The sequence below is a fragment of the Cuculus canorus genome, chromosome 9 (assembly GCF_017976375.1).
Source record: "Cuculus canorus isolate bCucCan1 chromosome 9, bCucCan1.pri, whole genome shotgun sequence".
Taxonomy (NCBI): Eukaryota; Metazoa; Chordata; class Aves; order Cuculiformes; family Cuculidae; genus Cuculus; species Cuculus canorus.
The window spans coordinates 11,563,359-11,685,254 of NC_071409.1; the positions used below are offsets into that span (position 1 = coordinate 11,563,359).

Sequence of the window (121,896 nt, forward strand, 5' to 3'; positions counted from 1 at the left end):
GGTGTTTTGAAAACTAAATCCCTGATCTTCAAGAAAAGTGCATACACAGTCCCTTAAAATAAATGGCTGAGGCCACAGAATCATGTGCTCCACAATGCTGGATTTGAGATTCTCTCGATTTATATCCAAAAAAATAATTGTCTAACAATAACACCAGTGTAAATATATTGAGACAAGGAGTCTACACTAAGAATTATAATTAAACGTATTGTGTTTACAGAAATTACATATTTCATTGCAATTCTGATAAAAGCATGTTCCAGTTATCACAGCTCAGGAGCCCTCCTCAAGCTATTTATTTTTAAAATCTATTTTGGAGGCATCCACAAAACAGACAACCAGTCACTCAAGAGAAGGATTTATATAACTTAGCAGTCCAAAAATACAAAATAAATCACAAGTTCTGATGTCAGGCAGGCATATTACTACACAATCAGCTTAAGAATTCTCAAGTTTTGCAAACAATCCTTTAGAAAGATGACCCAAAATGTGCACTATGACTCGCTTATCAGATGAGGGCTCACAGTCTGAAGGAATTTACCTTAAAGCAGTGTCCTGATGCAACGGGAGAGTCCCTGATGCTCCCAAGAAGGAACCAACTCAAGTCAGCTCTCTGGCAGGACTCTCTTTATATCTAGTTCAGTCTGATCTGTGGTCAGTTCTAACTGGCTGGGGGTCAACACCTTTCAGGGACTGTGTGCCAGGGAACACTTACCATCATCATGCCAAAGTGTCATCGGCTTTCAACAGCCAGAAAGCTCCAGTCTTTGTCAGGGCAGTTGCATCTGCCACACATGCTGAAGCCATTTCATGTTGTGGCTGATTGGAATAGGTGAAATAAGAAAGAAACAGTGAGTCAACCAACAGGAACTACTAGCTATTTAACTCTGGGAAAGTACACTTTTTCAGCCTTTCAAGCTAGGGTTTAAGGTGGTAAGGTTTCTATCACATAATCTTTAATTCAGATTCACTTTGATATTCTTAATCTTTCGTCATCATCATTGTCAAAACCACACCCAGAGAAAACCACACACGAGGAAAATTAAATAGGGATGGATCTTACCAAAACCTGTTTCCTCCAGTGAGAGTAAAGAACCCCTTGATGGCTCCTCCTCTTTCCCCCTCTTATGTCTTTATAGGAGACAAAAGCACTTCGGAGGTTTTTATGCTTTCTACAACACTTGATTTTGCCATGGGAATGAATGCTTTTCCCCTCATTAACACAAAAGAGACTTAGTGCTAGGAACTTCTGCTGAAGGATTGTTTCTACACTGACAATTCACCACCTTTACAAGTGTGCTCAAGCAAACAACGTGATATTGTGCATTGCTGTCACAGTACTACTCATACCTCCCCAAATGTGGCCTCTTTTCAGCCTGAAGTCTGAGCTCCTCAGTATTTCTTGGCCACACTGGTTTTAATGCACTGCATATTCTTGTTTTCAACTAATTGAAATAATTGAAAAGGGAAGGAAATACTTTATTCAAGATTCTCTTCAGAAATCATACTCATGTTTATATAAAGGTCACAGTCCAATTCTCCAGGGTCTTAAGTACTTCCGAAGTTTGCTGTTTCTTTTTTTCCCCTTATCTCACTAGTATCGTTTATCTATAAGAATTAATGATTCTCCTCTTGCCATTTTTTCCCTTAGTAACCTTTAACAAGTACAAAGTCACTCCATTTCCACATGCAATCAGCTACGACTGAAGTCTATTAAAAATGGGTGAAACAGCATCTCACTGCTTCTACTCCCATTACGTCACCTGAAGAGAAAATATCCCCAAACTCGTGCTTGTGAAAACAGAAGACTTAATTTCAACACACAGACTTGTCTTTCTTTTGCAAGAGCAATGATGCTGCACACTTGTGCAAAAACTCATGGAAATGCCTTTCTGAAGGCCCTCTTGGGTTTGGTGTAACCTTATGGATAGATGTTTTACATCTAATAGGAGTGAAAACACAGTGTTCCCTTCCAAATAGCCTGTTGTCTTCTACCTAATTGCTAGGGTACATATGTACCTCTGACAAGCACATCTACTCAAACTAAATACAGAAGGAAAAACTGTGTTCCACAGGCGATGGACATTATCTGCCTCCTCAGGGAGATATCTCCCTAAGATAGACAGCTTAGTTTCATAGTTACATGCAGTAACAAATTCTTCTCAGGCAAGATAGCCCCCAGAGGCTCTCTGTGACACTGTGCTTCCCTTAGTTCTAAATCTGTACTCCTATACAGATGTAACCTAGGGGTTTGGAGTTCTTTAACATCTCCCTCAGTGTAATACTTCTCTAGTGAACTATACTGAGAAAAAGAGCTGTTTATTGCTTGTAGGGATTTACTAATAGAACTCCTTAGAGAAACAGAATTCTTTTTACTAAACTCTTTAAAGAACTGAAAACTATTGCTTCTTTTCCCAGACGAATATTCTGCCAGCTATTGTTTATATTGTGCTAATTAATACTCAAAAATACATTCTTTGGTTTAATCTGTTTAAGAATATATATGCTCAGAGAGCAAAGAATTGCTCCTCCAAATACCCATGACACATCTTCATTTAATTTAAGCTAACATACAGTCATTGCCACAATATCGAGGACTGATTATCACCTTCTCTGTACCTTGGATTCATAGAAATTACCTGTGGGTAATAATGTCTTATCCTATTGTCCTGTTACAGATGTTCATGTTCTTTGTTGGTGTATCTCTCAAAGCAATGAATACTGTCTGAAGACAAAGTCTCACTGCTTGCTGTTTTCTGTGAAAACTGCAGTGCTCGCTTAAAACAAGAACCTCCTCCTTTATTATCAGTTGAACTTTTCAAGATCCAGCTTCTAAGCATTGTTCTGAGTTTCTCCACATAATTGAAAGAATCTTTTTATGTTGCTTTTATCCATCTATAAAAAACTCACCACTTATCATAACTGTCCATTAAAAAACTTTGATTGACTCTGGATACGCCTCAACACAACATCTTTCCAGACCACAAATCTTTCTAGCTCTTCTTCAGACATTGTCTAGTTCTTTGTATCTTTTGAATATGTTGAGCCCAGAAACATATGCAGTATTCTAGTATTTGTTAACTACTCAAATCTCACTTCTCTGAAGTAATTTTGTATTTGCACCAAAAAAGAGAAAAGGGCACACAACCACTTGTACCACACCTAACACATCTTCTTCCATGAGTTTTACTGCAATAATCATCTGGCTTAATCGTTTACAAGGTCAGCTAAGTCCTTTGTGGAAAAGTATCAATTCAGAATTAACTCTGCCTTTTCATCCAATTTAAACATGGAATGTTTATTCTTGTCATTTTGTTGCATGAAAACTTCAGTTAAGCTGGATAAGTTGTCTATGTCATTGCAGAATCCAGTTCTGTTGTATACAAGCTATATCACAGTGCAATTAAATAACCACTTCACCTATATCCAAATGGCACAGCTTTCTGCATTTTTCTAGCACAGCAGAGACCTGACACGTCTGAGTGTTCTCTATAATAAAAAAAATAACACGATACATAACCCTGAAATACATCTTAACATTTAAAATAGATATTTCCATCATTCCACTTGCTCATGGAGGAAAATGATACATTTGAAGAGCTAAACAAAGAAAAATATTGAAATATGCTTCCACGTGGCAAACACTCAAAACTACAATCTTGTTCATAGTATATGCACAAATGTTTTCAAAAAATTGTTCTTGAAGTTCAGATTGAAATAACAATCCCTAAATTTTCCTGTGTTACTGTTTTTCATTTGCCTCACTTCATTCTTTTAGGTACTGGATAAGTCTAAATTACAGCCTTGGCACAGAGATTCAGGCTTCCCAGAAAGCTAGTGGCGATCACAAATTTGAAACAAGGACTACTTAACGTCAACAGGACCAACAAGGGCTATTTAAATGGCACACAAGCTCAACTTATGCAGTCAGTCCTGTACAAATTTCTACCTGACTCTTCCAATAATAACAATAACAAATAAAAATGTAGATTAATCAGATATATGATTAATGAACACTTACAGTCATTATTTATCCAGGTCTTGCTTTGTTAATATTTTTCTCAGGTGAAAATAAGTTGAAATTATGCAACTCTTACTAACAACAAATTTTTAAGCAGTAGCCTGTCTAATCTACACATTATGAGGAAACGGTTTCATTGCTTGATTTGATAATGAAGCATCCAAACCAGACAGACAGAAGCCGGCTGTCACCATACACTAGCCATGTTCTTACTTTTTTTACAAAGTTTTGTCTCACAGAGACAGCATATCAGCATTAGACAGACAGTGGGCTTATTCCATGTGGCCATTTTGATGCACTTAAGAAATTAAATACATCAAATAATTATTTCATAAAATGCTTATATTCTATATAGAACCTACTCAGTATGCTGACACTTGGAAACATTAAATAAATAGGCATATGGAATTTGTTATTTTGTTTTTCAAGTCAAATATTATTTCAAAAGAAAGCAAGTAATAAGATTAATGACAGCCATCACAGTGACTTGTATAACTTCAAGATGAGGACACTGAAAGATGTGTCTTCTTGGCATTTTGGGGAGGGTGTGTGGATGAATCACATAACTGATGTATATCCTTGCTTCAAGAAGGCAGCTTTTCTGCCAAGTCATGTTCCTTTTTATCGAATCCAATTAAGAAAACATAATACAATCTATCTTACTACTTTTCCTGTATCAAGTACCCATTTGAAAGATGTTCATTGATCACTATGTACAGAACAAGCTTCAGGAGGAACAGTTCAGTGCTAGGTATCACTACCTGGAAAAGGGCAAGCCTAGACTCTGCAAAATCCATGTTCTTGTTCATCCAAGAGAATCGTGTTTGCAGCATAATACTAAGAAACCAAAATACTTTGTTAGCATTAAATGAAATACTGTCACCCTACTGGAAACCACAATACAGAGGGAAAGTACAGAGAGAAGACATTTACCACAGCAGATACCATTTCTTTCAGTCTCTGGTAATATCTAGTTTTTAATACAAAGGTATTAAAAATTGATTATGCTATCACTAATTTACATACAAGTATTACTGTACATGATGAACTCAGCTTTAGGCATGAAGGAAGTTATGAAAACAGAAATGAATGAAAACCTAATTACTTGATCTGTATTATAGCAGTGCCATAAGATGTACTACATGCTTTTAACAAGAAAATACTTGTTCAGGATCAAACTCAGTCTTTGAGTTATATATTACTTTTTAGAAGCCTATGGGTACATCATGCTACAGAATGAAAATCTAATATGTGCAGACATGCGGTCTCAAAGTGCTCCTCAACACCAGAACGGGTCATTCACACAAAGACAAAAGTGTCATAAATTTACCAGCCGTTGCCTGGTACCCTAAAGGCATGGCAGACTTCACAACTCAAAAGATAAACAACAGACAACTGTGGGCAACATTTAGCTTTCACAATGGTCAGAGGCTAAGAATAACAAGGAACATTGTATCTCTCAACAGCAATAAAATCTGCACAGCATCCCAGTGTCTGGCTTTACAAACCTTCGTTAATGACTGGGGCCCAGCACTGCTCCGACTGAAGTCAAAAGGGCTCCAAACAGAGAAGCCACCACTTGTATGTTTCCATCTACATGATCAGTAAAAACAAGGAATGGATAGATCGTTCTCACGATATACAACCTTTTAAAAATCTTCAATGTGAACAGACTGATTAATAATCAATCTCAGAAAGATGAAAAAATATCAGGAACTGTTTTAAGAAAAACTCAGTTTTGGCAACCTAATGTCATGAAGGTACCAAAATACTTCTTTCAGTCTGAAATAGCAGAACTTTGTATTCAAACCATAACCTAAGTCTTATTCACTGTGTGTGGGAAGTTTACTTTGTTCACGGCCTTTTCTCCGCAGTATTTTCAAATCTCTGCAGTATGGGCCCAGTGTGAAAACACTAGCAATATTTTACTCTGTCAAGCAATAGTATAAAACTTCATGCACAAAACACACAGCTAAAGCCTTCTAAGACAGTGCAGATTCTTGTACAGCTTACATAACCCCGATCTTGTTTTTAGTGCAAGATGCACCTCAGCACACATTAACCCATCAGAGCTGGGCCATCCTCCAACCGGAAGCATCTGTGTGAAGTCGTGGGAGGCTGCACACTCCGGTTGTGCGGAGCCCTGGGTGTCTGATGTGCTCCATCATTTAGCCTTCACACTGGCAAATGAAATAAAGATGCTATTTTGCTTCTCTTCAGGGCTGATTGGTGTTTTAGTTAGTCTACAGTTAGAAGTGTTAATCGTGCAATGAAGCGAAGCAATAATTCACAGCTAGTAAAATTTCCCACAATGGTTTTACAAGCATCAATACACAACTTACCTCATTTCTTCACAATGAGAGTGGTGAGGCACTGGCCCAGGTTGCCCAGGGAAGCTGTGGCTGCCCCATCCGTGGAGGTGTTCAAGGCCAGGTTGGATGGGGTCTTGGGTGGCCTGAGCCAGTGGGATGTCCCTGTCCATGGCAGGGGGATGGAACTGGATGATCTTTAAGGTCCCTTCCAACCCAAACCAGTCTATGAATCATTTGTTCTAAACAAAAACCAAAAATCAGCATCCACAGTGGTATAAACTCTTCTTCAAAGAAAACCACCTTCCAGGAATCCATTCCTAACAGGATTTTTCTTCTCTGATGTAAAAGTATTTAAATCCCTAATGAGTTATTTTAATGGACTCAAATACAGTAACTTTATTTACTACTTTCATTTTAATAGATTCATAAAGACATATGCATGATAGCCCAGGCCTTCCCATGATCTTCCTTCCTCCCCCACACTGATAATATTGTATAAACAACTTTTGTCCTTTTTATTTTTCAGGTACAGATGAAAAGCTTTCCGCTTCAGCAAATTTTTAGAAAAGAAAGCTATGCTTGCTATTAAAAATATGGAGCAAAACCACATTGAACGATACACACAGGCAGCTGAACTGGAGCAGCAGTGTATATATATGGCATCAAGTAATTTTTTAAGGAACATAAACCCTTCACAACAATATTTTTAAATTAATCATTCGTTTGTTTATTTATTTGGGGAGTGCACATCTGCAATATGATTTATCTTCTGCAAAGCTCAGCCATCTGGCTGTTGTGAAAGCCTAAAAGAACATAAGAAAAACAACTGGCTAAAACATTCCCTTATTTTTCTAGGGAACATTATGGGTGTGGTGGGGCTGTTCTGGCAGTGTGTATGTGTGCATATCCAGCAAAGGAAGGCTATAACATAGCATCATCTGCTTGACTGACAGAGTTATTGGATACAATAATCCTAAGATATACTCAACACTTACGTCCAGTGTTTTCAGTGAAGGGAGGCAAGAAAAAGTAGTATTTGAGAAGCTGAAGGTGCCCTGGTACACAGATGCATCTCAGATTCTGAGAAATACATTTAATAAAGATGTACCAATCAGATGCAGACATAAAGATGAACTTTATGTGACATCACAAAATGTACAACACAAAGTGTACAAAAAGCTTCCTAAGCTACACTGCCCTTAACCAGACACTACAAACATTCATGTAGTGTTTCTTCGCAAAGAATTTTGACTTATCTCTTTTACTTCTCCAAAGGGCTTAACAAGTTCCTACACCAACCAGCCCTACCCACAAACCAGTTTAACGCAAGGCTAACATGCCATCATCTGCAACTACGCAGAATTTTCCGTTGTCATGCCTAATTCCTGATTCTGTAGATGGACCAATCAACTATAAAAAAACCCCAAACTAATGTACTTACACATTGTAGTGTGGTTTTAGAGGGAAATTTGACAAATCATTTCAAAGTGTGTGCGCCAGACAGTTAAGATATATAAAATTTCTTATGTTTTCCTCCTACTGAATGTTTATCCTCAACTCAGTGAGAGCATTTAATCCCTTGTCAGCAATTTGCATACGCAATGATCTGTTGTTAAGACTATCACAGTCCTTGCAATTCTCACACATCTTTTATCCTTCACTGGATACACATATCACTAAACATAGATATTTAAATGTAATGGAGTGAAAAAAAATCACAAATAAGTTGATTTTCAAACTATGCATTGCTCAGACAGACAATTTCAAAGCTAACTTCACATAAACGGACACAGGGTAAGCAGGAAACCAGCTTCAAAACCATCACTTTCTCACACATCATTAAAACTTATGATTAAGAAACAGGACAAGGGTAGCTACAGATCAGGTCCACGTGGTGTTTCATTTTCCATGTGAAATACAGATCCTGGCTCCATGAGCATGCCTTAGAGCCAGAATGGAGGGAGAGAGGAAGAAAAGGGGACTATTTGCAGGTCAGAAAGAAGCGAGTGTGATCATGGGTAACTGACCAAAGAGAAACGTCCCTCCACCCTGGCCTTTTTTAAATCAATAAATAAACAAATGCACTTTCATAGGCCCAAGGACTGCAGAACCACTAATCACCATATTTATCCCTCCTCAATCAAGGGTGTAAATTCCATGCACGAACCTTTGACTTGCAGCTAGCATAAGTACGTGGGATGGAATATACGATATGTTCATAACATTTCATTTCTATTTCACACCAAAAAGCAACTAGAAATTTCACAAGAAAGTCCCTGAAGATTAACCTAGCCATTTTTTCACTCCATGAGGTTCATAAATAATCTTAAAAACCTCCACAAAACTATCTGAATAAAATCTCATCCAATATTACTTTAGCACTCAAAGCAAAGACTTTTCTTTTTGTTTGGGCAACTTCTCAGTGCTTTTCAGAACAGGATTAGTCAACCAAGTAAAACAATAAAAATACACGTGGCAAGCATTTATTGGTGCCATAGTCAGACGTGGACTTCAGTTTCATTCTTCCTAAGAAATTATGTAGCTCAACACTAATTATATATTTAATTCTAAATCCTTTGAATAAGAGAGGAAAATGCAAAACTCAAGTCATCTCTTCTTACATTATTAACAGGAAAAAACTAAATTTATCACTAGGAAAACAAAAAAAATACAGTTGAACCTTGCCTTCTATTCCATAGGTTTTATTGAAAGTGGGAGGAAAGAGGATTTTCACCTTGTGGGGAATTCAAACCCTGTTTTACCCTGAAGCTTGCACTAATTATGAAGAAGATCAGGAGATCCTTCAGCTGCTTAGTGTTCTTCAAAAGGGGGGCTTATGGTATCTGTGCTTATTTATGCAATTCCCACTTCTTTGTTAAAAGTTGTCAGCATTATGTGAAGTGCAGCAGAAAAATTATTCTTTTTCTCCTTTCTTCCTCAATTTAACAAATAACATGACTGTATTTTTCCTCACATGCTCTCAAATTCACAGTCAACACTGAAAGACAGTGTCACCACCTCAAAGTGCCAACAGATGTTATCCGGCCAGTCCCTGTAGGCGTAATTCCCCTCTGTCTTACACACTGGCAGCCAGCTTTTCCTGCTGGAAGTTGTCCATTCACACTGAACTGCAGAACAGTCCAAAAGCTGGTCTTCATGAAGAAGAGGTGGACATTTTACTTTTTCTTATATATAAAATCAAAGCCTCGAGACCACACAGTGTCCTCGCTCACTTGTTCACCACCTCATACCCGCCTGCCACGAGCTGGCAGCAGAGAACTGCAGTATTTCCCCACTTAAAAAACTGAACCTGCCAGGGAAGGTGCTGGGGGGTCTTTCTGAAGGAGAGGCAATGACTTAATCTCTGCAGCTCCCAGTAAGGCTCCACACTTACAAGAGCCTTAACACACACCCCCAACCCAACACAGACTAATGTCCTGTCACACAAAACCACGGCATCTCACACTTCGGTTTAAAAGCATCCAGGGCAACCATAAACACACAAGGAAGTCTGAAGAAGCTCATACTAAGGTTTCCAAGCCTTTCAGAGATAAAATTGACACTGGAGAGCATCTTACTTTAGCTCAACAATAAAAAGGTGCATCTAACTTATTAATTAATACACAAGAGGTCTAATTTTTTTTACACCCACTTTTGCTGGGAAGTAATATTTATCTTCACTCCCAGCTCCAGAAAACACTAAAGATTATACCTTTAGAAATATTTTTATTTAGTTACAAAAGACCATTTTAATATTTGGTAATTGATAGAGGATTAAAAAATGGCTTATCAAACTCTGCCATTAACTTTTATTTCATCTTCTACTACTTCCATGAAAAAAAGACATATTAAGTATTCTGGCAAAGACCTTCAGTTCAGATTCTCTCAGAAGTCATTAGTAATACCATTACATTACTGTACGCAGGAAGGATATATATGTTTCCTTTGGCATTTTACTAGGAGGGACTCTAGGTCTCACATTTGTTTACATCACAGAGACTATAGAAAATAATGAAAACCACAAAGTTATTTATAGGATTATGAGAAAAATGAAATATCTTATCTTTTATCTATTTTGTTTTATTTGGGCAAGTATATTAATATCTGAACTGAAAGGCCCTACTTCTATGAGCAAAAGTACTCATATAAGAAAATGAATCCACAGCTGGGTACCAATCTTTAAACACCATTGAGAGTTGGTCATCAGATCAAGTACAAATTTTCAAGTGGATTGTGTACTTCACATACATTTTAACAAATCTGGCTTCAAATAAAGGCTAGATTTAGATGCAGCAGCAAACAGATACAAACAGCTCAATACATATATAATCATTTTTCAGTTAAATACAGAGCATGTTTTCAAAGCTACCACCTTCTCCAATTGCACTTTAAAAAGTACATAGCTTGCAATTTTCCCATCTTCCATACACCATAACATCTATTAATACTTAAAATGTTCAGAGCTTTCACTGGATCATAAAGCTTCCCTTGTATACCCAAAGGTTACTAAACTTTTCACAGTTGACTGAAATTTATGAGCCAAACTAGAGAGCTGCTTGCATGAGTAAGGCTTTGTAACTAAGCAAGTAAAAGGTAGATCTAACCGTGGACATAAAGTGCATTATTCAAGTAACTTCAGTAAATACAGCGCGATGAGGTAATACCATGACAAAGACAAAATACCAGGGGAAATAAGTCATCGTGGGGGGCAGAATCTGTTAATACGGTAAGATATATTTTGATTCATTAAACAGTGATAAAATTAGAAGTAGCATATATGAAGAAAAAAAAGATGTAGGTTTGTCCTCACTGGAAGCAAACTTAAACAAGACGAGAAAGAAAATCCAGGAAAATATCAGATAAAAATCAGGATACAGAGATTTACATAGATTTAAAAGTGACAGAGGTTTAATACCTTCACTTTTTCACATCTACAAAGTGAAAGAGGCAAACATCAAAACTGTAATGCTTTAGAAGGATATCAATTGATTCATAATTTTAGAGGGTACCTATCTTGATCAGCTGCTAGGGAAACATTAACTTCTGGTAGATTTTTGGGAAGAGTAGAAAATAACATATTACTGTCATTTGAGTGCCCCAAAATATGCACATGTAGGGCTCCTATTTATCATCAGACATTCCTGAAAAGCTTCCAACTTGCACAGACAACTTTTTAACCTTTAGTAAGGAAAAGCAGTTGTGGGAGGGGAGATGTTAATGCGATTGCTCTAAAGCCAAGCAAGCCAATGACAAGAAGAAAGAGACATGCATGTAATTCCACACACACAAAAAAAAAGAAGCTGCAAGTACTGCAAGAGTGGTCCTATGCTGCAACTTCCCTCTCCTAAGAGGAGCGGCAAAACCTAGTTTTTAATCTCAGCATAAGTGTTGATACATCAACTGATCACTTTTTGCTTTCTTTCACATCTGTTATCGTCATCAATATTTGTGAAGCTTTCCAGCATGCAGCTCCCAAAACTGCTATTCAAGAACACGAGTTCAGTTTTCTTCATATTCTAACTGCCCAGAGAGCTGAAACATAACAGCCAACATAAGAGCAATTATAGTTCTTTGATCAAACTCTGGAAATCAATCAGTGCTGCTATCCAAAATAACAGCACCAAGTACAAACTGTTGACATTTCTGCAACCAATACTGGACTCCTTTAAGCAACCAGACAAGGACCCAGTTCAGTGCTGTAAGGTTAAAGAGCTCACACTGTGCTGCTGTTCTTAGCACAGGATGAAAGAGACAGAGATGATTTTTCCTGCTCCCCGAGAACCAACAGTTCTTCAACAGTACTAGAGTTCACAACTGAGGTACAAACTACTCTAGTTTTAAAATTGATTGACCCTGGAAATAAGAAGAAAAACAGCATATTTCTAATTTTCTAAACCTAATTTAATATATTACTTTTATGATCAGGTGTAGCAATGCTAATTTACTCCAAACGATGATCCAACACAGAGTCAGTTTGGAAAGTGAGAAAGACAGCTGACAGCACAGTCCTCCTAGCTATCTGCTATCCAGATAGCAGAAGGGATCCCACCATTCCAGGAATTACTCTGGCTGGACTCAGCACATCTTAGCATCCTTGGCAGTCACATGTTTCATGACAACACTTCAGCTATTTTGGGATGTACTTTTAAGCAATTAAAAAAAAATGCAACAAAACACGGCTGATATACAGATCTCTTTTACCCACAGAACTCTTAACATTATATATACTATGAAGAAAATTTTCTTCCTAAGTCAAAAAAAAAGCATGCCTTTTTTACTTTCTCCCCAATGTCAAAGTTTGTTCCATCTGGGAAAGCTTGCAACTCACTGAAATAAAGGTTTACAAAAGTGGTTTTGAATTATCTTTTGAAAAAATATCATCCCAATTTTTTCTATTCATTTGTCCATTTATTGTAACTAAACGATAAATGGCTTTTGTTTGGATTTATACTCTCCCCCCCCTTTGGTTGTTTTCCACACACTCCAGGAACCTCCTAGACTGCCTCCTTTTTGCTGTATCATACTTCCAGCAGACATCTGGTAAGTTGAAGTCTCCCACAAGGACAAGGGCTAGCGATCACGAGACTTCTTCCAGTTGCTTGCAGAAAATCTCATTAGTCTTCTTCCTGGCTGGGCAGTCTACAGCAGACTGTATGCGAGACATTGACACACGTCTGTATATTGGATGTGCTAAAAGAGCTCTGCAACTAGTCAAACAGCTGCCAGTCACTGCAGCATGGATAAAAGTAGTTCATACCTTCTTGCAACAGTACTTTAAAACCTAGTTTGATGCTTTTTCAGCTGCTTCAAATAAAGAAGTAAAATCCTGTTCAGAAAAATATTATACTGTTTACATACAAAAATAACTGACAGATCCAGATATGTTTTAAAGTTATTTCTCCACAGAGCCTATTTGATTCACAGTTAATGCCACGAAAAATAATTTATCAGTAAAAAAAGAAGGGACCATCTGAAAAGAGTAAGTACAGCACTGGTTAGAAATATGGTAATCAGAGCTACACTACATGCCCTTCCTCATGGGATTACTGCTCCAGGTTCGCTCATTAAATTGTGTTCACCGTCTTCTGTCTTCTGTCAGGTGCTATCTGATGGCAAGACCTTCCCAGCACATTACTGCAACCAAGTGGCTTGACAAACGCTGTGCAAAACTGGAATGCTGTATGCAATGGAGTTTTGCCAACTGCCTAACAGCCCTATTATTTCTCCCTGACAGACTGTTTTACAGAAGTTGTTATTTTCTGATTACAGTAAATTAAAGTAAGGGTTGCTGGACAGAACAGAAGGATATTTACCTTGGACCTCTGGCATCATTATAATGAGATAAAGGGCAAATGCAAGTCAGAAATGCTTCATTCAGAGTGATGTTACAACTTGTTATATTGTATATTTACAAAAAAAAAAAAAAAAGGATAAAGTAATCTAATTGCTATTGTAATACAGACTTTGTTTTTCCTCCAAAAGATGAAGCCACCAAAAAGAAAAGAAGATACTAGTACTCAACATTTCACAGAAGTTGGAAAAACTTACCAGCAATGGGGTTGTGATAATTCAGACCAGCTGAATTATACTTAAAGTGATTAACCCTCAAGAGTCAATAACACATATACTACTAAATCATGAGACAAATGTATGTCTTAACAAGTTCAAGAAGTACATTGATAACAAGACCCTCATTAATTTTAAATAAATTTCAGATTGTACTTCTCCTACATGTATTTTATGTTGAGAAGTATCTGCCTACTGTTGTCATCTATCTCACTTCTTAAGCACATAGCATTAATTTGGCAGTATTGGGGGACTATGAAAAACAACTCCCATGGAGATACAACATATGAAATTTTGTCTAACAATTCACCTACTTTTCTGTACCGCTCAGCTGGACATGGAGTGGCTGAAAATGGATATGGAGCGGGCAGCATCAGCTCTGCTGTCCCATCAGTGTATCACCCAACAAAGAGGAGGATGCATTTAAGAGGAAATAATAGTACAGCAAACAGAAGTATTTTTTCAGACAACAAAATACCAGAAGATTGTTTTTTTCTGGTTTGCATGCCTTCTGTATAGAGATGAAAGTTACATGTGTTCAGTATACAGCAGTCATATGTTGATACACACAGCAAACAACTAGATATTGTTTTCTAATTTCAAAAAAAAAAATCAACCTAATTGTAAATGGTAGTTAAGACGTAATTATTCTGGGCCCATATCCACTATTACCATAAAAATTAAATCTTCATGACATCTGTAGTTTCCAACAATATAGCAAAATAAAGCTGCATAGAAAAGAAACAGGGCTCGCATCTGTTATTTTAACTATGGGAAAAGAACAACAGCACATATGTTAAAGATTAATCCTGATCAAATTACACAGAAATCTGGGCTCCAACTAATGCCAAGGATGAGGAAACTAAACACATATCAAGGGTCATGTGTGAAATCTAAGAATCAGAATACAATAACCTTTCCATGTTTGCAATGCATCACTGATCCGTGTATGGACCAACACTGTGGTACTAGAACAGAACAAAATGTTGTTGGTTTTGAGGCTGAACTTCCTGTGCAGGTTTTCATGGTTATAAAACCCATTTGCTATCAGTAAAGATACTTCTGATCTGCAACAGAATAATGCCTTGACAGTTGCAGTTAAGTTGCTGTCATCATGCTTTTTGCTAGCCAGATGCTACTGCCCACAGCACAAACAGAACTGAACATCTGACCTGTAACTAAATTTTCTATTCTATGCAAACCCCAGCACCAAACTTAGAAGTCCCCACTTAGCAAAGAGAAGCCTGATGTCTTGTCTGACTGCAGTTAAAAGAGAAATGATCATAGGAAAAATTAAACCATCAAATTAAATACCTTGATGACATAATGAATACAGTTATTCATACAACAACAACATTACCTTTACAGCTCACGTCCAAAGTCTTTCAAAGCCATTAAGATTCCTATTCAACTAGCAGGTACAAGCATCATCCCAACAGTGAGATTACCAAGGACTTAGAATACATATCACTATTATAGCTACATAGTTTGGAGGGCATTGTTTGCTCATAGAGGAGGCTGGGAAGGGAAAGGCAGAGTGCCTGTGAGCTGGTTTCAAATTCCAAGACTCAGGCTGCCTAGAAGAGTCAATTCCAGGCAGGAACAGCTCTGACTCAACTGAAAATAGAGCTGGGCATAATGTGTATAGTGAACATCCGTTCTTTCTGGCTGTAATTTGACTGCATCTGAATAACTAAAGTACAAAAATAATTTATTTCAAAATTCATTTTCTTGTCACATACTTGCCTACTGTGAACTTGCTATTAGACTAGAAACTCAGGTCTCTTGTTGTCTCAAGAACACAACTTTCTGCCATGCACTGTTTGAAGGGAAAAGGGATTACATCTAACATTGACAAACACATTTTATTCTCTCCTTCTATTTTTGGAAACAAAACCAAAAAAGTACTGGAGTAACTAGGCAATTTCAAAACCTTCAAAGTTGTTGTAATTGGATGATTTTATTTTTTTTTTTAATATAAGTAGTTGTAGATTTCAACATGGCTAGTTGGTACAATTTGGACAATAGTGGGATAAATACTAAAAGTTCCTCTCCTTCCCTATAAAAACAGTCACAATACCCTCTTCAGCTTTTCTTTTTTGATATTGAAAAAGTTTTGTATTTTTAATCTCCTCTTGTACAGGGACTTCTTCATCCTTCCAGTGTGGATCCACACCATTTGATCATGAGTGTTTAGATTGCTCACAACCTACACGGAGAGGTCTCTTGAGTGATTCAATGAGTACTTACTCACCCTGTGGGAACACTTCCTTGGATACACATTTAATGTTTCCACTGCCGTGTCACAGTGACGGATCAATACTCTTGCTGTGTAGGAAGAATATGCCATCAATGTACCCAGATCCTCTTCCTCTGTGACTGCTTCCAGCTGGGAGCATCCAGAGGAGATTATCTGATTCCCAATTGCTTGGCCCTGGGATGCGTTTTATTGGCTTTCTATTGCTTTGGTCCCCAAGGCTATCCAGTTCTTTCCTTTGTAATATAACTGTCATTATGGTCCCTCCTAAATTTTTGTCATCAATAGATTTCATCAGCATAATCCCATTGTTTATGCCAAAGTCATTAATAAAAAACACAGAACAAAAGTAATTCTCTCCAAGCTAATCCTTAAGGAAATAAGAAGTAATCTGCATCTGACAATCGTTTCTTCATAACTATTCATTGTTGACATATTTTAAACAGTTCTTTATGTGCTGTGTACATTTTCTACCACTCATGATCATAACTAATAATTTGCTATTATTTCTCCCAGTCCCTAACTATTAGTTTCCCAGTGTTAGATTTAAATTGCAAAGGCTTTGGAGAATAGAAAAGTATAAATTATTTAAAATTTCTCTGTAAACTCTCATATTGAAACTATTAACTCACTTGTTCAATGCATGGGAGATGAATTTTCTCTTTTCCCTCATGAACAAATACATGTAGATCCCAGTTGTAGCGAGACATTGAAGGAAAAGAGCAGATCTAACTCTGGAAGCAGAACTTGCAAGAATATTTAAAATATCCATCAAGTTGAGCAGAAACCCAGAGAGCTCCAGCAGGAAACTTCAGCAATATGAAGTTAATGTAGTCCTCAACAAATCTTCATCTAAAACAAAACCATGTTGTGTTTCAAATCCATCCCTCCTTAAAAGTACTTCCTTTAGATGTCAGTAGGTCTGAAAAGGGTTATCTATGAATCTTCACTAAGGTCAGCTCTATTTATAAACAGTCAGTTATATTTTCAAACTTTTATCAACATAAAAATCCGGACAGTAGTTTTGTATTTCCAAATTTCATTTTGGAATCCTTCAAGCTTCTTTCAAAGAACTCCATAACATCCACCAACATATTTCCCCAACCCCTGATTTACCGTTCCCCAAATAAACGGTATTTCTTAGTTATTTCCTAGCTATTTCTTATATATTCTATGTCAAAACCACTTTGATTATTACTAATTTTGAGACTAGTACTTTGGTCCACAAATTCATTATTCATTTACTTGTTTACCATCCTTCTGGAATCTTTTCTAATACACCTTACTAGTTAAAAACTCGGTAAGCATCTTCACCCCGATCTCCACCTGCATGAAATTGTTTGCATTCACCTGCAGCATAAAACTAACACATGTGGTAGGTGATAAAACTTCCTAAATGCATGACAACGCCATCGAAATGAAGTGGGAATGCTGGAATGTAGCCCTTCACCTCTCTCTCCTTTCTTTCCAAATCCTTTTAGATCAAATGCTGTCTGTACATGAGACCCATATGCTGCAGTAAGTAAGGCAGCTAAAAGCAAGAGACAGACAGCGTCAAGTTCTTTCAGGTATTTTCAGCTTCGAAGATCAACAGGCTCTACAAAAGAGAACAAGGTTTTGGTAAGAGATTTAAAGTTTCTGGTTTTAGCAGTATTAGAACACCACAGATGGTTATGGCACAAGAAATGGATACAGGAAATGTCAATTCTTCCATTGATTTCTAACTCAGTTCCCTGTGCTCAGAGAATAATAGCACTTTTTTTGTTGTAAGAGAGCCTGATTGAGTGCCCCAGCTTTCATACACTTAGCAGGCTGATTTTCAGGGATCCAACCACTAAAAATCCCAATACTTTTAAGCATTAAAAGCCTAGCCAGCATCTAGGCTTTATCCATGAGTCTTTGGAGCTCTAGGAACAGTTTTCTAATTCAAGCTTGGTCCATCACATCCTCACAGGGCAGCTCGAACCCAAAATGACAACATATACTGCTCACTCCCAACAGAGCTGCCTCTTTGCAAATTCTCACTACAGATGTACTTCTCTTGCTAAAGATTAACTCTAAAGAAGTCACAGCATAAATGTATTCAAACAAGTTTACATGTAGAAATAAGTCTTGGGACGCAGTTTCTAGAAACTACGTTGTGAATAAGAAAACAGATATGACAAACCACTAAAAAAATCCTAGGCTGCTGCTTCTTCTATATAGCCTTTCCTTGGGAATGCACTCCTGCTCAGAAATGACTGGGCTTCACTGCTTTCTCACATCTTTCTTCCGAAACTACCTCAACTATCCCATCACTAGGAAGCATGTTCACTGACTCCCTTTCCAATCAAACCTTATGCCCCTATCTTCTCTTTCAAAGACCTTTTCAAATTATTTTTTTTATACTTTCTCTTGCTATTATTAGCTTTCCACAATTCCAAACACTCTTGTTTCACTCTTTCCGTAAATAGTGGCAAGGTATCGAGGAGCTTCAGTTATCCAGCTTTCTACAATACTGTATATCACAGCAGCCCTTCACTTAAAGAAAGATGTCATGAAAATTTAGCAAACCCATTAAATAATGCAATCCTTCCAATTCATGATGAAAATACACAAGAGATTCTTAGTCCTTTTGTGTATTCTTACACAGATTACTTACTCCTTCTATGTTTCATTTCCTCATGTATAATACTGGAGCAATACATTACTGCTCCTGTTCTTTGACTGGTCTCCAATGACTCAAATCCTGCAACGTTCTGTATTTCTGAGGACTCCCACAGTACATTTTTCCTACATATTTACAGCACCTTACAGAAAAGGATTTCAATCTTAGAGAAATAATTTCAGTACTATTTTAATATAAATACTGGTGCAAAAACAAAACAAAAAGTTTTAAGTGTTTAATAAACAAGAAACCACCAGAAGTTAAATGATCACTTGTACAGACCCTGGGATCCCAGCCACAAATACTAGAAAAACAGTTCAAGAAGTGAAGCTCATAAATAGAAAGTTAGGAATTAAATTAAAACCAAATCAGGGCGTATTAATATCAATCTTATTTAAACTTGGTTTTAAAAATAAAGACGGTTTATTCTGTAGTATTAATCAAATAAGTCAGATCTTGCCATGAAAAGAAAAAATGCATCAGAAACACAAAAGAGCCATTAGAAAAAACACAAGTTAATTAGTTTTCCACTGAAACAATAAAGAAAAGAAAAGGTTCAACACCACAGACTTCCCTAGGGAAAGAAACTCATCATAGTGTATTATGACAGATGTTACATGTGGTCATTTATCATTACAACATCACAGAAATTTACCACCATAAGCTTTCTGTAAATAAAGAGTAGCTGGTTAATGAGGCCATTACCTATATCAAAAGTTGGAACTTTGATAGAAAACTAAATATTCAAAGGTGAACAGCAAAACAAGGAGTTGGTTAACAGTAAATTTTAGACACAGTTACTGTAAAGTACTCCTCATCACAGACTGGCAAGGATGAAATCCAGATATAAAAACGTAACATTATCGTATAAAATGAGACCTGCCATATTGGGCCACAGCTGTAGTTCAGCCATGCAAGCATACTGCCCCTGACAGCAATTAAACTGACAATTACAGATTACTCTACCCATAGACATTTTTACTTAGATCCCTATGGCTATGTTTTCACCACAGATTAAGATGCATCCCAAGAACATTTTCAGCACTGGACTCATTCTCCATCCATATTACTAATACAAAATGTAAAAGAACTATGAGAGGAGGCTTTGGCCCCCTACTCCATTACTTGATGTAAGTAAAGGGCTGAGAGGGCTCCTCAGTTTGTTCAGACCACATATTGTTTGAGTATCATAGATGCAGCAACCAAGAAAAGAGTTCCCAAGTAAGTATCCCAAAAGACCTACTGAGTAGAATGCCACCTTAGCAAGCAGCTAAAACACATCAAAGCAACCTAGGTAAATAGTATCCACCATCCAGTTTCTCTGACTCAGATTCAACCTTTTCTTCCTTTTCCTTGTGAACAGAGTGTTTCCTAGGAGCCAGGAGCTGGTTTAAGACCAATTGCAGTAAAATTGGGACCACACGATACTCCTATCTATTCTCAGGAGCCTGTACACACTCCTAAAATCCTTCCTTGAACCCAGACGTCTGGATGTTATGCGGAAAAGAGTTTAACCTCATTCTAAACTAATAAGGCAGCATACCAAAGCAGGCAAATAACAGCAAAGTGAGAAAGGCAACAACGTTAGTGTGCATCCAAAGCCACAATGCAATCAGCTGGTTTTTCAGCTAATATAAACCAGCTTCAACCTCATTAATTTGTTTGGCTCAGAGTCATCTTCTAGACTTACAGGACACACACTGCACGTGACTTCCCCTATCAAATTTTTCACAAGATGAATCTCAGCCTCACCCACATCCTTCTCCCAGAACCCCTCGACTGCATCCTGTTACCAACACATCTGGTCTTCATTAGCCCACCCTCCACAACCCAGCAAAGGCACGTCCCTCACATTGCTAAGCATTCCTTTTGCTTCTCTCCTAACAGCTTGAAAGCACCACCTAATGGCACAAGCAGCATCCTGAATATTAACTTTTAAAATTGTTTCCAGAGTACTTTAAGGAGATATGGGTTTCTTGTATGTAATTTCAGTGGCCGCTTTACATAAAATGTAAGGTACAGAAATGAGAAAAACGGAAAATATTATTTTATCCCACGTTAAGGACAAGGCATTGCATTTTACTAAGCGATATTTATACAAAGGCACATCTTTCTGTATTGCCTGTCAGATTTCACTGATATGCTCAATTTCAAAAATGGCTTTACATATGAAGTTCATTAGTGCATTGACATTTAGAAGTGAACCAAAGGAACTGTACAACATAGAAACAAACATGAATATTTCTACTGTTAACTGCATCTGAAACAAAAAAAGAAACGTGCTGTGCTGCACAAGATATTTCAAGAGCTCAACTGTGGGCTGCCTTATACCATTAGTATTTACTAAACAGAAATTGGAACAACTGGAAAATGTCCAATTTATTACTTTATCCAGAATTTACCACTTGGCTACTGTAATGTTCACAGCAACTTTCAAGGATACAAATAAAAAAAAAACTTATTTCATTCACAACACTTTGGACTGGATTTTGGCAGGACACTACAGATTGGTGTGGTCAATCTCTGACTCTGATGTAAACCGCCTGTTATTTTATTCAGTACTGAGCAGAACAAATAAACACCCTTCTCGCCTCCATTCTCACTACAAGAAGCCAGAACAGGAGTTAGTAGTCTGGTTTTGCCTATTTACACCTTTTATGTTTTCCTACATCTGGGGACTGAGTGCTCTAGCACTATGGAAAGCATCCTTAGATATTTGCCAGCTCTGTTCTGCTCCCTTGTTCCTGAGGACCATGCCCCAGGGGGTCCTACTGACTAACTCCTTGAAGAGCTGAAAGTTTGCTTTCCTGAAATTTCAGGCCCCGACTGTACTCCTTACCTGTCCCATATCCCTCAGGACCTTGAACTCCACCAAAGCACAATCACTGCGGCCCAGGCCATCTAAGGACTTTAATCAAAGCACTAGCATAGCTAAGACACCATATTCCAAGTTTCTAAATGCTTCAGATGAAAACCTAGAAATACTGTCAGTGCCGTTCTTCTGGTTCCAATTCCAGGATTTGACTTTATTTTTTAAAAAAAATTAATTTCCTCTGTGAAAGCAAATATGCTTAAAGTAGGTCTCCAGCACTGTGCAGGTTGGAAATATGAAAAGTAAAAACCCAAAATGTCAAGAGAATAAGAACACAAACGAGAGTGTTTTCTTTAAGAGCATCAACATTAAAAGTGAGGATGTTGGAACAATTTTATCATATAAGAGAACTTTCTTCCCTGTAGAATTTAGAGCTCCCAGCAGGGTATAAACTTTTCATACTGAATGCATGACAACCAAGTACTCAGATGTCACACGGGCTCCACAGACACAAAGCAACAACAGTGTTAATCCTCATTAAAAACTATTCATCTATGGATCCAAACATGAATGTACCTTTACAATCTCTGATGTCAGTTATTCTTAAGTATCGAGCCACTGACGTGGTCTCTAGCTATGTTTTGGGGTAGGTTGGTTTTGGTTTTTTGGTTTGGTTTAGTTTTTTTTTTTCATTTAAATCCTACATCTCCTCTCCTATTCTGATCCCTATTTTAATTTCTGCTTCATTCTACTATAATATGTGTCTCTGACAAGTGGCTACCAGATTAAAATTTCATAGGGAAAAAAATTTAGACTTTGAAGTAAGCTGGTACTGAAGCTGTTTCTGTAGGAGCTAGCAAAAAACCTGCACTTGTAAATCCTTATTGCTTATTACCTACATTGCAGGTCCTCTATACAACTTTACTTGACTTGTAACCTTTTTTCTTTTATTATTCACCAGTCAGGTTTTTTCTGTTTTATGAAGATCTGTTTTATGGAACATTCACTCCTCTTCAGAACCTTAAGGTCTTCACTAAGACCAGAACCAAACCAGTTTGAAGTTTAACAAGGGCTTTGGAGTTTATATTGGAAAATATTTCTATTTGACTCGACCCTACTAACTATACATTAGTCTTATATTTGCTTCATTTGTATTTTTTCTTATTCTAATGGCGCAGAGGAAATACTAATAATAGCCAAATGTATAGAGAAACAATATGAGCCTGGGATCATCCGTGAATGATCAACAGTGAAGGAAGAGAGTTAATTCTACTTGTTACAGATTATAACATTTTTACAATGTTTTGACTTTCGTAGATGGTTGCATGTTATACTGGGTATATGCACTAAACCACAACAATATTTAGCATACCACGAACTGCTTATACATCTTATACTTAGAAGCGCTTGCTGTGTTTATGTTTAAACCAGATAACACAGATGGTTTCCCCCTCCACAATCGTAAAATAAATCTAAATTGTAAATCCCCATTTATTTTGACTGTCTTGACAAGACTCCTTTGAAATTATAACGCATTTCATTTCAAGGATTTTTTCAATTTTCCCATGTTAAAGGGAATCTCCTGGGAAGGATAAAAGGCACTTTCAAAACAAAGAAGTTCCATTAATAGAAAAATATTTTTAAACAGTAACAATGTAGCATATTCAGAGCTTGCTACGTTTTATCTACAAATCCAGGATGACAATTTCTATTTTTTTTTTTCTGGATTATTGTTCTTTTAATTAATATAAATTGGACTAGCAGGAGAAATTTTTTACTTGGGTTTTAGAGTTTGCATTGTAACTGAAGAATGAGGTGCCACTGAATAATACGTTTTCATTTTAGCTCTGTCAGTTCAACTGATGGTAAAATTATCATGTGGCTGAGCAGGTAGAAGACTTGAAATTGGAAAAATCCATGTTCTACTTTTGCACCTGGCACCGTCTGTTATTCCATCTCAGCTTCTCTAGAATTCACAAAAGGAACAATGTTCCACATTTTGTCTAATGTCTAAACTTCACAATAAATCACAAATTGATACAAAGAGAAACAAGTTATTCAGAGCATAACAAGTCAAATTATTAAGATAAAGTCCTTAGCTCCAGTCAAGGGGTATCTCAGATATCTGTATAAGACATTTGCCAGCTAAGTGTGCTAAAAAAGTATAGCATGATTAGATACAAATTAGTATTTCTATTTAAATAAAGCTAGGCTAAACAATGCAATAAACATAAAACTATTGGGAAAGTGTAAAAATACACATCTCTAGGGTTGAAGACACAAAACTCCCAAAGCTATGTTGGGTTCACCATAATCATATTTCTGTCATGCTGCAATTGCTTTCACTTGGAGAGTGACCAGCTACCCTGTAACAGCTCCACACCTATTTCTTGTTTGCAGAGCTCAAGGAGCTTTTCAAAAGTAGGAAAATAGGTTCTCTTCACAGATGGGGCAGCCAAAGGACAAAAAATGAATGTTGCTGTAACAAGCCACTTGAAGAACTAGATATTAGAATTCAGCTATCAGGACACTAAAATTCTCAGTTAAAATGTTCACCAAAAAAAGAAAAAACCCAAAAAAAAACGGTACATTACAGCAGCAGAGGCACTTTATGGTTTTGCTTGTCCCAACTATGCTTCTTACCGCACTTACATACAAAATCTATTTAGAACCATAGAACATTTTGGGTTGTAAAAGACCTTAAAGATCATTTAGTTCCAAAATCCCTGCCATGGGCAGGGACGCCTTCCACTGGATTAAAAGGGGCTTGGCAGCCAAAGATGGAAAAGAAACCTAAACCACCCTTCTGAGCAGTCTGCCAAGGAAGCAATTCTTACGTGATCGAGTCAGCACCTCATACTAACTTTAAAACATTGTACAACTTCAATCAAATTTGACAGAGGATTGTAGGTCTTCGACAAAAAGGTTGTATAGCAAATGCCCATAGGCATCGTGCTGCCCCATGCTGCCCCTAAAGCCACTTATTTCATGTGTGGCAACCAAGAGTCAGGGCAGACCTTCCCCAAGCAGTCAAAAGAAGCAGCGAGCCTGAGATAGCACTGGCAAATCATATGCACAGCTCTGACGTATCCTCCTGTCCATACGTAGGAGAAAGGTGGTACAATATGCAATAATGTAGGGAAGCCAAGCTTCATTAGTTTTATTACTCAGAAACTACTTATATGCAGAAGAGAGTCCACAAAGGAGAAATAACAGACTGGTTTTGCAGACTTCTTTTATTGTTCATATTGATAAAGGGCAGATGACTGTGGTAAACATAATTTCTTCTCTTTAAAAGTATTTACTGAACTCATCCAAGTCTCTTACAACCTTGAAAATGGGTATTACATTACAAAGTGTCCCAAGAATAAAAATATAGAGCAGAAAATTGACCAGGTATATAGAGAAAGCTCACTGTCTACATAGGCATACCCACCTGCCACCCTTCATATTTCTGTGTTGCCAGGAAGTGGCAAGCCGGCTGGCAATGTTGATATTTTTTCCATATTGCATTCTTCCCCTCGTGAATTGATACTTATCATTTCACACTAACCAGAAGACAGTGGGGAAGGTGGGAGGAAGGCAGCACCAGGTCTACTAAGTCTCCATCATTCTAAACATATACAGAAACAAAATATCATTTTTGCCTTTCATGGACTTAAAGGTTGTTTTATTAAATATTAAAGAGGAGTACCTGAGAGTCCTCTCACATCACTAAATCAGGGTGTATTTGATCAGATGGAAACAAACAGGAGGGTGGGAACAGATCAAGATTGGCAAAGCATACTTAAAAGCTCTGTGGAGCTGAATGGGAGGTTACATACACTTTTTGAAAGAGGCATAAAACAGGACACCCCCTCTAAAAAAAAGAATGACTCCCAGTGATTAGTTTAAAATAAATGTGTATGTTTGCTACCTGACAGAATCTGAGAGAGCATTTGCATAGACATTATCTTCTCCTAATTTTATCACTTGTAAAGTAACCAGCATGCACTTGCCCTTATTCGTAAGGCCAGTTACGTTTTTCAGCATAGGAACCAAAGTTTTATTAAATTTCAGTGACTATCATTAAAAATATAGGAGTTCTGGAATACTAACGCATTCTAGTAAGGGACTAAGTGATTGACTCTAAGTTTCCCCAGTTTTTTAAGTAATCAAGGAACTTCAATGGAAGATGGATTTAACTCAGAGTTCAGGTGCAGGCTGGGCACTAAAGTCCTCCAATGTGCACAGAAGAGAACAAATAGTTTATACCAAGCATGCTCCACAGGAACCACTCAGTGACTGCAAATCAGTCAAAAAGTGACTCCAAGTAAAGCTGGACACACAGAAACTCACTTACAAAAACCAAAACTACATTTTCATAAGAACTGAAAACAAACCATTAATTTGTTTCTAGTTTAGTAAATTTCATCCAATGATAATTTTTTAAAATATCATGTCAAACCAGTTTATTAGTGCAATGCCTGACATTTCAATGCACTAACAAATGGATTTTGGTATGGACGTGATGCCTTAGAAGATAACAATGCCTTTGCAACTCCTAAATCAGCTGCTACCCTGCAGCTGAGGGATTTGCACCTCACTATTATTTTGAGCTCAGGTTTCAAATTGGGTCTCTCATCCTATGGTACCAGACTGTCCTAATTACTGCCCCAGAATATTCCTGAGTGAGCAATCTCTTTTCAACGAAAACAGATCATCTAAATGGCATGTAGAAATTGCCTGGTCAGGAGAGAAGAGGAAAAGAACCAACTCCCAAAAAACAAAACACCCCCCCAAAAATCTTTATCTGAAAAAAATACCATTGATCACACAAAGCCACCGTTAACTTATTATAAAGGCGAAATACTGCCTACACTTATTCCGAGAACACAGCTCACTAAGAATGCCTTTTCTAAATAATTAAGAGTAAGAGATCTCTTCTGCCAAGAAGGAAAACACTTTATTTCAAAGTTGTCCAGGTTAGTGGAATATGGGTTTGGAAAGATGCCATCAGTGTAGAAAGAATGAATTTTTTTCTGGCCTCTTTACATACTTCAGTATATTTAACCATGTTAAGCTACACTTGCAATGCAAAAGAAAATTGTCAGGTATTCCTTTTCTGAGCCATTTCTACTACCTGACTTTCTAAATTTATTATTTTTTAAATATTTATATCCCTCCCTTCCTCCAAGTGTTCCAACTTGCCCACAAAAGTAAGATGTTTCACAGACAAACAGATCGTAGTCAAAGTAACTTCAAAAACTTCTGGAAGAAGTACTTGAAGAGGTCTAAGCAATTCAGTGCCAACTCCTACTTCCACGCTCAGTGTGGGAGTTGGCTGCACACACCAGGGTTACAACAACAGGATACTACTCCACAAGAACTCCATCTTGAAGCTCCTTCTAGAATTATTGTGCATTACTCCAGCAGTTCGAAAATCAGGTTATTCTTAAATGGAAGCGGGGGGCAGAATTTGCAAAATTACTAGTAAGGAGTAATTGTTTTCCCATTACCTGATGAACTCCTACACCACCTCCATGGATACCTCTTATATTATTTTATAGATCTGTTGCTAAAAGCAAAGCCTTCATAAACAGATTTAGGTTGGTAACACAAGGTAGTAAAGCACAAAGCCTAAGAGAAACAGATGCACTTTCATCTTTAAAACATTTTAGTTGATTTTATGGATTTTAGCATTTACTACTTCATTTTAATTGCACAGCAACAAGGACTACATGTGAAGGAAGAACTGTTTCATAGAAGGCTGAATATATCCTTTGATATCATTTCTACGTTTTCTTTGGTTTAGAAGAGTTCAGAAAAAAAAAGGCAGATCGCTATATGGAGATATGTATCATGGCAAGTAGCTCTGATCATTTAGTACTGGGAAAGTGAGCGGGGGTGGGGGAGGCGTGTACGCGCATACGCGCAAAGGTCTCTCCACACTTAAGCTGCATTTAAAGTTCTTGTAGAAACTACTTTAGCACATGTAAACACTCTTTTTAAAAGGTATTCTATCCAGAAAACTATGTTGGCTGTATGCTATTGAGTACAGATAACTATGTTCTGACTGCAGAACAAAGTGCACCTTCTAGCACTCCGCACATCAGTCTCATCTTTCCAGGCCTGATATATAACTTTCAAATATGTAAACCACTTCCCTTTCCAAATAAGAGTACAGCTAGGGATTTCCTTTGGTAACATGGATTTTGGCCAATGTCATGTTTACAGAACTATGCATCTGAGAACCTTTATTACTGAATATATTCTCAGAAAGAGGGAAAACTCTAAACCATACCTAGAGCAGAAGTGAAGCTAAAATACCCAACTGCCTCTCTGCTTCCTGACATTTATTAGGCTGGCTTTACAAAACCAGGCCAAAGAACAGATAGAAGTGGTTGGACTCATTCTTTCAACATGTTTGTTAGCAGCAGTTTTACCCACTTATTTTTTCCCCACACTAACATTTTTCCCCATCAACTAACAAAATTTTTTATCAAAATCATCTGCTTGCAAGTATATGCACAAGTAGAAGAGAAACAGTTCATGGATCAGAGAACACAAAATTCACAGAGACAAGACTTGGAACTTATAGATCTACACAGAAATCCCCACCATTCGCCCGGCTGACTGGAAAGCTGCAATGCCCATGGCCCTTCTGCTCTCCTCATGAAGCATCAGACCCACACATTCCCTGCCTTCAGACCCATCACACAGATGCAAGGTGTCAGACAGGAGGAATTATGAAATGACAAGGTGTTTTTTCTTTTTTCCCCATAGAACAGCATGTGCAAAAGGTGACTAAAACCATTTTTCACACAGAAAACTCATGCTGTTTCTTCAAAGCACAAGGCCTCTAATATACAAGTTCACTAAAATATATCGTCCTCTTCTTAGAAAAATATTCTAAAAATTGTTCTCCTCAAATTCAAAATGCAGTTTTGCCAAAAACCGTGCAAGATCTTTCCATTTCAGACATGCAACCATTACGGAAAATAGCAGCACACTAAAGCACACCAAAAGATGGCAATGTTCCAACCATCCAAAACGAGTAACAGGAGAAAAACATCTAGCTCTTGGTCTCTACTGCAAAACACTCAAGAACAGCCTACAGCTTCAGGTCTGTAATAATTCATTTGGTACTTAATGTCAACAGGACCTTGACCCTATTGAAGTCAGTGGCATAACTCCCAAGTCACTGCTCTTCACATAGCTCTTTGGCCTCAGTTTAGCTTGGGGATGTTTGTTTAAAAAAGGTTCGAATGTTTCAAACGTACCTATTATTGTCAATCGAAAGAACATATTTATAGCTCTCCTAAATGCAACGTTTGGTATTAATCACATAAAATACAAAGATATCCATTCAGGAGCTAAATCGTTTTCCCCGAAAATATCAGCTTTATTGCATTGCAGGGTAGAGAAGAAAGCCTTAAAATATGAGCATCTGAATTGAATTTAGACACTTCGAAGTAAAATCTCATCTCCCTTACGAATTTAGTAATCAATCCAGATACTTTGCTTGAAAACTATTTTCCTCCTGCCTCAGACAGAGATAACAGGAGTCCCAAATCATCCATTTCTTTCTTCATTTTTCACACATTCAAACGTAAACCTCATAACAGTTTAGCTTTCACGCCAAGGGGAAATGACCACACAAGTCTGACTGATTGTCAGAGAGAAAACATCACTTGAACTTGACAGCGTTTTGTAAGACCAAAGTCTTTCCTTCAAAGGCTTTAATAAAAGTCACAGGTTTCATTTAGAAATGGAATGAATGTTTTTAATTTAAACTCTTAATTGAACAATGACACTGTTTACACTAACAATGCATGAAAAAATTCCTATCAGGCTGTCTTCAGTATACAAATTAACGTATCTCTTTTGATGAATTAAAGTTAGGTATTCTTTTAGGACTCTGATAGTAACCAAGAAAATAAAATCAAAAAAATACACTCGGAGCTTCTGTGTAGTATTTTGCTTTACTATACAAAACCAACAATAAATGAGTTTCTTATCCAAATAAAAACACCTAGGCACTCTGCAGCTTAAATAGATCTATCACTGCAAACAAGAATGCAGAATTTGGACAGGATTAACTGTTCTGCAATGCTATTAACACACTATATGCGTAACGTGGTCCTTCGTGCACACATCCCAGCTGCCGGGCATCACCAACCACAGCATGATTGTATCCTGCTGTTAGCTGGGAAGGACTGAGTATCTCCATTAGTATGGACCATTCATAAGGTCTGTAAATTGATTAAACTTCTGCACCTTTCAAATAACAAGAAAGGTTGCATACCTAAGGGTTTTCTTTCACCCTTAACATCTTGTATCTAATATGCACTGTTCTGCATGCTTACACAGCACAAACAAAATCTCCCTAACTAGTTCACACACACAGTAAAAGTTGCACCAAGCTTAGGGTACTGTAGGTACAACAAGAAATTAAAGGAATTTTAATTTCTTGCCCTGTTCCTAATAATAAATATGCTTTGTACCCCTTTTAAAAGCAGTCTCAGCAGACAGCTCACATTATTCTTTTCATGCTACTGGCCCCACGGCACTAAATCTTTTATCTGCATCACCGCTCTTAAACATATTACTGACATTTAATACTTATGGGAAAGGGAAAAGGCACGACCTCTTCCATCAGGAAGTTGTTCATCACTGGATTTTATCCAAGGGGAATGTTAATGATGATACAGAAAAGTGGTTAAACATTTTTCATAAATATAAAAGGCATCTCCTGTTAAGGATATGTTTCCGACTTACTGTGGGAAATGCCCTGAAAGGTTACATATTAACCTTGGTTTGTTTGCATGAACATTTATCTTCAAATATGGACAAAACAAGCTCCAAAACTGTTCTACCTGACAGCTGAGGGCCTGTTCCGATTTCTCCACTGAAGACAGAAGTAAGATTTAAATTGATTATGCAGGAGATTGGACCAGGCCTCTTTGCATACGCTGGACCGAGCAAACACATGGCATGACTAAGAGAAACAGTTGGGAAGAGCACATAAGCACACTCTCCCACAGTCACTCTACCCAGCCTTGTCTACAAATTACCCTCATTAAGAACGCCAAAAGGACATACCCTCTGCCTATTGCATTCCAATGCATATAGGCAATGGCCTCTACCTCCCTTCTCAATAACATTTCTAAGGATGCCAACATTTTGTTAGCATTTTTGGCTGCTGGACACTGATACAATAATTTCAGGGAACTGTAAATGATAGCTGAAAGACCTCTTCCCTAAGTTAATTACCATCTTTGAGTCCAAGATCATGCAGGCTTGTTCACTCCACAATGCTTTATCTGCAGTGCAACTGCTGAAGTTTATCTATTACCTTTTTGTCCACTCACAGTTTTGTAGAGTTACTCCCTATGTGCTCTTAAGAGCCAAGGAACTCAAAGCAGTGTTGTCATAAAGTAGCTACATTAAGAAATATTTGGTAACTGAATGGCAAAAATGGATAAAGGAAAATTCAAGGGGTTAAAAATCAGAATTTTGTTTAGAGTAATAGTAGGAAGTTATTATTATAGAATCATAGAATCACTAGGTTGGAAAAGACCTTTGAGATCATCAAGCCCAAATGTACCTGTCTGCTACTAAATCATAGCCCTAAGCGCTTCATCTACCCATCATCTAAACACCTCCAGGGATGGTGACTCAACCACCTCCCTGGGCAGCCTGTTCCAGTGCTTGATAATCCTTTCAGTGAGGAATTTTTTCCTAATGTCTAGTCTGAACATCTCCTGACGCAACTCGAGGCCTATCTACCATTCAATTTGGTAAACTAGGAATTTAAATAAAATACAGTCATTCCTTTTGTATTAAGTGGCTAAGACTTGTTGTCGAAGGATTGTTATGTCTAGAAGATATAGAAGAATCAATCATTTCTTTCCTTCCATGAAATTCAAGGAATAACTTGATGGCATTAGCCTAGAAAGGGCAAGACAAGTCATCTGCTACTATACTATACTCTCTAGTTGGCTACTGTTGGAAATAACACAATTCCCTTTTTGCAAAATTCATGTAGTTCTGTTAAAAAAGAATGCTAGCACTGACTCCATGGCTGCTTACACAGCCTGTACTTAAAGGCAGCTTAATTGCCAAGTCCTGACTTTGGCCACGCTTCTGCTGCAACTCTAAAGCTGGGTTAGGCAGCTGTTCACAAACAGCACTACTAGGACCAAGCAGGGTAAAAGACAGATAATATAATATCCCATAATAGAGCTCCCCAGAAGCAATATGCAAAGCATGAAGAATGTGACCTATGATGTATTAGATCTGGGCAGCATATTATAGCTCCACCTCTGCACTTGGAAAAGTAGAGCTGCCCTGCTAGTGCAAGGAGCCAGCAGAGCTGCAGGGACCCTTTGCTCCCTAAGGAAGGACTTCTGTCACCTGCTCTTCTCCGAAATTGGTAACCTGCTCTCACGTGCACTATGCTGCAGCACAGAGCAGAACCTCAGAAAACAATATCAACATTTTTCAAAGAATTTTAAAAGAAAGCTTCTTGGATCCATTTTGGAGATCTCTTGGTCTCTCTTCAGGACCTTTCTTTAGGATTCCAACTCTAATTAACAGGGAGCTGCTCTTTGAGTCATTTGTAATAAAAAATGGACCAAGCAACAATCTCCTCCTTTGCCATACTGGAAATGAATTAATTTTGCTCAGCCTCAAAGCAATCAGCAATTTTAAGAGTGTTAAATGAAGTTAAGTCCTTATTTACCAATGGAGCTGTTCACACAAATGAAGACAGATTACACAGTAAAAAAGTCCAGAGTTATATCCATAAATAATGTCCAAATACTATTAGGTTCTGCTGTTTGGGACCTATTCTGCAGAATGCTGAATATTGCTGTGTTATAATATATTTCAAAACTTTCACTTTCTGAAATATTATTAGTAACATCTCCTGTATTCCAGAATTGAAGTATTCAGCAATTCATTAAATCAGACAAACCAGGCTCTAGTACAGCATGTAGTAGAATGGACTCTTCACTGGTATTTATGATATTATGCAATTGAAAGCAAGCATGCTCTTCCTAATTATTTTTATGAGCTTTTTTTAATTTGTAATTCTACTTATATCAATAGTAGCTTTGTATACAAACAGTAGCTGCCAGGTTGCATTAGAATTGAATGTGTGTACACATGTGGAAGATGCCTATAACAAAAAGGTTTCTTTAATGTACACATGCGTGTATAAAATATATATTCACACAATGCACCTATACTCTTGCATTAGTAGCTTTTCCTATCCAGATTGTCTTGAGCTATGAACTTCTATTAATTTAGGATTTAGTCTGTTAGTACAGCGTAAAGCCAATTTATCAGCCTTCTCAAATACACTGGGTTTTTTTCCTAATGTAAATCATTCTGTGAGTTGCTCTGCAAATCTCCTTTCCCTGCAAATGACAATATGATTAGACACAGCTCCATGCAGTACTTTGGAGGTGAGAACAAACGTCTGAAGTGTGAAATAAATGTAGCAGAACATGGATCTCACGTTCCTAACAGCTGTTTGGCAGTACAATGTGTGTTTATGACAGTAATGACAACATACTGTCCTCAGAGATAATGATACTCATATCTAGATGAGCACAGAAGATGCATCATCGTTCCGGGGAGTCCCAGGACAGACATCTTCCCGCTCAAGATGCACCACTTCAGGTTACAGGAAATCAGGGAGCAGGCATTCCTACAAGCAACAGTGATTTTTCTACCCATGTGGGAAAGCAGTATTTATTTGTTATATCACCATCAGAGTGGCATGTTTAATAGTCAGAGCTGATCTAATAATATATTATTCCTTGCTGTTGTTAGGTACTAAAATGCAGGTCTAAGGCCCCACTCTAGTCTCCTTTAGAGCAGCAGTATATTTAATTCTACTTCAGTGAGTAAATAAATAAAAAAATTTAAAAAACAGCTTTTTTTCCTTTTATCAGCTAGGAGCTGCTGTCATTGCTGCCAAGGGAATAGGGCAATGCAACAAAGCTGGGATGACTATATCAGAGAAACCACTGAGAGCTTCTAGTGGAGCATAAGAGAACGAGACATCCACATAAAACCTGCTGCCAGAAAGCCCAGAAGACACATCCAACATAGGAGAGCAAGTATCAGGAAAGCTTTATTCATAGTTTCTATTACCCCTTCTCTCTGGTGAGCTCTTTCTGAAAACAATCCAAGTCACGAAAATTTACAAACGCTGTAAAGATCTATTCATCCAAAGAAGTAACCAAGCTCACTTGGGTGGAACTATGCTGTCCTCTAGGCAGATGTTGCATTTATTCCTGTTGTGTAGGGACCAATACCTCAGGCAACAGGACAGGCACAGCTGCCCAGTTCATCACACAAGAAGGACATATCCTAACACACAACAGGGGACGTGCTGCCTTGCTCAGCTCAGGTCAAAGTCTTCAAAAAGACCTTCTCTCAGTGTATAGCATCACTGGAACAGCTCAACAAAGGGACACTGTCTCTCCTTCAAGGATTCCTTACCACAGATACCACCAAATCTCTTCTCTTGTGAGGAGAGAAACACACAAGGTTCCAGAGATGGAGTGCAAGATGCAATCTGATTCACATTGCTGAACAAATTCACTGGGGAGCTATGTGACTCCTCAAGTAAAAAGCAGGCGGTTACAGCTCTGTACCATCACCTACTGTTTAATTTAAACTACTACATTGCTTGAAGGAAAGTATCAATAACAACTAGTTTAGGGCTAGAAACAGAAAATTATGTTTGTTCTGTGTAACTTAAAGAAAGGTATTTGTCACCTCACAAGGTACTACTTTTCACACAATTTTTGACACTTTGTTGGTGTTTTGGTCTCATAAAAGTAAAGTTGCAGTACCATAAGTCAACAGAGCATTCAGTAATTTCTGACTTCTCATAATAAATCAGAATAGTTGATAATACCATACTTTGAAAATTTGGATATCCTATTCTTTAGCTAGGATTATTTGTCACTAGCAATTTCTCCAATAGCAGGGAAAAACAATAATAATCTGCCAGTCAGCCACTGTATTACATGGCAACTAAATGGATTCTTAAAAAAGAAACATATATTAGTGACAACAGGAGAAGCACGTTGTATCCAGTACACACTCTTGAGGGAGTGCATGGAAAGGACAGATTCAGAGAATGCTGAAAGGCCAATTGTTTCATGAGAGTTTTTTAAAACTTCTTTCTTCTTTTTTTTCTTTAAGGCAGATATAATCTTATAAACAATTTGCCCAGAATACAGATGGATCCACTTTGGAGCCAAGTACCATATTTTAACCATTTATAAAGCTAATATCTAGTAAAATTAGTATTTATATATGCAGTGTCATATTCAGACCATTTATACTTCAGGGCAACTGCCCTTCAGTCAACACAGAAAAATGTGCATAGGCTAAGAAAAACAACAAAAAGATTATTTAGCACACAGGATTCAACAAGATTCAGTCAGGCAGATGCTTATTATCATGCTAGAAAATTGTATAACATTGTGATTTTCTGAAAGCCAATTCCAAAAAGCAAGGATGGCCAAAGAAAATCATGTGTTTCAGGTCAGGATCTTGTCCATATAAAACAGTAAACACCACAAAGTGCTCATCTACAAATAAAATATTTCACCATGCAAACAGAATTATTAGGAAGCAGACAGAAAAACAGCACCAAACCGGAATAGCATCACAAGAAGCATAATGAAATGTAGACAAACTCTGTTTAACACCCATTTCTAGGATTCCTGGTTATAAGAAAAGGGAATCCAAGTCCCTGAGTAATGCTGATGAAAGGGATAAAGTCAAAGATATCAAAGCAGGAAGAGGGGTCTGCTTCCATCTGTGGCACACAGCACTGTCAGAAACCAAGCCCAAACATTTTCCTGAAGCCACCTTGAGGCTAAGCTGAATGGAAAATTCCACATTGAAGTCTCAGGTATGTAAAGCTGTCCAGGCCATGTTAGCTCAGGCAAAATCAGAGCTCACAATGGTCAGGTTTTGCTTTGTTTATCTTTTAAAGCCAGACAAGTTACAAGTTCACTGGCAGGTGGGTGTCCAGGATGAGATATCATTGCTACTGATGCACGAAAGCCACGGTCAAGTATGAAGACATATATTAGTAAGACAAGCTAGGACAGATAGATATTAACCAAAGGTCCATATCATCTGACAGACTGCAGCCGTAGAGCAGAAGGGAGTCCAGAGAGCAGGAGGGAGCTTGAATGAAAAACCGAAATTACCTGCAAGGAGGAAGAACTTGGGTGACCTGGAATGAAGGCTTCACAGTTCACAATGCAACACATAGGTGTTTGCTAACACAGTGTACTGAGCCTTATATTTAAAAAAACATTTGTCTTTAATTTGCAGCAAAATTTTTCTCAAAAAATACAAACAATCAGATAAGAATCATTCATCACGGCAGGAACAAAAAGGACGGGATTAAACAAATACCTATGCATGTATCCAAAGCTAACACCCATGGTGGGGTAGACTAACATGTTACCACAAAATAACTTTCATAAATTGACAAGATATTCTCTGTGCAGCGGACTCAGAACAATGAAGTATTAAGCAATTCCATATGGAATAGATTTTCAGGAGAACATTGTGAAAGGTGCATCTTCCAAAAATTTGTTCCATAAGTGAGAAGCATTTTTGCCTACCACCAATTTCATCATTCCATCAGGACTTCCATCAGGATTTAGCAACAGTCTGTGACATGTCACCTTCCACAGCAGTGATTCAGTTTTACAGTGCATCCAAATCCACATCCTGCTCAGTAGACAGAATTCACTCTAAAGAATCAAGCTCATTCAGCTACTGAGGCTGACTATTAATTTTCTGAGGCTGAAGAACAGAACACAGCAAATACTGTTTATGCACTACTAATATTTAGTCAAGCTCTCATTTATCACTATTACTCCTTTGAATTTGGTAGTATTTCTCAAAGTGGAACCGCTTTCACTGTACCTCCTATGGGCCTTTGAGCCCTGCTGGTGCTGCCCCTGGCTACCTTAGCAAGCACGTCTCTGACACAGTGGCTGTGACCACTGCATACATTAACACAGTAAAGGAATAATGCAACATATGTTTTGACAAAACAGTTGTGAATAAGAGGAATCTGCTACTTATTATGCAAAAACCACCATAAGTAAAACCAGATATGTGTGTTCTTTATCCATTCTAATTAGCAAAGTGAGAAATATGCAGGAGGTCAGGAAAAATAAAGACACTGACAAGGAATTTCCTTATCACCTACTTTAAAATAAACAGACGTGACCTCATCATATTTGAGAATTTTTTCTGCCTAGAAAACAAGATATGGCAAAACTGTATTCCTAACTGCCTCCAATGTATTTCTTCAAAACATTTGTTAAGCATTTTGTTGCTACTAAGCTAAGCTATGAAGTTCACTTTGACTAGAACACCAACAACTGATCACAAGGCACCTTCAGACAAGATTTTCATTAAACAACGCACATTTGCAATGCTTTGGATTTTACCAAAACTGTGAATTTGGTTATGTACTGTCACCAGTTCAGTAAATTCAAATAGAAAACTATCCTTGTCTCTCCTTCTCCTACATGATATCATATCTTGCTCAATTAATTTCACAGTTATAACAAAACGTGACAAGAGAAGTGCCAGACCTTGTGCTTCATTTTGTTCACAGGCCATTTACGTACACACTTTGGAAGAGACGGCCATCTGGGTATCTGCAGTTCTGTTTTCAGGCTTTACAGTCCTCACTGATGAGCAACATTAGATAAAATGCTGGTCACTCAAAGTCAACTGTGTGCCAGCAACAGAGAACAAACTCAAAAGTGTTAGACATGTGACATGTCTCTTTATTAGTGTCATTGAAGGGGTCTTTTTGCATTATCTAATCTGAACCTTTAGTTTTGGGAGGTACAGTCAAAGCCAATAACTTCAGTCCCTTATTGTTCATCTGAAGTCATTAACATAATACAGACTTTACACCAAACAATTAAAAATAAGCTTTAACTGATATTTCAATAGCATTTCTCTATTAACACGTAGCAGTGTTGAAAAGAGAGTTTTATTTCTCTATTAGCCACATGAAGGGCCATGGATCGATGGCCCTCAACATGGTTAACTCTTGTCTAGCACCGCTGACAAGTTGGAATTTTTACATAAAATTCTTCAAATTTTACCTTAGAATACAAGAAAATCAATTGCACTTTACAACTCTTCATGGATGCAAATAAGTGTGTAACAATAAAAAGTTAATTGCTTTATTTGAAGCCAAGTTAGCCACTCTCTCCATAGAATCAACACTGCCTACTCCAGGAGGCAGCAATTAGGTGAGGTCCTGAAGCAGTTCTCTACAGCTCGCTACCGCATGGCTCCTAACCCCCAAATCACACAAAAGAGCAAAATTGCTCCAAAGAGCCAGAATATTTACCCAAATCTGATCCAGAAGTCGGAAACAAAACCCCTCCCCCTTTAAACTCTTATTTAGTTTTTGTAGCTTTTCCTCCTGACAGAATTTTAGTAATAATCTAAACTTTTACACATCATACATTTAAATGTACTTAGAATTTTGCTGGTCTAGGTAAAGGAAACTAGGGTTTTGCAATAACATTATGTGCTTGGAAAAAAAATGAAAAGGTCAACAATTAAAAAAATACATACTCAGCTATCCAGATCTTAGCACAAGCTTCACAATGTATAAAGGTCTAGGATAAAGTACATATTCTGAGAAAAAGAGATCCCAAGTTCTCTAGTCACTCTCAGATAAAGACTAATTAAGGATGGCATCTCATCTTCACAAATGAGCCAAACTGAATTAAAAAAAATAAAAAAAAAATCAATGCCTATTTCCTCACTAATAGAAAAGTATACAAAAATTATACAGTTCTCTGGCAGAAACTTCATTTAAGAAGTGTACATATATGCCCACCATTACCTCTTCCAAATCCATTCTTTTAAATGACTACAACATTGTCTTTCACTTTATCCCTGCCATCTGTGCTTTCTCACCCTCTCTGCCAGTGCTTGATTCAGTTCTTCCCCTTATTTAGCATCGCTGAGCTGTGTCTGAGCTCCCCAAGGCAAGGCTAATGGCAGTGGACAACTCTGCATTACTAACCTAGAGCAGAGCCCTCTGCAGTTTTGAAGGTCTCAACACAACAGGTTGTCATTGAGAGAGAGATTTCTGGCTGGAGGTTACAAGGACTGTGAAGCAGATTTAACAAAGACAAATACATGGCAGTTAATCAAGACCATCGTTTCTGCCAGCTGCTTTAATTTCAGTGTTCTCAGCACATCACCAAGTATTAAGCCATCTAGCTTGGTCTGCAACGTGCAGACAGCCCAGGGTGCAAAGCGCTCAACAGCGGAGCTGTACATAGCTGTGCTTACAATCTCCCAGTTTGCTAACGAGCCAAAAGACACCAAAACAAAAACAGCAAAAAAAAATACCACTCTAGGAGAAAGACACCTACCTGCCTGGGTTGTATCACCTCTTCACACTTCAGCCTCCACCTCTGGTGTTCAGCATTTTTCACAGGTGGGGCAGGCAGAGGGTAACAAGAGCTCACAGCACCTGATTAACCCCAGGTGGGCTGTCATTAGCTCAAAGCTGCTGCCAATATTGAAGTACTTTTCATCACTTGCTATCCCCATCTATTACAATCACCTCGAGTGCCTTGAAGCCCTTTTTCAATTGATAACGCCCTTCCAAGATCAACTTTGAAACCTGTGTTACAGCAAGCGTGCAAAAGTTAGCCAAATGTAACACACTAACCCTGATTTAGGGAAAGAAGATAATGATGCAGTTGAAAATACAAATATCTGGTAGCCTACTTGATGCAAAATTAATCCAATTCTATACTCCTATATGCTTTAGGGAACTTGTACATTTCTTTGTAACTGGTAACATCCATATTAACCTTGAATCGCACTGTATGCTCTCATCTCTCAAAGGGAAGTAGGGCTTCTAAAGATATGAAATGACTGATTAGAATAACAAAATATACTTAAGCATCAGTTTCTACCCTTGTGGGCTCTACAATAAAACAACTGGCAGAAGCGAGATACACATCTTAAGCTGCAGGCATCAAAATTAATTATTTTACACCAAAGCATGCCTCAAAAGGGACCACTGTAATTAGAATAATAAGCATTAGTGCACATTGTAAATTTTATGCTTTTTTTTACGTTTATAAATCCCTTTTGTACATAATTGGTTTTTTATTGTTATTTGAAATAAAAACACAAAACAGAAATTTAAAATCTTATTAAAATATATGCAGTTAAATATGAACTAAAGCGTATATAATCCTCCCACAATTTCAGACTTTATGGACAATATCTATCATCCTAAGTCTTTAAGTATATTAATTGCATGGATTTTAAGTACCATTAACATTCATTCAATATTGTTATTCCAGAAAGCTTCCAGCTAGGACTAGGACCTTTTGGAAACAAAATTTAATTTGCAGAGACGATAATCATAACATTTTAATCTATCTCAATGTATTAAAAATGAAAGGAAAAAAAATCTGCTAATATTGTTTTTAAACACTGGAGACTTGGCCCACGGCTTACAGAAATTAAAATCCATCCTTCCATTGAAGGCAGACTGTAGACCAGGCTATAAGTGAACTGGGGCCCCGGCTGAAGCGTAGTTCACATTTACTGTGGCATTGGAGGTGTGAGCTAATGCACCTTTTCATACTCTCACCACCTTGTCTGAGGCCCCTAAGAGAGGGAGCAGATGCTGAGATGGAAGCAGACGGTGCATTCATTGCTTCTTTTAGGATTAGCATTAAAGTGTGTAATGTACAACATTTAATCCTCACCCTCACAAAACACCCTCTGCTCCTGCACCTTTTGATCAGTCACTAGCACACTGCACAATGGCAGAAAAGAAGGATTTTGCCTTAAGCCAACAGAACATTTATAATCATTTGCCTTTAGAAACAGCACAGATTAATCTTGGTCCTGTTTTTGAATATGGTATCTGTTTCCTTTGAAAGTGCTATGAGGCAACATTAGGTTGCCGGTGCCAGATACTGTACTTACAATTACATCTCAGACTCCATTTATAAAGCAATTTGTTAACATATAAAAATTGATATTAGTAAGAGGAAATTTTTGAAGGGCAGTCCTGCATATAGTCACTTTCTTTGACATTTAGGTTTGCTAACCCCAAGCTTCAAGCAATTTTTTCCAACTAATTATTGCTTTCCTCTCAAATTTTCTCCAACATTTTGGTTGTCAAAATATGTGCAGTTTCCTCCCTCAGATTATTTCACAGCATCACAATTATCTTTAAAACAACTATCATTTTCCACTCAGAACTTGCTATGCTGTTGAAGTGAACAAACCAATTTTTCCCTACTGCCACATCTGTTGTAAAGCCTAATTAACATCTGTAAAGTACTCCTAGTACCTTAAAGTAAAAGCAAGAAGAGAGTTATTATAACTGTCCGTTAATATCTTCAGGAAAAATGGAGGGAGGAGTCTTCTACAAATTTCTTTGTGCTATTCCCTTTTAATGGGAACACTGTACATGGCATAAAATTTGACAAAAAGAATCATTATTTTGCTGCTAAGAGCTGTGAAATTTATTCGTTGAACCATTCTCTTTAGAGAAGGGACATGCACAGCCTGAATGAAGAAAATTCCACCAAGAACTGTCACTTACCATCCCTGAAATAACGGCTGATATCACAGATCACACCAAGTAGTCACACTGTTAACATCTCTTTCCACATTAGTTTACTCAGTTCCTATCTGTGAGCTGTTGCTTTACACATCTTAGCTGTTCATACATATTACATATATTCCCTTCAGGACATAAGGATTTATATGATCCAAAGATAAAGGAAACCTTTTTGTTAATGTCATTGGTCTTCAGGTAATACCTCTGAGCCCCAGACAATGACAAAACATGCACCTTGGCTGTCTTGAGCCAGCAGCTACCGAGTCCTCATCTACAAAAGTAAAATGGAAAACCTCACAAAGTTAAAGTTTCATAATCATGTAATCTAGGGATGCAAAAACTGCCTCATATCAACTGAGTTGATATGCAGCAGAACTAGAGCATTTTAATTAACTAACAGAAGTTTAAAACTTTTTTGGTAAAGTAAAAAAACCAATAGTCTTTGAAGACTTTCAGAAGACACATTTCATTCCGTATGTACACAGGGGGAAACAGGGAGGGGAAGCAAACAAAGCAAAAAAAAGGGGAAGTGATTATATGACACTTATCAATTTGAGAGAATACATGGAAGATAAACTTGAGTGTAAAGTTTAGTCAGCAAAACAAGCATGCTTAAATTTCTCCAAAAATGAAAGGAAGGGACTGGGTACCGAAGTGCCTGGCTTATGGCAAGCCTCATATATGGTAAACGCTTTGGATATACACCTGCTGACCAAACTGTGACTTGTTCAGGACTTTCCAGTAACTACTGCAAAGCAGACAGGCTTAGAAACAAAGTTCAATGCATTAACTTCGGTCTACTTTAGAATTTGTTTGTAGCCTACATAAGGGATCCGGCATACCAAAGAACAGCTGAATCCCATACCTACTTGGATGGGATGATAATCCAGGCTCCCATACCTACTTGAAGGTGGATGACTGCCATTGCCACAAACAGAAAAGCAAGCTCTAAAACAAGTGAGAGGCTTAAAAACTCCTGGACCTATCAGAATTGTTAGTAAATTTTAGGAAGGAGAATAGGGCACAAGTTAAAGGGATAGTGACACTACCATATAGTAGTGTTTATATTTCACACTACCAGTGTTTATATTTCATTCCAAACAGGCGGTGATGACCAACCTCAGACCACACAGAGTACATTAACCATTATAACTTTAAGACAGCTCCTAAATTCAGAGTACAAATCTTTGAACACTGGCCAGGGCCTCTCTTCTAAACTCTAAATATAAGCCAGAGGTAGTACTGCTGTAGGGAAGAAATGCCACTGTATAGAGCATTTCACAACAAATCCTGTAACCTTTTGGCATTTCAAACGTGTTTGTTTTCCAGTTGCAATCTCTGTGCCCTTTCATTATATTTTAGCAGAACTGGTTTATTCCTATGGATTTAGAAGCAATTTTGCAGCTTGTTTAAAGCTTCAACAAAAACTGCCAAGTGAACTGCTTTTTAAATGTGATAGTTGAGCTCAGTTCTTTGTTCACACTTACCCCACTGGGTTAACGTGCAGCTCCAGCATGACGTATCTCTAATCCAAATAGTTACTAGCAAACTGGTAAGATGAGGCACATAAAAAAACCAAACTAAACCAAAACAACACTACTGCAGCCTCTCACATTGTCCATAAAGCAGCCTGTAAGATGAACAAAACCAACCAAAAAAAAAATTGGTGAGCTCCAGTCAGTAACGACAGGCATCTCAGAGACAACACAGAACAGCATGAAACACGTCAGGTAGTAATTCACACATTTTTTCCATAAAGTCATGCCTACATATAGAAAAGGGAACATGGAGTATTCATGTTCATATAACCTTTGCATTTAAAGACATGAGAACTACACATTCATTGATTTTGGCTGTCTGAACAGGTAGATATTCCTTCTAGAAATGTTTTGGTTTTCTGAGAAGTTATCTTTCCATTTATATTTTATTCTTGACCACTTTCACCACTTTTTTAATAAAATAACTTTTTAAATAACATCCTGTTGCTATTTGTTTCTGCCAATTTTGTTCTACTAAATTCAGTTTTGCCTGCAGCAGCATTTCAGTTCTGACTTATGACTTTCACTAGTAAGGCCAATTAAATCTCAGGATATCACTTTCACTTAAACTAAACAGAATTAAGAGCTTCCCTCAAAGCAGATTGGCTTCCACTAAGTCATATTTTAGGTGATCCAGGAATGTAAAAAAAACCCAAAAAATAAACCACAAAAAAACCCCACAAACAACAAAACCAAAGAAACCAAACCCAAACAAAAAACAAGTTCGAGATCAGAAAATATCCCATGTCATTCAAACGCATTTGCAAGCACTAGCTATTTTAACAGAAGCCTTCCAAGAAAGACTCAAAAGGAATTTGAAGATACAGAGGCTTACTACCGTAAGCATTGGTGAAATGTCATCAAAGTAAAATAGAAAAATGGCCAAGGAAACAGGAAAAAAAAAAATTCCGATTTGCAGAGCCTCCTAATCTGGACTGTCTGAGTAAAAACGTGCCCTAAGCTCTTACTATTATCGACATGCTACTGCACTCTTGCTTTCACAATGAATTTCTGCACTACTAACAAGCTATAGACACACAACCAGGAAGAAATATTAGTCCTCCTATTTTGCTCATGTTATCTCTATCTCCTTCCACCTGCTGGCAAAGCTTCTTTTAATACAGCCCAGGATATGGTTGGCCTTCTGGGCTGTGAGCACACACTGCCAGCTCAGATCAAACTTCTCATCAATCAGCATCCCCAAGCCATTCTCTGCAGGGCTGCTCTCAATCACATCACCCCCCATCCTGTATTGAAACCTTGGACTGTCCCGACCCTAGGTGTCATTCCTTGCACTTGGCCTTGTTGAACCTCATGAGGTTTGTGCAGGCCCACTTCTCCAGCTCATCCAGGTACCTCTGGATGACAGCCCATCCTTCCAGTGTGACAACTGCATCATTCAGCTTGATGTCATCTGCAAACTTGCTCGAGGGTACACTCAATCTCACTATCTATATCATCAATAAAAATATTAAACAGCACTAGTCCCAGTGTGGATCTCTGAGGGAAACCACTTGTCACAGATCTCCATCTGGACATCGAGCCGTTGACCACTACTCTCTGAACGCGACCATCCAAACAATTTCTTATCCACTGAACATTCCACCCATCAAATCCACCTCTCTCCAGTTTAGAGAGAAAGATGTCTCAGGTGACCACATTTTACAGAAGTCCAGATAGATTACATCCACTGCTTTTCCCATGTCCTGAGTCATGGACTTTCATGCTGCTTCAAGATACTGGGGTACTGTAAGAATAAAATAAAAGCAAACCAAGAGGCTTTTTTTAATTGAGAATGCATGGAAACAGGCAAAATGATCTGCTTGTGAGTTTATGTTCTTCGTTCTCTTTCATTTCCTGACTATTGCAGTCTTTTCTACAATACTAATGTCCTTTGAAATAGCTCTTCAGAACAAACAACCCAACCAACCCTATGCTTTTACCTTCTTCAGAGCACACAAGAGGAGAGAGCCTAAAACAATGTGCAAGGGCAGCCAAATCCTGTAAATCTTCCCCCTCCCACCTCTGTGACTTTCTTAAATTCTGGATTCACATAAGTGTCAAAGCGTGCAGTGAGAGCAAGACCTGCCAGTTGTATCACATTGCTCTTGATCTCCCAGCTTCTCCACATACGATTCGGGAGAGTTCACTACAGCTGTAACTTCTAGGTTTGTAAACTCCTGCCTTCCTAGTACCAGCTTCTTCTACTGCATTCCAAATTAGTACTAGCTTTTTGCTTGAATGGGCCTATAGAAATTAATAGGAAAACTAGAAAACAAAATACAGTTCTGTGAGAGAAAGAATGGCATGTCTCAGCACCAAGAAAATCAGAACAAAGCATACTGTGCTGATTTCATGTTGCTCAGATACAAGGCAAATTACCAAGAATGTTGCTGATTGTGTGACTTGATAAAGAGTTGCTGTATCACATAGCTACACTATGTATGTATACACTAGGTATGCCAAGAAAGGCTTTAGGAAACTGTTATTCACTTTCTGTAATTCATATTTTCTAAAGATCAAAGTATTCTAAATGCTGCTACTGTTTGCTATTAAAAATTTAACAATCAAAACATATTCAGCAAAAACACTTCAAAGAAAAAAAGCCTGATAACTATGCTGTGATGCTCTGGTGGTTTCTTGTTCTCATCCTCATATTTATATAGTTCACTACTAATAACCTAAGCCAACCCATTGCAATAAACCAAACATCACAGTAAATAAGCTAAAGTTATCTAAATTATGAACAAATTAACATGTTCTTACTGTTCATTAAGGTTGCCTAGGAACTAGTTTTACTTTTCTGAAAAACAGTCAATGTCTGAACAAACAACTCAGCCCCCAAAACATGCAGGGAAGACAGACAGCATCTGAAAGCTATGAAACCAGTCTCAAAGACACACCCTGGCCAGGCTGGCTGAGAGCACAGAGATAATGACTTACAAATAGGGATGGCACCGTTCTCTGGATAAGATTTAAATAAAGAAAGTAGCCACATAAATTAGATCTTTAAATCATATGTAATCATACAGAGATATGTCCTGAATTACACAAACAACTTTATCTTCTAGACATTCATTAACTGCGAAAGAAAGTGGCTCCAAGTGGGTAACCAGCCCCACTAATTAACCTCTTCCTCCCACTCACCTCAATGTTTCCCCAGGACCTCCACCCTCTGTGACACTTATGGTGCAGAGAGAAAAAGTAGAGCAGAAGTGTCTTTTCTCCCAGTCACAACCCCACAACATGGAGCTCTTGCAGCTGAGAGGGGAGCTTCTTGGGCAGGTACAGGACACCTGGAGGCTGCTGCCACAGCCCGTTCACCCAGGAGCTCTTCCAGCTCCACAATGACAGGACTTGGAGCACTCTGAATGTGTACCTCTGTGAATCTCTGGTGGATTTTATACTCCAAAGTTCTGTTTCCAGTACAAACACTTCAAACTAGTGGAGTGTTTGAAAATTGCAAACTGATGCAGATTCACAAGTTTTTTGAAAAATAAATTTGTCAACACCAATACAACACAGTGGGAAGCTGGCTTTTGTTGTGCAAAAGGTGATACAGCGAGAATACTGGTTAAGCTATTCGCGGGAGTAAGGAAAGTATAAACGATCGTCAAAAAAGATGTTATTAATTCAAAGGGATTATTGAAATTTTATATTTTTATGCTACAGGCACATGCTACTTAAACTAATCAAATATTTCACACGTGCTGAAACACAACAAAAATTCTCATTAGTGATCTTGGTAAAATGATAGAACCATTCTGATCAGGCAAGTTGCTTCAATGAAGCAATGATATGTTTTTAAAGATAAAAATATCCCTTAGTTTTTCATACTGTCCTAAACAACATAGCACACTATATATTTACCACAATATGTATAAGATTTTATACTATCACCTTTCAAATCAATCAAACCTCTCTAGGCCACTCTTTTCCAAACTATTCCCTTTTCAAGAGAGACCAACTATTTGCTCCAGTTCAGGACAAACACATAATTTGAAATGTGCAGAATTCCTGCAAAATGGTAGTTCCATTTTCTAGCCATCTTCACATCGGGTATTAATTTCCTCTATTTTTACTCTGCCAGTACATGATACTTACTCCATACAGGTGTAAGTATTGACGTAAGAGAATAAGAGTCAAGCTCCTGGGTCTGTAAGTTTATACACATCTTTTCTGTAGCATACTGGATACATTGATTAGATTTTGATTGAGATGTCAGATTTATGAGGAAGGGGTACTTCTATAGTAGATCAGGTATCACTCCATACTTAGAAACCTGCACATATTTTTAACATTATCAAGCTGATAAGTATTGGAATTTATCTGCTTTTTATCTTACTTTATAAAATGTTTGTTCTTATTTATAATAACTAGATTAGAAAGTGCTGATTTTCAGACCACAGTGGGTTGCAGATAGCACTGCTGTGGGGCTGATACAGTAGGGACTTGGAATTTTCACGCCACCAGAAGCTTCTTGAAGATCTCCAGCAAGGTACTGAGTATTAAGTGGCCTGATTCCCCTATGAAATGATGATAACAGTGCTTCTGCTCTGTCTGTTTTCATCCCACAGGAATTGGGCAGGGTTAGGTTCAAGACCATTATGAGCCTGGAACAATTGGGTGTTCAGGCACAACCATAGCAATTATTACCCTCACTCTTAAATGGTCTGATAAGAAGGGGAAATGATGGGTTTGTGTAGAAAAGCAAAAGAAGCTGCTTAATAATTCTGTATTAAAAATATCATCTTTTACTCTCCAGCTGGTTACATTTTTTCCAGAAACGTCTAAATCCCCTTCTAACTAGAAAAAAAACGTTTTCTCAAAGAAATGTGCACAGAGAGGAAAATCCATCTTTTTCTGCTTCTGTTTAGCTTGAAGAACATGGTAAATAATGTTAAGAGGGTCTTGCAGCTGTAATTCTTGATAAATTTACATAATTCCAGAATTAAAAACTGACTTCTAAGTCTTTCCATAGTTAATTTAGAGAAGAGAGTTTTTCACATAGTAATTATCAGTGATAACACTGCACACTCTCCATTAAATTTTAATCACAATGATTAGGTTCAACAAGAAGTAAAGGCCGCTCAAACATGAATTTTTGTTTCTCCTCTTTTCATAAAGTATAAAAGTGGTTTTATGAATACATGCTGTATTGCAGTTTACCACAATGAGAAGTCTTGTTTGTTGTTTTGAGAAAAGACATTTTAAAACTTACTAATTACACATTAGTCCAAACCCATTTTTCGGAGATGATTAAGCAATGCAAACAACATCTTGCTTTACCATATTCACAGCCTTTTCCAGAAACTGATAATTTTACGATCAGTTAAAAATTAAATGGGATAGTTCTTATGACACACAAGAGCCTTAAATCATTAACTTGTCAACAGAAGGTGCCCAAAGCATCCTGTTCTACTGCACAATAAAAGAACTACATTAACAGCAGTCACAAATTTTACAACTTAGATTTCTCTATTTCAGTCTTTCATCTGCTCTCTTCAAATTTTGACTCAGTTCTGCCCTGAACATAATTTTTACATAAAGTTTGCTTCAGATGAGATGAGTTTACTCAAAGGAAGGGTAAATGAAGGGCTACAATGTGTTCCTCCAGTAACAGTACTCAATTCAGTCCACACGTAGCATCACATATTGAGAATAAATCACACAGCGTCTCCAAACATACCTCACCACCATCATCAGTGCTTCCAGTTCTAAGGAATCTAAACATAATTCCTTTTACAGGAATACTTTCTTGGCTCAAATTCTGCCATTGTATCACCTGAGACACGAGTGATGCCAGTAGCATGGCATTCTATGGAGATCAGAGCTGAACCTGGAACAGACACGACAGTCAGGGATAGAAACAGGAGCCAAGCTTCACAGACTTTTGGATCATGATCACATTCAGTATTCAGTCTGGTACTGGACTTTGTAAAAATATTCTTTTGAAAGGCATGATCTGTAGAATATTTTATTTAACAGTGCATGTCATTTCAGAAAATATATTTAAAATATAACACTTTGCTGCCAGTTCCCATAAGGAACATAGCCACGGTCATGCAGGATGGGTGAACATCCCCAGGCCTGATATAAATGGCAAACCCAGTCCAAATTATATACATGCCTGTGATGAAACACTACCTTAAAAGTAAAGGCTGTAAGTCGGAGGGGAAAAGACTAATTTCCAAAAACACAGCCACATGTTTGATAAATAAAGGACACCAAATACCTGCCTCCTCACAAATGGCATACTTTTACTCCAGCCTTCTCTTAGACTCACACAAAAGATGGTTCTTCTTGGCTCTCCCTGATCCAGTCAGGTGAAAGGCAGCATGAGCAGTATAAAAGGCTCCTTATCAGGAGCACATTTCATTCATTTAAACAAACACCAGATTTTTTACATGAACAAGAAAGACAAATGGAGAGGGTAAAGAAAAGGAAGAATGCACAGGAAGGAAATACATTATACAGCTGGAGAAAAAAAACCCAGTCCTGCCTGCTTTAATGTTAAACTAAACAACGAGTCCAGCAAACCAGGGTCTACTTTACATCCCATGTGGACGCAGTTATTTTGCCCACACAGGAAGACAGGTATCTGCTTTGTGGAACTGCCAGTCCTGCAGCAACTCCTATGATTATGCAGGTGGAGCAGCACTTGAGCAGTAAATCCAACCTCCCTGCGTTTGCTCTCTACATCCCACACACCCAGCTTGCGCCAGCACTCTGAAGGCGAGAGTGTACCATACCGATTGCAGGTCTCCCAATTAAGAAGGCAGCCACAGAGATGAGGTAAGAATGCAATAAGCATTCATTGGATAATACCATATTTCAACATTACCATCTAGGAATTTTCAAGCAAATGAACCCTTAAGAAAAGCTTCCAAAAGAAGAGGAAATCTCTCCCAAATGATTCTTCCTTCCAGCTATTTTCTCAAAGAGCTTACTATGGTTCCCTGACCCTGTGAACTGCAGAGCAGGGTGAGCACAGTTCAGGGAGCCCAGCCCAGCCCCTCGCCTCATCTGGCTCACATCTTGTTTCCCAGCAGCAGCACCCAGTACTTGCTGGTGCTGTGGAGATCACTGCCTCAAAAAGAGGATGGTATCTGTCATCCGCTTCTCAGGACACTGAGAAAACTACGTGGCTCTGTCACTTTTGCTTCCTACAAATCCTCTCACGCCCCTGGAAGCCCAAATAATGTCTGTAGGGGGACATGAAGTTTGCACCGTGGCAGCTAGCCTCCTCCTGTCATGGAAAGAGCTCTGGGAGAAGGGCCAAGGTTCTGCATTAATCTAGTGACCTGACAGTTCCATCCAGCATGGATTTACTCTAGGAATAAAGAAGGGCGTAAGTCTCTAACCCTCCTCTGCCCATAGAACCACCTAAGATCACTTCCCCATTATTCAGGGCAGCTGCCCAGGCAGGGCCGGATGCTTTGCACTCACTATATACCCACAGGTCCGGTATACTCTCGCTGCAATCCAGACCCAGAAGGCAGCCAGCCTGCTCTTGCCACCTGCACAGCAACCCCTGCGTGCCAACCCCATTATATGTGTTATGTTTGCCAGTGAATTCAACAGTCCAACCCTCTAAAGCGGTTGCTGCTGTGGTTAAACTAAGCATCTAGGAAAACCCAATCTAGATATAAAAGTAAGTAAACGCCCTATTTTATAAACTTCAAAAAGTGAGGATGTCACATCTTATTCAGTTTAGCCTCCTAAATTCACAATAGAAGTCAATTAAACAAAAAAAACTACTACTTATCTATCACAATAAAGCCACTTGAGAAAATGCTGAGATTTGAAACACTAGCTTCCTTGGACTCTTCAAATTTTTCAGCCTCTCCTTTTGCTCTATCCTATGATGATTATAAGCGATATAATTAAAGCATACAAGCTGATGAAGACTAGAAGTTAAAGTATATAGCTTCCTGGAAAGAGATTAACTATCTTAATTATGCAAGCACCTCATCACAAAAAAAAAAAAAATAATGTAAATTTCCATAGCCCTGGAGAGGCAGACCTTGCAGATATTAGCACCACTGCTGCTCAAAAGTCTGCAAATGACCTCCCTTGCCAGTCCCAAAAGACATTTCTCCCTCTCCTGTTCTCTCCTTTTCTCATATATACAAATACATATTACTCTCAGCAGAGCCTTCTAGCAAAACCTCCTGGTCTCCAATCTTCTCACACACAGTGGATGACTAGCTGCTAACATTACTCCTGCAGCTGAACAAGACTGGGATCAGGAGGACACTAAGAAATACACTCCTTACTTCTTCTTTAAGATTTTATTTTCTTAGCATTTTCCAGTAACTTTCAATTGCAGTAGACCTGAAAGATGGGAAAACACACTGAAAACCCAGTTCATCAACAAAAGAGAATTAAAAATGCTAAATAATAGATGCATTGACTTGGGATCGATTCCTGGTCCCTTTTCTCAGAAAAGGTTTTGATACGTAAACAGGATGTGACTGAAATACTCATTGTGGCCAAAGGAGAGTCTTTAGACAAGAAGTATTCTTAAAAAAAGGCCTACATTTGAATTACTCATTTTCTTCTAAGCAAATGCACAGCTATATTCTATGTGCAAAACTCCAATCTGTTTCTTGAAAGAAGAGAAATGCATCAGAAATATGTAGAGAAGAACAAAATGAATAGAAGCAGCACGCCACAACCCTCACAACTTGTGATGCTTTCCTCAAGCCTGACTCTTGAAGCCCAGAGGCATTGAGAACTATGTACAGAACACTAGCTTTCAACAAAGAAAATTATTTTCTAGTTCTCATTCGAACGGTAACAAATCTTGAAAATGTGAAAAAAACACAACCAAAAGGTTCAGATATGAAACATTCCAAACAAATGGCTTAGAAAACTCAAAAGTTTTGAGGGCAATGTGATTTTGAGGTCCCAATGAAGATTTGTTTTAAACAATTTATTCTCAACATAGTAGTAGTGATTTTAGTAAATATTGCTGTTAGCAGAGCTATTTGATTTGATAGGAATCAAACTGCCCAGTCCAGTCACCTTCTTGACGGCTGTTTCTCCAACACAAGAAGCAGAATGAAACCTGCTCCCTGAAGCCCTTTCTGCATTATAGACACCTCAATCAATTCTGGTGGGAAGAAGTCTCTTTATTTACAGCAGTGCAATGAAAACAGAATTCTAATCATCGAGACTATTATCCACTGGATGTTCCTGTAAATCACATTTCTATAGTGAGTACATGTTTCAGTGCTCATCATGATACAATTCTGTTACTGGGATTCCAGACACAAAACTGCTGGTAATGAGGAGATTTTCCCAAAATTACATGAAATTACATCTTCTCCCTCGTGCACATCCACCAGAGATGAACTGAACTCAATAGAGATGCAGACTCAAATTCAATTTTACATGCATCTTTTAAAAAAGAATCCAATTAAGAAAAAAATTTATTTTTTCCTTTTATTCTGGTTAAAAGTTCAATTGCCTACTTTCCCAACCCTTTCCTGAAGAAAAAGGATGATAGAAGGTAAGCAGATGATAAGGTAAGGATGATAAAGGAAGCAACAGATCCAGAAGCATTTTGTGACTCTGAGTAGCCAGTATTCGATGCTAGCCTTGAAATATGGCTTCAGTTCCTTCAAGCTCAGCTCTAGGAGAACTGAAAGACCACTAGACGACAAACCCCTGCAAAAAGCACTTTATGGAGGTTTCCTCCTCCTCATCAGCTCCTTCCAGTATGTTTTACCAAACAGACTAAGGCAGAATTGTGCAATACCTGCCAAATACATCGATACGCAGTAGAGCTTTGTAATCAGTCACACATGTACAAAGAACTGCTTAGATAGAATAAACGTATGCCATGTGTCACCCAGTAACATATATGCAAACAAAAGAGCAAACTGCAGTAGTCGGCCCTCAGGGACTGTAGAGGCCTAAAGAGTACTTACTGGCAAGTGTCTTCCAGTCTCTGTCATGATAAATCTGTGAACATGCACATAGTTCATCATTAGTAGATATGTCAGCATGATCTCTTCAGAGGGGAAGCCCGTTACGAAATCCTCAAGTGGCGGGAGGGCAGCACGTTGCCAACACTGACTGCTGCGATCCTGACTGCTGTTCTGATGAAAATGCAGATGATTTTCCTTGACACGCTGTAAGATCAGGGTAAAAGACTATGACACAGGTGAATTAGTGTCCCCATATAATGCACTTATTGTCCATCAGACACTGCCTGGAACAATTAAGTTCATGTATTGTGCCTCAGTTCTGTATTTCTATCTAAGCCTCTGATTTAGTTAACAGTCTTTCAGAAACATGTTCTAGCTAGATAAGACCCTACTGAGTATACATGCGCAGATGCTGAAAAGCAATTATTACTACAGCTAAATTTGTTATTACTGCAAAATCCAAATGTTTCTTCTTGATTTGTCTTACATCGCTATCACTGAGGCTGCTGTAGATCCTAAATATTCAAGCCACAACAATTATGCTGCCGAGCCTCAAAAGGTATTACTATCCTAGATCATCATATCTTCCTTAAGAGGGCCTTCAAGAACACGTTTGATGTAGATTAGAAAGCAATCTGCAGTTGTGCCGTTCCTACTGGAAACACTACCTTTGTCCACAACCATCATCAGATGACCCTAAAATAAAATGGAACTTCTAAAATCCTGTTCTGGATGAGCACAATGCTCAGAAATCGTGCCTGAAAAGCTGCTTCCTGCCCTGTTTATCCGCTCTGGATTAAAAAAACTAAGAAGTAAATAAAAAATGCTTCATTAAGTCTTTTTTGTAATGTCACAGAATGATAGAATAGTTTGGGTTGGAAGGGACCTTAAAGACAACCTAGTTCCAACCCCCTTGCCATGGGCAGGGACACCTCCCACTGGATCAGGCTGCCCAAGGCCTCATCCAACCTGGCCTTGAACACCTCCAGGGATGGGGCACCCACAGCTTCCCTGGGCAACCTGGGCCAGGGCCTCACCACCCTCATGGTGAAGAAATTCTTCCTTATGTCCAGTCTAAATCTGCCCCTCTCCAGTTTATACCCATTGCCCCCAGTCCTGTCACTACAAACCTTTGTAAGCAGTCCCTCCCCAGCTTTCCTGTAGCCCCTTCAGGTCCTGGAAGGTCGCTGTAAGGTCTCCTCGGAGCCTTCTCTTCTCCAGGCTGAACAACCCCAACTCCCTCAGCCTGTCCTCTTGCTGTCCCGCAGCAAGGCAAGGAGCATACTGCCTAGGACACCTATCCCGAGGGGAGTTTGAACATACCTGCTCCCGAAGTTCGACAGATTTATTACTGCTATTTTACAAGTATCTCAATCTCACTGGTGATGACCTGAACGTTTCGGATGTGCTCGGGGGGGGGGGGGGGGGGGGGCTGGAGAAACTGGAAACGCTTGCACACCACTTGAGACACCTCCTTGGGAAAGCTGGAGGGCAAAGGCAGGGAGCAGGCATCCCACGGGGGGCGTGGGCGGCGGCGAGGAGAAGGGAGGGCTGTGGGAGGGAGACGGGTCAGCGGGGTCTGACCCGGGAGATGGGTGGGGAGAGGCAGCGGGCGAGCTGGGCCGGGCTGCAACGCCCCTCGCTATAAACCGAGGGGCCGGGGAGGGAGCTCGCGGAGCGCCCAGCCCCGCCGAGCCGCGCCGAGCCAGGTAAGAGCCGCGCCGCGGGGACGGGGCGGGCTGCGCTGCGCCCCGGGGGCTCCCGCGGCTGCGTTAGCGCTCAGTTCGGGGGCAGCTGGCGGGGCAGCGCGCCCCACGGGTGGATTTCGGGGGCGCCGAGTGTCCCCCTGCCTCAGCCGTGCCCTGCCCCGTCTGGCGATAGAGCGAAGGCGCCCTTGAGCAGAGCGGTGACACCTCCGCCCCATCACGGTTCTTCGCAGCTGCCCGCGAGAGCCGCTTCTCTCGAGTCGCGATCAGATGAGAGCTCCAAATTGTTATTATTGTGCGAAGCTCATGATATAAAGTCATCAGAAATCGCTAGAGGCGATGCTGATGGGGGTTTTTTTGAGACTTGTGCTTGCTTTTCAGTCTAACAGGCAATGCAATTCCACCCGTTAGCAGCTGGTGCTGGTTTCATCAGAACGGGGGCCGTGCCCTCTGGTACCCAGGCTTACCCCTTCATCCCAGGATGCGAAAACGGAGTGATCTGCAACCAGAGATAACATTTTAGTTAGTAAAAGTACACCCATTTCATTGTTTTGCTTGGGTTTTTTTTTTCCCCCCTACTACCAGCCAGTTTCTAAACTTAGAATGGACTCTAAAAAATTAAACTGACCTGGAGTCCTTCAGCATGTTCAGGTGAAATCCTGTAACGTATTTACTATGTTCCCACTCCCTGTGCATTAAAACACTTAAAATGCTATCAGCCACTTACAGGCATACAAGCCCTATATTCTTCCGAGCAGATCAACAGGCATTTGAGACTAAGTCAGTCGATCGGATCACGCTATGTACAAGTAATAGATTTGCATGATTCCGTTTGGCCATTTCTCCATTTCTGCAAACCCGCTGGAACCCGTTACGTACACAGCAATAAGCCACAGCAGGATTCTGTAAATTTCCATCGTTTCCATGAGTAGTAGTACTTCTTTCGCTTGTGTTGGGTTGCATAGCATGAGACAGGGCACTAAACAGCCTCCGTAAAATTACAAGCCCCTCAAAAGGGATGAGATTAAAGAGGAATTTGGACTTTGGTTGTTTTTTTAGTGGCGGTTTGCTTTTGTTGTTTTGATGGGGTGCTGGTGGTGTCATCTTTCATTTGCATAAACCCACACCCTAACTTGATTAGACTTCTGCGCGAATAAGAGGATGGAGTATGGCCTGAAGCAGGTAGTCACCATGGTGATGTAGGACGGCTCTTTTAGTTCTGTTTTACTGTCAAACAGATGTTTCGCACTCCTAACTATGGCAGTCCATTTTGACTGTTGCCACCATAACCTTTTAAATTACAGCATATTTCAAAAATATGGTAAAGTGCCTACTAATTAAGCTTTCATTCATGTATTAAGCATTATAACTATACACCTTTCCAGCAGAAATGTGGCATTTCTGTACACCTTTCTATGATTTGAACTACATAGCAGAGAATAATCCGTTATGACTGTACAGTGCTTCTTAGTTTATGTTGCTAAACTGAGAACAGAGTGGACCTGTGTGATTAAGAGAGGGAAGTCACATTTATCATTAAATTTGAATATAGTTGGTTTCGTTCTCCCCTTTTGCCAAGGTAAATGGAAACACAGTCAATTCTCACACTGGAGGAGAGCAGAAGTGCTCCCATTTCTGATGGTGCCAGGTGTCCTGCCTTCCTGCTTGTAAACAATTCCTTGCTTGGGCTGGACAGCGTGTGCCAACTACAACTTGAAGTTTTTGCTTTAAAAGGCAGCAGATATCAGTCTGAAACGCCAGCATCAGCACTGCAGAAGTGAGGACAGTGCTGCTTTTCAGTTTAAAATGTCACAACTCTACAACTGGCTTACAAATCGTGCGTCATCTTGTTCTATTGGTGTTACTCAATGAATAAGTAATATTTTCTTTAGTCGTACTAAGTAACTGAAAATGCATCTAATTTCTTTTGCTATTTGTAGTACCATAAGAACTGAGGCAGGTGCAGAATGTAAACATGGTGATTTATTTATACTTCCTAGAAGAATTCTGTTGAAATGTATGGACTATGTTTGCAGACAGAGATGTGTCAGAGTTAATTACTGTTAATTTTTTTTTTCCAATAATGGACACTCACTGCATTTTCCTTTACCCTTAAATTTTCTGCTCCGTGGTAATTTTATCTTCTGTGTTTGTTGAAGGAACACATTTAGATAGTCCTTTTCTCTGTCGCTGGCACTGCCTCTGGTTCTTTACGACAGTTCCGGTAACTAATATGATAACTTAAAGTTACATAAACTGCAAGCTCTCATTACTCAGGCCTAGTTAAACTCTTGTTTATGAAAAAGTATAACATAAGTTGAAAATGTATTAAGCAGTCACGAATCTCTCTCTTTTGCTCACTATCTCTCCTTTTTCCCTGGACCTTCTTGAGGTCCTGAAGCTACTAGTGTCACCAGGAGTATTCATAATCTTTTCTGCGGCTACTACTGCACAAATATTAGGGCGTCTAATCACACTGTGAGATGCTTCCAGTTATTTCTGAATGATTGGCATGTATCTGTGATCCCCATACTTCAGGTCTCCTTTTGTGCCTTGGTGAAGACATTAAAGATCACATTCTGTTTCAAGATAGATAGACGACATGGATATTTATGCATTATTCTAATCAAATACTGTCTGACTCTCATTACGTGGTTAATCATGTGCTTTTTTTAACTGAATGTATTCCAGGAGATACCTTAATAAGAGGAGAAATAGACTAAAATTTAATTGGGTATGTTACACCTAAGGCTGAGTTGAGGAAATGGGTTATCAAGATTCACCATCATATGACTAGATCTGCTTGAGCAATAGATTTGATATGCCAAAGAAAGAGGCTATATGGCTAAAGTCAGGGAAAGGAGGGTGGGCAGCAAAGCAAAATAACCCCCCCTTCTATTTGTGACAGGAGTACTGGCAATATATCTGCTCTGACACCCAAAGGGCTAGTGTGAAGAGAGTTCTGAAGCTTAAACAAAACCAGCACAGTTGCTAATTTAGCCATAATGAAGGAGACTTGGGCAGTTAAATGAAAGAGCACAAGCGAGTGAAAGAGACTTTGACATTTCCCATCAAATGGGAAATGGGATCAGACCTGTCCCAACAGACGGCAGAGCAGAGAAGTAAAAAAGAAAGTTAAATGGACACTAGCCTCACAATTAATGTAGATTGCAGTGCCAGTTAAAGAGCACGTATGAGGTCTCTCAAGATTACTTTCACCAACAGACAGTCATTGTACTCACAGCGCTCAAGCCGTGCTCTGTACCATCTTCTAAAACTTAGCCTTGGCCAAAAAAAAAAAAAAAATTTTACAGATGTACTCTAGAAGAACTGTCATTTTTGAACATTTTAGGGAATTTAACAGATCTGACAAACAAGGGGAATTATGATACTTGTACACTATTTTTTTACCTCAACTGTAACAAATAAATGAAAATAAGTCATTTTGACCATAAGTCCTAACAGCTGTGATTGTTTGAGACAAAGCACACATGAAATAGAATGGCTCCTCTAATCATTTATGGCCTTATCTTCAGCTAAATGATGGATTATACTAAGATTACTTTGAGCTTTCAAGTGAATTGCAGCTAAGGGAAGGAAAATATCATGCTCCAAATAGCATGCTGTTAGTATTCTGTTACACCATCATCTGAAAGAACTGCAAATTTTGGGCTGTCAGGTGTCTTTTACAATTTTCATTCCATTTGGTTTTTGTTGGATAGCAAAACTATCCAGGTATCCACTGTATAACAAGGCTATCTAGAATGCTTGGTTACTATTTGTGGTGTTTATCTCCTTTTATAGTAGTTGAGTAGCATTTCTCTTATAGGCACAGAAAATGGGTAATAACTGAAGACGACCTCACAGCAGGAAAGTGAGATCAGACTGGCAATGCATCAGTGAGTGGCGTGATTGAAGACAAGACGAAAGGGAAGCTACAGCAAAGGTAACTGATGATACCTGAAGAAACTGGTACTGAATGTGGGCAAGGCCACTATTTAGACAGTATTTTACTGTCTGAGGTAAAAACTACAATTAGAGTTACGGCAAGAACAAAGAGTGGTTTAACTAAATGCCTAATTTCAGTTAATTAACCTATTCCTTTCTTCTAGGTCATACAAGTTGGTCATTTACTGACAGATTGTTGGCTAGTGGAATCTAATAATCAGCAGATGAAATATAGGAACAGAAATAGAAAAACAAACAAACAGAATTCCCAAGTCCCCTCAGTTTTCTGAAAATTGAGAGGGATATACTGAATGAAAGTACTGTGCCTCAGCATTTCTAGCTCATGCAAACAGTAAAACATTCCAGAAAACCACTGCACAGCTGTACTTATATGTTGAGGGGCTTACGCAAGGGAGAAAAATGTACTAGTTGACTCCACTAAAAAAATGTTCTGTTGGCAGTTATCCTCTATTTAACCCTGCTTTAGCATCATCCAGCCTGGCCAAACCCTTTGCTTGAAGCACGTAATATACAAAGATACAGTCTAAACTTGTTTATTGGAGGAACTGTGCATGCCTCTTCCAATTCCGTCTTAGAGGATGTATGTCAGCTTTTCATCTTTTTTTTGAAAAACTCATATCTGTTTTCATCTTCTTTCCTTTTTCCACTAATTCTTGTTAACCCAGGCCTAAAAGTTTGTACAATTTTCCTTTACTCCTCCTCCTATAAGGTACATGGAGCCCAAGAGTTACTCTGCTACCACTCAGTTCCTGGCAGTTACTCAGAATTTCCTTCCTCCTCAGTTTGTTTACTTAACGTACATCTATCAGAAATACAAAGCACAGGGCAGGAATCAACATCTGTTTTCAAAGTAGCACTCTAGCTCTGCTACTAGCTTTCTGTCTTCATTGTTTTCATCTTGGCTTTGTTATAAACACCTTACTGTGATAAGACATAGGGTTATTTTTTTTTTTCCCAAATCAGGCTTTATTTCAGATAAAAGGTATTTATTTACCTGTGTGCCTCCTAAAAAGCAGTTCTAAGGAAAAATGTTCAAAAATATTTTGCCTTTGAATACATTTCATAATGCTGTTCTATGTTCTTAAAGATATCGTCAAAGGAAGTTGCATCAGTACAGGACAGCCACACATGCAAGCATTTGCTCAGCTCAACTGGTAATTTTTAAAGCATTACAGTAAAGCTCTTGTGGCGCCTTTTAGAGGACACAGTGCTACCCTTTCCAGGCATCTGTACAGTTGCATTTGCTTAAGAACCAAGGCTTCACTTGGTTGACGATGCACTGCTTCACAGCTTAGCTCATGCTCTAGTTCTAGCATGTTGCTGGTCCTCAGTACCCACAAGGACCATTTCAGAGCTAGGAGAGTAAAAGAGAGTTCACTAATGACTTGTATTTTCAAATTAGAGGAATGAATTTTACTTTGACAAAAGCTAGGAAACAAGCTGTACAAATTTGGCTGAACATCTGTTTTGGTATTACTCTATTTAAAGTGTGCTGCCTTCCAGACAAAGCATGAAGGATCACAGTGTCTTATTTTTTTCATGAGTGGTAATACCTTTCCCAGTGGCATGAATTAAGGTGTCTGTATTTGACTTTTCATCCTCTTTGATTAACCCCTTGGCACCTCTTGAGTCCAATGGACTCATACGAAAAAAAAAAAAAAAAATCACAGATACATTGCTTGTCTTTATTTTTGGCTACTCAAATTTTTCGTCTAGTCCTCATAATTATCTGCTTTTAAGAGTTTTATGCAAGTGAAACCACAACTGAGCCTCTATGTTTTCCACGTTATACTTACGAACAGTTACAGTGATACTAACTTCTCTTGGGTTTACTTGCATTACTATTTTAAAAGATTTTTTTGGTCTCTTTTTTTTTGGTCTGAATAACCTCTGTATTTTACCAGTTACTCATACTGTTTTCTTTCCTTTCTGCCTTTGGTTCCTTTTTTCTGACCCTAATGAGGTATTCATTAAGAAGCCTCCATGCTGGTCCTTTGTTTTTAATCTTTTAACTTTTGCCTGCAGGCTGTTCCTAACATTCTCATTTAAGGAAGAAAAGTCTTTTCTGAGGAGTGTTGCTGTTGTGTGATATTTTCCCACCGTAAGAATATATAAATTAATTATATAAAAGAAAAGTAATCAAGTGTTGCAATCAGACACAGTGAACCAAATCCTATTATGTATTGCTGAATTATGACACATGGAAGACAAAGCTTCCTCTGAACAAAGGTGTTAAAATCCTATAACCGTTGCCTTGCATAGAAATCCACAATACATTTGCATTTGTTCACCAGTAAGGCATAAGGCAAAAACTATTTTTTAGCTTGAGTTCTAAAGAAAAAAAAAAAAAAAAAAGGTGTTCAACATGGTTTGTTTTCCCCAGAACGGTAACACTTTAACTAGCGGGAAATTCTGCAGAAATCACCAGCCATGATATTGGAAATGTAGCTATGAAACTGCCACGTTAGTTGGTTTAATTTACATGACAGATACTGTAGTGATATCTGTATGTCTGTGTTCACGTAAACATAGAGATGCTGTATCTGCACGTGGGCTTCATTTTCAATGAATGCTTACATTGCTCAAAGCAAAAGCTTCTATCGGTCACTTTAACCTTATTGGTGATAGGTAAGAAACAGGGGTGTGATTTGTTAGAGGTGTTCAGAGAAGGAAGGTCCTTTTAGGTAACAGTGTGCAACATGAACTACTCTCAGCCAACTCATCTAATTTCCATTAGAGTCTATTTCTGGCGCAGGAGCAGAGAATTTTAAGTGCTCCTTTTTCTCTTCCACTTGTTGACAAGATTATCCACATTGTAGATGAAAATAACTGTATTGCTCTGCACAATGCATTTCTGAAGGTTGTTATTCATTAATTTGTGCTTGCCTTCTATGTTTGCAGAGGGGAAAAAAAGTAAGAATAACAGCCCGTGCTGTAGGAGGGACTGCGTATTAAGCCTGTAGAGCTCTTGGGTATCTCATGGCTCCACCTTAGTGGTATAGCTTAACGGCAGGAAAATGTGTTTGAGGATGAATGTGTCGGTAGGGTCACACATGCATCAGAATGTTCCCATATGTGTCAAATTTACTGATGCGGTGCATGACTTGGAGCGAATTTATGTATGTAAGCTCTGTTGTAGCACCTTCCTTAGTGTTTTACAAAAAAGTACTGGAAGGCAGTTCCTTTACCAGAAAAGCAGAAGTAATGTTATCTTACAGAGTTTATTGTTCATTATGTTATTGTTTCACTTTTAACCAAGGAAAGTTGTTCAGGAGCTTAAGTGACATAATAATAAGTACCAATATCTACCTCGGCATCTTCTAGCTTAGCAGAAGATTAACATGACTGTAGGAGAGTAGGCAAATGACACTGTGGTCACAGAGTATAAACTAAACTACTAAGAAAGTATGGAAGCCTCTGTTTGGACTAGCCTGAAATTCCACAAAGTAGTCCTATCACCTCCCATCTTTGGCTAAAAAGTTATTAGTTGTGTCCCCTACCTCTCCTCCTGCAAACATTTATCCCTAGAGGAAGCAACAGAAACTTAATTAAACCATCACTTTCAGTAGTTTGATACTAGTAACACCACCGATTTTGGGTTGTGTCTTTCATGGTAAAACAAAAAGAAGGCCAGAAAACTCTCACCTAGATTCAGAACAACTCTTTTTCTCCTAAAAGTAGGCAATTTGCTTCATGAGCAAACAGTGGCAGCTTTGACCTTTACATTCCATTTTCTGTTGTGATTTCTGACAGTGGTTGCACGTTGCTGTGGGCATGACACTTGCACATTAACCATTTTAGAAGATTACCATTTCTAATTTAGATGTATAGCATCACGTTTTCTGCTAAATTATCAGCCACCACTAATATAATCAAGAGTTTAAACTTACGCTAATTTTTCCTGGTCTTACCCATGGAATGGTAAGTGCATACTCAGTGTCCAGGCTTTCTCAGAGCAGATTGGAATAACCCTCTTAGCAGTCAGACCTAACTAGCTAGATTTTTTTCCTTCTTCTCTATGGTAATACTTATTTTCCATCCTTTAATGACACGTCATTTTGTTATTTTAATGTTCCTAACAGAGTAAGAGACATTTAATCCTTTACTGAATTTTATTTTTTCTCCTTGGACCAAAATGCAGAAGAGCCCCAGGCTTAATGAAATACTACATATTGATTCACACACACTATATTGCAGTACAGCTACCCAAAAAAAAATTAAAAGACAACCATTTACCTTTGTCATTGGTTCATCTGAATTAGTAAAAGCCAGGAGTGTGGAGAGTCCTCATCGCGGGAGGCAGGGGAGTCTAGAGATGTGAACTGTGTACCTGCTGCTTCCTCACAGCTGCCTGCAGGAGTAGCACCATATCCCTGGAGAGAAAAAGAATCTGTGCTGCAAATTGCTCTGGACAACAGCCACGCTGAGTGATGCACGTTTCTAATATTTTAGGTTTCAAATAAAAATACAGTAACACATTAGACTTTTATATGCTGCAAAAACTGTGAGGAAAAGCCAATACATACGTGTGTCCTCTCACATCCTGGAGTCAGTGACAGGATAACAGTTTGAGACACTAATATTTTGAGGCTCAGTTCTACAAGCCACAGTCTACATCACTCTCAGTGCCCCAAAACGTTACTTACAGCATAACTGTGATCATCAAATAATAAATCCCAGAATGCAATTAAGCACCTCTATAGAGGCAAAATTTCCATTTGAATCCCAAAAGAAAGATCTCTGTAGCACTCCTGAGGTTATTAACTTCTCACTCCTTTCTGTTTTGTAAAAATAATTTCCATATGCTATGAATTTCCATTGTGTGCTTTAACAAGATAAGCGAACTCTTTCCTTTGGTACCAATGCACTGCTGTAGCCAATTCATTAAAAACTTAGTGTCTGGACTCCTTAGAAAAGCCCATCTTTCTTTCCTTTACCCATCCAGAATGTTTTTGTCTGCAACTTCCGTATTGCCCAAGCCCTTAATCTCATGCTTCTTTGAAAAGTCACTATTGACACAACACCAAAAGAGCAACGATCTTCATGAGATAGCTCCAGCACTTGCCTGACCTTGTCCGTAAGTGACCTCTGTAGGAGTTCCATCATCCCCTCCGGTGGGGGTTGTTTCAGGAGCTGTGTAAAATTGGTAAAAGCACACGGTAACTAAGCACCAAGTTAGCAAAAAGCGCCTTCCTTACAACAGCCTGCCTCTGCAGTAGCACTTTAGAGCCTCTTCCTTTCAAGTGTTTTAGGTAACAGATAAACATCATTTCTGCTACAGAACCTTTGATATTTGTAGCCTCCACACTTCCCTGTTTTCAAGAAGCGTGAGGTTAATAAAACTCACAGTGGGGACAGTGTTCCATCAAAAGACTTGCCCAGCATTGCTACAAATTGTGAGTTGCATCTAGAGTTAAAACTATTGTCTTTATAAATTCAGATATTGTTAAAAACCAGAAGAGCAACGAGCTAAATGACTAATGTCTCTCTGTGCTGCTCAGAACATCATCTCTTCCTTCAGCAGCACTGGAAGAGAATGGCTCTATCTTGCATTAAGAGCAGGTTGTGGAAGTACCTCTTATTCCCCCCGAAAAGGCCTCACTCCAGATGACAGCTACTTTCTGCTGGACCAGTGAAACCATTGACTAATACTGAGAAGATCTGGACAGTGAAACCAAGATCTGTTTCAGTGTTGGATGCACAAAGACATCCACTCCAGCAATAAATAAGAATGACCAGAAACAGATAGTACTCGGAACAGCATGGAAAATGTCTTTTAACCCCTTATTAAGCTCTGCATGAAGTCACAGTAGTATAACACGGTGTTTCTCCTAAAAGCTGAAAAGGAAGAACAGTTATCTGCTATATTTGTATATCTATGGAGACACCCACAGGTTTCAATGAAGAAGAGTACATAACCTTAAAGACAGATTAATAGATATATCGAATATCCAGTAAGTCAAATTGTGATTTTATATATGATCTGAAAGGAGGTAAGATACTTCACATATTGTATCTAACCTCTCTTTTGTTACAAGAAGGCATCGTAAGGGCTTCCAACAGTTCTTTTTATTTTGGTAAGGTGGGTTTTTTGCCTCTCTTACCTCTCCTCAGGCTTATAAGGCTAAAATATAGATCTGGATCAAGCACAGAATTAATGCAACTTCCCTTACTCCTCAGGCTGGCGTAGTTCACAGTAGAAGCTTATGGTTCATTCAGTACAGAAATAACAGTGCCAATAGAAATCTTAGGTGTGTGGTTAGGTATCCAGAAGCTACATTTGTGTAGGATGTGCACTGCTGTGTAATTAAAGAAAAAATACTTTAATACTTCTTATTCAGTTGATCTAAGCTATCAGAATAGAAACGTAAAATTCATCAAATTATTTCACTCGCACTTAACAAACCTGAATTTTGTCTTTTATTAAAAATGATCACATGGGGCACACTATATTTTATATAGGCAATTCCAGCTGCAATAAAGGAAATGTGTTAATCCGTTCATTTACTACCACTCAGAGAAAGTAACTGTGCAGCACGTAACCTTTCACGGCTCAAACTAATCTCACTGTTATTCGTTCTGGGACTTGATGGCTTAATTCTTGATCACTATTGACTCTTTCTGGTACTTCCGAATACCCTAAAGATACTACATAACCAGGCATCAAATCCGAGGTTATGAATGTGCAGTAAACTGTATATTCTTAATAAAATAGTACCTGGCATCATGTTGCCATTCCAAAATCTTTTCATGTCAACACTGAAAACCCTAGAAATTCTAGTCCTGCTTTGAACTGAAAGAGATTTATATTTTCTTTCCTGGCATCTAATGTAAATTACATTGTCAGAAAAATGAGGAGATGACACGGCCCTTATAAGCAGACTTTACATTAGCCTGTTGATTACTGATAATTTCTACCTCCTAGGAGGGCACCAGTCTTTGTTTTTGGTAAAGCTAATGGCTAGAACAGAGGTGTAAAAATCTATGGTGGATTAATGATGACAGTTAATACCCTCATTTCAGAGTCTTAATATGTCTAAGCATCTTCAGCCACTTTTAGAAAAAGAGGCAGTTCTTTACTCTGTGGTAGAAACGAGTGACTGCTATAACAATTAATTTTTCACATTCTAAAACTAATTCAGCTATAGGTTTAATAACCTAGGTAAGGAAAATATGATCTTCATTCATGTCAAGACAAAGCAACTGAGGTTACTGGAACAAAGAGATATCACATGGAGATTCACCTTTCAGACATCTTTTCTGAAGGCTTAGTTTTGGAAGTACTGAACTAGATGAATTAATCTAGAAATATATTTTACTTTATTTAATTGTATTTTCTGTTTTAAGTTGTTGCTGTGCAGGTAATTTCATATTCACTTCTCTTAAGGATATATAATACCTGACATATTAAGCACCAGAGAGTTTGCAACGCATTCATGCAGCCTTGATCAAAGAAAGAAAAGAGAGATTGCTCTGATGGATAAACATGAAAGAAAAAGACCAGAAGATTATGTGGAAATATCCAAGATACCTGGAGTATCAGGTACACTGTCAAGCCAGAACCACTGATCTCTAATACCGCCACCTTGCTCTCCTTGAGAGATTAGATGAACCACACTGCTTGTTGAAAGTGGTTAATTCTTCAGTGTTTTGGAGTCCAGTTCTACACTCATTGAATCCAAGAGTGATTTTCCTTCCCTTAGCAGCCAGGAAAAAATGTGTGTATAGAGGAAAAGCTCCATGAAAAGCGTTTCTTTTTAAACCTAAACCTAGAAGAGCCAAAACATGAAACGTACAAACTAAAATACCAAAACTTTCTTTCAGCTGAAAGATTTTGATCAACAAAGCATGGGGTATGGTGAGATAAATTGGTTAGCAACCTTTTGTACAAAATAAACCCCTAGTTGTTACCATGCCAGCATTCACTAAACCACTAAGTTCTAGCAAGGCTGAGAAACTCCAGTGAAGTTGAGCAAGCCACCCTGGCACGAACATCTGCGAGGGAAGTTTTATAGGGATATGTACATCGTGATTTCCCAACTTCTGGGAAAAACAACTGATAGGGTTAACTTTGGCAAAATTGCTGAGTAGCATGAAGAAATATTTCCAGTGTTTCTGGACTCTTAAGTACTATGGGTGTATACGCAAAAAATAGTCCAATCTTTCACTGCTGCTGCAACTGCTAGAATTTTAACTGTGGCATTGTTACGCTGTACGCTGTTAAAAAGAACATGCAGAAATTGGTCACCTGTTTCCTGGTAGTATTACGAAGCATTTAGTGTCTAAAAATATACTTGGAAGATTTTATTCATCACTACATAGCCCTATAGATCAGTTCTAACACAAAGTCCTTGAGTGTGCAAGTGAAAGATTATTTGTCTTTATTCTGCATTTTAAATCTAGTCAGCTGCAAGTTTTCTATCTCTAGATATCACCTCTGTTCCCTTTAAATGCTTCTGGTTTTAGCAGCTTCAAGATACAGACCTCATATGCTTGTACCTAAACGTCCTTTAAGGGTGTAGAGATATACTGACACTATATAACCCGTTTGACATAAATTTAGGACAAGACACATTATTTATCTGGAACAAGACAATGTAGTTAATACCATCATTTTTGGTATTACTTCATTCATCTCCGAGTCTCAATAAAATAAGAGTTACCATAACACTAATAACCTTTCTTTTCTGTCTGGATTGAAAGCTGTTTGTCCTTATTAGCATCAGAGAACTATTTATAAGTTATTTTAGACAGAGTAACATCATCGTGCACTGACAGTGTCCAAAGGCATAGTGACAAACCCAAACTTGCAAAACAGCTGGGGAGCAGGGGCTAAAGAGTGATAAGACTCTTACATTTTCATGTTGTGAAATTGTTTACAATTCATGAAATATATACAGCACTTGAAGCCTAAAAGTCTCAATTTGGACAAGAAAAAAATGTATAGGCTCATATTACCTTTCAATTTCCAAAAATCCTTTCAATACCTTTAAAAAGAAAAAAAAAAAAGCATTTTCAGGAAAAAAAAAAAAAAAAGAATCCTCCTCCAAGAAGGAAAATACATGTTTGAGTCAAGTTAACCTGGAATTACCTTCAAGAATACACCCTGGCTGATATTTGGAAAAAGAGTTATACGATTAACAATGTGCCTAGTTTTAAAATAAACTTTTAGTCTGATGAGTAGGTGTTACTATTTTTCTGTCTGTATTTGTGAAGTAAACTATACTTTTATCCTCCCTTTAAAAATATTATTCTTAATTCGGCTTAAAAAGCTTTAGAGATTTTAAGCTGCATATGTTTCTGACAAAAAAAATACCATGATGTTGTTCTGTGGCTTATAAATGCAAGGACTGGACTGAAAGTTAGCAAAACCAGGAATGTACTAGAATAAAGGCAAGCAGTTACAAGCTAGTAGATACTAAAAGAAAGTGAAAATATTCACTCTAATACATTATGCTCTGCATACATACAGAAGTTCAATGATAGGTGTTTTGCCCTGTGTTTGCATCTTAAGTAATCGTGAAGGAAGAGAATATTTTGAAAGCGATGGCACTTGAATATAAAATAATTATTTTAAAATAGGAAATACGGACCTCTAGTGGTAAAAATGTATGAGTTACACTTCAAAGCGATTTAGCTATGGCTGTTCTTAACTACTTTCCTTTTCCTGTACATTTTCCTCCCCCCCTCAGTCATTTGAAATCCCACACACCCAATTCCATCATTCAGTCCTTACACAACCATTCATTTTTTTCCCCCAAAGGAGAAAGTACTTTCATCTATCCTTTTCTCACATAAATTTTATGACTGAGCATAGTGAAAAGATACTTGGAAAATGAAGGGAAAATTAATGAGAGTAGTTTTGAAAACAAACAGAAGGGAGATGATTATTATTTTCAGAATACACTATTAAGCTGTCATACATAAGGACAGACTCTTTTGAAGTGTGCCGGGGGGAAATAAATACAGAGAAGTTCTTGCAGAGAAGGTCAGAGTACATAAACAATTCATATTTACAAGGTAGAGATAACTGGTCCTCCGCTAGCACAAAATAAGTAATAACCAATTGAGAGTTTTGATGTACTAGAAGAACCAGATCCTGGAGAGATGACAGGCAGATTACTTTCCAGCTATATGGAACTGGCATAGCTGAAGCAGACCAGCTCCAGCTCTTGCAAGCAGAAGGCACGAAGAATCCACACACGGGTCAGAAAGCTATAAAGATAAATACTTTAAAAAGCAGTTTCAACAGACTGGCAGTTGCTTTATAGAATAGTAAAGAGGAGGACAGCTGTTAAACAAAAATGTTATGTTCCAGTACAAGATCCTGCAGATTCCATTGTTCTAGTGCCAGACCCCCTCCTCATCCAAAAAGAGCCAACTTCACAGTTGCTAATGTGGATCTTTGTAAGCTCCATTTCTGTTCTTAGTGCACGTGAACTGATGTATGGGCCATGTCCTGGTTATATACTATCTATTGCTGTTCCATTTTAGTAATATTTTGAGTTATTGTCATTTGCCTTGAAGTCAGATGATGACGTTTGTGGAAGACAGCACAGGGATGACAGGAGGCCTGTGCACACAACAAGGCCACAACAGTTTGAATTATGTGCTTTTATTTGCCCAAGGGTTTGCATTTCTCTCACTTCCTCAAATCACCTGTTAACTCTGGACTGAAAATACTTGGGAAAGCCATGAGTGGGGAACACAGGTTCTTAGAACAAGAAGGTGAAATAAAGGTGAATTTATGGCTTCACAGTCAGGAGTGCTGGGAAAGCAAGGAGGCTAAAGTAGGCATATGAAGTAGAGGAAACTATATCCATTGAGACAATGAGGTTAAAGGGGGTTGTTCTGCTGTACAGGGAAAAAAAGGCAGTGAAATGAGGCATTTGAGAAGTGTCATTAGTCATTAGTTTCTCGGCAATTAGAAATAGAAGAAATTAGGAAAGAGGCAGGCTAAGCTCTGAAGATAAAGGAAAAAAGCTTATGCCACCAGAAAGAAACAAACGTAGTTATTATATTGAACATAATGATCCGAACTTTTTTCAGCTTCTCTTCTCCCTGTGTAGTAATTCTATATCAAAATATAATACATCATCGTCTTAAGCATGGGAATATCTTCTCGTTTGTAAGAAAAGTAAATAATCCACCTACCACCAGAAGAAAAAAAAACTCATTTCCTAATGGTGAGGTGGCTACACTGTGACAGGATTGGTCAGCCTGAGTCTATTTAGTCTTTGCCAAAGCAAATATCAAAACCACATTTTTGTTTAAAAACTGACTTGTGACATCTGCTTACCTATTTATAGCTGAGGAAGTTCTCGCAGAGGGCCGCAATCAGTGCTATCTTATCTTTCAGTTGACAAAGTGTTGTTTACCTCGCATTGGCTCAGTACTCCTTGTTGTTTCCACAGGCAGTTTAATTAGAATGCATGTTCACCCAACAGAAGCAATGAATGGAGTGGTAAATAATAGTTGGTAGAACAGTCTGAAGCATTTCATTATCAGTGACTTATTATAATTATTGTAATTAAAAAAGATAAAAGGCCAAACAGGACAGTAACATACAACAGGGGTTTGATGCTCACCAGATAATTTGCTTTGAGATTGATGCTGCCACACCATTCACAGTAGCATCAATTCAATCCTCTTAGAAAAAGCTCCTTGTGTATCAGCCTTAAAATGATCCAATTATCATTATGTTAACTCGGGTCATTTGAGATGCTTTAAGTGGAATTATCAGTGTGCACAATTTCAATAGTTGCATTTAACTGGCCAGTGGTTTAACCTGTTCTTGTGAATTCTGGCACCATAAAGCTGTACTAGCCATCTATTTCTGGAATGTTTTTAAGCAATCCGTAGTAGGTCCCATGCTGAAGTATCTGCTTTGCATAAAATGTATGTAACCATGACCCTGGGACAAGGAGGTAAATTGTGGCAAGTGAGACAAACAGCAAAAAGGACAGCGGTACAGAAAAGAAATCATTGCCTGTAACGATTCCACACCACCACAGCTTCCCTGCCTCACCATCCCACACTTCTATGGGCCTATGCTTTCCAAAACAGATTACTTAATTCTCCTATGCCGAAGCTTTTCCTAATGTTCTAAAGTTACAGATATCCTCAAGGCAGCAGATCTACCTGAAGCTAGCTCTGAAGCTTTAAAATTTCCAGGAAATCAAAAAAGGAAGCTTGGGATTAGCAATGCCTTCCTCGCTGTATTTCAGATGTGAGGTTCTTATAAGGTTCATTCTCACAGCAACGTTCAAACTATTTTCAGATATGCATGTAGCATTCCATATTTACTTACCTAAAAGCAATGGCATTATGTATTTCTGCTTCCTTTTCATTTAATAAAATCAGCAATGGATTTCTTCCTTTATTCATTGTAATTCCTTACTATAATTTAAAACTGATAACATACCAAACACATCTTTTGCACAGTTCCACTGACTTCCATGTTACACCAAAAATACTTCCATTCTGGAAAGGTTACAGTCTTACACAGATAAATTGAAGTAGCATACTATTTCTTGACTAAATTCCTGCTTCTCCATGGGAAGTGTTCTGGTTTTTTAACTTCCCAAGCAGTTGAAAATAAGCTCAGGGAATTCAATAGCTTAGAGAGCCAGACACAAGTTTCTCACCTCAAAGTATTTTTTGTTTATTTTAACGCATTGCTGAAAATGCAATGTAATTGTTAGTACACTCTCGTGAAAGTACATATGCTGTTAATTATATCAACTAACACAACTACTGGCATGAAAAGTACCAGCTGTCGCTTGGGTAATAAAGAGAAACTAGAAGTTAAACAACAAAATACAGTAGAGTGAAGGGTTGGGTGAGGTGACTGTGAGAAAGGTGCCTTGACATCTACTGGCGTACAGAAAACATCTCAAAGTGGGAACATTCACTGTCAACTATGTTTGTCTCAGCTGTGAACCTGCCAGTTAGTACACCAGAGCAGGATGCACTTGCCAAATAGTACCACTAGTTGGTTGATCACTAAGGAAGGTCTTGCTCAGCCTTAACTGGGTCTTGATTTACTTGACTGCAAGTCTGGCTTGCAGTAATGGTTTTCTTAGTAGAGCTCTAATGAACACTCCCAGCCCCCCTTGTCTGCTTTCGCTCATCAACTTCGCTACAGCTTCTTATTGCTAAGTTTTGGCCATAGTCTCAGTAGGTATATAAGTGGGCAAGGGCTATGACAATGAGCAGACTGTGCAGCACTAGCTTGTAGCTGGGACAAAGCAAATACTGCCAGACCTTGACGTTGCAGAGTCTATCAGTTATTGTCAAGTCTCCTTGGGCACTTTCACACCAAGGGATGAGATAAGAAGATTTATTTATCTTGAAATCTTTTCATTGTGGTTCTTTCTGATCTATGGATAGTGTGACCTTCAACAGAACCAAACACCATGTATTCTACATTTGGCACAGTTTGAAAGCTAGGAAATGCAGCTTAGGATGCATTATACACATGATCAGAAGGGTGTGCGTTTCTTTGTGTCTACTGTATTTCCTTGACTTTCAGTTCTTAAACGTGGCAAAAATAGTTGATGTCATTTTGAGACATTTTTACCAACAGAGGCAACAAGACTAATACACAGAATGAACTGGAGAGACTGGGAGGTGTTACATTGCACCTTTTGCCAAAAAGTTTTAGTTGCATTTAATTAGATATTCCAAACTTGATGGAATTGCCAAGAACCTAAATCTTTAAATTGGCCTGCTAGCTTTTTGGAAATTAATCAACTAAGTAATGCAAACATATACTACAATATTAGCTAAAATAGAGATATACTGAGTCTTTTAAAAGCTAATAAATTGAGAGCCAAAGGGTCACCTTGCTCACAAAATGCTGACTGCAATCCATATTCTGGGTTTAGTTCCTGGCTCTTCTTCAGATCTTGTGTGGGCTTTACCGAGATGTATCCATGTCTCACTTCCATATTAAAAAGAAAAACTGAAAAGACAATCCATTTGGAATAAGGTTTGTCTCCCAACAAGAGCACGTCAGACACTTAAGAGAGCAGCAAACATTCTGTCCTTAACAGGAACATCAGTGCTGAGCAACACAAATAATTAGCAGCCACCTCCTTAACGACACAGCCCACATTTCTGTAATGACAGGTATCTTTTCTTTCTGCAGTTGTCTATACTGCCCAACATCTTAGGGTGCATATATTTACCTGTACGAAAGTGACTTACAGTTACAAGGGTTGTATTTTATTCTTAAAGTAATTACATTTCACTTAATCTGTTCCACGCAGCACAGGTTGGGTTTGGCTGACAGCTGTTGGGATTCCGTAGACAGCAATAAACACTGCTGCGCAATAGTAACTATCAATTTTTAATTATATTTTTTTAATCACCAATGTTTTTTGGAAGACTACTTATAGACTCTGGAGGTTATTTAGTATCAGAGTCACTTAAGGCATCCTACCTGCTTCTTAAAGTCATAAATCATTAATAAGGATATAATTCTTGCAGGACACACAAGCCCTGACAAACCAAACAGGTGCCCTGTAAAGGAGATTTCATACCATTTCCGTACACTTAATGCAGTCCAGAAAGATTTCTCATACACTTAAAAGACTACAACTTCAGCTTCTGGATACATAAATTTAGTCACTGGTTGAACAGGTAATGTAAATTGTGGTTTCTGCCATGCACCCTTCTTAAACTATTTCTACAGTTATTCACATGCAACAAATCAAGAAGTCTGGATTTCTACGGATTCCACGCCCCTCTTTATTAGTTAAATACCATAGGTCCAAGCCAGATGCTAGGAAACTTCAGAATATTTAAGGTATTTATGGTAAAACAGAACAGTAGATTGTGTTCCTCGATCTTTCTTTGTGAAGTAGAAACTGGTTCAAAGAATTCATGTGTGGCAAAAAAAAAAATCTAAGGATTCACATCAGAGATCAAAATTGGTACCTAATCTGAGTTCACTCCCTAATGCATCATACTCCTCTTATTTACAGAGCTGGTATTCAGAGTGCTTAAGTGTAGTTTCCGAGATACCTGAATAACTCGTTCATTAGATATATTGCCTATTTATAGGGAAAAGAAATAACTAAGACTGTCCTGAATTTATAGTTGTCTGCTATTTTGACCGTCTATTATTATTTTTATGACACGCGTTCACTTATTTTAAATGAGAATAGTGTCAATTGAAAAAAGTTCATTAGATTTCAGTTACGTTAAAAAACAACTAACAAATGTTGAGCTGGCTCCTAGCATTCGTACCTTTGTTTTATTCTGCAAGCAAAGTCTCTATGGAAATAAAAATTGGTTGAGAAAATACTCGAAGACAGCTTAGTTTTAAATTCAAAACCATTGACACGTGCTAGACACAAAACCTTGACATTTAATGGAAACGTATTAAAAATTAAATGCTTGTCATGAATAACATTTTCTTCCTCTTATCCCCTCCCAGGTGTGAACTGCATATTTTCTTCCAGAAACTAAGTTGCAGCTGAAGAGATCAAAATGGTCCCAAATTACTCTACTGAAGAAACCATTAAAAGAATCCACGTCGACTGTCCTGTTTCAGGAAGGCACAGTTACATCTACATTATGGTTCCAACTGTTTACAGCATCATCTTTATCATAGGCATATTTGGGAACAGCCTGGTCGTTATTGTCATTTACTGCTACATGAAATTAAAAACAGTAGCCAGCATCTTTCTTCTAAACCTGGCATTGGCTGACTTGTGTTTTTTAATAACTCTGCCACTCTGGGCAGCCTACACAGCCATGGAGTACCAGTGGCCTTTCGGCAACTGTTTGTGTAAGTTAGCATCAGCAGGGATAAGTTTCAACCTGTACGCCAGCGTTTTCCTCCTCACATGCCTTAGTATTGACCGGTACCTGGCCATAGTACATCCAGTGAAGTCCCGAATTCGACGTACCATGTTTGTTGCCAGATTAACTTGCATCGCCATCTGGCTTCTTGCCGGTGTGGCCAGTTTGCCCGTCATCATTCACCGTAATATATTCTTTGCTGAAAACTTAAACATGACAGTCTGCGGGTTTCGCTATGACAACAACAACACAACGCTCCGGGTTGGGTTAGGGTTATCCAAAAATTTGCTGGGCTTTTTAATCCCTTTTCTGATCATATTAACAAGCTACACCTTAATTTGGAAGACCCTGAAGGCGGCCTATCAAATTCAAAAAAACAAGACCAGAAATGATGATATTTTTAAGATGATTGTGGCAATAGTATTTTTCTTCTTCTTTTCCTGGATTCCTCATCAAGTATTCACTTTTCTGGATGTATTAATTCAACTACACGTAATAACAGACTGCAAAATCACTGATATTGTGGATACGGCCATGCCCTTCACTATTTGCATCGCTTACTTTAACAACTGTTTGAATCCTTTTTTCTATGTTTTTTTTGGAAGAAACTTTAAAAAATATTTTCTTCAGCTCATAAAATACATTCCACCAAACGTCAGCGCACATCCAAGCCTAACAACAAAAATGAGCTCCCTCTCGTATCGGCCACCAGAAAACATACGCTTGCCCACCAAAAAGACTGCTGCGCCCTTTGACACCGAGTGATGCATTTTGCAATATACTTTTTTTGAACAACCTTATGAATGAAGCAGCGAGAATGACAAAACTCATCTGCAGGCCTGAACATCACAGATCATTACAGAAATATTAAATCAGCTCAGAGAAATCAGAAGGTTTAGCGGTGGCCTTTTATTTTGCATTGTGACGAGGACTGGTTGGTTTTCATTTTGTTTTTCTTTACTGAAAGCAGCATAAATGACGGACAGGTATGTCAGAGTTTCTGTTGGCATTCTGACATTTACTACAGATGAACTACAAAAGAAGTGTAGAGAAAATTCCCAGATTAAGTTCAGAGGTCTTTGTGAAGGAAAAGCTTGAAATTGCATGAATTAAGAACGATCCGTTTCATACATACACGAGCTATTCCAGATTTTGTTCAAGGAGTTGATGAAGCTACACTGCTTGTTTAGTCATTTGGGTTTTTTTAAATGACCTAAATGTCATATAATCATATTTATAATATCTTCTAAATCATATGCTATCTAGAGAGGCCCAATTTTAAACTCAAATGGAAATGTAAGGCCCTTGAAATTGGTCTAATATTGATTTATTCTACTATTTTTCAGTTTTAACTGGCATTTTTCATAATAATATATGCAATAAAACGTACATTTATTTATTAAATACAGAGTAAATATATTTTTAGATTTATATTCCTATTCCTAGATTACAAACATTACTTCATAAACGCATATTTATATCCCAGTGGGTATTTTTATAGTTGTTTTTAAAAATATATATAGATATATACACACAAAAATGAGATTCACTCAACCTTTTCTCATGCCACACTGACTTTGAAGAATATTACATATGGAGTTGCCTCCATACTCTCTGTAACTAGAAGGAAAATTTGAAAACATGAGTTCTGGGACAGAGGTGATCAGAAAACTTCAACCTATTTCTGTTTAATAACCATTGCACTCAATGAGAGGAATTATTGACTAATCAAATCCACTCCATTTTTCAAATTTCTGGATGTTTGATAAACTCATAAGCAAAAAAAGTGACAATGTTTATATTACAGTTTAACTAATAATGCTTCTAGTCACATCACAAAACACCCAAAACCAAACTTTAATCTTGGCTTTTATGGAATTTCTCTCCTTTTGTACAGAACTAAGCCTAGAGGATTTGCTCCCTGTAGAGCCTTTTTTTAACGAATATGGATCAAATTAAAATTTATGCTAGTGAAAATCAGAACAAAAATCTGGTTCAAACTTCCCATACAAATGAGAGGGGAAAGCTGATCAGCACTGCAGGAAGTTTCAACTAATGGTATCCTTAGATGTCCTTTTTACCTCAAATCATTATAATCAGGAAATTTTTCTTCTCGATTCACATTTGTCTTCAAAGATACACAAATTCATAAATACTTCTTGGCATAGCGAAACTTTTAAGAAAAAATCCAAAACACTGCATACATTGTGCAGACAATTACACGACCCTCGGGAATTTGCAGTATTTCTAATCTTCAAAATTATACATCTAGTGCTGCTTTGTCTCAGGTAGCAGGTGGCTGAGTGTTTTCTGATTAAAAGTTTCTTGCATATACACAAGTAATTTTAATTTTTCTTACTACAGAAAATTATTTTAAAACACAACAAAAAAAGTTATTTGTGTAGTTTAAATACTTTAAAAAACCAGAATGGGACTACAGCCACGACTGGGAATCTTGTGCCTCTTCCTGCTTTTTCATTCACTTATTTTAAGGCGTATTTCTTCAGTTTTGCCTTCATTCTTCCAGCTGGAAAATTGGAAAAACCTCTATGTATGTATGCCACAAGGCACTGTAAGGATTCACTAAAACTTCTGAATCTGTACGTTAAAAAAAAAAAAATGCTCTTTCATTAAAAGTTTAATTCAACTGCAAGCTAATACCTCAAATTCTGAGACCCGAATGTGTCGTTTAAAGACACAGTTCAATTATTCCTGTTATATGTAACGCTGTATATTTAGCTTTTATCTATCCTTACATGTGCACGTGAGGCAGTCATTGTTTAAAAATGAATATGGCAATAGTTCCATGCCTTGGAAATAGCATCCAGAAGAGCACCACTGCCTCAGCACGCCATCAGCTGCGGAAGGACTGAGGGAGTCCCGCTATTTATCTGTATGATACTTTGTTCATGCGCACATGCTGAGCAGCACCAGGAGCCTCCCCTGGCAGCAGCAGCTCTGCCTGGCAGTTCAGTGTGCTGTGCTTGCCACCTGGTGGATGAAGCCACAGATTTATGTTTCACAAAACTTGTTCTAGGAGGAGACAGCACTATTTCCCTGCCTTCCGATGGATTTGGAGATCCTTACCTTTGGCAAACTCCTGTAGAAATGAAATACAAATTTTCCCATCTGAGGGGGAGATAACTTCCTTGACAGGAGCTAAGTAAGCATTTCCTAATCACCTTCTGATCCTCTTTGTCACTGAAATCCAGCGTCCAACAACCACAATAAGTAGTTCCTTCTCAAAACGTTGATTGCATTACCACAAAAGCCACCCCACAGAGAAGAAATATATATATTTATGTGTAAAAAATGAAAATCAATGCATATTTGCAGAAGTGAAAACTAATTATTTAGCTGAAAGGACTTATTTATCACCACGGGGGAAAAAAGAATCGGAATCGATACATGAACGATAAAAATGACTGTATTACAGCAGGAAACGAGAGAAGCCATTGGTTAGGGATCTTGGCTATTTCATGCTAGATCCTGCATTTAAGAGACTGTGTCATAGGCTGCTGGTGCCACCTGTGCCAACCTGCACCGTGGGAAAAAGCATGAGCAGGCACATCGGGCTGAATTGCTGCAGGAAAAGCAGGAAGGGATTGCAGCAGGTGCACTTCGAAGGAAAGCCTGACCTTGAATTGATAAGCAAAGAAAGTGACAGGCAAAGCTGCTGTTAAATAATGCTGGGAAATTTTTGTTCTGCTAAGGGGATTGGAAAATTGTCATCATCTGCCAAATATCCTAGTTTAGTGTTTCTTAAAAAAAAAAAAAAAAAAAAAGGCAGCAAATCAATAGATACTGAAAAGTATCCAGAGATAAAATCCTACAGTAGCTCTAACTGAGCAGCAGCAAAGATCAAATATTTGGAGCACCGAGCTATGGTGTAGAGCCACATCCTGCAGTTCAGGCATCCCCACAAAGCCCCAAAGTGACAGCTAACTGAAGAGCTCCAGTTTCCCTCTGCACAACCAAACCACTTCCACCACACATCTGTCTGCAATGAACGCAGGTGCTTAGAAAGACATTGTTGCTGAGCCTTATGCTCCCCTGCCCATCTGCTGGCTGAAAATACCGCGCTGGATGTTGGACCCTTGGCTGCATGGCCTCTACTGAGGCGCAGCAAGGGAATGGCCAGATTATCCTTTGGTGCAAGAAGATACTTCTTGCAAACAGAGCAGGAGGGAGTAATGACTTCCCCATCTTTGGCAAACTTGGGATCGAGCCATCTTCATTTCATATCAAAATAAGACCTAGCTATGTATGTTTAAGAACAAACTTCCACTATCTTAAAGGACAAAGAGTTAATAAAGATGCAGTAGTGTGCTGTTATTTAAAAAGGAAGTATCCGGAGTGCTTTTCATTCTCAGGACAACCAAATTAAAATACTTGACAAAACTCTTAGTCTGTCCCTGTGCTCTCCTGGTGTGAGGAACTCAAGCAAATGTTAATGGGGCAGCGTACAGCCAGACCTAAATACTGGGGTCACTACCCTTGCTCTGTCATAATTATATTCTGTTGACTTGTTTGAATAATTTCTTTCTGCTGGCAGAAAAATTATTAAATCACATTACATTTGACATGTACATGTATAATATTTATTGTGTGATAGTACTTTATATGACTCGTGTTTCATGCTCTGCTCTACTTGCTTGTCCATTTCATGCCTATCCTAAATCATACTGTATAATCTGCACTGGTTAGCCTAAATTCCAACAAAACAGTTACAGATACAATAGGGATTAATTTGGCTTGTCAGCTTAACACTTTCCTCATGTTTGTGTTGTTAATCAAGATGTTGCAGAGTAAGCATGAGGCCAGAAGTTCTCTTCTGTAAGTACTATTTAGGTAATGGTTTTCATCATCTACTTGAAACGATGGCAGCAGCAGAGAATACAGTATGATTCCCGAGTTTGGCTTAATTTTGCTTGCACAGCTTCAGCAATGATTTATCTTCCTGACCCCCTTTTAAAGTATACTGAAGTGCAAGTATTCAAGTGAGAAATTTGCAATGGAAAGGAGTAACAAAAACTTGGGAGGGAGCAGAAGAAGGCCAACAGGGACTTAATGATTTTGGAAGTACTTAGTGTTACATGTAAATACTTAGTTTTATTTTTTTAAAAGATAAAAAAAGAACCTAATAATAAATATTCCAGAAAGTTTGGAGAGGCACTTTTAAGTTTACTAATAATGTCCTGCTCAGTTTACTAATAATGTCCTTTTATATCAGAACATATAAAACCATTCTTATCCTGTTCACAAGGTCAGGGTCTCCAGCTCTGCTTTTCTACATGGCATTAAAGGCTTGGCCAGACCACCATCCCACCAGCTTGTTCAAAGTAATGAGGCTGTTCTATCAATCATTGAGACCATTTCAACAGCAACCTCACTACCAAGGCTGAACTAATAAACACTCAATGTTAATGGCAGAGCTGTCAAGCTCATTGTCACTGGTGAGTTCTGCAGATGTGTCTAGAAACTCAAAAAATAGATACAGGGTGCGTTTGACAACAGCACTGTGTGATCTTTTTGGACTAGTGCCATGGTCTGAAGCTTTAAAAGTACTTGGTCAATTAAGTAGCAAGAACTAGATATGATTTTCTTTTAAATATTTCTGTGCAGTTGTGAAGTGGTGGATGTCAATGTTTTCTATTTCAATAGAATTAGTTTTATATTATAGAAGTTTACTACTGTCGTGTAAGAATTTATTCTCTGAAGTATTACTGAAACTATATACATCAATCAATGTCTTTGTGAAAGTCATCTCCACTGCTGTATTAATCCATCCAAGCAAAGAGATACACTTCTGTATTACTGTAAGTACTACGTTATTATCAGGATATCTATAGATATGTACCTTAGGCAATATCATCCTTACCAAAGTATTTCTATTTAATGCTGTAACATTTATACCACCATTCCTCATTCCTTTCAATCCTAAATCTAACCCAGCTCTCCCTAAACTTTAGGTTGCAGTAACAGTCTGTTCATCTCAAATAGTGGAAAGGATATCCACCTTGCTCCAAAATCACATGTAGTACAGCAGTTCAGTAATTTGTTTCCCAGAACTGGCTGAGCTAATAAAGTTTCCTTGGGGTGGGTACTTAAAAAATTGCTAATTTTCATATATACAGGATAGATTTTAAAGCAGAATTTAGGCTTAACGTTTTAGAAGTTAAATTAAATTATAGGGACAGATTTACCAAGAATAGTGCCAAATACAGGATCACATTACATTATGAATAATGGCCCTGAAAAGCCATACTCAGCCTTGCCTGTAGCTGAGTATTCAATGTAAATATATCTACTTATTCTAAATAAGCTTTAGTGTTTCCAAGCAGTGCCGCATTGTGCAGTGGCTTCAGTGGAAACAGGATCAGGTTCCAGCATAATAACAGAGGATTAGTACGCTTTTTTTTGCCAAAAGACTGGATCACATTTTCCCATTTCAAATTTCTGTGAAAATAAAACTGAATTTAATCTTGTATATCCCTAGTAAACCCCACTCTGTTTTATAGTGTTACACACTGGAAAAAAGTGAAAAACATTTAAAGGCTGGGCCTATGAAATTCTTAGAGCTTATTTACTGAATAACTTACTTATTTTCTATGTATTTTAATTATTCCTCAGCTTTATATATTGGTAGTGCTTTGATGCTACAGTCAAGCACAGGCCCTGGTGCAGGAGATGGTGTACCTATGGAGACGCATACAATCCCTTGAAGCTTTACAGCCTAATCAGAGGGTGAAAAAATTGTTAGAATACGGTGGAGAGCAGAGACTGTTGCTGAATAAATAAAAAACTGCAAATGTATTTCACTCTGCATTAAATAAAAAAATAGATTGCTTTTTAACCAGAGTAAGCTGAAGAGCTTCTCTCCTACTGAAAATAAAGCAAAAAGAGTAAAAAATTTGATGTGTCACTAATGCTCTCAAGCATATGTGCAATCTCGGATCTTTTTATAAAAGTAAATAAATAACCAGAAATGTTTTAGTAAATGGACGAGTAGAAATTATTAGCAGCCAATTTGCCACTACTGAATTTGCTCCAATTAAAAAAAGTTAAATCATGCATTAGAAACCCATCAGATAATTATATGCCCAGGAAAGGACGACCACATGCTGCATAGACTTACGTGAGCTTTGCCTACCCAGTCTGAACTACTCCTGTTTAGTTTATCAGACAATACATGAATACACCAATCCCCAAACCAAGCCAAAAGTATAATTTCACAAAAATATAGCATATGTTATAGCAATGCTATGTATATTTAATTGTGCTGACCAGCTATGAAATACTGAAATGTCTAAAACTGAAGTTTGTTTTCACAACTTTTTATTACATTAATAGCTTTTTTCAAGCTTTCGTAAGATTCAGTTTTGCACTGTAAAAAAAGGTCCAACCGTGATAAAAATCTGCAGACCCAAAGCCCATTTTTGTATAGGAGAACCTATAAACTGAGGGAATGTCTATGATTTGAAGGATAACTTTCAAAGACAGGTCACAAATAAATGTACATGAGATGTAATTTCACCTACTAAAGAGTAAATGTTGAACCTGGATTTTGTGATATGATTAGATATTAAAGCAGCATGCAGGAAAGCATACTTTACATTATATACTAGATTATAGTATACATGTTAAATCCAGCAAAACTTGTTCTCTGCTGATCTCCGATAGCTTTCTATGTTGTCATCTGTAATTTTTACACAAGAGTAGACCGTAGAGATGCACTGCTCTGTTTCAGAAAGAGTTGTCACATTTTAGACAGGTTTCTCTCTAAGTGTGCAAAAAGTAAGCATTTTTCACAGAAACATCTACATCAGACTGATTGTATTTTGAAATATCGAAAATATTAAATGATCTGAAGTAACTTTAAATAAGTGTTTGTTTAACTTAATCTTCATACCATATGGTTAGATTGTTGTGCCCATTTTGTTTCTCAAACCAACGAGTGGCTATGTTTTTAGCTTTGGCACCCAGCACAGGTAGCAGAGCAAAGTACAGTCTCTGATGAGAACACTGGATTCTAAATGAAAATGTACATTATCTGTACAGCTTATACCCCAGAAATTCTGAAGTCGTATGTAATTTTGTTTTGATCAACAATGTTTGTGACTCAGTTTCCGATTAAAGAAAACTTTAAATCTTTATTGGAAAAATACATTGTACTTATTGATCAAGTCTAGTTAATATTCTACCAAGTAATATACTCCGATAAATGTTTTACCTAGCGTCTCTTAAGCATCTATCTTCTGTTTTCTTGTGGGACTTGCAGCTAATGTGCACATCAAATATGTTTCAAGACCTTGACAGATCACTACCAATATATCAATATTCATTCCTGCGACCCACAAGTATGCATTGGATTTAAACGGGGAAGTGAATCACCATCAAGACACCAGAAAAGTATACAGTACATTTTAAAAACAAACAAATATGTAGAGATATATTCCAGTTTTGACCTCTTACCTCCAGCCCAAAAGTAGTCTACAAAATTTATGTGCAAGATAGTTTTTTCCTTACACTTCGCTGCTTCTCTTGGAGCTCTTTAAAGGCTAAATTTTCTGCCAATTTAATTCAAATATTTTGACAAAATTATTCCATGACAGAACATGACTACCTCTCTCCTGCAATATCATTTGATTTGTGATCTGCCCATATCACAGGAGAAGCTGATCAACACCAAAGCTCCATAATTGCCAGCTATAAGCAGAATATCACCACCAATATTCAAACTTGCACAGTATTAGTGTGCTCAGTGCACACTAACAGAATCCAATTTCACTTACTGCAGATAAGATTTACCCCTCCAGCCAGATACAGCCACGGAAGCAACGGCATCCTGAAAAAAAAATACTGTACATGGGGACATCCTTAAATTTCAGCTACAATTAAATACCTGCAATGCCTGCAGTGTTACATTTACTAATGATATATAACGCTGACTGCCATCCAGCACATATCACCCGCATGCCACTCCTGCACTCCAACAAACTGCAAATATGCACTAAAATACACAATGGCTTGTTTTTATTTGGAAAAGCCTTCTATTTAGTTAATCATGTCTGCATTTAACTTTTGGGGTTTTCTACCATATATTCTTCTCCCAACCCACAGAAAGTATTTCATGCATAGCTGTTAAGATCACTATAACTATAGAGAAAAACACATGGGCAGTACTAAGGATGTGGTCCATAACTGTGTTAATTCTACATTGTTTTTAAAAGTGTGTTTTCACAGAAAACAAAGGAATCTAAGACTTTCTCCATACGCTTTAAATTTGAGAATTGTTTGATTTACCAAAAGCACTTCTGTGTGCACGTTCACAAGTGCAATTCTCTCAGGAGGTCTCTACCAAATGAAAACAACCATTCCTATGCACAAGTTTTGAATCACCATTTAACCATTTTTAAATTTAAACTAGTTTTCATTCATTTTGCTGACTGTGCATTCAAGAGTATTTTGCTGGCAGTCATTTCAGTATTTCTTTCTCCTTCAGAGGGCCTCTAAGTAACAGGAGATAAAATTATTTTTAAACAGAGGGGAAAAAAAAACACCAACAAAAATACACAGAACAAGAAACATTTGAAGATGGGTCAATGCAGATGTTGTTCCTAGAGCTGCATTATATACTACTACTTTCTCTACATTTAATATGGGTAGATTTCAAACTAAAAGCCTGTGTAAAAGGCAGAAGTTGTCACGAGGCTCAGTATTACCTCAGGCTGTTTGAAAGGTATAAATCTTCAGGCGTTACAGGATCAAAGCTGCAAATATGCACTTAAGTACACTTCAAACCCTTTGACATTTAGATTTCCAAATTCCACCTTGTAATGGCAGGCATTGCTATTGATTTAGAGAAGTAAAGTCAAAGAAGTTCTGCAAACACTGGCCATAAACCAGTCACAGCTGCTCCTGTGAGCAAACAACACACCGCTCCTAAGATCTCTCTAGTGCAGTACTGAAATCTGTTTTATTTCCATCTAAAAGGGTATTGCTGTGTGGACAAGATACCAATTGGTAGCCTAATAAATGAGATTTTTAAGATAATGGAAAAAAAGAGAAATATGTAATCGCCTGCAATGCACAGCTTTAAAATACAAAGAGTGGCACTGTGGCACCCAAGAGAAATTTATCAAACAAGCACCAACACTGGTTGAATTGTGTTCATGCTGATGTCAGCTGGAATTTCACTACTGGCTTGAATGAAAATACAACATTCAGTTCTAAACCGTCTCACAGGTTACCACTAACTTTCGAAATGGAGCAAAAATAGTATCTGAACAATCATTTTATCTCCTCTTGTATAGGGATGAAAATAGAGCATGCAGCCACAGAAAACTACGTGAATCATCATGGTACGTACACTGTACAATCGGTGGCTCAACACAGAGCAGATCAAGTCAATATAATAGAACCAAGCCTTTGATCCATCTGCTTAGACAAGTGGGTTTAAGTACAGACAAGACAATCTAAAAAGTACCCAAAATTAAATATTTCGTTTCCTTATGCCATGAAGCAGCTTCCCAGCCATCATCATTTGGGATTTCTTGGTGGACAGCACTTCTTTGTAGCATGCATTAATCGGGAAATTAACCTGATGTTATTCTGCCTCACTATCGGAGAGTTTGAAGTCATTTGCATTAAAACCATGTACAGTGTTGCTTAGTAACAGAGAGACAGTGGAATAAAGCCATAAATTGACAGGAGGAAGATGAGGCAGAAGGAAATCATAGCAGCATAAAAACTTTTATTAGCACTTAAGCGTATTTTTTCCTGATTGAAGCAGAATTCATGAAACAATTACAATCCCATGACAAAGGCTGGTAATGATTAGCTTTTAAGAACTACTGTTATTTTCTGACAGTTTGTAAGCTTGTTTTGTTTATTTCAGGAAAGGAAACATCAAAACTTCTTTGGGCTATTCAAAGCCAAAATCACAGATCAGAGCAGCTAATTATCCAGTGCCAGTATTTCACTAAAGCTCCCACTGTAGAACAGGAGACTTATGTAATAATTTATAATTCTAATTAATTCTTGTGACACAATCAAAGTCTTGAAAGTAGTAATATACATTTCAGTACCCAATACTTAGATTATACTGCACAACAGTGGAAAATATGCAATCCAATTATAGTGAAAGAATTATTGGAGAAAAAGTTGTGAAACAGATTTAATATATACACTCAGAAACATTAACAGAAAGATAAGTGTTATAAAAAGAAAAACTAGCTTTGTAATAAAGCCTACATGAAGCCTTTCAAGCACTTCAGCAATATTTTACCATGATGTAAACAAAGATACGCCTTTCTCATAGTCTAAAAATTACTGCTACTCAAGCATAGAACATAAAAGGTTTTTCTTTTTAAAGGTCATACAGAAAAGCTTGCATAGAACAGAGAACTTCTACAATTCTTCACAGCAGGAACCCAAACAAGACCTTCTATCTTGGTATCCTCTAAAGTTACTAGAATCTTAGCTTTGACAGGGGCTTGGACTAGATGACCTTCCTGGCCCCTTTTAACAGAAACCATTCTAAGATTGAATCACATTATTTCAGCAAACTTAGAAAGGTCCCCTTCCCAACCCTATAATTTCACAAATTTTCATAATTTTCACATAATTGTCATGATTTCACAGTATGTACTTGAGCCATTAGAAAACTGTATATATAAAAAAGATTTAGAAGCAATGACAGAAAGTACTACAGAAATACAAGTATTAGAGAAGGACTAAGACTAGTGTCAAGGCTAACCCTGCCTCCATCTATCCATGTAGTCTGCTATTTGCCAGAATACATTTCTCTCAAGCAGCTGTTTTAAGACTGAAAAACATAATATAGTCTTCTGACCACAGCCCTTTAAAATAGCTACTTAGTTTACTACATCACTCCCACCAAACCAGTATCAAGCGGATCTACAAAGTCACAATGAATTTCATTTGAAGTTCCATTGATAAATTGTTAAAAAGTCCCCAGTTTGCTGAATTTTACAAGAAATACAAATCTCCATAAAAAAATGCTGCTGTGAAAGACAATTCTGTGCAAAGTTAGATACACAAATAAAAATAAATCAAGCTAAGACATCGCCCCATGTGATTTCCTGAGGGAGAACACCCCATAGGATTTCCCAAGCTGGGAACAAAACAATAAGAGACAATCTGTGAATTAATGCTCAAATCCAAACATAAGCACTTTACACACCAGAAAAATCACTTTTATCCCCTCTAAACCTTTTTAAAAAATGTACACTGTTATTTCTCAGTTCCCTAGTGAAAAATATTTGTGGTTTGCTTTTAAAAAATGATGAAGCAAACCAGATGCTGCAGAGCAGAGAACACAGCAAAACAAGGAACAGTTGTTCGCTTGCTCTCCCGTGTGCCATCCATGTTATTTGCACTCATGCAAGACCTCATTAGGCCATGTGCCGAGCCAGAATGCAACCCTACTGCCTTGGGAGCTGCACACGTGCAACTGAGATCAGGATTTGGCCGTGTACTTGCTTTCCTGGCGCAACGAGCATAATCCTCACCGTTTAAATTCTTACAGATGCACGGACAAACCCAGCTACAGTGTGACTCCGCCGGTGGCGGAGAGCACGTTCCCTGCACCAGACACAGCTCACAAATAGCACCTCTATACTTTCATCATTACACTGACCAATAAAACATGAAATGAGACTGTTCACTTCTTTTATCAGCTAACACAAAGACCAAGAAGCTCTTTGGTATTCTGTTGCGCCAAAGCCCACCAAACCATCAGCCTACCTCAGAAAGCAGCACTGTCCTCTCGCCGGCCAGCAGCTGGCAAAGCCCCCAACCAAAGAGGAAGGCAGTTACACCAGTCTTTCACTCCTCCAAGCACTAAGAGTTGGTTTTCTGTCCAGTACAGGGGTCGTAGAGACCTCAGCCCATGCAGGGGCACCCCGCTCCAGAGGAGGGAGGGAAGGCAGCCTGGGTTCCGAGCTCTCCCACGCAGCTCCTGACACGTCTGTGATGACCAAGCTGCAGCCTAGCTTCTGAGGAAACAACCTGCTCTTCCTGATGGCACTTATGGGCCTTAATGACCCTGACAAGTTCCACCTGAGACCTCCTCACCTTACCCTTGCACCAGGACCCCATTTCACCTCTGTCCCAACCCCAGTAACACTGGGCCCCAGCCTGTACCCATCTCCCTGGTCCTGCCTGGCCATCCTAGGCTGTGTCTGACCCTGGTGCCCCTCACTGCGCCCAATCCTGAAAGAAAAAAGCTGAAAGGTTGGAAATTACTCTGGTGGTGGTCTCCAGGTCTGCGAGCTGGCTGTAGGGGAGACCAGGATACAAAAGCTTTCCACACAAGTGTTGCATCCAACATAAATCACGCTTCAGAATTCATAATGGGGGAATGCTGTGGTTAGAGTCGCCAAAGTCATTTCAGTCACATTTTAGCACCTGACTGCTTTTTAAGATTCATTCTCACCTGGGGGCTAGTCTGAATTTAGCTGGAGGTTTCAGGTGATTTAAGATTAAACAAGAAGTTTCTTCCAAACCTCAACAGCCCACCTGGCAAACATCAAAAAAACAGGCAGGGAAGAGATGTGCAGCACAGTCTGGATTGGCCTAGTGATAAAGATCTTTAGGAGATGGGTCAAACGGGGAGTTTACAGCCCTGAACTTGTAGCTGCACTCCTTTTCCATTTTCTTCTCGGCTTGTTAGCCTAGACACCAGTCTAGAAACCACTGGTTTCTTTGTTTCGAAGTTCAACCGATTTTATCCATTTTTAAACAGCTTTTTACAGGCAAGTTATGATTTCTTTTTGCCACACCTATGAAAGGAAACTTTGGCACTGGAAAGTTTTAAGAACAGGTACTTCGGACATCTGTGAGGAGTGACACAGGTTATCCAGCTTTGGGTCAAAGTGATGGACTAGCCAAGTAGTGGGAAACTTTCTATTGGTTTTAGAGGCTACTTTTGAGGCAGAGGGCAAACTGATGAAATAATTCACTAATTAGACATCAGCTTCAGATTTCTCCATTCTTGCTGCTGTTCATACCAGCAGGCAAATTCACTGCCAGACATTAGAAACAGCATTGGCCTTGTGCTAAGGGCACAGTTCATGATACTGACAACAGTAATTTACGGCAGACAAATACAGCCTGTGATAAGGTTGAAGCAATTAGAAAAGGCCTTAGCAGAGTGTCAGCACAATTTGAGATGGGTTTAGGCTCCTTGTCCCTTGGGATGGTACTCCTCTAATAGGTGGTGTTTCACAGCAAATCATTAAGATCTATACTCTTGAACTACCTTCGACTCTTTCAGAACTTGCAGTCTCACTCACCAAACAGCTTACAAAATCTGATAGAGCGGGATACAGGGTTCAAAGATGGAAGGAGAGACTCTGCTTTATGCTGTTATTTGTGCATTCTGACAGAGGCATGAGCCTCAGTGACATGCTTATGATGAACTGTTTGTATTGTGAACAAATGTGCTTTACAAGTTTCATCGTTTTTCCTGCAGAGTTTGTAAAACCTTGGAAACGTTGATGCTAGAAACCTGCAAAAAGTATAAAACTCTTCAAAACTTGCGGATTTGCAATGAGGAATGTTCTTAGATTACAAACTATTTGACCCTAAATGTAACATAGAACTCCCTTCTCTCCTCCAGTCTTAAAAACTTGGTCTAACTGGCAAACAAATCAGAAATTATCCTTTAAGGAACCATACAAGAGTTAAAAACAACAATGTGAAATAATTTAGTTCTTTCAGAATTTAGTTGAAACAAGACATGAGAGGACCTAAGAGGAAAAAAAAAAAGTAAATAAGAAGTTTCACTTCTGTTCTTTGGAGAACATCAATTTTTCTTTTTAAGCAAACAATATTTTCTTTTTCTTTTCTTTTTGCTCAGCATGAAGCTAATTCATAACAGGATTACATTTTTCCTAAGGAGGTATAAACCTTAACTAGATATTTTATTAATGTGCAATCTGGGACAAATGGGAAAAAAACCCGCAAATAAGTACTTGAAATAGTATTAAGCAACTTTACAAAATCAACTTGTAACATTACATAGCCCTCTGTAATGATCTGCAAAGAGCTCTGTACATTCGCATCCTTGTTACTGCATGGGATTGTGGCCTAAGTCAGCACTTCGCAATATGTGGTCCCTAGGAAACAGACTCTTTCCTCCAAGTTTCCAGATGCTAAACTGCATAAAAAGAAGTATAATGTGCATTAAACCCTTTTTCCATATAAGTAATTGCTGCTGTAATGCTAGAAAATTATGAAAGGAATGAAGGTCAGCACAATTTCGGAATGGGCATAAACAGACTACATAAGGCAATCTTTCTCTAACGATGTGGTCTAGGCCAGAAACAAGCTTAAGAACTCCTGATGCAAGTTTATTTGAAATGCAGATTTTTCTGTATTTTTTTAATGCTTTGTGCTTGTCAGGTTACTTATAGATGCTTCCATAGTTTGTCTGCATTCTTCTAGTCTTCTAGCCTTCTGCCTCGCTGCAGTTCCTCAGGGCAGAGTGAATTATAAAAGAAAAGTTGTATAAATCAAAAGTCCATGTATATTACACTGGGGGGGGGGGGGGAGAAACATAATGCTCTAACTGCCTAACTCTCAATTATAGAAAAATAACATCAGCGAGAAAATTACTCCTTTCATAATTACTCCTCTCAGTAACTGTTTTTTGAAATCCCATGAAAAGCTCTCAGTGCATTTTAAACTTTGAAGCAGTGAAGTAGATCAAAGTACATGTATGTTTATTCTCTCTATTTAGGAAGCTGTATGGTATTTGACAGCTATAGGCAATGTGAATTGTGTGAAACTTGTAGGGTAATAACAACAATAAACTTGAAGCAGTATGAGTCTTGATAGATTTAAATACAAAATAAAAATGTAATGTTGCCAGTTAAATGGATTGTGGTGCTTTTCTCTCCTTCTTAGCCCAAGCACACAGAGCTTGAGACAAAAGAAGAAAGAAAAACAGGATTAGAAAGGAGAATTATATTTCTTTCAGTCATAAAAAGTGCTTTGCTGTGTTTCAACCAAACTGCATTTAGAGAAAAAAATAAGTTTTAAAACAAAGTCTGAATTGAAGAGATAGAAGGCAGCACATGGTTAAATGGATTAGATTAAAAGGCACCTCTGGAACACAGCCTTTCATCAGAAGCATATGTATTGCTACATCCTCTATGGCCAGATCTTCAATACAGAAGTACTTCTATGGGTATGAATAAATCAGAGGCAGGGTTAACAGATGACAGTAACTTCTTTAACAGAAAGAGCAATTGCGAAGAGATGAAGAACACAATTTCTCTGTCAGTCAGTGCTTCGAACAATCAATCCCTCAACATATCTGTTTCGCGTATGGCATGGCTACGTTTGCTAGAGCTGTATCTGGAAAGAATGTGTCCTCTTAATGTCACTGGTCCAGCCCTTGTAAGACAAAACTCAAAGAGAAGCAAAATATCAAGGAAGATGTTTTGCCTAAAAGCACAAGTTCATCCTCCGAAGCAACATCTACCCTTTGCTTTGTCAATTTTCCAACAACAGCTGCTAGTTATCTGTCATATTAATATGCTTTCCATATACCGTGCTTGAAGCAGCTGGACCAACTTGAAACCAATTTGAAAAACATGTTTATAGTGAAAGGCAAAGGAAATGACCTGTAACATTGTAGACACAATATGTTCCACATGAGAGATCCATCAGTTGAGTTTTTACCAACTCAGTTGTTTTATTATCATTCAAGGTCTCCAATTTTCATTGTGCTGCTGTTAGTAGGTCTGGGATGCCTCTGAGTTCCAATCTGTCTTCCCAATATTTTCTATGGTTCTGTGGTCCCAGAGAAGAAGCAGCAGTAAAACAGCCATTTAAGTGAACAGCTCCACCACACACTCCTGCGCATCTGCAGCCGAGTGCAATGACTAAACTAGGATTTAATTACCTTGTAGGTGAGCGAATGAGCAAGCAGGTTTTTCCATTCTTTTGCAGCTAAGAAGACACAAGAATGAGCCTCAAAGAATAAACGCTAATAAAATGGTTCAAAAGAAATGTTTTTTCTTCCAGGTAACTTCTGTGTAAAATGTGATGAATCTTCCTTGTAACAGTGATCCACCTCCCACCTACTCACCACTCATTCCATTAGAATTTAGTGAAATACAACAGTGAGAAAGGTCACGGTTTCATATTCTCCTGACATTTGCACGAAACCAGCGGCTGAGCTGCTGCAGGGTACAGCTGGAGCCCTTCGTCACAGAGCATCACCAGTGTGACATACTGGCTGCAGAATACAGCGGAGGGCCTCGGGATAGCTTCTCTGCCATTGAGCGCTCCCATCCATGGAGCACCACAGCAACATTTCCACATCAAAATAGATCTTTTTTTGAGAAAATGGTTTAAATAATTCACAGAAATATAAGGATACCAGGTAGCTGTGATGTTTCAGGAGGCAGGGGATCAAAGCGTCCCTCACTTCCCAGCAGATCTGGTTTCAGGTTTGGAAGCTGAGAAGTGCAGGGGAATGTAAGTAAGAAGCAGAGAGAAATTAGGAGCAAAAAGCCTCTGTCTAAATTTAGACTTGCATAGTCCCAGCATTTGAAATACCTGTATTACAAAGTAGAGATTTACAAATTGTTTCCAACCAAGTTGGTTTCAATCATGCTCCATCAAGCAAAAAAAAAAAAAAAAAAAAAGAAAAACAATTTAATTGAGACTCGCATGGGTGTAACACAGCAGAATCTGGACACTGAATTTAAAGCAGCTATCTTATCGTTGACGCCTAAACAATTCCATGTGTACAGACAAAAATGTTTCCCAAGAATGTTGTCAGTTCATGTTCTGCAGCTTGCTTCATTTTTTGCTTTGTCAAGGTCATTTTCATACAAGTTTAACAGAGATATGTCCAAGTGAATAAATTAATTTCCAGATAAATTCATGAAAGTGAGATTAGACTGTAACAACATATGAAATTCTTTGCCCGCTCTATGTTTTCCTTTGTTCCATGAAGCCTATTGTTTACTGAAAAACAGCAAATTGTTCATATGTTGAGAAGTCCAGTTTTATGTCTAGTCATTGACCTTCTTCTATGAATAAAAGGAACTTTTCACCTAGACAAAAGTCCACAGCTCAGTCAGATTTGGTTCCACACACTTCAGTAGCATGAATTTCATTTCTTGTTATTTTTTCCCTGTGATGTCTCACAAATACCTAATACACTTGCTTAAATCAGACAGGTTCTCCCCTCAGTTTGAACTTTGTTTACTTAACACGTTCAAAGAGGAACAAAGAGTGCCAAGATTAATTCATTCAGCTTAATTTGCCACCCCATAGTGATATAATGGGTGAGTTCTCACTATGGTTTTTTGCAATTAGGGTGTTTTTATAGTGCTGCCCAAGTATAGGTTATTAGTCAAATTAATTGCTATGAGGAGAGTTTTATGAATATTTCTGATCAACTAAGAACCACGAGTCTTTTGAGAAGGAATATATTGTTACATGAACAAATTACTGTGCAGAGTACTGAATCTACTTAATCTATTTGGACTTTTGGCTTGGTGGTTTTACATGATTTTTTGTTGGTTTTTTTCCTTTTTACAATATGACTTAAGAGATCTAACTCCAAACTCTGCCAGAGGGTAAGAAGACAACTAATTTTAATGATGTATTAATGTATATGTTTTTCTGGGGAGAAAGCCAGAGAATTAGCTGAAGTTCCACTTGATCATCATGTTCTGCTTTCTTCTGCAGTTTCTGAATTTGGGTTATTTCAATCAGTGTGAACTGAGAAAGGTTATGCATTTCTAAATGGTCTCATTTTTCTGAAATGGTAGTACTCGCTGATATATAACAGAAGTTGTTAAAATCTGCCTGTCAGCAAAGGGCACCAGATTTTCAGAGCTGAAGGTTCCAAGCACTAAGCTTCAGACTTTATCAAGCCTACAAATGAAAAACAAGCTGTACAAGAGAAGAAGAATGTTACATCATTTACACAATCCATGAAGACCAACACATGCAAAAAGCAAAACAGAAGAGTAAATTTCACAGCAATCTGTTAAAAGGAGTTTTAGTCAGCCCTAAGTGTGGAATCAAGCTGCTCAGCCCACTCTCTTCCTTGCACATTTCTTGCTGATGGTTTTTTTTGTGCATCCTGGACTCTCCTGTTATCTATCATCTGTCTTTACTTCTACTCATGGTGATCCTGCTGTGCTGTGTTAACTCCAATATAATACCACTATCTGGATCATATTTAGCTGGATGAAACAGAGATTCATCTGTCTGTCTAAATCCTTCTGTTAAAACTGGAGGTGGACGATTGCACACTTATAGCCTGATTTACTTCCAGCCCCTGCAAAGCCCAGAATGGGAACTGGGGGAATACCAAGAAAGACAATGTGCTAACAACCCATACTGGATATCCTGAAGAGGCCTCAGCAGTGGGCAGATATTCCTGTATCTTGTTACAGAATAATTCTCCACTGCCTCAGCAGCATCTGGTTCTGTCATTGCTGGAAACATTATATAGGCGTAAATGTTGTGCTGATCTGTGCCTGAAGGGAAACTCCTACATCTATCAGACAATGCAAGAAGATGGGAGTTGAAAGTTTCTAACGGTTTCTATCAGTACGCGTATCGAGTGTCTAGTTACTCATGTACTTTTTCAGATTATGGATGGCTTGCTACGGGTTTGATCTCTCATGATATACCACATACTGATTTCAGTGCTTTAAGAATTCTGAGAGGAAGGACATTATGATTTTTGTATATTTGAGCTGCCACTGAGTCCTGCCACAACCCTGCCAATCTTACAGATGCCAAGGAATAGGCTTCAGTATGAGAACTCACCACATTCTTGCACATGACAGAGAGGCCATCCTAAGGATCAGCTGAATAAGCAGATGTTCATAACCAATGGGTGTCAGGACAGTCCTTTTCATTATTTAATAAAATAACTTTTTTCTGTTTGGCACTAAATAGACTGTCAGTGCTTAGTTTCTGGGAATTCTGATACTGCCAATACCTTTATCCACTGCTTCTATTTTAGTATATTTCACACTTCTATCAAGCAGGTAAGAATCTGAAAGTATATTGTATATACAACTTCTAACTGGGAATATAAATTACTTTCTAAACACTTACTTTCTAAACACTAAGCAATCTGTGCACTGGTCGTATAATGAAGCTGCAACACATTCAGTCTTAATCCTGATAATTAGAGGTCAGTGGTAAAAAGGTGAAATCAATTTCACAAGGAGACACCTTGGCAAGAATCCACTGACCCTACAAAAAGGACAGTTACAGTTTTGCAGTTTCTCACCTGTTGAATCAATAGTAGGATTAGAAACACACCCCAAAGTCATGAGAGCTACGTTTTTTTAATCCATATCCTAGATCTTACCACTCCCATTCTTTCTCTCCTTATCCAGTTCCTGTTCACATGTTAAATCGCACCTGCAAATGTGATAGATAAATAAATCACTAAATAGAAAAAAAGAAGATACCTACACATAGCTACCAAAGCAGTAGGATGTGAGCATGTCCCAGTGCGCTGAAGTCAAAAAAGCCTTTGATGGATTAAAAGACGCAATATTAATAATATATAAATACAGAGAAAATAACAAGAAAGCTTGGAGCATACACTGGATAGCAGATTCCACTAATAGTGGCCTCTTCAAAGTACTCTCAAAGATCCTCAGAATACATTCAATAGTACTACTCTTCAAAATTAAGGTTAGCACATATTACCTTAACAAACAAATGATGATAACAGGGATCCCGTAATTCAAACACATATGGCTGATGTGGCACACGTTAGGATTTTGTTATATTACATACATAAGCAGTGTTAGGATTTGAGCATTGAGGACTTTCTCAATGATCTTTTGGAACATAATAAACATCAAACAATATAAAGAAGACAAATTTGTCAATCAAGGATTATAAGAACTGGCAATATTTTGTGACTAAAAGATAGCAAAATTTTTAAATATGGCTCAACAAACTATATGATTTAGGAAATCTGTATCTACTGAAACTTCTAGAAAAAGAGACATTATTTATACTCAGACTTTTGGACTTGTTTTGATAACAAACGGGATGAAAGGCTTCCTAGGATAAAGGATGCTTCTGAAATGCTAACACTGATCTGTATTTTTTTCTTTTATGTCTGCAGTTACCCTTCATAAGCTTTTCAAAGTGGACTATCACAGTATTTCCATTCTTAAAACTGAAATAAATTATTACAAAATATAATTTCAGCTGGAATATAGCCAATTATTAGCATCAAATCTTTTTACAGCTCAACTAACACAGGGAGAACTGTCACTAAACAAAGGGAATACTCTTTGTGAGCAATAACTTCATAGAAAGCTTTCTTTTTAATTATCAAAAAAACCAACAACTGCAACAAAATTTAATAGCTTACACTATTTTTTTCAGCTGTGCTTACCTTAATTATAAGACAAAATATGTGTCCTGAAGGAAATAGCTACACATACTCCTTTTAGGATTCAGCTGGTCTTGCTAGTTTGTTGATTAAAAAAAATTAAATCTTCCTTCTGAATCTTTCCAAAGATATAGGTAATACCACCCTCTGCACTCAGTATTAACTAGCAAAGGCCAAGGTTTACTCAGCCACAGCCAGCTGATGTGCTGTTGGCTTGCAACCAGACACTAGAAAGAACAGAAGGCTTAATTCAATTTAATTTGCTATTTTACTAATCCTTATGCTGCCCCTTTATCTTACAAATACTAAACATTTATATTACGCAGTAAGAAAAATAAGACGATGTTTACAGCTAGTTTATGAGCTAATCTGACAAATAACCATCAATCCCGAGATGCAAAATAAATCACTTAAATAGGATTCTGTGTCATTATTTTTTTCTGACCTAGTCTGGGCTGGAAACAGCAGAGACTGCCATTAGAAATTACAGTATTCAGTAATGCTTGCCAGCTCAGTAGTTGATGGCAGTAATGCTGCATCAATGATTGTTTGGAGAAAAATAAATATACTGCATATAACAACCCCCCAACTGCATGAAAAATCAAAGAATTTCTTAAAAGTGAACTCAAGCATTGAAATCTGGCAGTCTGCTCTTTCCAAGATGCTTCTCTGCGTTCAGTAGGAAATGATGACATCTGCAATTTGTTTGATTACATCTTGTGATCGTGTATTCAGTGCAAGATCTGGGCTTGATCATCTCCATATTGTTGTCCTAGAAGTATTCATGGGATCAGACCATATTATCTGATATCATAGAACACATCATTGTAAAATTAAAACTTCTGAAGACTTTGCAGTACTGTTGTGGCACTCTATCAGTATAACTCCTGTTATCATCCTTCTTAGGAGACTTTAAGTAAGACTATTGCTGGGCAAAAGCCTGCAGTGCTACAAGTTAGGTCATTAAACTAAGTTCAAATCCCATGATCTGGCAAAGACAATTTTGGATAAATAGGCTCAGTTCAGTTTTGGAGTCCCCTTTTAGGAACATAGTCATCATAGGTCATATTGTTCATCATAAACTGATGCATTTTTGGTACATTGATTTTAAAAATATATTTCTAGGCATTCTGTATAAAAGGCTAACAGCTTGCTGAGAACCTCATAAAAAATTAGGTGCAGAATCTGATGCTCATTCATCCTTAAAATGGCCATTGACAATTCAAATAAGATTAATATATATTAGTTTTCTAACAAATGTTCACATATTATATGATATGCTTGTATGTCAATTTCTGCAGAATAGCAGACATCGAGACAAAGAACATGTTCAAGATTATCTGTGTCTGAACCCTTTTAATTTGTCTGATTGCTTGAGCATAACAGAAGACAGAACCAACCTCATAAATTCTTTATATAGTTATACACTGTTTCATTTAGAACCTTCCTGTCGAAAACATCAGTTACCTCAGGACACAGCATCAACAGATAATTAACGTTACATTTAATGCCAAGTACTCATTAATGAAAACTAAGCAGATGCAAGAGCTGCGATGCAAACACACTATTGTTTCTCAGATAGTTTAGGCACAACATGAAAGGTAATGCTTAAAATGCTTTTGTACTTTTCATTTGATCATCTTGGCCTACATGTAATGCCCACAGTAGCGCTTAATTTAAAAGATTTTTACCTCTGATCCTTCCATGATCAAATTAGAGAATATGCAAGAAACAATGAATATATTATGTGGAGTATATGTACAACTCTGCCGTGACTAGAAATTTCTACATCCTCAGTTCTGCAGAGACATAAGTTACTCATAAGTTTCAGTGAAGTGACTGAGCAAAGAACAAGTTCAGTACTTTTCTTCTCCCTTGGGAGTAAAAAAAGAAGGTAACTGCTGCATCCCAACTGTGTTTCCTCTTCCTTTGTCAGAGTCAGCCTAATATTATGTAGAAAGAGGGACAACGCCATGTGACTAAAACCAATCACACTGCAACAACATCTGAGAAACATCTAACAATAAATAAAGTAACAATAAAGTTTGTTACCCAGCAAATGATTGCAAAAAAAAAAGAAAAAAGGAAAATTCACATACAACAGAAAAGAACAAAGTAAATTAAGTTCATTTTCTCATATCAAGAGTTTATCCAGCTCAAGTAGGAAGATTCTTTAGCCAGCCTGCCATGAGACTTTCAGCTGTTTTCACAGGTGTGGAGTAAAACACACGTTATAAATAGTATGCAAATAAAACAAGGCCAAGGGGATAATCTATCAGTTGATCAGTGGGTTGTTCCGGTGTTTAATTGATAAAAAGCAGGACAAACCAGGTTATAAAAGTAGCATAGAAGAACTGAAAACCTCTGGGCTTTTTTTTGTTTAAAAGAAAAAATGTGGGTGCTCTTGTTTCTCATAGGTGCTGCAGCTGTTTCTGCTCACCTGGAGGATGGTGCCTTTGATGGGTAAGAACAGACATCAAGTATTATATTTGCACAATCTCTTCTGCACGAGCAAAAGCCTTTAAATTGACTTACCTGTTTCAAATCCAATCTTTTTGTCCTCTTTCAGGCAGAAAGTGTTTCGTGTGATTCCGCAGAATGATGAGCAAGTGGAAATCATCAATTCCCTCGCCAGCAACATACAGGTAAAGAACCTGGGGAAAGGGCTATATTGCATTTGAAAGGAACATTTCTCCTATTGTTCAACTAGCATATACCTTTAAAAAGAAATGCATGCTACTGAATTAAAGACCTAATCTTGATTCCATTCAAGTCAGCTGGAATGTTTCTTCAGAAGAAGCAGGACAAGGTGATAAAGCTAAAGCTATGCAAATACATTCCAATACCTTGCTAGAAAGTCTGGTTAACCCAGTCTGAATATCAAAGCACCTACCACGATTTATTAATAGACTAAGTTAATCTGAATTGCTATATTCAGTGTGGTATACTTTCCAGAATGTATTAATAAAACATAGAAATTCCAACTACCAGAACTTTTACAGTTGTAGGCAAAACACTTTGCTCATGTAAATAATCAAAAAATTCATACTCCCAACAAAGTGAACTTTTCTTTGGCCTCTAGTCTCTCATGTCATCATTTCTTCTCTGACTTTCCTTTAAAGTTTCCTTTCTCTCCCATCAAGCTGTGTGTTTCTTACTGACCTTGATGTAGATATGTGATGACAAAATGACATGAGAAAAAACAATAAAGACAGCAAATGTGTTTTCAATATTTCTCTTCAGCTTTGATCTTGTAAAATAGCTGTTGATGAAAAAGACACCATTATCTGTAGAATGAAAGGATGATATTTTTAACGAAGTACAGATGTGGAGAACTATCATCAGCAGGCTAGTATAACATGCTGGAACAGTCATCTGTAGAAGAATACACTAGTGGAATGGTGCTACCAATATTAAGAAAATGAATATACCATGCTTGCTTTTAGATGTGTAGTATAAACAGATTGTTCATTTTCTTTTAAGCAAAGAAAATGTTCTTGGACTACCATCATTATGCAATGCAATCCGTCAGAACTGATGTGGTGGTATAACCTGCAATAGTCTTCTCACTTGAAGGAGACATGTACTCCATGGATATGCCCAGCAGCCCCAGTTTCCCTTACAGTCATGAGATGAAAGGCTGAAAAGGCATTAGGCAGGAAAACCACCTTTGCTTTCGTTGGTGTTTAATACGGTGCTAAATCCAGAAATCTAGAAGCTGACTACAGCAAAAATACATGAAACAGTAATAACACTGTCATTTGTCCACTCTGAACTAAAACTCTTCCAAAGGCACAGGTTCTTCACACCAACTTTAGTGAACCGAGTCTTAAAAGCACTCATACGGACAAGTCCTTCACAGCTGATTTATGTGAAGTATTCATATAGTTGTCTCTCTGCTACTGAGTCAGGAGTTCCTTTCAGTCTGATACTTACAGATAAACATCCAATGAAATTTGTATAAAGAATGAAAGAAATTGTTAAGATAATTATAATATTGATAAGTCTGTATGCACTCAAGACACTATAGAATACTTGGCATTTGTGGAACTGCCACTGCCATCTCCAGAATTCTGCCGTATATATTGCAGGGCCTAATAAAAAGTCTTCTTAATCAGTTTTCAGTTAAAATTTAGGTGGACACTTCTGATGAGAAAGGTCAGGTCAGTATAATAGGATAGGAATGAAATGCAGTATATTAATCACAATCAATATCAACATCACACACCCCCCTACCTGAAAATCACAGCCATACATATGTATTTATTTGTTTATGTGTACATTTGGCCTTCTTTCAGGTGGACTTTTGGCAGCCAGACTCTGTCACACTGGTAAGGCCAAAAACAGAAGTTGATTTCCGAGTTGAAGCTGACATGTCTTTAGAGGTTGAAGATCTTTTGAAAGAAAGTGGAATAGAATATACGTAAGTTTGTTCTCACTACTGTATTTTTAATAGAAGGAGATTAAACACTGGGGAAAATGTGTTTGATCTTTTCAAATTGGTCAGCTGATCACAATCTTCATCCCTCCTGTGGATGCCTCTACTGGGCTCAGCTTTCCTATGGCAGTTCAAATGGAATGTAGCTGCTCTGCGTTAAAGGGGTGAGATGAAATGTTGATAGAGATAAGAGACAGGAAGCAAAGGATTACCACCAGGAATTTCCCAGAGGTGAAATCTCACTGCAGTATGTAAGGATAGAGTTCAGATGGGACAAGAAAGATTTCCCACTAAAGACAAAACACAGCAAAGGTCTAGAAAGTGCCAGAAAATACACAAAATAGGTTTGTATGATAGTAACAGGGAACTGAAACCATAAAATAGTAAGTCCCAAGGTGACCATTCGAGGCTCCCTACTGAGTTCTCTAAGCAACAGAATGCTAGCTGAAGAGGGAAAAAGAAACCAACTGGTAACAAAGAGAAGACAATTCCCAGGTGAAGAGCCAAGGGAGTGGGAAGAACAGATTCCCAGGACAGCCTCAGGGTTACTCAAGTCACACAGCAGTTCCAAGGCAAGGGTTCCTCCAATGGGAGCTCTTAATTAACCTCAATATTTTATAAGTATACTACTTAGAAGTAAAAAAGTCCGGAGTTTCCATGATCAAATACAATTGCAGCATAAGTGGAGGGAAGAGACCACACTGCCACATTACACATGCCTGAAAATAGAAGAATTGTAGTGAGTAACACTAATGAGAGGGTAAGGAGAAAAGAGAGGGACCAGACATTTGCTTATACTTCATATCTTCCAATCACTATGCAAGCGTTAATTGAGGATGACAAGATGACTTTGGGCTGGAGAAAACTGGTCCTGTCTTCATTGCTCCTTCAGCTGCACCTGAGCTTTGCCAGTTGGTTTGGCCCAGCTTGATTGTAAGGCTTCTTCAATGTGCAATGGATATTCTGTCAACTTCATATACTTAGACACTGAAAGTCAGTGTTGGTTGACCAAATTCTTGTGACTTCCTTTGGCTGAGAGGTTTTGTCTCTCAAGCTCATGGTTGTTGCCACCAGACTAAACTCCTTCGACACCACACACTTCTCATTAAACATAACTTTTATGATCTGCTAAATCCAAGGATAATCAATGCCTAAACTTACTAGCCTCATGTTAACCATGCCCGATTTGGATGTTGCTGGGGACACAAAATCTAAAAACATCCTAGAAGAAATAATTTTCAATAATGCTGTGGCCCACACACAGCACAAGAATCCAATTTCAGTGGAATTTCCTCTTTGGCAAAGGAGGAGTTACTCTACATGTGTTAGTTTTTCCTATAATACTTGTGAACTCCCTGAGGCCCATGCACAAATCTTTTGATTGCAACAAAGGCCATAATGTCTGGAAGGCGTCCCTGACAAATTTGAGTGGCGCGTCCTTGTGACAATCCAAGCTGTTACAGTTCTTTTGAAGTGCAGCTGCAGTGCCGTAACATCATGTCAATGTAGTCATTTATGCTGTTTGTTCTGAAGGCTGGTGGTGCCTCAAAACTGGCCTCCTGCTCTTCTATTCAAATCATAAATTATCAAGGACATATCCTGGATGAGTAAGATTTCCAAGAACATTAAGACAAGCACTGGAAAAACAAGAGGACTTCATTTTTTGATAGCCAAGGTTAAAATATAAGCAAAAGGTCCTCAAGAGTATGTTCAGCAACGAGCTGTGTCTTTGTGTCAGCCCCAGGGAAACACAACCAGGAGAGATCCAACCAATCCAGACAGGATGCTGTGGTTTTCTTGCCATTGTGTTCTTCTTTAATAGCCCACCTCACATGGAGTAAAGTAGCTTGAAGGATGGATAATGCCACCTGCAACTGAGCTGTCAAACCACACATAAAATCTGAAAGTTGGTTTGACAAAGAATTTAATCAGGCAAACATCACTGGGTTGCTGCATGTATTACATTGCTGCAGTCTAATTGTCCTTCTGTGCCATAAATTCAAGAGAGGGCTCTTCTCCTGTTGAGGCAGAGGCAATCTCACAAGACGCGGTCAGCCCAGAGCTCATTTCTTACACATGCTCTATCTCAGCACTGACATTCTTCCTAAAGCAAAGTGTTGCTGTCCTGTAAGTTTGTTAATATTGGAGTAAGTAGGCAGGTGCTAATTAGGAGGAAGCTATTGCTCCCTGATTATTCTTGTGGCAAGGTTGAGGTAGGAAGTAGGTTGAAACTTGAACCTAATAAATCTCATTTTCAAATGCAAAAATCAGCCCCAACACACATTTCAATTCACAATCCATGCAGCCTGAATTCCAGCAAGACCCTGAAATGTTTACCTGGTATTTACTTTCTTACTAGCAAATTGTATGTTTCTCTACACTTTTCATGGTGCCCTATTGCAGAGTTCTGATTGACAACCTGCAGGCTGCACTGGATGCCCAGTTTGACAGCAAGGCTCGTTCAACCAGCCACAGCTATGAAAAGTACAACAGCTGGGAAAAGGTGAAGTCTAGATGTTTGCCGCTTTATTAGCTCGGTATTTTAGCCTCTTTAGTCAAAATGGCTTCTGATATGCTTCCCGTCTTCTCTGCTTTTCCTCTTCTGTTCCATCCATTAATAGGATAACTCCTTCTCCAAACTCCCCTTCCTCTTCTTTATTGCTCATTACCAAGTTAATCCGTATAACCCATTTCCCTACACCTATTTCCTCTACTTCTGCTCCCAATGCTGCAAAGAAACTTTGGCAGAAATCCAATGACCAGACTGACATTCTTCACCACTAGTTCGCTCTTTCCTTTTCGCTACTTCTCCCATCTCTTCTGCCAAGAAACCCCAATTCTAGCTCTTCATTCAGCACAAATCTTTCAGTTTTGTGCTGATCGTTACCCACTAAGCACACAGTAAATTTTCAAGCAAGAATATTTGCATTTCCTCTCCATGTGATCTCTATAGATCACGTACGGAACTAACAGATTTTCTTCCACCAGAACTCTACTAAAAATAAATCTTCTTTTACAAAGGTAAAAATAAATTTAAAAGAGCAAAAGCTCTTCTGACTCTGCAAAGGTTATTGGCATGCGAAAACTCACAAAAATCCATAATGCCAACCATTATTTTAGTATTCTCTTGCCATTTTGTCTAGATCTGTCTGCTGTTTGCTGGCTTTTTCTTAGCTCATAGATTATTCTTTGGGCATGACACGCATTTTTGTGTGTATGCGACAACTTTTTTGTTAGTTCTTGAAGACACCCATAACAAAGGGAGTCTGCTCCAATATTAATATAATAAAGCCTGTTATTATTTTCCTTAAATAATACATAGAATGAAGGAGAATTTCTTTCTTTTGTATCTAGCATTGGTGGACTGTTCCCACAAATCCCTGTCCAATACTTCTGTCAGTGGTTCAAGAATGATGATGAATAAAAGACCATGAAAGTGAAAAACATTACAACACGTACAAGATTTAAAGTATTAAATCTACTTAGCTTAACAAGAAAAAAATTTTCTTTTGTTAAGAGAGTTTAAGGGCTGACAAGGTCATAACTATGCAGGGTTAGCATTCAAAGGTTTTTGTAATCCACCAGCCATACACCGATGATGAGTTTAGATAAATTCATACTAGAAAATCTTAATTCAGACATACAGCTCTGGTAGAAGTAGGAATTAATTCTCAGAAATATATGAACAATATTAAATATCAGGTCAAGTCAGATGCTCAGAAGGACCACTCTGGCTTGAAGCCTGTGAATTACTTACTCTGGACCTGAGGACAGAGCCATCGGTAAATTTAACCTCCTTATTAAACAGATAGCTGCTTGGACTGCTGATATTGCGGCTCAGAACCCAGACCTTGTCTCTCGCAGTGTAATTGGGGAAACATATGAAGGACGACCAATGTACCTTCTCAAAGTAAGTACTGTGATTTCTATGTGCCAGACTTTTCCTGTATTAACCTCCACAAGATTGTAACATCTATTAAAACACTAATGATGCTAAGATAGTAACATACATTATGCAGAAAATCTAATACATTTAATTCAGTGCTACTATGATTTTTCCACCTTCTAAGATTTTTTTTTTAAATATAATGAATCAGAATTTCAGACATATAAGTCTAACCACACTCCTGAGAGCTATTTGAATGATCATCTACCTTTATGTTCTCTCCATCTGTTGTTTGTAAACTCATTTACTCTAAAAGGATCTATAAATGTCAATCTATAGCAATAGGCAACAAATTTGTTTGTATCTTCATCTTATATAATTTTTTTGCCAAAACTCTTACAAATAAATAAAACGTGATGAATTAAAGGAAAAAGGATAAAGATTACTCACCCAAAAATTAATAAGCATTTACAGTAAGTATCAGTCGAGCCAACAAAATCAACTCTTAGAGACACTACAGGAAATAAATCAACAGTGTAGAATAATAAAATAATGGGGGAGAAAGATTATCTACATTAATAAGAGTCTATTGTTTTAGCTGGAATATCATGGCCAGCTACAGCTGAGAGCACTTCACAGAAGTCCACTGAATGAAGGAATGCTATATCTGTATAAAGTTTTATTTTTCTAGGTCACCAAGTTGACTAACATGTTCTGCATACAAATTGTTCTGTTCATGACCTCAGAGTTTTGTCCTTTTTTTTTTCTAGGTGGGAAAAAGTGGTCCAAATAAGAAGGCCATCTTTATGGATTGTGGTTTCCATGCAAGAGAGTGGATATCCCCTGCTTTCTGCCAGTGGTTTGTGAAAGAAGTCAGTAAGCTTAAGGATGAAAAAGTATTTTACAAAATGCAGCTACGTTTAAGGAAATCTTAAAAGAGCTGAGCTGCTGTAGACTGCTTTTTTACCTCTAAATACCTGTCTGCATACCCCTTCTCCCACCTCAGATGGTTAGGGTGTAACTACTCAAATCAGATCTTAGAGGTTCAACCTGTAACCTTTCAGCAGCGTAAGACTACCTAAAAGCATGTGTAAGAGATACTGACAAATATGAGGGTTACTTACACAGTCTATAAATTCCGTTTTGCTTCTGTAGTCAGAGAAAGGTGAGACACAAACAAACAAGTCTAGTAACACTATAAACTCCACAGAGTTATAAGGAGTAGGGAAACAGGGAATTCAGGGGCACATCAGAAGACATCCAAACACATGCCAGAAGAGCTGTCTCCGTACAGCATCAGATGCTGTATTCCCTGCAACCAACATAGCAGAATGACTCAGTGATAGAATCTCATATTTTTGTAATAATTCCTGCTTGAATATTAAAAAAAAAAAAACAAACAAACAAAGCCAGAAGAAGCAGCTGGGATTAAAAGGCAAGTAAAGGAAAGCCAGAGTACGTGAGTGAGCCATGCTGGCAGAGGCCTTGGTGGCAAGTATAATCTCAGTCTTATCAGAAAGCCATGCGGTTTTGTGTAGGGAGCAGTGGAAATTGGAAGTGACATCTCAGTGGAGTCAATGGGAATGTGATTTCATTACCTCCTAATAAGGCTGCAGACATTATGTGCTACCATTTTTCTCTTAGCAATTCACGTCACTACAGCTGTCATTTTCGCTGTCTGGTCACTTAATTCATGAGTGTGCCTGACACCAGCAGTGGCTCTGCTCAGTGGATCCAAGTGTGGATAGGCAGACGTGCTCTAAAAGTGCAGTCCTCTGAGTGTTATCAGCAGTTCACTTGGCATTACTTCTAGACACAAAAGTAAAAAAAAAACCTAGAGAGAAACATGAGCAAGGTGGATTGTCATATGTATCTCCAAAGAAAAACAGGCATAAAAAAAAAACACAGGAAAAAATAAGTTCTAGTGATGTGAAACTGGTTTTCTAGATTCTACATCCAACCTTCCCACTTCTTAGTTACAGGGCAATAGATGCCTTTTCTCCATTGTATGTGTTGTCCTTTACACCTGTGTAAAGGAAACATGGGTGCAACATCCTACTTAGAACAAATTGCCATGATCATCACATGCTCCCTTGATACTGATATAAACCTGTGAACAAGCATACAAGGTACCAGGCCATGAACAATCAGGATATTCATCTTTATGGCAGGAGTTCTTATGTTTGTTACTCAATGTATGTGTCTGGAAAATGGCAGGGAAACATCCCTATGAACATGTGCATCCACAGCATTATGACTAGAAATGTTAAGGATATTCTTTGGAAATATTCTCTATAATTTTAGTTCTTGATGAAATTTCTCTGTGCAATAGATATAAAAAATGGGAATAAGGATTTTCCTTCTCACAGAAATTAAACCCAAATCTTTAAGATCACAGGATGTAGGGAGAATATTATAGAGAGGAACTTTGCTCTGTCTTTAAACGAGAAGCTATTAGATGCCAATCTCTTTCCAGTGATCTGTTCTGTTCAAAATCACCATTGCTTTACCATATAATTTATCTACCAGAATGAGATGGCTTTCTTACGGCAGTGTGGTTTGAGTCAATGTAAAACTTCTAAGTATACGTAACATCACAGAGCTGCCATCTTACGTAGTGGAGTGACCTGGATGACTTTGTCCACCACATTTGTTACTTCCTGAGCGAAACCCAGGCCTTTAAATACGCAAGGAAGATACACACCCATGAAGGCATCATCAGCTTTTTCTAATTTTCTCCAACTAGGCTGTTGAAACCTATGGAAAAGATACTGTCATGACCACACTTCTCAACAGCTTGGACTTCTATGTTTTGCCTGTTGTTAATATTGATGGCTACGTTTACACTTGGACAAATGTAAGTACATTCTTCTTTCTCGAAAAGACTGTTGCTGGAAAAGCCAACCATTAGAACTTTCCCATAGTCTTGATCTATACTTCACCTTTCTATTTCAGAATCGCATGTGGAGAAAGACACGCTCTAAAAATCCTGGTAGCCTTTGCATTGGTACTGATCCCAACAGGAATTTTAATGCTGGCTGGAGCAGTAAGTGTCATCTAACAAAAGCTGTAGGCAATCATACAGAGGCGCAATAGCCAAGATGCTTAATTATAGATTTTTCCTACCTGATGGCTGGTCCAAGCCAAGCTGAAGTGACAACCACTAGTACAACATTGTGGAGTAGCTTATGTTCAGTTTTGGGGGCAGGTTTTGGGAAAAAAAAAAAAAAAAAGACTTTAGCTACTAGCATCATCAATATGGCTATTTCTATGAACATATATGCACACAGATACACACACTGCTATGAGTTCAGAACAGAAACCAAAAGTTTGGTTTTGGTTGGTTATGCTTGGTGGACACAGGTTTATTTGAGGTGCTTTCCATTTGACTGATTCCTGGAAGCGTCCTAAAAATTAGGGAGATATGCAAGGAGAGGATTATTAATTATTGAAGTGAATCAATATCTCAAATCACTTAGATAATACAGGGCTTTACATCAATACTCATGTTCTTTCAGCTACGCACAGGGTGCATCAGGGTATATTTATTTAATGCTATGTCATGTTGCCCAGTGTCTTACCTATGAAATAAAATAGTCTCTCCTATGATATAGCACGTGTGTCAGTAGGATTTCCAAGGCAGAAGGTGATGTAACATGATTCTCCTAATAGTCTACTTTTTTCATTAAATACTCATTAAATTCACCTTTTTTTTCCCAGCTGTTGGAGCCTCAAAAAACCCCTGTGATTCCACTTATTGTGGCTCTGCACCTGAGTCTGAAAAGGAGACCAAGGCTTTAGCTGATTTTATTCAAGAACATCTTTCTACAATCAAGGCATACCTCACAATTCACTCCTATTCCCAGCTGCTACTGTTTCCTTATTCATATACTTACGAATTACCATCGGATTACGAGGAACTGGTAAGTCTCTTTGCCATTTTTGACATAATGAAAAGAATAAGTAAAACTCACCACTTGCTATTTATGTCCGTTTAAGCAGTTTCTTTAACATCTGGAAAGAGTTTGTACTGCCAGTTTCATAGTTTGTACTTCTGTGTTTCATAGTGAGAATAAGGGAAACCATGATGCCTTCAAGATAACTTAAGCACAAGATAAACTCAAAAGCTTTGTTTAATTTCCACATACACAACGAATTTGCCACAAGGTCGGGTTTCTCTTCCAGTCGTGCTATACAGCAACCCACTGCTTCTTCCAGACTCAAGAGGTTGCTGTGTTTAATGTATTACACAGAAACATGCCCTGTAAGTCAAGCTAACAGCTTGATAGATTGTAATAACTATGAAATTACTGAACTGGTATCATCAACAGCAGGCAAGGATCTCTGCCTACCACTTCGTACCAAACCTTAGTTCTCACTGAAGTAAAATGGTGAAACTCCTACTGAAAAAGGTTCAGGACAAGGAGGCAGCTTTTGTCAAATTGAAAACAAGATAGAATACAGAGAAAGACCACACCCTAACACCATGTAAGTAAGATAACAAGAGTCTGGAATTTTATTTTTTTTTTTAATCCTCAAAAACAGAGAGAGGGATTAAAACTATTAGATGTGAATAAAAGTTGTAAACATTTTGTAAGGCCAAAAATCAACAATCACCAATAATAAAATTACTTCAGTTCCCTGGCACATTAGCAATTAGAAGCTGTTGGCAAGGGAAACAACACAGCAAAACAAAACAAACTAATCTTGATTCCTTGTCTTTCCTGCACGCTGCCAAAAGTCCAAGGCAACCACGCTGTGTGTTGCTCTGCTGTGCACATCTGACAGATTTATGAGTGCTCCCAAATAGATGTCATGATCCTGAAGCACAAATAAAAAATTGGAGCCAACACTGAAGTTTCCTGGTACATTTTTTACAGTTTACAAGAGAGGATGAAATTAAGATCAAGATTGTGTTGTCTTTATTTATATTCCAGAAATTTTTAATTGCAATCATTCCAGGAAACTGTAGTAATTTTTTCAGTTTTTACTTCACATTTCACACATTGCAGTTCAGTCTGAACTAATAAAAACCAAAAATCCTTGAAAGTGCTTTGTTGTCAAGATCACAAAGTCCCCATGTGTTAAAAATTTGCATGACATTCTGCTCAATTTTTCGAATCAAGAGCAAATGTGATGAAACATAACTAAAAGTACAGCATGTTTCTCACTATATTACATGGAAAAAGTTTACATTGACATATCATTATTAAAAGAATCCTTAACAATAAGAAAGAAACTAAATACTTTCCTAGGTTTTCAAATTCATTTTTTCAAATTAAAGTTTTACTTTAGCAATGTTCTATTTCAATACACAGTAAAATTTAATGAATCACCCATACTAAGGTTTCCCTGAATTAAAAGGCTATTGTGCTATTACCATTCAGCATAAAAATAAATAGCTCGGGAATGCAGGCTATATATTTCTCTTCAACCATTTGATTTCATTTTGTAAGTTAGTTTTTCCAACACCATTTCATCCTATATTTTAAATCAGGCATACTGATCCCAGAGGGAGTTCCATTATTTTCCACTACAAAGCAATCACAAATCTCACCATCATGACAAGGTGACCTTATGAATGTTTTTCACATCTTAATTAAGGGAAAATAGTTCCTCTACTGGTGATCCCAACAAAAAGACAGCAGGATCCCAGAGGTGTTCAACTTGTGTAGCATCTGATTTTAACAAGAGAAGACTTCCTGCCAAAAATCCTTCTTCTGGAGAATAAGATCAGAGTATCACCCCATCAACATTGCCCGTATTTGGGATAATTAAACAGAAAGGGGCTAATTCACTCCAATGTCAGTGAATTAAATAGAAAGACTGACTTCAACAGGTCATGTTCAAAAATGCAGCTTTTCAGGTTACTTCAATTAACTAAAACACATTCATTAAAGCTGTGAGTAAAGAAAATTTAAGATTTTCAGTCTTGAAATGAGACAGCTACCAACAGAGGTATTATTTTGTATGCCAATTACTGTGTTTCATGTCTAAAGGTTCTGTCTAGGTTAGAGAAATACTGAAGAATGAGAATCTCAACTGTAGTAGAAATTGTTTGGGCAAATAAAAGGAACATAGATTGTTTTGCAAATTAAGAAGCAAAATTTAGAGTGCCATTAGCTTATCTTAGATGTTATTTTTGCTCTGACAGATCTAATAAATTAAAGGAAATATAGTTGCCATTTCTCATCTCTTCCAGCAAGCAACTGGACATGTGCTTAAACAAAAGCTCATATGTCTGCTTATCATTAACAACATTTTGTTCCACTGTATTAAAGGTAGCTTAATGCCATGGGGTTTATGCTGCATTCCAGTGTCTGAGATACGGAAGGGCATAAAAATTGAGCAATTTGAGATTGAAGACACTGAGTCTGCAGAAGAGAAAGATGTAGAGAATGCTTGTACCTTCCTTTCCTGCCAATGTACCAAACAGTGAGTGCTTGGGCCTCAGGGCACTGAGAATCCTAGACATTCTTTAGCTCTACTGTGTTGCTATAGCAAATCAGAACAACCTCAAACTTAGTGTAAGTTACTTTGAGTTGGGAATTAGAACTATTCCTCAATCACCCTTGGCAGCGGGGTGTAAAACATGATGAAAGTCATTTATGTCCCCTCCTTTCCACGAGTTTCCACTTTTCCCTTAGATGCAAGAGAAGCACTGAGGAGCTCAATCCCAAAGCTCACTAGGATTTTCCCAAAACTTCTCCCTTTATTCAGTGTTCTTGTTTTGGTTGTCGTTGTCGTGTCCACCCCCTACCGGGGTGTTGCACAAAACTTTCACTGTTATCCAAACAGTACTTGAACAACAAAAATAAAAACACCCAAGGCAGAAAAATCTAGGTCAGGAATTTCTCAGAAGTTACACAATATTCTTGTGATGACACCCTGAAAGAAATATGTACTCCTTTTGGTGAATCACACTTTGCCTGCTTCATAATCCTCTTGATTCATTCTTTACTATACCCTGGAGTGTTACCCTGTGCAAAGAATACACACTTGAATCCATCTCCTACAGAGAACAAAAGCAATAACTTCACACAATTAAAAAACGTGCTTGGCAAGACCAGCATGCCCCCACATCCCAAAAAGATTCTTTTCATCTTTATTTTACTATTCGCATATCTGTTGTGTTACAATAAAGAACTATGTATTTAATCACACTTTTGATAAACAATTCAGCCTATATTTTTTATGGGCTCACATTTTAGCCTTATCTTCTATTAGGTCACCCTACTATTTCCTCATTTTCAGCAGACAAATCTGGCTTTATTAATTCTTGTTTCTATTTGAATTGACTCTGAGCTATGATTTGATAAAGCAGAGGAATGTGCATCGTGTCCTTCCTTCCTTACCAGCTTCAGTTCCATCTCTCTGTTAAATAATAAACTCAGCACCAAAGGCAGGACTACAGCCAGCTCATACTCATTGTCAGATTCAAGTATTTGTATTTTTACAGTCTGGGAGGCTGCAGAATATATTAATTTACAACCCAAGAGAATTTTCTAGGCACAGGATTTCAGTTTGTTTTACTTGAAAGTATACTGGCCACCTTGATTACTGTTTAAGCTTACCAAAATGCACCTTCCATACTGGGCTGGTCTAGCATTTAATTTCCTTTTGAGTGCTTAAAGTAGGGTATGGTAGAAAGTGGAGATATGCCCAGAGTCCGTGCAGCCTGTAAGAAGAGTGAATTTGGACTACAACTCTATTAGGAAAGCCAATGGTAGGGAAAAAGGGGAAAAAATCAGATATCAAAACTTCTGATAAAAGTTTCATTTCATGATGAAATCTTAGGTGCTCAGTCATGTTTTCACTTAGACAGATCATTTAAAATACCACCTTGATCTCCAGTCTGGAGAGCTCGAGGAAGTTGTTTATTTGGGTTCCAAGCTCTTAACAGCTGGAAATCGCAACTGCTCTTCTTACAAATCACCCTTTTAACAGCTTCCTGGCCAACAATAAAAACTCCCTCAGGCAAGATTTCCTGACATACTTATTTTGGTATCTCTTCTGGTATGATTTAAAGCCATCATTTGGTAGCTGAGTGAAAGGAATGCCCCATTCTTCCCGAAGAGCAGCTCTGCTGTTCTATTGCCCTATCGTGCAATTTACTAGAGGAAGCAAATGCTAGTTACCAATAGATCTATACAGAATATCAGACTGTCTTTACAAATTTAATTTCCACTTTGTATATATATGAAAAGCAGGAAGACACAGATTACATTTAAAATTCATTTACTATTGAGAGAAGACTTGACTCAATCACAGCTGCTGATTAAATGTGTATATTATAAACAAAAGTTGACTGAAGAAAACGTGGTATCACTAGGAGCCAGTAATCCTCTCAGCTTGCTAATGGATTAAAAAACCCAACAAAACAAAAAAAAACCCAATACTGTACAGAGCGCAGCTACACCAATTCCTCTGAATCCAAGACTGTGAAATGCAAAGTAAAAATTCTTCCTACAATTGCTTTGGACAACAGAGAGGCTACAAACCCAACCCCACATTCAGGCACAGCCAGTGCTATAGATGGAAGGAGAAGCTTCAAACACTCTTTGGTCTGCATTGTTTAAATATTCCTAATGTGGTAAAAGATCACAAACACCTACAGCAAACTCCTATAATTCTAGGATGTTCAAAATACAATATTTGGGGATAGGGAAACACAATTCTGCAATAAAATAGGCTGCCTTTGCTAATGCAAACATATTTTGATGCCGTTTTGCAGCAGCTGAGAAAGATCTCTCACTTAGCTAAGATTTTCTTAGTTAAATTGTCCAGTATGCCTTTTGAGTAATTCACAGGAACGCATAACGAGGAACAGAGAATATTTTCCAATATATCTTTCACTGTGAAGTATGCCAGAGTATAATCTACAGAGCAAGAAGGGGCTAGAGGAAATTCCTAGAATAGTAAACCACTCAGCTGTAAGTTATAAAGAAAGATACAACAACCCATTGCTGATTCTTATATTGAACATCTGCTTTCAAAAATCATTCATATTTATCACCTCTTAGTGATGGTTTTCATGTTTTATTATCAACTTGCTGTATAATGAAGACCTGGAAAAGCCACACGTTCCAAAGAAAAGTCTGTAATTTTCCTTAATACAAACATACAAAGCTTCGTAGTACTATTGATAGGTCTGATCCAATCAGTAGGAGTTGAATGAGTCTCTCTGTGCACAGGAAATGAATTGAAATTAATGAGACTACACATATGGTTCCAAGGCAATTTATGCCTTTTTCTAGTTGTTAATATTTAGAAGACCTTAATCTGCTTCCAGTTGTATCACTGTTCAACTCCACTGACTGTGCTGACTACTTTGAATTTATAGCTGCATAAGTAGATGGAAAAGAAAGGCTGTTGTATGTTTGAAATTTACTGTGCCATGTTACCACTCTTCTCTAAGATTCTCTTATCTCTAAATAAGATTCTTTTTTCAGTTTTAATCTTGTACAAGTTTCTTCTAAGCATAGAAAATCCTGTTCCCTATTGTCTTCTCACCTATCCAAACAATACTGGAGTGCACAGCAGGCTGTACATCACTGGAGCAATACACAGATGTGCACTGCGCTCCATTAAAGCTTGGAGAACGAGCTCTACTGATAAGCTCTTTTAACAACAACACGACAAGCTGTTCCTGGTCAGCTACTGACACCTAGTCATTCTGAGACGTGAACAACAGTTTTCAAGCATGGCTTTTCAGTTTATTCAACAATGTATTTGCTTACATTCAGTCAGAATGCTTCTGAAAATCTGCATTTATCATTCTTCTTTTTCTACAGAATTCCATTGCTGAAGCTGCATCCAAACAGCTGGCCAGTTTGCATAATACCAAATATAACTATGGCCCAGGAGCTAAAACAATCTGTAAGTACTGGCCTAAATATACTAGCTGTTTATATTGAGCACTACTAAGACTATCAAATGCAGTCTTCTAGTGATTCTTGTTCCTCTTCCTTAGTCCCCTTATTTCTTCACACGCACATACTCAGAAGTATATATGGAATCTGTCATTTCTAAAATAGAGGATGATATATTCCTTAAGTATCCCACGGAGTGTGTGACCCCTTGGAACATAGAATGAAGTGGTAAAGGCTTTAGGAATTCACGTGCATAGCACGAATTCCCAAAGCATACACAGCTTAGATTCAAACAGAAAAATCTCAACTTGAGATTTTCTGCATTTCTAGTATCTCAAAGTCAAAGGGAAAGATGATGTGAATACTAAAGAATGGCTTCAACCACTCTACTGACACAGATGATTGTTTCTTTTACTTTGCATTACTGTCTGAGAAATGTACTAATTACAATTCCAGTCTTCTCTCCTTCTTGGAAATTCAGCTGTCAGGTTACGTCCTTTGCAGTGTCAAAAGCTGAGTTGAGACTGCCAAATCTAGATTTCTACAACTTCAATATCTTCTATATTTAGATCTCCTAATTTACTTAAACTAATTTCTTTTCCCTTTTTCTCTTTCCCTAAATAATATTTAAAAAATAAAATATTTTAAAGGACAGTTTCTCCCAATTTTTAGAATATTTATGTAGATTTTTCCTTTAAAAATGTTTTGGTGATGCTCAGCAATTGTGGAGGTGCCTTCCTTAGCAAAAGAGACTGCCTTCATTGTGCCAAAGTACTGGAAAAGGAGGGTACCACTTGTCCAGAAGAAAAAGATACAGCTGATATCCCAGATCTGCTGCTCTTTCAGATTTGTATGAACCTCAAGAAGCTACCTAGTGGGAGGGTATTTGCTTCTGCTATGAAATCTTTCTAAACAACCCCATGCAAACATGCTATTCTGTTCCTTAGACATTCCTCTCATATTCACCCCACAATATTTACAAGGAGGAGCAGTTTAGCTTGTTTTCAATTGCTTGCACGCATCAGCTGGAACAAAACTCACAAATAGCCTAAAATCACAAAAAAATTCCATAAGCAGGATAAATCAATCAATTCACTGAATATTCCTTTTTATCTGCCCCTTCTGCATTTCTGGCTACGTGTCTTGACTCCAAAGTATATCACATTTCAATGCATAGCCACACTTTTCCAGTTAAGATTTATTTTATTTCTTTATTAACAGATCCTGCTGCAGGGGGCTCTGATGACTGGGCTTACGATCAAGGCATCAAGTACTCTTTCACTTTTGAGCTCCGAGACACTGGCAGATATGGTTTTGCTCTCCCTGAATCTCAGATAAAGCCAACCTGTGAAGAAACTCTGCTTGCTGTTAAATATATTGCCAATTATGTTCTTGAGCACTTGTATTAGAATGCTGTTAGAAAACTATTAAATGAGGTTTGATTCAAAGATGCCTTATTTTTACTCTTCCCTAACAATAGGTTTTCATTTTTCTTTACTTAATGTTCCTAGTCATATCCTTAGAGCATCATAGGTGAATAAAACTATAAGTTTGTCAGGAGAAAATACATTATTCATTAAGGCAACTGATACAGTCGGAGTAGTCTAAAATTAAAGGGCACAAAAATCTTAATCAACTTATGGTAAAGGTTTCCTTAATGATTAAAATTATCTTAGTTTAATCCAGAGCAGATGGGCAGAGCATTAGAACTTATGCAGCCTGAATGCTAAACAGAATGAAACCAGCTAGGTGATTCATATAAACATGCTTTCATCCAACCATTCATCGCCTCAATGGCAACAGTAGCAAGGAAAAGTTCACATCATACACTTCCAAAATGGTGCTAGCTGTCATATGCCTTTCTGAATTTTCTGAAAACCCACCCTGGATCTGCCTCTTCACTGAAAGCTGGTTTGGATCTGAGGTCACTGCCAGTCGATCTAAACTTGGTGCTGAAGCTTATAACTACTATTAGTTTTAACGACCAAGATTTGATAGAATCATGCTATAAAATATCCTGCACTTAAGGCTGTCATGCTCACTACAGTAGCATTTGTCAAAATATTCCGAGTCCCCATACTTCTTGGGGCCCCACATGTTCCTACTGTTATGAGCGGAAGAACTGTAAACAGGCATAAAGACTGAGTCAGGTGATAAATGATAAACTGTTTCTTTTATGAGAAGCTGTAAAGAATTATCCCCTTCCGATCGATTCTCTCTACAGGTAATGTAGGTCTGATTGGTTCTGAGTGGGTGAGAGTGATAAATAGCCACTCTGTGCAGCTTCCTTAGGCAGCTGCAGAAAATGTGTTTGGCATTTATTAATGCAGTTTAGAGCTCGGTTAATGCGAGACACCCTCTGCAAAAAGATGGCAAAAAACCTTATGTCAACACAGAACCTGGCTCACCTCTCTGCCATCGCTGGAAGCTCTTAACAGAGACTTCCACTGTCCATTGATGCTCCTGGAATTAACATTATTTCTGGCAGGTCCATAGCTGATGCACACAAAACATCCCATAAAATGAATCTTAAGAGAGAAAATGTTTTTCCCAAGAAAATCATCAAATTCAAACCTGCCAAGAACTGCCTCTTCTCTGTAGAGAGAAACAGAAAGACAGAGTCCAATTTCAAATGCCATTTTCATTTACACATTTAGAAAAAAGAAGGAAGACATCCACTACATCAGTTAGCCCAGCAGCACTCAGATTAAACTAGTCCTCGTACACGACAGATCCATCTGGTTTTGATCACTGATGAAACTTGGACCCACGTGTGAAAGTAGCGTGTACCAGTAAAAAGAAATATCATTGTGTTTTGCAACAGAAGTAGCGGGAAGGATAATCAACATTACTAAAAATAGCACAGGATGCAAGCAGAACATACCGGCCAGAGCCAAACATGTCACAAAGAGCAAAAAAATAAATTACTCAGAATATAAAATATTTTCGCTAATTTTAACTAAGTATTAACAACCACCCAGATACTATCCTTACTATAACTGTATTGTTTGGGGAGATAACAGAGGCCTTACACCACTGCAAGGTGAATTGTTGATACTCAGCACCATTCATTACTAGGAAGTCTCTTTGTAGGATGGCAGGCAAGAAATCACATCATTACAAATACTGTTGAGGCATAGGTAACACTCAGCAGCTCGCATAGTGCTAGAGGTACCACAGTTAACTTTACACCATGACTCCAAGGCAGGATATGGCACATATGTGGTAGCTCTGACATCCACGAAGTCAAATCACAGCAAGGCAGTGATACGCAGCTTTTCTGTGCCTCCTCCACAGAAGACACTCACTAACACCTCTGGTCCAATTATGTAGATGCAGAGACGAGCAATTAAACATGATACATCATCCATGAAGCTTAGAACATAAAACAAAGAATACACGGGAGAAATTTAAGCAGGAAAGGACATCCTGCTAATAGGTAAGCTGTTAAGACAGAGACACTGGAAGAAAACATGGAGAGGAAGCAAAAGTTCAGCAACATGTCACAGTGCTTCAAATTCCAGCATTGCTCTCAAAAAACATAGCAAATCCATATGCAAAACTGATTGACAATATATTTTTCAAGATGCCATTGTAGTTATTTGAAGCCAATTCCTCAGTTATAAAATAGTTCTTAAAGAGAACCAGGAGAGACTTGGTAAAAGAAATAAAAACACATTATACGGATAACAGAGGTAAAGTTTGACATTTCTAAAACGTGGACTTTTTCAATAAATCTAAAGAAGAATTTCCAGTGTTCTCCAAACTGAATCTTTTTCTCAATTTCTTACACCAAATAAATCCATAAGGGAACAGTAAACACTTCACCAATGCTAAAATATAAATAAGGCCCACCTCACAAACAATCTGTGGTTCTGATTTTAATTTAATTGCACACTTCAAGCTGAGTTTTTACTGTGAACACTATAAGCCCACAGTGTAATTTCAAAGCATCTATTTTTCATCATAATCATGTTTATGAAAAAAAGCCATGAAAAAAATGGGGAGTAACTCTGCAGCTGTGTCATACCTGGGAGTTCTGTCAAGGATGGAAGACTCTCAAAGAAACACCTTAATGCACAGTCAGAGAGGGAAGACTGGCAGTGTCTCGGGCTGCGCTAGGCAGAGTAGTGCCAGTGGATCAAGGGAGGCATCCCTCCCCTCCACTCAGCCCAGGTATGCTAAATCTGGAGTCCTAGGTTGGTCCAGTGCTGGGCTTCCCAATAAAAGAGACAGCGACACACTGAAGAGAGTTCAATGATGATATAGAGATGGTTGAGGGACCGGAGAATCTGTCATACAAGGAGAGGCTGAGAGCTGGAAGTCTTCACCCTGGAGATGTGAAGGCTTGTGGGTATCTTATCTACGTGAATAAATACCTGATGTGAGGGCATGAAGACAACAGAGCCAGGCTCTTCTCAGTACTGCTCAGTGATAGGACAAGAAGTAATAAGCACAAACTGAAGCACAGGAAATTCCATGTGAACACAAGACAAGACATTTTTACTGTGTGGGTGCCCAAACACTGGAATAGGTTGCCCAGAGGTGTTGTGGTGTCTCCATCCTTAGAGATGTTCAAAATTTGACTGGACACGGGCCTGGGTAACCTACTTCAGGTGACTCTTGCTTTGAGCAAGGAGTTCAACTGGATGGTTTTGAATGGTCCCATCCAACCTCAACTGTTCTGTGATCCTAAGAAATTAATCTCCGCCTGATGCAGGTCAACCAAGGACAGAGATGAACAATTTCAGCTTTTCCTATTTGATTTATACCACTCCTTTAATTAGATAAATGGAAAGGGAGCATTCTGCTTTCTGGCTTAAGAATCATGTCAGAAATCTGTCATCTTTCCCATATTAAACTATTGTTTCACTAAACACATTCAAACAATCAATTCATTTCAGTGCTCCAAAACTCAAGAGAGCCTAAGAACTGATGAAGTGTTTTAAAGACAATGGCCTGTCCACATGCAAGGTCTCATAGGAGTGACATCAGACACCAGACCACTCTCAGAGGAAATATCCCCAGTATAGATCACAGCTGCAAAGGCTGACAAAGGCAACACTTACAAATTCTTGATTCTTTAACATATGAGGCAGGTAACTCATGCACCAAAAGGAATGAAGTCCCAACATCTGTGTATGAGTGGTTCTGGGGAAGGTATTTCCAAGTTTACTCGAGTTTTCAAGCAGCTGCTGACACATAGTGGTGATTCAGGGAAGGAAACTTTCTTCCTTATTGATCCACACTCAGCAGCTTCAAAAACTGTGCTAGAAATGAAACCTATGATCACAACACAGCCTGCTCCAAACTCTGCTTTGCTGACATATGGCCTCAGTATGCTTCCTGTCACTGTACACTTTTCCAAGGACAGATGTGGGCTGTGCAGTGAAGCAGATTGCCTCTGTGCTCCCCACTGCACTCACTACAGCTGCACTACAGCTGCAAAGTCTTTTTTTCCGCAAGAGGAAAGGAAACATGCGAATGCCACTTTCGACAATGGGATTGCATCCCTGTGCTTTACAGGAAGGATGCTAGCCTACTTGCAGTAAAATTTGCAACCACAGAAAACAGTTTAGCCAAGAAATAGAGAAATATTTCAAAACATCTCAAACTTTTTCTTCATTTTTTTTTAAATGAGGCACACCAGATTCTTGGCAAACACTGAAGTGTTTCCTTTCAGCATTTACTAGAAGACTGAAAATGCTTAACTCTGCAAGGAAAGTTATAAATCACATTGCTTTAATATAAAACCCACTCCCAACTTCCTGGTTTCATGGGGAAAATACAAATATCTATGTTTCTCTTCAATGCATTGGTAAATTAAGCTATAGGAGCCATCATAAAGACTGTAATGAAGTAAAAAAGGAAAATGGTTCAGGACTAATGGCTGTCATCCCTGCAGATGCCCATGCTGCTGCCGACACGAGAGAGTGAGGCCACAGAGCGCAGCTCAGTGTCACGATGAACAGTCAGCACATGTACAGAAATGATCCAGCTCAACAGTGTCTCTGTTCCTACAAGAGTTAGTTCATAATTTAATCAACCTGCTACAAAAATCAAGGCTTGCTAGTAAATTTTTAATATGACAAACAGCACTCAAAGGACAAGTGTGCTGTGATGCAGCACTGACATCATTGTTGACATGTATGTTGCATCATTGTCACTCATCACCATGATCCCTTTTCCACGATTGCAAATGTGCAACATCCTCAGATTATGAAACAGTAAATACAGGAGTAGATGCAAAAAGTCTGCTTTTCATTGATTTTTTTTCCTGTCCCTGTTCATAGGATGTGCATGCAATAAAATAAATAAAGGTAATAACCTCATACATGTAAAGATTTAGAAGTTGAAGTGTTCAACATGCTTAGCAGAAATAGTCTAATGTTGAGATTTATAGTACATTCAAATCCAGAAACTGAGACATTTTTCTCTTAAGAGAATACCCCTTGTGTCTGATGGCAGATACTCTGTTCGTCCATTCTCTTCCTAGGTCTATGCACAGTAATGCCACCCGGGTCTGCGGATTCACTCTTCACTCACCCTGGAATAAATGAAAGGAGAAGCAGGCCCTCCTTACGGTATGCTCAACTAATGAGTTCAAGCCTATTGAGATCAACAGTCATTCCACTCAAGAACTAAACAGTGAATACTGCAAAAAACATTGGAATTTCACTGAGGGTTTTTCTGTTATTTTTCACATAGCTTCTATTAATTCTACAATGATTTTTCAAATGTACCCAGGAATTGAATGAATAAAGGGTTCAAAAGGGAATGTTCATTTTATACAGACTTTCACAAAACTCTTCTTATATTTTTCTCCACAAATAGAAGTGCTGTTCATGACCCGAAGGCTTTCTTTAAGGATCATAAATAGAACATTTTCTATTTGAATGGAATTGGAATTCCTAATAACACAATGATGTTTTATACTTTCCCTCTTTCAATATGTACCTTTGAATCGCATCTCAAAAGCAACAATATAATCCTTGTAAATGTGGAACACCTTTCCTTCATTTAAAAGGAAGGCCGAATAGAAAATGATGCTTTATTTCTAGCTTTTGTCACCACTGTTCCCTTGCAGTTTCAATATCTCACATCTCTACTGTAAGTTTTACTGTCACTGACAGCAGTTGTGGCAACAATATATTCAGCAATAAAAAAAAGTTTCAAAATAGTGAGTTATTTTACAAACGTTCTTAACACAAAATTAACTTCTATTATACACTTTCTAAATTAGAAAATCCATTACACCTCAGAACTTAAAAGAAATTAAAACTTGCTTTTAAAAAAAAGCTCTATTACACTATACTTACTCTAGATTTTGCTCAGATATCTGTATTCTGGAAACCATGAAGAAGCTAATTTCCTAGGATTGTAATGATATGCAGCTAAGAGAGGAGGACTTCATTGTCAAATTGCATAACCCACTACCAACTTCGGGCTAACAGTTAAAAAGTAATTATTGAGAGGCAATTCTGCATTGTATGTAATATTTCAAATTTATTAAAAACTAAAAGATCAAATACTGAAATAAGGACTGAGTATCCCAGACTAAATTGTGTGTGGTTGTACATGTATACCCACAGAAGATATTAAATTCTCCTAGACTTAACAGCTGTAATGAAACTCTCTTCCTAAACAGAGTAGACAACTGCAATAACCATTAAAAATGGAAAATCATGATCCTTACTACAGTGCCATAAATGCAGGGAAATGCAGCCACACCCTCTACACAAGGCAGTCACAGTACAGCTGTATGCTCTGAAGCCTTTACCAGATTTATCGCCGATTGTCCTTCAACGGGTGGGATTGATACGTCCTTCTGCAAACATCCAGTGAAAATATACTCTTTCCAGTGCTGCCCATCCAACTCTACCATCTGAGAGTCCAAAACAACCCTGAGCACCTTAAAGCTTTGGTACTTCAAGTTTTGTATGATATGTTTTCTCTCTTCCCAGCACAGTTCTGGGTTTGGGAATAGTTAATTACCTTGAG

The 121,896-nt window shown here is 38.1% G+C and overlaps 2 protein-coding genes and 2 long non-coding RNA genes across 8 annotated transcripts; 2 read left to right on the plus strand and 2 right to left on the minus strand.

Annotated features, from left to right (window-relative positions):
• Positions 1-54,348: 54,348 nt before the first annotated feature.
• Positions 54,349-79,466, plus strand: AGTR1 (angiotensin II receptor type 1). Of its 4 annotated transcripts, XM_054074331.1 has the most exons (4): positions 54,355-54,484; positions 58,311-58,427; positions 65,838-65,993; positions 73,896-79,466. In XM_054074331.1, the coding sequence occupies exon 4, from the start codon at positions 73,949-73,951 to the stop codon at positions 75,026-75,028; it is 1,080 nt and encodes a 359-aa protein (XP_053930306.1). In that variant the 5' UTR covers positions 54,355-54,484; positions 58,311-58,427; positions 65,838-65,993; positions 73,896-73,948; the 3' UTR covers positions 75,029-79,466. The 4 variants fall into 4 exon arrangements, with proteins under 4 accessions (XP_053930307.1, XP_053930306.1, XP_053930305.1 ...); XM_054074330.1 differs by lacking the exon at positions 65,838-65,993 and having other exon boundaries at positions 54,356-54,484; XM_054074332.1 differs by lacking the exons at positions 58,311-58,427; positions 65,838-65,993 and having other exon boundaries at positions 54,349-54,484.
• Positions 79,467-79,720: 254 nt separating this feature from the next.
• LOC128853050 (uncharacterized) lies at positions 79,721-95,683 on the minus strand. Its single transcript, XR_008451272.1, has 2 exons — positions 94,572-95,683; positions 79,721-93,211 (listed from the first exon to the last, which is right to left on the minus strand). It is a non-coding gene; the product is annotated as an uncharacterized LOC128853050 (long non-coding RNA).
• A 20-nt stretch (positions 95,684-95,703) lies between these two features.
• On the minus strand, positions 95,704-104,773 carry LOC128853049 (uncharacterized). Of its 2 annotated transcripts, XR_008451271.1 has the most exons (4): positions 104,474-104,773; positions 98,235-98,353; positions 97,518-97,642; positions 95,704-95,926 (listed from the first exon to the last, which is right to left on the minus strand). It is a non-coding gene; the product is annotated as an uncharacterized LOC128853049 (long non-coding RNA). The 2 variants fall into 2 exon arrangements; XR_008451270.1 differs by lacking the exon at positions 104,474-104,773 and having other exon boundaries at positions 98,235-101,656.
• CPB1 (carboxypeptidase B1) lies at positions 97,890-120,430 on the plus strand. Its single transcript, XM_009565592.2, has 11 exons — positions 97,890-98,162; positions 98,269-98,344; positions 99,998-100,122; positions 102,541-102,640; positions 103,946-104,047; positions 104,794-104,895; positions 106,770-106,880; positions 106,979-107,069; positions 107,744-107,946; positions 113,818-113,902; positions 115,117-120,430. The coding sequence occupies exons 1-11, from the start codon at positions 98,092-98,094 to the stop codon at positions 115,302-115,304; spliced, it is 1,254 nt and encodes a 417-aa protein (XP_009563887.2). The 5' UTR covers positions 97,890-98,091; the 3' UTR covers positions 115,305-120,430.
• The last annotated feature ends 1,466 nt before the right edge of the window (positions 120,431-121,896 follow it).

Bases quoted from the DNA above. Each gene is read 5' to 3' on its own strand.
- AGTR1 (XM_054074332.1), top strand. From the start codon at position 73,949: ATGGTCCCAAATTACTCTACTGAAGAAACCATTAAAAGAATCCACGTC.
- CPB1 (XM_009565592.2), top strand. From the start codon at position 98,092: ATGTGGGTGCTCTTGTTTCTCATAGGTGCTGCAGCTGTTTCTGCTCAC. The intron at 104,048-104,793 runs GTAAGTACTGTG...TTTTTTTTCTAG, and splicing joins GACCAATGTACCTTCTCAAA to GTGGGAAAAAGTGGTCCAAA. The intron at 104,896-106,769 runs GTCAGTAAGCTT...TTCTCCAACTAG, and splicing joins GCCAGTGGTTTGTGAAAGAA to GCTGTTGAAACCTATGGAAA.